Source organism: Centroberyx affinis, unplaced genomic scaffold, assembly GCF_046629955.1.
Source record: "Centroberyx affinis isolate AG114_WGS23_722 - 3 ecotype Tasmania unplaced genomic scaffold, CSIRO-AGI_Caff_v1 ptg006264l_1, whole genome shotgun sequence".
Taxonomy (NCBI): Eukaryota; Metazoa; Chordata; class Actinopteri; order Beryciformes; family Berycidae; genus Centroberyx; species Centroberyx affinis.
In genome coordinates, this window is record NW_027283188.1 from 148,443 (window position 1) to 292,621 (window position 144,179).

The 144,179-nt window shown below is 41.9% G+C and overlaps 2 protein-coding genes across 2 annotated transcripts; both read right to left on the minus strand.

The window, feature by feature from the left end:
• Positions 1–8,693: 8,693 nt before the first annotated feature.
• smfn (small fragment nuclease) lies at positions 8,694–13,028 on the minus strand. The gene is made up of 7 exons (XM_071512416.1): positions 12,698–13,028; positions 11,212–11,295; positions 11,051–11,128; positions 10,187–10,298; positions 9,894–10,002; positions 9,255–9,308; positions 8,694–9,042 (listed from the first exon to the last, which is right to left on the minus strand). The coding sequence occupies exons 1-7, from the start codon at positions 13,004–13,006 to the stop codon at positions 8,913–8,915; spliced, it is 876 nt and encodes a 291-aa protein (XP_071368517.1). The 5' UTR covers positions 13,007–13,028; the 3' UTR covers positions 8,694–8,912.
• A 25,351-nt stretch (positions 13,029–38,379) lies between these two features.
• Positions 38,380–111,478, minus strand: kirrel3a (kirre like nephrin family adhesion molecule 3a; the record flags this gene model as incomplete). The annotated part of the gene is made up of 15 exons (XM_071512418.1): positions 38,380–38,856; positions 42,662–42,748; positions 42,930–43,039; positions 45,005–45,073; positions 46,175–46,282; positions 47,590–47,788; positions 49,115–49,215; positions 51,925–52,051; positions 53,069–53,196; positions 53,578–53,726; positions 66,148–66,253; positions 75,563–75,713; positions 87,775–87,932; positions 103,630–103,779; positions 111,329–111,478. Coding segments are annotated over 15 exons (2,270 nt in total), but the record flags the coding sequence as incomplete, so codon positions are not given.
• Between the last annotated feature and the right edge of the window lie 32,701 nt (positions 111,479–144,179).

Sequence of the window (144,179 nt, forward strand, 5' to 3'; positions counted from 1 at the left end):
TATGGCCATGATTTAATTTCTCATACGGTTCACGAAGAGAAACGCATTGGCTGAAAAGGTCAGTATTAGCATTTCTGTAAATTCTATATCAGGACTTGACATTCTCTGAGCAGGTTATAGATGGGAGGGCATGCAACCATACAGTATCCTACAGTATACGATATTCACAATATGGCATTTATGGGATTTGATAGTGTTTCTTCTTTGTGGAAACAATACAAGGCACCTGTTTAGTAGTGAAAGGCATTAGAAGGAAGAGAAATGGTAGGACATGCACACCGGGCACAACCACTTTGCTTTGCGTCAATCAAAAGTCAGTGATATGTCACCACCGGTCACCTATCACCTGTCAACACCTGTTGAACTCTATAGAAGATGACATCACCTGGCACCAAAGATCAGCCAATAGCAGATAGCCAGTTCAGCATTTAAATTTTCACCATTAGATGTCAGACTTTACACAGATTTGGGTTTGGGGTTTAATTATTCTTTAATAAACTGACATAAATTGGTCATTTAATTCAGCAAATCCTGACACAACTGTAATAATTCTCTCTTCCGTCTTCCACTCAAAGATGAAGTGGAAGTAGGAACAAAAATGTAATGAGCGGGAGAATTTGAGAACTGCACTTTTGCCCAACTGTGATTGGCTGTTGCCGCGCTAGTCATGCTTATTTGCATATTAATATTAAACTTTTTAAACTTTTGCCATCGCCTGGTTCATGTCGCCTTGCCCTGTGTACACGGTCACTTGCTTCTCATAGACAATGAATGGAGGCAAGATGTTCGCCTGGTTCAAATGTGTGCAACTGGTGTGAGATAGTGATTTGGAATTATCTTTCATTTTATTAAAATTTATGTGAGCAAAATTTGTGAATGTATGAAGGAGAATTTGTTATGTGTTATTTGGGCTATTTTATCTCTTTTACATGCAGTAAAAGTCTGCTATTGTGCTGTAGATTTTAGTTTAGTTATATTTTAGACAAAATATAACATTTTGTCACAGTCTATTGCAGACATCTCCAGCAGTCAAGAGTTGGAGTGCAATATCTTCACACTCTAGCCTGTATACTAGTGTCATTACATCTAAATAAACAGAGTTATGAGGCGTCTGCAGTGGTGACAGAGCCTCCGGCATGATAAACAAGTAAGTTGGTGGCTGATGTTACATGATGCAAGGCAAAGAAAACTGCACAAGATGAAAGCCGACAACTATCAAACGTCTTAACAAGCAACAACAAGTATTCACCTGAGACTTGACTTCTTATAAAAGATATAAAAATGGAAGTTAGAGCTCATTTTGTGCGTCCCACTGGGAAACATTTACAGTAGGGATGAATAAATATGGATTCAGAAAATACAAATACAGTGCTGGAACCTTTTTTTTTTTTTTTACTTCCTTTCTTCAGACATCCAGTATAATAGCATCATCTAAAAATACAGAGCCGCTGTAAACAATGTGTACATGTGTATCAGTCATATATTAACAAGTGTGTGTACTTGTTTTCAGTTATAGGGTTCGACTGATGTGGGTTTTTGAAGGCCGATATCTATACTAATATTTTTGGATTGAAGCTGCTGATTTAGCATTGTTTGTGCTGATATTCAGTATCTTTAAATTTGACATTTTTCAAGCCAAAAGATTTTTAAAAAGTCCAAGTATTCAGTGTTTTCCCCCATAATTGTATTCTTATCAGGGTGGAAAAGCTTCTGAAACAGCATTTGGATCATGAAACAGTAAAACTTTCCATTGAAACCCAGGATATGAAACACCTATACTTGTGTGGAATCTGATCAAAATGTCTCATTAGAATCAGCTCAGGTTAAGGACTTCCCATAGACAACCAGTGTGGTATTGATCAATTATCAATAAATTACAATTACTACAATAAATATGTAGGCTAATCAAACAAACTGCATCATATCCATCATATCAGAGGTGGACGACACTTACTGGCCGATACCAACTCGTATATCAGTATAACATCAACATCAGCATATACCCATTCACTGACAGGCAGATATACACACTCATTGGAACACACTATCACCACTGGCCTTCCATGGCAAAGAGCTGAGTGCTCAAGACTGTCCACCCCCTCGACAGGCCAGGTGTGACAGGTGATTGGCAGGCTGTCGGACGGCCCCCCCCCCGCTGAGATGAATGACAGGATGACCGGTGATGGACGGCAGAGACAGAGCGAGACCTGCCTTGCTGGGGAGTCTGACAACTCAAAGGCTGCGGCGGTTTGTTGGCAGAATTATGTTATTGCCGAGTGATCGAGTGTCATGAAAGCAAGTAAGTAAAGGCTGCTAGACTCTGAAACGATCTGCCTGAGGAGCGCAGGCTGGCTATATCTGTACATCTTAAAACTAATTTTTATTGAATTTCCTTTACCTAATGATCTGCTCTTTATGTTTCAACCTCCCTTTTATGATTCCTGCCTTGCTTTTATATCTCTTGCCTTGCTTTTACTGTTTTTTTTTTATACTTTTATTATCATAAATCAGTACAACCACAAATGTCCATATATAACCACAAATGTCCATATATTTTCATGTCCTTGCAATTATTATTATTATTGTATTTATTTGTATTTGTATTATTTGTATTTTATACACCCGGTGATACAAACAGAAGGAAAGAAAAAAAACAAAAAAACATGAGTACTTACATATTCATCCATATATACACATACGTACATATACACACACATGTATGCACACAAATATTTATATGTACATACATAGCTTCATACACGCATATGGATATACCTACACTCACTTATGTCTATATGATTATTTGTTTTCCCAAGATCTGCCTCTGTCCTTTTGTTAATTCTTTTGTTAATCTGAGTTTAAGTAATTTCATAAATTCATTGATGGCCTCATATCTCATCCACTTAAACCAACGTCTTTTATACTCTCTCTGCTTTTACTGTTGATTTTATCCATTTGTGCGCTTTGGAACTGTAAAAAATAAAGATTACTGTTATTCAAATTATTATAAGTGTAGGTGCAAGAGGATTCAATTGAATAACACCCTCCCAGCAGTGATGTTGCAGTTATTAAAAAAAGGTGGGTAAACGAAGACCAGCCGGTGATCATCATAAGGCAAACAACCACCTGAATTAACAAAAATCAATTATATTTTCAGAAAAACATCCATACTTGGACGACATACAACTTACTGTGGATTTAGCCTGTTCCACCAATAAAAAGGTGGGTAAACTGACTTGAAGTGGGTTTACCCTCCACTACGTCCCTGCTTCCTAGTAAACATTTGACACAGTTGCCGGGGGGGGGGGGGGGGGGTGCTGCGGTTTCCTTCTTTGTGATCTGGTAATGTGTCGCAGCAATGAGAAGAACTGCCACTCACAAGACACTTGAAGACACCCACAGGAGAGAATGTGAACAAATCTCTGGGAAATAGGCCATAATAAGAGCATTGTGATAAAAAAAATTTGATTCTAGCAGCCGTGTCTTGTGAGGGAAATAAAACAAAAAAAAGTATGAAACGCATTGGAAAAGTAAAACAAGTGTGCTGTAAATGGGTCACTATGGGTCCTACAGCTTTACAATAAGATGTGAATCACCAGCTCTCTTTGGTGGTGTTGACATCAGGTAATTCATTATCATTAAGCGGCTGCACACATATGCACTGATGCACACACCACACACACACACACACACACACACACACACACACACAACCCCAAGTGATCAAAGACTTGCGGGGCGCGAGACAACCCGCTGACGCCAAACAATCGTTTCTCCAAGGCCGGGACATATGGCACGTCGTCTCCCCCCCCCAGTTCCAGCCCGGGCCGGTCCCTCCCCGTAATCACCGCTCTTAAATCTGAATAATCAAAACACCCCAGGCGGGGGTGCGGCCCTGTCAAGTGCACCTTCGAGACGCTTTCCCGCTCGCTGACTGTACCGCAGGTGGAACGCGTGCCGGGGAGGGCCGGGGAGGGCCGGGGAGGGCCGGGGAGTTTCCTCGAGGCGTGCGTCTCATCGAGCACGTCTCATTACAGAGACGGCAGTGGGGGAGCTGGGTGGGACACATGCGGGTCGGGGGGATCATTTCACTTCCGAGTGTCGCGGAGGAAAGTGTGATTGAGTTTCGAGCTAGAGAATAGGTGATATGCATGTGAGCGAACGTTTAGTTTTTTCCTTAAAAGGAGTATGAAACCTTTAAACTCGCTTTTTTCAGCTGTTAGGCAAAGTTCATAGCAACTTTATGATGAAACACAACCATCCTGATCATAATCTTGACAATCCTACTATAAAATGAGGAAAACTCTGTCCGTCTGTCTGTCTGTCGGCATCCATTTTGCTCCTCAATGGGTCGGCCAATCAATCTGAAACTGCACATGGGCATTGAGCATTGGCATAGGCAGGGACTGACGAAGCTGATTTTTCCATTTTCCCAAATTTACGCTATTTATGCGCATTTTTGGCAAGTCTGGTATGGACTAGTTACAAAAAATCCCCCAACACAAAAATGTATAAAATGAGTTTCCTTAAATATCCATCTCGGTCAAATATTTCCTACATTAAAAACCGATAATAAAGATTATCGATAAGGAACATCTGAAGTCAAATCCAGACAAGGACTGACTGCAACACCAGTAGCAAAGTCAAAGTCACATCAGCGTCATTTCAGTCCACTAATACCTAATACTCTACGAACCAGTAATCCCTTAAAATAACCTTACATTTTCATTAATTCACCCCATAATTCATGGGATAATCCCCTTAAAATTAATTAAGGGAGTTATTAATAGAGGAGATCTCATCAAAACCTCCTTAAACTCCCCTTAATCTTGACTCCTTACTTTTTAATTTAATGTAAAATTCAGACAGGAACTTTTCCATTAATAACTCATTAATAACCTGTAAACTTGCTCAAAAAGGCATGAAAAATCCCTTAATTTCTAGTACATCACATACTAATGTTTATTTTCCTGGGTTTTCTGTGTGAATCCCACCTTATCGTCTCAAACTTGCAACTGAAAAAAACTCTTGACTGAACAAATTTACAGAATTTGGCACCCCGCCCCTTTCTCCTCACACCTCATCCTCAAAATCGGTAGAGAAAGGCTTGAATTGAGGATGCCATGACCCTTTAAAGGGGCAATAAGTAAAGTTTTCACTGCCCCAAAGCAAAACATAACCATAATATATCTGATAGAGTTGTTGATCGATACCAGTGACTCAGCAATTACTTGGCCGGCAGCTGAGATTGTTGCCTTTCAAAACTCACTTTCCAGCCCGTACTGTTTTGGTAAAAAAAAACAAAAAACTCTCCACCCATTGGACAACAAGCCTCATTCTCAAGCCGAAACAGCAAATGACAAAGGAGCATTGTTATTCCAGTATGTAGCATGGTGATACATCACCTCTTCACTAGATGTTTCTGTTGGATCTCTGCTCTCATTAGCTGGCTCCCTCATCTCTACTGTGACAACTTTATTATTTATTTCTTGTCATGTCGAGAAAAAAAAAAAATCTTCTTGGAAGCCAAAAAAAAGTCACATCAGGGGAACATTCAGGACCAATGTTCCCTCTAAGCTGATAGTTTGGTCTTGTATGTCTAATAATTTATCGCGCTGATGAAATAATAATATCTCAGTAATATCTCAGGCTCAGTAATCGCTGCACTTTGTCCCCAGGAATGTAGCGGATGGAATGTAGCGGATGGAAGCAGGTTTTGAGTTCTTGACGGCAAATGATATTAGATGCGGGGACTTAGCTTAGGAGGGTTTAGCGAATTGATGCCCCTGACACTGTATAAATGATTCAGCGATGCACTGTAAGCACCTGTCTCAACCTTGTCTCTGTGTTCGAGCCCAAAAAAAAAAAAAAAAAGAGAAAAAAGAAAAAGAGAAACAACAAAGATATGAGTGACGGCTCGGCTGCGTGTCAGGGGGGTCAAGGGGCGGGCCGCGGCGTTTTTCGCAGGCCCACCGTCCCGGGTCAGAACGCGGTCTCTCCCTCCACCCAGCCTCCGCCTCTCTTTGAAGTCGGGTTAGCGGATGCTTTTCGCCTTCCCTTTCGTGACCTGCCTTGTCAGATTAACTCAAATCTGGGAGGCTGAGATTGAGTCTGAGGGCTGTCACATGTTCACACACTGTGTATGTGTGTGTGTGTGTGTGTGTGTGTGTGTGCGTGCGTGGTTGTGTGAAAAGCACAAGTTGGCGGCTTGCTCCATCGATTTGTATTTGAGAAAAACAACCGGCACCGGAGGGGGCGGCAGAGGTGGGATGAAGAATGGAGAACCTGGGATGAATCGACAATGAAATGGCGATGCTACATACACACTACACACACACACACACCTTTGAAAAGCCACTTCTTTCAGATACGGTACCAGGTAAAGTGATTTGTGAAAGCGAGGGAGGATTATTTAGAATTTGGTCTACAAAACAAACCCAGCAGCAACAAAACTTGCCTCCAAAAGTTCCCAGTTCACTTCAAGTCCACGCTGGTCTTAGGCCCGGGATTTGATTTACCAGCGGTGTTTGCTGTATCTTGTGTGTGTGTGTGAACCTGGAGTGGGCTGCAGTCGTCCTCGGCTCATCAATTTTAAATACTGTTTGTTCCAGCGAAGAGGCTGCGTGGCACTTTGACGAGGCCTCGTAACGTAGGCTAGGAACCCTCGAGTCCACTCTTTTATGGGTTCAGAAACACGTGAATGCCTGAAGGAGAGCTAGAGGAATGGATACAAGGACGGAGGCACATTAAATAAGCTGCCGTCACACCGCAGCCAGGACACGGCAAAGAACTTGGGAAATGCATCGGTGCGCGTTCGATTTATGTTTATCAGTTGACAGAACTTGGAATGGACAGAACGGTCATTCCCATTCAAATCAACATTGCGGGGCGGTCGGAGCGGCGGCCATTTTCAAGTGTACCGTCGGTCTAGCTTCTGTATAAACTGACTTATGGCAAGTCACTGAGCTGAGGTTTTGCAGCAGGAGTCTCAGGAGGCTTTGCTAACATGCTAATGTTGACTAGAAGAGCGAGAGAGAGAAGTAGAGTCTGAGATGAAGTTAGCCTCGTCGCTAACGTTAGCTTTCAGTTGGGTTTTGACAGTTTGCTAACAGACGCATCCGCACAGTTCTCAAGCAGGAGTAACACACATTTACGGCCATAATGCCCAGACTTACACTGTCACTATAGCAAATAAACCTTAAAATTACATAATCACCATTTTATGTTGTACTAGCCAGATTGCCAAGGCAAACAGTGGAACGACATTTCTATTGATTCTATTTATGTGGTTGCAGTTTTGGTTATGTCCTCTTTACTCATTTTGTGCACTAACAACGCAAGCGTATCTATGTTCCCAGGGTCCTATGTTCCCCAGATTTATATGGCACATAATGGGGACATGACAAAGGGTCCTATGTTCCCAGGGTCCTATGTTTAACCCTAACCCTAACTAACCATATTAAGCGAATACAGAGCTGGGGAACATCTTTTTCAGGTTCCCATTATGTGCTATATTGAGCGGGGGAACATAGGACCCTGGGAGAGCACATATCTAGAACTGGGGAACATAGGACCCCGGGAACATAGGAATGACTCCCTAACAAGCTAGCTTCTTGAACATGTGACTGACAAGTTTGGCTGAATGACTGAAATCCAGTAGAACCTGAGAGACATTGGGAGTAGCCTACGACTTTGCTAGCAGATGATGCAAACACAAAATCTTTAAACTATAAAAATTCTAGGCCCATAACTTAAGTTGTATGCCAATATCAATTGGGAATAAATATATCATACATTATGAGATGAGGAACATATATAGAGCGTTGTACAGAGTAAGTGAAAAGGCCAAGTAAACTCACATTGAGTTGGCATACTGTATGAAACCAAAGGTTTATAATAAGCAGATTTTGAATGTCAGCCAAGTATTAGCTGAGTAAAAGTGATGTTTGCATCTAATAACAGTTGCGCTATAGCATGCCAGCCTACTGAATTGTAAGTTTTTCTCTCTCGCTATTAATATTGTAAATATGCAACTTCAATCAGCATGGAAAATTCCTATTGGTGCCCACCTATCATTTTTTAATGTGTGCATAGTCAAGACAGTCTTGCTATGAAATGCTTTGAGGATGATGGAAAGGAGTGTTTCTTAAGAGTCCCAGCATTCATTGCTGGTGTACAATTTACTTTAACTGAATTAAACCCTTGATTTTCATCCTTCCAACATCAGTCAGAAACAACTGTTTTTAATTACACTACTCTTGAACTATGCACCATGTGCTGAAGCATGATTTTCCTCTATCATATGTCTTGGCATCATGTAGTGGTTTGGCTCCATCCAGTTCCCAACATTTGAATTTCTTACTTCTACTTTACAGGACAACACTGCTGTATTTTTTTGCTGAGAACTTTCAAAGGTGCACACTGCCACCTAGTGTTATAACCCTGAACATGTTAGTACACAGTTAATATATGGTTGGTAGGCTGATACACATAACACAGACATCATTTTTCTCAGGAATCACTGCGTTTATTCTACATTTGGGTTCTTTAAAAAAAAAAAAAAAAGGGAAAATGATAAGCCAATCCCAGACAAAAATGGCTAAATAAATACAAGACTTTGCAATCTTTCAATAAGTGAAAGGCAATTTTCTTTTTTTCTTTTCTTTTCAGTATTCAACTTTGAATAGAGTAGCTTTCTTTTCAATAAGCTTCAACAACAATCTTGCTCCAAACAATGAAACCTTCACATTAAACCTTTGGACCGTGCTGAAACAAAGGCTCATTCTGGAACAGCATGTCAACAGGAACTAAAAACAATGAAGACAATCGGGTGTCATTTCTTTACACGATGAAACAGCTTTCTTTTGCAAATGTCACACGCATACTAAACATTGAGGGATCCATGCACTCAATCAGGACGCACTCTTGTTGCCATCTCCGTTCTGCATGATCCTGTGCTTTTTCTCCTCTGTCGGGGATTTGAAGACGTTGGCTCTGTAGAACTGCAGCTCTCGGATGCTCTCCGTGATGTCGTCCAAAGCTCTGGAGAGCAAAACCACAATACGATGCAAAGGTTTAACTTACGACCAGTTTCTGCAAGTGTTATCTGTACCTCTTGCATTATGCATTCAACTGCATAGTACTCACGCACCTTGAAGGCCAGTGCAGACTAATTTAATTAATGGACTTGCAGAAACAATGCACCATTCAGAGTTAGCTGATGTCTTTTGCTCACTGCTTTAATTAAGACTTGCCTGTGGGATGCTTTCTTCTGAGGCGTCATCTTATATTCCCCTGGAAACCACCGTCTGAAGGTGACACAAACACACATTGATCTCCGTTTGCATTAAATTAACTTGTCAAATCCGGTTACATTCAACTGCATGCCATATTGTATTCGAATCCATCTACTACATTGCTAAATTGGGACACGCTCCTCATTGAAATACAAAACAAAGTCGGCGATGCCGTATTAAAAATGTGCCTCTGACATGCAAATTGATGAATGGCGGAGAAGTTCATTAGTGGGGCTTGAGTAAATAATGAGGCATTAATGAGATGAACGAGGAAAGCACCCATTAGACAGGATAAATAGACTAGAAAATAAAAATCTAATTACAATAGATTGCATTTCATAGACCTGTTCCCATGTCATGGGGGTACCTCTGCAGCGCAGAGCGGTGCCCTGGCAAAGGGAGATTTGGAAAATATTCAAATGCTAATCCAGAGGGACTGATACAATCACACCTGAACAAGATAGAGCAGTCCTGAACACTGTAGAACAAGACCGTCATTACACAAGCAAGCGTCAAGAGGCGGAGAAAGTTCCCACAACTTTGTACACAAAGTGAAGTATGCAATCTCTCAGCCACTGACATTCACACAAAACTCGCCTGCAAAGCTCCTTGATGGTGCTGACGTCGATGATTCTGTAGTGGAGGTGGTACATGAACTGTGGCATGTACTTGTCCAGGAACTTCTTGTCGGCGTGCACCGAGTTACCTGTAGGAAGAGGCATCGGCAGACATGACTGTAGGAGGTCAATCAGTCACGTTATTGGCAAACACCACCAGCATGATGTTGCCGTTGATGCTGAAAAGCAACTAGTCTAAGCATGTGTTGACATGTATGTGGGACATGGGATGTGCTCTAAATAAAAAGGTAAACACAGCAGAGAGCAACTCACCAGCAAGGGGACATTGTCCGGGCGGGGTGTACTGCCTGATGAAAGAGAGGAACTCGTACTCGGCCTGCTGCAGGCTGATTTTACTGTCCCTTACTGCCTGGGTCAGCCCTGACTGAGAGACAACAATTAACAACTCTTATTAGTCAGCTGTTCCACTTGCTCTGTATTTCTGCAACCAATATTTTGCTGATGTGACAGCGACCATCCATTGTTCATTTATGGTTTGCAATCAATAATTGGTATCAAATAGGGTTTAAAGATGTGTAACAACATTTTAGTCACTAGTAAACAAAAGTTGCCACTAGTGGGCATTAATATACAAATGTATGCAGCAAGGTGCTCCAAAATCTAATGAGATCATCTACTCTATAAGGGGAATCTATGGTGTAAGGATGAAGTTTATATCGTGTATTGTTCTTGAATTATTGTGTTCATAAGAATGTGTCTACACATAGACAGACACACAGACAGACAACATGACAACATAATGTCCTGCATACCATGTATCATGGTGGTGGGACATACAAAGCAGCATGCCTGGATCAGTCCACATAAGTATGCAATTAAAAAATTAAGTGAAAGAAGTCATATACAAAAATCCTCATCAAAGCTATCTTGTAATCTTGTAATAAATGTCACTTCAAAACACATTTGTAATGTAAATGTAAACATAGCTTCTGTACCCTGGAGCATAAAATGACAGAACACCCTTTTTGTAATTGTATTTACAGTGAATTGTTCTGGATGAATGGGTAAACGTTTTTAATGACAGAATCAGCTAGTGTGTGATCCCTCGTCTTCATGTGAATTAATTATTAGTATGCATGTAAACATAGTCAGTGTCGTGAAAAAAAGACAGCTTACCTTGCCATGATGCTCTTTACACCAGTCTGACATCCCATCCAGCAGCTCATCTGATTGATTGATTATCAAATTGGGCCCCTGCCGTCGGAAAACAGATGAGTTTAGCCCACAAGACAAATGGATAACAAAAGACAGTGCAATCGCATAGATTTTTATATTACCTCAGCCAGGATATTGAGCTCAGAGTCTGTGATAATGCAAGCCATTTCAATGATTTGGTCCTTCTCAATGTCCAGGCCTGTCATCTAAAAAAACAAAAAAGCCAAAGATGGGTTCACAAGAATAGACTGTTTTTTGTATTTATTTTCTCCAAATAAGCAGGCCTATGTATATCAAATGTGGTGTTTTATGTCATTTTGGTATATTATGGCACGGAAGCAGCCATTTTAACCTTCAGCAACATGTCTTCCCATGGAATTTTAAAAAGGACTTATGTGACACAAAAGCACTTATGAGGTGAAAATTGTTCATTTTGTTATTTTTATTTGAAATATCATTGCTTATATGCAGGTATATCTGTGTTGGTGACATCAGAGTTTGGGAAATAAAATCAAAGAAATCAGGGTCCATCATCAAACCCAGAGTTTCCAAGTAGTATTTACCACTCAAAAGATGACGTGAACGGCATTTTCTAGTTGGAATTGCTCTTATCTACGGTCTTTCCCATATGATATGAAGGCAGCATATGTCTTAGGGTCATCCAACAGGCATGTAAACATGACTTTCAGATAAGGTCCCATGTTGTTGGGGTAGCACTCGCATATTGCTGGAGCTTAATTTTAAATTCCATGACAGGAAGAGCAGCCAATGAGGCTTGTGGGTTAGGAGTTAGATTTTGAGGCTGCTGTCAACGCTTATGGAGAAGCTTAGCTCATAACGTGATATTTTGACAGTTGAATTGCACTGAAATAAGTGCTGCTGCTTGGTTGGGGACCAAATGTGTGATGTGTTTACCAGTGGGCGTTACAGATGTCAAATAGGTTACATTGCAAGTTATACTGTATAGGATGTATTTGTTTGCAGATGAGTAAATCAACGTTAGATGATTAGCCAGAAGATTTTGGCATGGAGTTTCATGTGACGTTTCCTCGCGTACAAAGTGTGTGCATGTACGGTATGTGTGTGTCATTTTGTACTAGCACTTCCTCGTTTACTCCTGGGAACTACAGGTAATGTGATATCAAAAAGCAAAACTATTTGAGCAGGCAAAGTTAAGGTTATAGAGCTGTCTTCAAACCCAGACACGGAAGACAGTTTCTGTGGTTGGTTAAATTAGGTAACGTAAGCTAGCAAACGTTAAATAGCGCTTCGCTAGCTTTTGGTCTCCAGTGTCAAGCCAGCCAGAATAAAGGACAACACCTCCGGTTTTTATTTTCAAAATAAAACCCCAAGTGACGAACATCGTCTTTGTCATATAAATATTGTCAGACTTTACATTACAGGTACAATTCTACTCACTGAGTACTTAGATACGTTTTGTTGTTTTGTAAACATCAACAAATTATTATTGTTTATACGAAGAGTGGTGCATTTTACGCTTTTAATTTTACGGCAAAACCGCATAACCGCCTCATTTTGGCTATTGCTGGCTAGCTTGACGCAGCTGTGACTAACTACACACTACATACAAACTGCTGTTTAACTTGCCTCCAGGTCCACCCACACCATCCTCTGGGACATCGCAGGGTCTGATCTGCCGCTGGATGACATGCTGCTGTTTATGGATACCGGAGTGTTGAAAACCGAAAGCAGTCTCGACGTAACGTTAAGGTCTGCTCCCAGTACAGCCACGGAGTTGCTGTTCACACGGTAAAACGACGTACTTCTCTGTAAAAATGTATTTCTACCAAGTGAATGGTACGTTCCCGCGCTGAACCGGACGACGGGCCGCGTCCTTCTGCAAAGAAACTTCAAAGTAGTGAGAGCCCATGCCGAAGCCCGCTCGCACACCGGCATCCTGGGCCGACTTCCGCTATGAACTGTCGTAAAAACAATGCGTCACCATTACAGGGCATGAATACAGTTAGCTAATTTAAGAGGCTGTGCTTTATATCGTGATTTTAGATCTAAAATCACGACTTGAAGCATTGTAAGCAAAAAGAGAACGCACATGTTCAATAAATATTTCATTTTAATAAATAGTAATGAAATAATTCCCGGTACTTTGCCCTCTGTGCTGCACTTGTTCATTTGCAAATCTTTTTTTCTGCAGGTAGGCCTACTATGACTGGTAGAAGGTCTTTTCTTGGTCTTTGACAAGTTTGACCATGAGGCTAATAGTGGACTCCTGCACTAATCTGTCCGGTTTTAAAGGGGAGCAGCTGGGTTCAGCTGGTTGGTTCAACTCAACCCAGTACAGATGGAGATTTCTCTTAGGTCTTTAGTGGTCCATACATTTTGACCCCAACCAATGAACCAATGAAGCTCAGTGAGTAAAGCATGGCAATAACACTGCTGAGGTTAAGGGTTCAACTCCCACTGGGACCATCCATGCTGAAAATACATGCGCTCACTGTATTGTATGAAAAAACAACAACAGCATGTGATTGGCACTGATGTCCAGTTGGCCCTGGATAAATGTGCCAAAGGTCTCGATGAGGCTGCTGTGGGGCAGCACAGCCGAGGAGGAGGGAGACTGGTATCCACGGCAACGCCTGGTACTCTCCTCAGGGCCTCCAGAGTCACAGCACTCCTCTGGACTGGACAAGGAGAGGAGAGGAGAGGAGAGGAGGATGGAGGAGCGATGATCAGAATAAAGAAGAGAACAAGAGGAGAGGAAGATAGAGTGGGGTTGATTGGAATAAAGAGGAGAAGAACAGAGTTAGATAAAAGAATGGATTAATGAGCAAGAAGAGAAAAGGGGAGAGCAAAAGAGAAGACTAATGATGCTGAATCTAAACCAATAATAATGAATATAATTTGTAGTCGTGGTAGTACTAGCAGCAGTAGTAGTAGTAGTAGTAGTAGTAGTAGTAGTAGTAGTAGAGTAATAGTAAGTTATGTTATTCAATTCACAGTCCTCTGTTTTGACCTTTAATAACAGCGCCCCCATCTGTCCAATTGGGGTAGTATTTGTTGGGAGGCATTTGCCCACCACCTATAGTTTAGTGACTGTGCAAATCTACTTTGAGTTATAAGCCATTATGTGGAAGCTACCAAATGCACCCTGGCCACACCCACATGTGCCAATCACAACCAAACTAGTATTTTGACTAATTCATGACTCTAAATCATGTGCAACAAATTTAGTGAAATTCTGCAGACATGGTTCAGTGCCTCTACTCTAATCATGATAATAATAGTATGGAAAAATAGAAGTCAGAAGGGGGTCTCGGTCCAAGCTTCCTTTCTTGTGGAGAGAGTAAATTGCAGCCAAGAAATATATTGATCTTAAACATGTATATTCCTTCAGCAATCCCATACACTGCTGATTTGAGTATACTTGAAATTGTTTAGTACTACCAGAAAACAATATATTATACAGTTTTCTTGGTTTGATTGAGTAGACATTTGAGAAATGCTACCAAGAAATCAGTCCAGTAATAATGCTGTATGACAGGAATGATGGTAACACTAAAACCGTGGTGAAAAACAAACAACATTCTAATGCTGGACACACATCAGTATTTGATCAGTATGGTTTAAATGTCGTATGCAGATATTTTTTCCCCCAGTGCATGAACAGTATGAATTAAGTTAGACGTTATTCATTATTCTTATTCAGCACCACAAAAACAGCCCGGTTTTTAAAGTTGAACTTGGATGTGCTGCTTGGAGGATTAGATGTATTCAGACAGGATCAGCCGTCCCATTAGCCTCTGACTGTTGGTACAACACAGTTTCTGAACTGCTGAGCGGGACGTTTCGACTGTCGAGATTGAGGCTTAGCTTTCGAGATTGAGGATGAGGTTGGAAATTATTGGGTGAGATGCTGTGAGCTCAGTGTAAGCCTAAGCAGAGGTCCAGTGTCAGGGTCACATGAAGTGTGTAGGGGAGTAAGGTCGTGATCAGTGTGGAGAGTAGGTGTGGGGGGAGTCGGCCAAAATCCACTGGTGATTCTTCTGGAGGAGTCCACTTCATAACCCCATTGATATTCCCACTCGAACCAACCATAATATTCAAGCAAGGCTTCTACATTGGCACTAGCAGAAGTTATTGTTACATCACATCCTGTCTATTCGTAAATTAAAGTCACAAGGAAATTTGTTGGAATTTTCATTTACACCAACTGGTACACAATGAAGTAATCACTAAAAATATGTCATTTTAATTAAAAGAAATGGGATTTTGATATAAAAATCAGAGAAAATAAACACATTTTTTGCCCTTTATTGCTAAATAGCTAAGTACCTTATGATATGGAAAACTACCTAACAAGGTGAAAAAGCCATTTTTCAATTTATTGTGACTTTAACTGAAGACCCAAACAACAAGAGCAAATTGGGTTTTTACATTTATATGGATGTTGGCAAGGAAACATTAAATTGCCAAATGCTGGTATGACACTCTCTCCTACATAAAAGAAAGAATGGCACAAATCAGGTGAACATGACTTGACATTCTTGCCATAAGTTGCACAATAATGATGTGTGGAGCTGAATTTTCCCTCAAAACAGGTTTTCTGCCCATTCCAGACATATCCTAGTGCAGGGAAGGGGGGTGTTGTCAGTAGTTATTTAGATAGTGGGACAGTGTGTAAAGAGCGAATGGAAAAGCTGCTTGGTACACAATGGCAAAAGTAAGACATCATGATGAAATTTGTAATGTAGACCTACCCAAGTCTATACGGCAGTCAGGCAGCCAGCAGTAGTAAGCAATAGGCAGGCTAAGTCTAAATAGAGCAAGGTCACAGGTAATGCCCTCTTTAGAATAGACTACTGGCTAATATAGGGCTTGAACCACATCATGTAAAATCTCAGGTCAATGCAGGATTCCTGGATTACCCCGGATGAAATGTATCATTCTCAAAACTGAAATCAGTCTTGTCGAACCAGTGCGTTTAGTTTTACCTGTCCGGTTTTAATTCCCTCTGAATGTCTGGAATTGTATGAAAAATTGAAACCCAAATCTGTTGCGGTTTATTGACAGTCTGCCCTGTGGGGTTTTCACTGACCACATGCAAGTCAGCATTCCTAGTGCGTACGGGAAGCGTGACAGCATTCTGTCAGCCTCCCCCAGCGTCACCCCCCCCCTACTCCTCCTCCTCCTCCTCCCTCACTCCCACCATTTCAAGCCTCACAATATTAGAACAAGTCAACACATGCGGCAGTAAGTGTATTAACTGGGTTTGTCTACGGTGTAGCACAGCTGGCTCTCAGGATGTGTCTCTTCTTTTGTGTAACACACTGCAACTCATCATTTCATTTCAGAAGCATCTTACTGCAGAATTCTGTTTATTTCTCAGCCACAAATCTGTCTAGCGATGGCATTGGCTCGCTAGAATGTAAACAACAATTTCAAAATGTCATTACAAAGTGACAATAATATAATTTGGATGGAGAGCTTGTGCAATTGTGACGGTCAAGCGTCTCATTTGTGATTAGTACACGGTCAAGCGTCTCATTTGTGATAATACAAAGCTAAATTCAGTGAAGGTCCAATGCGGATCGATGGATGGGCATTGTGCTCCATAATGCAGCAAGGTCCGAGAATAGTTGGACACTAACACATTTTGAATGTTCTCGTGCCACACTCTTATTAAAGTAGATGTGATGTAATGCAGCAGAATAACATGGAGCTAATATCGTGATTCATTTTTCTGCTTCACGATATGTATTGTCACATTTCTGTATTGCGATATATTGAATTGCGATATATCGTCCCATCCCTACCTTAATGCTGGCAAGGAGCTTCCCCTCTGGGTCTCTTCCCATTCATGAACACACAAGCATCACACTGTAGATAGACGGCTGTGCTAAAAGTGCACCCTTGAATCTGATTAAATATACTATTTGTACTCAAGGAAGGAGTTTGACCAACTTTATACTTCTTGCAAGATTGTGGCTCACTGAGTCGGAGAAATCATGTTAATGGAGCAGCTTTGCAACAGACGGTCGGTTGTAACTCGTCTTTGAAGCGTGACGAGCGCGATGTGACAGCCGGGTTGGAGTGTTGCTACTCATGTCTGTGCTGCACCTTCAATGGGCCAGCAGGTAGGGGTTTATGCAACGACGAATTCCACATTATGCTGAGTTCAAGCAATTTCCTTCAGAGGCAGTCTCGCTGAATGCGATTTTGATCACGCTCGAAATGTCGCTGTTCACCCCGCATTTACATTTCACAGATAAACGCACGGATTCTCTTGACTCCCTTTCACCTTTTCAGCGACACCGCACATCGAGGACTACTTTTTCCTCTTCAACATGCCGAGTAAGACAAGCAGTACTGCCTTAGACAAGTAAAGCAGCATGACTGTGAATCTGCCTCAAGAGTCAAGTTTACAGACATGCTGCTTTACTTGTCTGTTAGTGCTGTATTTCTGAAGGACAGTTCCCTCTATCTGTCTACAGATGGTGCCAAAGCCTTTTCCATCATCTCAGTACCTTTGTCCACCAAAGATATGTTGGGAGGCATAAGCTCCTGCATCCTCTACTTCTCTGTGTTGATTTTTTCTAGTGTTTGTGAACATGTGGCATATACTCAGGCTTTTCATAGGTGACAAGCAACCAGTGCCATCTGCAAGCTCTTTGTCAGTAGGTTATTATGTGAGAAATGAATGCCCAACCGCAATGAAAAGCGCACAATCTTTTGACTAGTCCACTCTATAGGTATTCATCATCGATCGAGCATTTTCTCTCATTCTTCGACTGCACACGTCTTTGTCCTCTTTGTTTGTGCGCCGGCAGCTATGCGATGCACAAGAGCAAACGTTTGCGATGACAAGAACGAAGCGGAAGTCATTTCCGGCGCCAAAACACCGTTCGCTCACTTTGGGCCTTCTCATCCCGGTGGCAGAACGTTGCCTTTGCCGTTAAGTTGATTTGACGCGAGCAAGACGGAACATGAGAATCAGGGGAGAGGAAAGGCGATAAAACGAGACGGATCTGAGACAGCAAGACTAGACGCAAAGAAAAGGTTGCGCCGGGGATGTCAGGAGCGTTGATGCGTTGAATGTTTTTTTAGGGCGTGTTTTAATTTGAGATTCAGTCAGGAGCGCTCCTGGCATTCCGACAAAACCCCAGGTCACGCCATTAGAAGTGCAGATAGCGCCATCTCTGTGGGCCGTCTCCATTTGGCTCTAAGGCCTCTAATGCATCCCTCATGTTGCAGCATGGCAGACGACCTGTGTATCTTTTCCAGTTGTCGGGCAGCGCTATCATTGCCGCGCAAGAACATGCTTTCAATTTACACAGATCACTGCCCAGGGGTCTGCTAAAAAGTAATAACGCACGTCCTCGGAGAAGCACTGGGGGGTGAAATTGTGAAAGAGATTCAACTCCTCTACTTGCAGTACAAGCGCCACCCCACCCCACTCCAAAAATGGCCAAAATGGAAAACCTGAAGATGTACCAAACCTCAATGATGATGCGGGGCAATAGCATGAGGAAAACAAGGCTATAGTTATAGTATAGCAATGATATTCAATAATTATTCTTGAAGAAAGAAAAGAACAAGCGGTCTGTGCCCTCTCACTTTTGCTGCATTGTTTGCGGTTCTGTAATTAAAGCATACACTGGGCAGAGGTTGACATTGCAAGACCTTCCATTCAGCGAGCCATCAGCGGTACCTGTTGGATATAAATGAATATCAATTACAACTGAACACCAATTTGCCCTCAATAGGTTTTTTTTTACCTTGAGAGATATTGCAGCCAATTTCCCCCTCACAAGTCTATTTCTAGGCTTTAGAGAGTGAAGGACCACAGGATAACTACTACTACTACTACTACTACTACTACTACTACTACTACTACTACTACTACTACTACTACTACTACTACTACTACTACTACTACTACTACTACTAATAGTAATAATGCTCTTGCCAGGAGGTAAAACCCAACCACACCTAAGAGGCACCAGCCAGTTCCTTGTTCTTCAACCATGACATCTCTCCCTGAGTGCAAGTATAGCACTAAATGAATACAATCACCATGTAAAAGGGCTTCTTACGAGCCCTTCCTTCTCATAAAGTCAGCAGCCGTCCACCTCCCTGTCCCTCAGCTGCACTGACTGTGGGTGGTTGTTCTTCCCATTTGCTGCCAACAGTGGGCAGTAACCTCCTTTATAACCAGTCAGCGGGGCTCATAATTCAGAGAGGCAGAGTGAGGGGGAGAAAAAAAAGTGATGAAACAGAGAGTAACTCACCCCGAGCATTTACAGGGGAAAGTATGGGCTCTTCCTCTGATGCTCCTATCGATATTAGTGTTGGCATTTAACAGTAATGGCTTTCTCTCGTATGATGGGAGCAGACTGACAGCTGCGCAATTCAAATCCATGTCGGTGTGCGATGACACGCAAGCTCTTATCACTCAATATGCAGTAAATCAATGGAGGAACTAGGGATGTTTAAGATTACTGCTAGATGTGTGGAAATGAGACAGAGTGATATGTTTGTGCAATATGTTATCTATGCATTTGCTTGTTTGTTTGTTTATCCAGTTATTTATTTATCAGTATGCTTACCAATTTATTTGTTCATTTATTGGACTGTTTGTTTGTTTGTTTACTTATTGATTCAAAAGACTGGCCGCCGGCATTTGTTTTCTCTCATGGACATTGTTTAGTCTCGCCTCCGTTTATCCTCCACAGGTTGCGGTATTATTTTTCTTTTTCTTTTTCATTAACAGCAAACAACCTGAATGCCTCACCCTACAGGAGAAAAGACGCAAGCTAAATGTAACAGCCGAGATATAATAGAGGTTCAAATGAAAAGAGTAATGCATAATACAAAGCTAAGTTCAGTGAAGGTCCAATGCGGATCGATGGGTGGGCATTCTGCTAGCCTACATAATGCAGCAAGGTCCGAGAATAGTTGGACACTAACACATTTTGAATGTTCTCGTGCCACACTCTTATTAAAGTAGATGTGATGTAATGCAATGCAGATGAGGCTGAAATGCCAAAGCTCAGTTTTAATTTGGGCGCATTTTCAGCCATGCGAGATACAAATATTGGTATTTTTTTTTTGTAAGCTCTCAAAAATTCCTCTATAAATATGTAACCTAGGACTCAACATTTCCACGTTTGATGTGCTCACATGCATTTGAATGAATCTCTGTGAAGAGTTGATGCTAAATGACCCTGGTACAGTGCTGAGTAGCAATGATCGGCTAAATGCCCGCGGATACGCGAGAGCTTGAGTTATCAAAGCGGCGCGGCCCCTGCAGTAAACCTTAAAGATGAGCCTGGATGACTTTGGCAGCTGTTTCTACCTATTAATTTCCCCACAGAGCAATATAGGTAATGTGACGAGACCTTTAAACGGTCGAGTGGCCTTTCAATAATTGGTTTGTAAATCCATCTGTAAACTGCGGCGTTTCATCAACACAATACAGAGACCACATCAACAACAACAACAACAACAACAGCGGCGTAGAGACAACAACGCTGCCTTTCTTGTTCCTTTAAGTCATGAATGAGAGATTGAATGGACCTTTGGGTGGGGGGGGGGTGTGTGTGAATGATGTCATGTTAGTGGAGCAGCAGTAGAAGGCAGCATAGAGCCAGGCATTGCTGGAAATTGAGTCGCTACCAATTAATGAAAGGGTTAATAACGAGGCGCCTGAAGTGACGCTGCTAAATATAGATGCAGAACACAACACTGATACAGACTTGTTTGCCAGACTCAAAATTAATATTGTGAACGGCAAGGTTACAGCACTCGCAGACTTTCCAGTCGAGGAAAAATGTCTGGTTGTGGTGGGGAAAGAATTTTTTTTTTTTTTATATGGGGCTTTCAGAAGATGCTCTCATCCCATTTAAGGCTGGGGAGCTCCTAGTTGGTTGGTGCCACAGCATGACGTGAGACCATAGAGTGCGGGACAGGCTGTACATGGACTCGTTACTGTTGCAGGAGAGGCCCACGGGAGCGGTGTTGTCCGCGAGCTTAAGCATTTTGATGGGCGGGTTGCAGGAGGCACAGTCATTGGTTTACAGGGAGCAGAGGAAGGGATAGAGCGGCTATACCTGGAGGGGCATCAATTCACTAAACCCTAATCCATGGCAAAGTCCCTGCATCTAATATCATTTACCACCACCGACTTCCAAACCCGCTCATATCCACTCACTTTCCGGGGACAAAGTAGGACAAGGACTCATGACGGACAAAATATTATTATTTGGTCAGCGTGATAAATTATTAGATGCAGGTTCACCAAACTATCAGCTTAGAGGGAACATTGGTCCTGGATGCTCCCCGGTGTGAATATTTTTAGATATAGCTTCCAATTTCTGCTTTTATATTTGTTCTTCATTATAATGATAAAAAAATATACGATCAAATTTGGACTCACTTTGGCATCGCTTCAAAATATATTAATCCCGGGGCATCTTGGTAGTTCAAGGCGAATGAGAATCCATCGCGTATCCATCATGTGGCTTTTCACATGTGACTATTTTTATCAAGTACTAGTATTGCCATAGGAGAGGTTTTGATGAAATTACAATTGGGTTTTACTAAAATGATATGGTTAGTCTAGATGTCATCATGAAAAAGGGAGCGTATCTATGTTCCCAGGGCCCTATGTTGCCAGGATCCTAAGTTCCCAGGGTCCTATGTTCCCAGGGTCCTAAGTTCCCAAGGTCCTATGTTCCCAGGGTCCTAAGTTCCCAAGGTCCTATGTTCCCCAGTTCAATATTCTGTTAACACACATTAACCCTCCTATATCCTTATTGGATCAAGGCTTCAAAACAGCTATATAAACACAACAAAACCAGTGGTTATCATTTTATTTGATTTTGAAGGTCCCTAACCCTAACCCTAGAACTGTGGACCATAGGACCCTGGGAACATAGGACCCTTTGTCATGTTCCCATTATGTGCCATGTAAATCTGGGGAACATAGGACCCTGGGAACATAGGAATGACTCCATGAGAAATTGTTTGGTCACGCTTTCCAATAACAAGCTTGGAATAAAGCGGGTCCAGCAAAAACTTTGATAAGGCAATCATCAACAAGCCCAGCATCTGTTAGAAGAATTAGAAGGTATTACTGCATAAAGTTACTCGTTATGAAGACTTTTGTAACCACTGATCCTTGAAAATATATGTAGCAATATTGGCCACAATGTCAAAACTCAGCACATACAAGCGTTTACGTCTGGAGAACTTCTTTCACACAAAGAGTTATGATGGTGTTAGCAGTGTATAGAAATGCACGGACAATTGCTTTCTTGGCTGAAATTCTTCATCTTTTGCCGAATGCTATCAAGCTTCGCTGAATAATAGGGAGACTTTCAGCGGGAGATAAAGGGATCCTATTCTGCGGATATCCATCAGGCCTTGAGCGCGCTTCTTCTTCAGAGTCCTTTACTGACTGATGAAACTGCGTAAAACGTCTTTATGCGAAGGCGAAACCCTGATTTATGTAAACAAGTTCACCGCCATAACGTAACTTATTTCATTTGAAAAGAGATGACACTTTCCATTACGCTTTCCATGCTGGTGTGATTCAGTATTCCAGTTCTGTTTCGAGCCATTCTTCAAAATGTCATCATTAAACAGAAGACTAAATTGTAAATGGCAGAGGGGAAAAAAGAAGACTTTTTAAGTATTCATTGAGAGCGCTATTATTTTTTGATGATCTTTCAGCAGACCTCGGTTGAAGTTTTGAGCTCAGCCTCTTTGGCTCTTTTTTCACGCTGGCCATATGTCACACACTTTCTTTTTTTCTGATGAATTGTATTTTACAGATGTTAAATTCATTTCATGGACTGAAACATTTTTTTTTATTTATAGCGATAGAGGGGGAGAGAACGGCTTTATGTGGTTGCCACTCCGTCACAGACTCCACTTTCACAGTTCTCTTAACACTACATCAACTGTGAGGAGTCTTGGTGTTTCACCTCAGTGGCATTCTGCTCATGCCGGCACTTGCAAAATGTCAATAAGCACATAGTAAATTATCTACTAGTCCCATGGAGGGGTGCCTTATGTCAAGTCAATACTTTTTGTTGCTTAATGCTCTCTGTTAGAAACCTATAATTTATGTGAGACCGAAAACAAGACTTCTGTCGGTCTGCGGCCTTTGAGAAAAGGAGAGCCGAAAGTGGAGCGTAATTACGAGGAAAATCGGCTACACTTTCTCCAAATTGCCTCGGTTTTGATTTGCTCAATCATTTATCTATCAGCTTGTCCCCCCCCCCCCCCCGTACGGATTGATTTTTGTTTTTTTTCAAATTTTACCCAAGGGGAACTTCTCAAATCAATTTCATCTCACTTCGTCCGATATTCCACAGAAAGTGTCGGGAAGTGTCAGGTAGGGTAGGGCCTTGGATTTTTTTGCATGGATATGTTTTCTCTTTTAATACATTAAATGAATACTTGAGTCTGACTCAGAGGTGGGTATTTGTTTTATGTGAAGTGCGTTTTATGTGAAAATGACCAGCTTTGAAGTCGTACTCCTAATGTGTAATTGGTGTTGTAAATTAATGTGATTAATTTGCAAGCATGGATGTCACTTTCCGTGTTGTCTGCCTCATCCTAACACCTTGACAGTAGTGACTAATCAGTAGCCTACCACAGTTAAAACCCAGCACTAATGTATGACTGTTGGTATTAAGGGTCTCTGCTGAAACAAAGTTGCTCTCGATGTCACAAGTGCACACGTCATACATCCTGTGTTTCCAATCCAGCACACCGTGATGCCACACACCTGGCAGACTGTAGACATATCGCCTACAATCCGATGAGGAAAACAACCCTGACATTGTTTGGGGGACAATGAAATGGCTAGTTAGCTGTCAAGCCCTGTTGACAGATTGCCAGTGTGACATTAACACTCAAATAACATTAGCTTGTTAGTCCATCCTGTAGCTGTTCCGGGACTAGAAAACAACTCTGACCCTTGTATTAGTGAGAGCGTCAGGCGCTACAAGGGCATCAGATGGCGCTGCATGGTGAAAGTTTGAATTTTGCTAACTTAAATTCTTGCAAAGTTGCTTATAGGCCTAAATGCCAAATTGCATAATGTTTGTGTTAAACTATTAGTGATTTCGTAATTTCTTCTTCTGTGAAGAGAGGGTCGCACTCAGAAACATATCATTCACTTGATTTAATTGTTCATCTGTCACAGAACGTTTTCGGTCATCCGGCCTTCATCAGTGTGTACAAATGAAGGAATACATTCCTTATTTATAGGGGACAGGTAGATTGCCAGGTGAACCTCATTTCTAATGATTGTGGTGTTGTAATCACATGGAAACACATCACATAGAATGGAATCACATAGAATTTCACTGTCAGTCAATACTGTGCATTGTAATTTCACAATTTCAACAATTTCATCTGAAGTACATCCACCATCCAGTTAGACATACTGAAATAACAATATTTAAAATTAGCATTATTCACAAAGCATATTCCAAAACAACTATGACTATCACTGTGGGCCTCAGGTTTCTCACAGTTCATAAATCAGTTCAAACCAATAGTTGGCAAAAACCTTTAAACATGTCAATATAACCAAGGGATCAGTACAGCCTCCAAAGCTACATCTGTTATCAAAGCCACACGTACTAATTTGGTATAATGCAACTTAGGACAATTTTCTTTATTCCTTACAAAGTGACTTAAACTTTTTGAACTTTTTTTGAATGGCAGGAACAGATAACAGTCTGGAAGATATAGTGTCACTTGACTTATGTTTATAGAAAAGTGATCAAATTAGATTCTTCATTCATGCCAGCAGGATAAAGGGTTTTTAGCTGATGTATCCAAAAACACTCCCGTTGTAAGAGTCATTTTTCATGATTACCACCTCTTCGGTTGAGCCACACTTTTTCAATGCCAATACATTTTAGATCCTCAACTTTGTGCCCATGTTCACAGAAATGGCGTGCCACGGGTGATGTCATATCTGCCCGTCTGATGCTACTTCTGTGCTCATTGACCCTAATTTTCAACTTTCGAGATTGTTTGACCTATGTAGTATTTGTTACATTGACAGAATAGTAAATAAATTACATGGGTCGTGTTGCAAGTGATTAGGGATCTGATTCTGTACTCCTTTCCTGTGTGTGTGTCATTGAATTTGTCAGTTTTCACCATATTGCCACATGAGGTGCATGATCTACAGGGGAAATTTCCCAAAATGAATGCCTTCGGTCTAGCTGCATGTGAATCAGCCTTCACCAAGCGATCTCTCAGACTTATTGCCCTCCTGTATGTGAACAAAGGAGGATGTTGGAAACTGTTGTTCAGTGTCCTGTCGGATGACAGAATATGCCAATGCTTCATAACTGTAGATTTAATAACTGAACTGAAAGAATTATAAGTTAGACCATAATTTGCAGAGTACGATGTTTTTGTTTTATTTTTCTTAACAAATAGCTGTTTTCTTTCTGTTTTGTTCACAGTCTCCGTTGCTGAGTGCAGGCATGATTCCGTGCCTTGATTCAATGCACGAGTTTAAATAAGAAAAGAATCTTAGAAGTTCCTCCTCATCACCTGACCAAATCATAAAGATGTCATCAATGAATCTGGAATAATGCTTGATATATTGTCTATAAATATTGTTGTTGTAAATAAAGTCTTCCGCAAATTTGCCCATGAAGAGGCATGCATATGCGCAAGCAGAAGGGGAACCCACAGCTGAACCATACTGTTGTTGATAATAACCATTCTCACCAACTATTATTTATATCTTTGACTGAATCAATCCTGATAAGGAAATCAGTTGTATTCTTGATATATGAAGGAAGACCCCTAACCAATGGCTGGGGGGGGGGGGTTTCACCTACTTTGTTAAGTCAAGGTAGGTGAAACGCACACCTGTAGTGATGAGGTGTCGGCCAGCGAAAACGAGCATAAAAATAGTGAAACTATCCGCACACTTGTAGCTCCGATGCAATAATTTATTGAGACAATAACAAAACTGACGTTTCAGCAGCTAGGCTGCCTTCATCAGGGTTGATCTACCAGGACACAAGTTTGACTGAAGCTAAAAGCACTGGTACACAGGTGCAGGCAATCAGTGTAACCTGACCAATCACAGGAAAGGGAAAAAGTGAACAATAGGTTCAATAGAGAGACCACAACAATTTAGTAAGTGGTATATAGTCTCAACATTCCATTCCGTGTCATACAAAGAGTATCAACCACACATAAGAAAACATCATCACATTAAATGCAGTATACATATAGTACAATAAAAAAATAGTAGAGTAAAAGCAAAATTAAGCCCGAATATCATGGAAATACCATATGAGATCAGCATAGGCTAAACCTGCAAAATCCAAATTGCGGTTCAAATCAGAGGGTTTTTTACAGGTTTTTTACAGATTATTTTTTTTAAATAACCTTAATTTTAACTCTTTCTGTTCAGGATCCCAACAGAGCTGACACGGGCAAGTACGAATTTTCATTGGTCTTGTCCAGGTAATGCTTACTTGCGCATGAGTGAACACTATATGTGGGGGGGGACAGAGCTTTACCCTGTATGATTCTCATCCATCTGTGGATGGTGAGGTTTTTGACCAAGAGGAGAATCTATGATTCTCGTCTGCCTTAGGCAGTGAGATCTGACATAAATATCAGATCAAGAGTAGAATCAGGAAGGACAGGGGAAAAGAAAATTACAGAAAAACATATGGGTTCACTCACAATGTGCATCTAAAAGTGGGAGTATTTGTTGTATTTGTTGTGTTCTTTCATCTCATGATTTGAACTGCACTAGTTTACTTTTTAAGTCTTTTATCTTTTGTATCTCTTGTCTGTACTTTTGCACTTTTTAATTGTAAATCTTTTACCTTTACTGTATTTTTATCACTCTGTAAAGCACTTTGAATTGCCCCAGTGTATGAAATGTGCTATACAAATAAAGCTGCCTTGCCTTGCCTTGCCTATAATCATGAGATCCAAAAAACTGATTGCATTCATATCAAAATTCATTGCATAAATTGAACCGCAATTTGGCTGATATGCAAAGGAAATTTAAAGAAAGGGGTTATAATGACCCTGAGATAAATAACCCCCTGAGATAAATAACGCTGTTTATAAGATCAACTCAAAACCGAGGTCAGAATTGTTCAATAGACGGTCAGAAAAGAAAGGACCCCTCCATTATCTTTTCCACCTGCTATTCTAAGTGTGCTGAACAATTAAAAACATTTTACATAAACACTGGCATATTCTTAGGACAGACAGACTTCTAGACAAAGCCTTTTCTGAACCCCCCCATGGTTGTGTTTTCTCAGGGTCAGACCCTCAGAGACCATTTGTTCATGTCTGATTTACCCCTCCTGTCTGTGTCTCCACAACGTAAACTTGCTCCTATTCCTAATGGTAACTATAGATGTAGTTCCTGTGCCCAATGTAATGGCACCTACAAATGTCATTATTTCAAACATCCTCATTCTGGTAAAAAGATCCCCATAAAAGGTATCATCACATGTACCACTAGAGGTGTTATTTATTTACTTACTTCATTCACTATTTTTTTTCCTATCCTTTGTTAAGTCATCTAAGGCTTTTCTCTCAGCGTGTGTGAGATTCTTTCTCTTACACTTCAGTATATGTTCTAATTCCCCAATTCTAATTTATTTTCTACTTCTTCTTTTACCAGTCTACAAAAGTATTTATGGAATGATTGCTTACTGTGGGATAAAAAGTACTTTTAGGTTTGAAAATGGTCTTATCAGTGGAAAGTGCCATTGTATTAGATTCTGAATTGGCAAAAAAAAACTTTCAATTTAACATGTCTGAAAAATCGGAACATTTCTGTTTTTATTGTGAAAGAGTCCATCAAAGGTGTCGGAACATATGAAAGTCCCTCGGACAATACCTGGGTTTGAATGTCAGTGATTTCCTGGGAAGAGAGGTTGAATACTAGACTTTCAGCAGGGGATGCTACCACTTGTTGCGTCTGCTCTTTACTTTTCCCCCTCCTGCCCTGGGGACTGCCCATTGTTCTGACGGTCCATTATTCCGAAACCCCAATAGTCCGAAAAATGTCCACCCATTGGACCGAAAGCCCATTTGTCCGACAGCCCGTTATCCCGGAGGTGGTTGGTTTGAGGCATGGGGTCACTGAGGTTAGGGTTAAAGCAAGCTTACGGTCAAGGCATGGAGTTTTTGGACTATTGGGGTTTCGGAATAATGGGCCGTTGGAACAATGGCATGGCACCCCGGCCCCTGCGGTTGTGGCGTATGATGCTCCTCTTCCCCGTATTCCCTGTAGGTGAAAATTAGGGTCAATGAGCACAGAAGTAGCATCAGACGGGCAGATATGACATCACCCGTGGCACGCCATTTCTGTGAACATGGGCACAAAGTTGAGGATCTAAAATGTATTGGAATTGAAAAAGTGTGGCTCAACCAAAGAGGTGGTAATCATGAAAACGACTTTCTATAAACATAAGTCAAGTGACACTATATCTTCCAGACTGTTATCTATTCCTGCCATTCAAAAAAAGTTCAAAAGTTTAAGTCACTTTGTAAGGAATAAAGAAAATTGTTCTAAGTTGCATTATACCAAATTAGTAAGTAGTAAGTCACTGCTAACTATTGGTTTGAACTGATTTATGAATGGTGAGAAACCTCACCATGATGGCCCACAGTGATAGCCATAGTTGTTTTGGAATATGCTTTGTGAATAATGCTAATTTTAAATATTGTTATTTCAGTATGTCTAACTGGATGGTGGATGTACTTCAGATATTTACTGACAGTGAAATTCTATGTGATTCCATTCTATTTGATGTGTTTCCATGTGATTACAACACCACAATGATTAGAAATGAGGTTCACCTGGCAATCTACCTGTCCCTATAAATAAGGAAGGTATTCCTTCCTTTGTACACACTGATGAAGGCCGGATGGCCGAAAACATTCTGTGACAGATGAACAATTAAATCAAGTGAATGATATGTTTCTGAGTGCGACCCTCTCTTCACAAAATGGCTGTTTGCATCTAGGATAACGCACCAGGTGGTCAGAGCGCAGTGGCATCCCTGCAAACAGAATTAATTTCTTCTTCTTACATCCACAGCTTTCACAATGAATAGAGGGCTTTCAGCGGCCATAGTGGAGGTGAGAGTAGCTGACTGCGTTTCAAAAAGTAGTCTGTTAGATAATGTTAGCTGGTTAACCATAGTATCAGCTAACCATCACTGTCTTGTTAACACATCTGGTATGTGCATTAGCTAATATATCCGTAACTTTGTGGCATCACAAAGGTTCGCTCTTTATCTTTTTTGTAAGAAATAATAGGCTAACAAAGTGTTTTTTTCAAAGCAGTTAACATTGTTTATTTCCCTACCTGTCGCTGCCTGTTATGCTGGGTCTGCGGTGTCTCACGTTTCACTCTTGAAACAGGTAGCCAATCAGAACAGAGGGGTCGTTAATATTAATGAGCCTTAAAGACACAGCAACAGAAACAGCCTGTTCTTGGTAAGGCTCAGAGAGATGCTGGAAAATTAATGTGTAAAAATGGATTGAGAGTGTTTTTGGTACATGACACCACACACACAGCTTTGAATGGACCTCAAGGCACAAAATAAAACACTGTACAGTGTAGAATACGGGACCTTTAACATTAACATTTGTTGCGTTACTAAATTAGCTGGCTAGCTAGCAAACAAAGCCAAAAAACAGGTTCTGGTTAACTGAGCTGACTCTTCTCAAGCTACAACTCAGAGTTTTGGAGTAGAGACTAGAGCTAAAGACAAGACAGTTTACTGTGTCACAGTAACCTACCTAAACAAATCTACCATATCAGACTACTCACTTTTATTTAGAACATTAATGAACCACCTTCATCAACACCACAACAATCTTTTTCAGGTATCTCTCTTTGTCTAGCCTGGTTGTTACATATTTAGCCATTATTTGCATACAGCCAATTCTCCAGTAAACCTCCATGATGGTGCCAGATGTGGTTGCTAGGAGATGCTAGGAGATATGATATGAAATGCAGCGGTACTTTTGCACCCCTTAAGGGTGAAAACCCTTAAGGGGTTTTAAGGGTTTCACCCTGCAGGCGGAGACAGGTTGTGAATATGGAGACAGGTCATGAATAAGATGTAGCAAGTTATATTTGTATCATGGAAGGACAGATCGGGGAGTTCATTTGCAGGCTTTAGTGGTGTCGGCGATGTAAGGGTCACATCTTCCAAGGACTTCAATCTGTTTTAAATATCTTTCCTTTTTGTCTGAATTCAGGTGAGACTTTGCTCATAAAAACTGCAGCCCTTCATATGAAGGTTGTTTCTCTATAATTTTCTTACTGAACTCTTCAGGGCTAATTGTTGGGATGAACAAGAATCCAAGTTATTTATGTCAATCTTTAAGCTCTGTATAGTAGGAACATGACCAGGCACTGGTTTCATTTACCTCAACCTGTACTGTATACTGCCTGAGAATAATTTAGAGTCAAGTGGAGTCACAGTTGAAGGATCATAGAGATAAATTGAAATTCTAAAAGGCTGGAAATAGAACTTGGAAAAGGGATGATTATGCATTTCAATACAATAATTATTTTGACTTGATACTACATATGCCTATTCATCTTTCCAATAATATTGGGCACTTGGGCGGACCATGAATAAAAAAAGGCTGTATTTTGTACATGGCTGAAATTGGAGCTGAAAATGTATACTTATTGTAATCTAATTGTAGGCTTATAGTTAAATTACAGTGATTGTGTCAGTTTATAATAGGTGAATATGAGGCAAAAGAAGACTGTCAATTTTCAATTATGGGTCTTTATTGACTTCTATGCTAAACCATAATTGGACTAGCAAAGAAGAAACTTTGACTTATGGTCTTAATATCTGCACTGTTGGCTGTATCAATTTTTTTTCTGTCGGGAGTATCGAACAATGCTGGGAATTGATGGATTCTGAACTTAGTTGTAGCCTTTTGTTATCCCTGTTGAACCAAGCCTCTCTGTGTTTGAGGAATTCAAATTTGAAGTTCAAATTATTGATAGTTTTAAAGGGGCATGGCCTCTATCGCCCTCTATCTGCGACCAGCCGGAATTGCAACAACACTGATAGAACTTCCCTCCTCCGACACAAGTCTCTGATACAGTTGCTAAATACTGGAATAACAATACTGCTTTGTCATTTTGGGGCAGTATACTCTGTCCAACAGAGTATGAGCCGGAAAGTCAGAAATCTCAGCGCCTGGTGAAGTAATCGTCGAGTCATTGGTATTGATCAACAGGCCTGAGTGCATCCCAAAGCTCCAGAAGTCACTCCTCCTTTCCTGCACTACCTCCCACTTTCCTCCGTGATCTGGAAATTGATCGCCATTGTTGCTTTCTGTTCCGATAGAGAAGAGAGAAGTCTGCTTCGATCTGACCTCACTGTGGCCACGCCCACAATACAACATCATTGACAAAACTTGGAAAAAACATGGCTGGGGAATTACCAGCTCAACGCTACAGTCAGTGTTATTTTCTAACTTGTATCGTTACTAGTTAATGTCAGCAGCTTCAGTCATGTAGTCAGTCATATTGATTGGCAGTGAGGTGCATTATGGGCTTGGGCTATGTAATTTATGATAGGGCCACTTCATCAATAGCAGATCAAGAGCAGCAAATAAACTGTCCCAAATGGCCTCCACTTTTCCTCGCTCCCTCCTCTCCTCCACTCCATTCCTCCCCTCGCCTCCTCCATGTTACTTCCTGGAAAGGTGGAGGAGTGAAAGAGCTTATATGCCAAGATATACATGTTATGGTCTCTTTGTGCTATGGGACAGTAAATATCCTACTTATTATTTTAAATGGGCAATAATACAGTATTCTAAGTTGTGAGATCCATTCATTGCACAGTCAAAAACATTCTTCCAGACTTTCTCTCCACTCCATCAAAGCAACCAATGAACCAGAAAACGGATATCAAAACAGGCAACAATGAACTTCTCTTCACCTGTCCTCTATTGTAAGACACCGCAAAGTAAAAGTGAGTTTTAGTGTTCTCAAACCAATTTCATCTGACTTTGACTTTCCATAGATGATCCACAACACTCCGTACTTTTATTTCCCCAGAATTTCCAGGGCAGCGTACCATACCAAAATGCATTTTTTTAGACGCACCTACTGCTAAACACGAAGTCGAAAATTCTGTGATTAATTTCAATTTATACCGAGAAGTGTCGAGCGCGGTGTGTTCACTTCCCTCACCTCCAGGCTCTGCTGCATAATGAGCTTGGGTCTATTTGATGTTTACTCCCTTCAGAGGATTCTCGCCGAGGAGCGGCTTCTAAATGAGCGTTCGCTCGTCGTTTACCGGCCGCGTCTTCTCTCTCTCTCTCTCTCTCTCTCTCTCCGTCTCTCTCTCTCCTCACCATACATGTGTCTTTTAAGAGATCGGCAGCAGGAGAGACACTTTGCCGGGCAATCGGACGGGACGGAAAGAGGGCCTCTCTTCGGCGAAGCGTGGGAGGGACGGATCGATGAAAGTCCATCATAACATCCCCCCCCCCCCCGCACACCCAGCATGAATATCATCGGCCTTCACCGTGGAAGGGAAGAACACACATCATGATCCAGACATCTGACAAGAACTCATTAACGAAGCAAGTTAATTAAAAGAAAAAGTAAAGTATATGTAATCGTACGTATTACTTAGATTTATCCGTCTGGCAGATAGTGAGAGTTTGGCAAGTTGGTGCGGGGCTCAATTATCGCCGTTATTAAACACAAGATCAAAACCGAAAGGGGGGGGGGTATTTTTGGCAATCCAGGCATGAATAAATGAACAGTGCGGAGCAAAGGGCAAGAGGAGAGGGGCTCCTGAGCCTATTTGGACTCGGAACACATGCTGCTTTCCCCTCAAGGCTGGAAGCAGGAAATGTCACCGGTTGATTTCCCCTGGACCAAAGCCCCGCCTGCCCTCAACCTTTCATTAATTAATAGAAAAGCAAATATCGTGGAGCAATAAATTTCCGAGCGGTTTGCCCCGGCCCGGCTGGTATCGACGGGGCTTTTGTTTAAAAAATATTGGGATGAGTCACCGGTGGGGCCCCTGGGAGAGGGGGGGAAGAAGGGTCAGTGGCAGCTTTCAAGCAAGCACAGGGAATCTAATAGACACCGCACATGAATATCACTGCTTTCAGATAGAGTGCTGCGAATAAGCCCACTTCATCAGAACACAGCAGATATAATAGCTCTCAGTTACAGTAGAGAGATTTCATCATCTTCCTGTTTCCCCGTAATATGCTCCAATGGGAACGCGCTCAGCCTTTCAGCGGTGAATATTATTGGCTGCCGGATATGTCACTCAAACGAAGGGAAGGAACGAGGAATTTACCCCGATGTAAATATTGATGCCGAAGCCGCGCTGCAATCGCTTCCTCGTCTATGTCACTTTTTTTGTGCCTCTTATTTTCAAGTTCTTCCTGCACAGTCGTCAGTGATTCCCAACCTTTTTCATATCAAGGACCCCTAATTTAGTCCACATTAGAGCCACGGACCCCCATTTGATGAGATATTTTGACTTGGACCCAAATCTGAGAATATTTTTATTGTTAGATATGATTTTGTCCAGAATTCCATGAGGTAGAGAGACGACAGTGAAACTAAGATCAAAACAGTCATTCTCCTACATTCTCTAATTGTGTTAAGTTGAAATAATGGTGAATTGAACAATTCAACAATTTACTGGGGACCCCCTGGAACTCCCTCAAGGACCCCCTGGTGGTCCCCGGACCCCATGTTGAGAACCACTGGTCTACATAAGCTTGTACATGTTGAATCAACTGTAATGTCGCATCTGTTTTTCTCCCTCTTGACATCAGCTGAGCGGTTGCCGCAGTGACCACTGTGCACAATGCAAGCACCGGGGGCAACCAATAATGTAATAACTGCCTGATAATGTAATAACTGACCAATAATGTAATAACTGCCCGATAATGTAATAACCGCCCGATAATGTAAGAAAATTGTTGGATAATGTAATAAATTGTCGGATAATGTACTAAAATCTCCTGACTGATATCGTAATTAGGATCGACTCTGACATGCTGCAGCTTGTCTATAAAGCATTAAAATGACCATAGGAAATTAAAATGTGTTGATGTTGCGTTCAGTCCTCACACTCCCAGTCCTCGCTCCGCCAGTCGCCACGCTCCAGGAGACTTTCCTCATAACAACACATGGGTTTCTTGCTAAATTTGTTTTTTGTTTCTTGCCTTTTTTCCCCTTATCTCTAATTATGTTTCCCTCTTTCTGCAAAGCAGGAGCGTGCCAACAGGAGCAAACCACAACACAGAGACTGTCACATTGTTAATCCAACAACTATTTGTGCCTTAGATTTAATGAGTAAGACTTTTTTTTTTTTTTTGTACATATCACTGGTATTCTTTCAAGAGTTACAAGAGGTTTCAGAGAGTACGAAACTTTGTCTCTTTGATTAGAAGAAAGATACATTTCACTTTTTTTTTTTTTTCTCAGAGTTGCAGTTTCATATCATGAAAAAGAAATGGTTTGGATGTCAGCTGACTCACAAATGTGTTGTGTCGTGTCCCTGATATTAAAAGAATGCTAATATTAAAGTTTTAGTGTTTGCATAAGATAAACTTTGTATTAGAATAGGTGAAGATCAGATCACTGTTGGATAAAATGTGTGAAAAAAAATATATATATCTCCCATTTGAATCTTTGCATTTTGCATATGCTCTCCCTTGACTTGTCGCTGAATCTTACCAGTTATTACATTGTTAGTCACTATTATTACATTATCGGTTTGAAAAAGTTACTGCCCAATAATGTAATAACATGGTCAGGAGATTTTATTACATTGTCTGACAATGTATTACATTAATGTTTTTTTATTACATTTTCAACTAATTTAAAGGGACATTTTGACATTATTGGTTACAAATCAGACAGAAAATGGTCCAATCACAGCAACGCCTGCCTTGTCAATAGTGACGCTATCACTGCCTATCAAAGAAGAAGATATAAAGTGATCATTGACTTACCTATCGCATCTACTGTATAGTCTTTAGTACTAAGCTCTAAGTTCCTAAGCAGTAAACCACAAACATGGGCTTTCCAGGTATGAAAATGTTATGAAATATCGTTTTAATATTTCCTCCTAGAATTCCCCTCCAGCTTCAGACTTTGTCTTTGAGCCGCCGATGTTACTTGTCGACAAACGGAGGCTAAACTCAGTCTAATCCCGGGAATACGCTTTTCTATCTTCTGTATCTGTGGCACAGGTTTGACTCTAATCACTTCAGGGGAATATAAACCAAATTTCAGCAACGATAAGACGAGCGCAAACAACGAAGAGGTTTTTGAGTTATGTCAAAGTCTGTCTTTTTTTCGGCGTGTGCTAAGCTGCACTGTATATCCTCGCTCTTTCCTCGCTGTGTTGTTTCTTCATATCAAATACAAGGAGCTAGAGCCGGCACACTGGAAGCTCAACAAAGCCTCTCTTAAGTACGTGTTTGTCCACCTGCTGATCTTCAGGATCCAGACTCACAAAGGTACGTCTGGTAAACAAGATAACGGCAGGGGGGAGAGGCGCAAAATTTCAGGATGGTGCGAGCTGGAAGTCGAACCGGCGTGTAAACAAAGACTCCGACGTCACCGGTGCTTTGTGGAAGAGAACTCTGTGTTTCGTGAAGAGCTTGCTGAAGCAATTTTGAAAATGAGGCAAGAGGAAAGCTCAGATTACTCCGCTTCGTAGTCGACATGACTGCAATCCCCATGCAAGCTTCAAGTCAAGCATAACTCCCAGTGTGAAAAGCTCATTTTGCTTCTCTGGGATCAGTTTGTGGAAATTGAACACTGTCCCACCAAAGGAAGTGAGAACGTTGCTTTGGACCAAATTGAGAAGAATTTAGCTAGTTCCAGGTCTTAATCTTATGATCTTTTGATTGTGTTTTTATTGTGTTATGTGTTGGATGTCAAGTTATTTCCGTCGACAACCACAATGGTGCTTACCTTTGGCAGCATCAAATATACATGAATTGTCTTTTTATGTTGTAGGTTTCTAATTCCCAAAGCAAGTCAAATCAAGTCCAATCTGAAATCTGTGACTTACATCATAGTGAAAAATCTAAAATCCTCAAACATACATGGATTGTCTTTTTATCATATAGGTTTCTAATTCCCATAAGTCAAATCAAATCAACTTAGAAATCTGTGACTTTCATCATAGAGAAAAATCTAAAATCACAAAATATACATGAATTCACTTTTTCTCATTTAGGTTTCTAATTCCCAAATCAACTCGGAAATCTGTGACTTTCATCATAGAGGGGAAAAAAAAGTTCTTGTAATCAGCTGGTATTGAGGTATATTGTAGTTTTCTTTAATCAAAACACGATGTTGGCACAAAATCTTTCCTTCTGTACAGTAATGCATGTTCACAACAGAAATCCCAAAAAGTAAGGTAGGATTGTCGAACGTGACAAGTGATGAGATTCAATTTTTATTACACAGTAAGAGTGAGCCTAATACATCTGTAAGTGCTTAGTTATGACAGTACATCAACCCATGCTATTCAGTTATATTCAGTTGTAGAACATGAGTAGCTATGCAATGTACCACTTTGTGCTTTCTTCACACCCTTTTAATCCCTCACTAGCGATCGTTAGCCATGTTATTCCTCTTACTCAATGGCGCCATGCCGGAGTCTGTCTGCCATTTGTATTGGCTGATTGCCCTTTGGATCCTACTTGCTTGTTGTAGCATGACTTTATTGTATAGCTGCTTTGACTGATGGCCTATTGAAACAGCCCAGGCACTCATAATCATTCCAGATAGGCTTATCTTAATTTCCTCATAGTAGTACTCCAACTGATTATACTCGAAGCACACGTGTTTGTTCATCCTTTTCAGTCATTGTTCTTGAGTGCAGCAATCTAATTGTCAGGCTTCAAACTAATTATAGCATTTTGTCTCTAGCTCTAGCACTTCGGCTCACTTAAAACAGTGGGCATGAAAGTCACCGGAAGATCGGAAGTGTCAGACGGCGAGAACCTTACTTCATCTTCACCCCTTGTCATTCAGTAGTCAAATCACAGTACACAAAATGCTGGGTTTTACAGAGCTCTAGTGTAAACAACACGATATCAGCCAAGTATGGAAATGAGAAACCGCTCTGGCAGCTGGAAAAGTGCTTCCCAGAGATACAGTACACACACACACACACACACACACACGCAAGCTGCAAGTGTCTCACATTAAATGGGAAAAGTACAGATCTCGATACCCGCACCCGCACGCTGCACTTGTAAACATCATCAGGTCCGTTCGGGGGGGGGGGGGGGACCTAAAATAATACCTCAAGGAGCGGCAGGTGGACTTGAACAAGAGCATCCCAATGTCGACCTTGTGTGTGATGCACAAGATGGCACATCCGCTTCTCCATGCATTCACTGGTGATCTGCCGGTTCATTATGAACCTTCACGGGGCATACAGCAAAAGGCAAAAAAAAAAACGAATCTCTCACAAAGTAAAAAAGAAAAATAGCCAGTAAAGAAGAAAAACAAAATACAGCACATTGTACAAGAAAGAGACCCCAATTTGTAATCCAGCGAGCATTAAAAGTTGCCAAGGTGTGGTGGTAACAGATCTACAGGTAATGAGTGACATCTAGTAGAGCTTCTTGCTGTGCCAGCTCACATCATTGTTCCCTCCAAGGCTTCAATACTCCTCTCCCGCTTCTTTATTAGGTACAAGAAAAGCCATCGTCAGTTTTTTAACAATACCCTCTGTGCTTCAAATGCCAGAAGGGCAGCTGAGCACAGAGCACCCAGAGTTTTCTCGATGATAAAAAAAAAAAAAAGCTGCTTGTTATTTTTTTTACAAGTTTTATCTTCTTATAACCATAATTTGGCACCTAGAGGTGCATAATGTCAAGGCAGCCCGCGAAGTGAAACAAAATGGGTTACAGCAGCAAATCACTGTGTTCGTCGTCAATTCATGAGTGGAGAAAGCAGACAAATGATTGTCATGAATTTCGTTTTTTTTTTTTTTTTTTCCTTTTTCAAGTTGGCTCTCATGATTATGGTGTTGCTTTTTGATTCCGGCTGTTTCGTCAGCGCGTGTAGCTTCAGAAGTTGGCATCCGCGAACCGTGTCACGTCCCTCTGTCGGAATACCAACCCGAACGCAGATTTAAAAAAAAAAAAAAAAACATCTCCCCCAGGTAGGCGAGACGCTTCCTTGAAACATCCCTTTCCCGCTCCGCTCTCCCCCGGGCCAGGCGTTAGACGTGGGTCTGCATGCGTTTCTGCAGAGGCCTGGTAAGGTCCGAGTTCTGGGACGAGGACTGGGAGTAGTGGGAGGAGGACGAGGCCGAGGTCTTGCTGTCCTTGTCGAACTGCACGTAGCCGTCCTGCTTGCTGTAGCTGCTGACGCTGCTGTCGCACTGCGTGTCGATGAAGGAGCTGGAGTCGCTGAGCGAGCTCCGCTGGAACTCCCGCTCGCACAGTTCGATGGAGCTGCTGCCCATGCCCAGCACGAAGCGCTGGCTGTAGTCGTACAGGCGGTTGGGGCCGGCGCCGAGGGTGTTGTAGATGTTGGTGAAGGACATGCCGGTGGGGACCCGCTGCTTGCCCATGGTCATGGTGCCGCTGGGCGGGCTCCGGACGACGTCGGCGGTCTGGCTGGTGGCCAGGGACATGGTGGGGGTGGCGTGGTGCTCGTTGAAGGTGTTGACGCTGTAGTAGCCGTTGGTGGGGTCCTGGGATGTGCGAACACATGCGGCAGAAGCAAAAAAAAAAAAGACACGTTATTTAGAAGAGTCGCGAAGAGACAAGCGTGAGCAAAAATGGAACTACAGCACTGTGCAAAAGTCTTGTAAAAAAAAAAATCTGTATAGCGAAGATGCTTTCAAGAATAATGAAATAAAAACGAGAATAAGAGCAGTCTACAGACACACCAATGCAGAAAACAAATAAATAATCATCAAGGACAAAATTTGTATAAAAAATCTTGGGTGCCTAAGACTTTTGCACAGTAGTTTCTGTTTGAGTCTTCACAGTAAATCATTCCTCGTGTAGCTAAAGCTATTTCTGAAACCTGAAAACATGGAACTGTAAAGTCGTGCGGCTGTCTGTACATTTTCTCACATTCCCCCCTTGAAGGTCAAAAAGTAGACAAGCTGCCGTTAATTAGAAAATGGGATGATGAATATGAGAAATTAATAAACAGGCTAATTTGTGCAACATGAAAAAGCAGATAACATGCTTTAGTGGTGTGAGTCATCTGCCTGTGACTCAGAAAGCCCATTCTGTTAATTAATGATCTGCAATATCCACTATTTGTGCAGCATATATACTGCAGGATTGTTGATACATTTATTTTCTGTCCCGTCGTATTTTCTGTTATTTTCTCTCTCTTCTCCCCACTCTCTCTCTCTTTGTTATTGCCATTGAAATAAACTGTTCAAGTCAATGCCTGCTGCCATTCAAAAAAAAGAGGGGGAAGAAACCCGCAAAATTTTGCTGTCACGGCTGTAGATTATATTCATTTGTGGCTGGGGGCTACTGCAAAAAAAGAAGAGAAAAGAAAAAAAAAACTGTAATAGGGATCGTATGATAGAAAGGAATCATATTATCGGGTGGAATAGTGAGAAATGTCTAGGAGGACATATTAGTGCGTGACACATTTGACCTTGGAGATGGAGAAGATCCACATCGCGGAAAGGAAGAAAAAAAAAAGCGAGAGCTCAAGGGCTCAAAAGACTGAACAGAACAAGAATGAACAGAAAGCCTCCTGACAGAAAGTCAGACTTTATGTATCCAAAAAGACAGTTGCATTATTGAATGTTGAAAGAATTACGATACATATTCTTGCCCTATACAGTATGTAGGTGTAACACAGAATTCTCCTGTATTCTCCTGTATACATCCCTTTGTCACCATGAATGTAATCTTCCTTTCAGGCGCACAAAACATTATAGAAATGTCAATTTCCAATACTGCGAATGAATTTGTAAATGGGCTAAAGAGACTGAAACGGCAACCTTCACTTTCAGTAAAAAAGAACGCTATTATCAGGGAGGAAATTAGACTGAATCGAGAAGCGGTCCACCTGCTTTGGAAACAAAAAACAAACATTCTCTTTCTGTATCTTATAGACATTCAATCCCTGTTCCTTGCACTTTCTTTAAACTGTACTGAATTCAAAAGTAGAATAAACAATGATTAGAGGGAGAGTGGTCTATTCAAAGTAGAATAATGGCACTAAAACATACGTGGCTCCGGCATCAGGACATGAAAACTGTTTACATGAACTTGAGAAGGAGGCTACCTATCTTTGGCTGAATAGCCTTGTCTGAAGCTCTAATTGCTACATCTATTGCTAAATTGCACCTCTATTACAAGAAAAAAGCCTCTTTTAAAGAGAAAGTAAAGAAAAAAAGAAATAACAGGAAAATGTTAGTTCCTTATTCCTTTCCCTCTTCAGTTAGTGAATGGAGTGAATTTTAAAAGTTGCCCGCAAAACGATGGAGTTAGGGAACGGCGCTTGGGAAAACAGTGCAGCCTTTAAAAATAACTCTGTTCAGCTCCGCCGTTGCAGCGTAACCCTCGCTCGACCCGCCGGCGACCCCGTGTCACGGGCTTCACAGGCTCGCTCCGACTCCGCAACCGCAGAAGCCGAATGTCTCAGAGGACTAAATGTCTCCTTTACATAAATCTAAGCCAAAACTGCGCGTCCGGTCAGTTCCTAATGATTCCGGCATTCCGCGGCTTTCTGTGCCGATGTCTATTTCTGCATTTTGGCATCGGCCCATGGCTTAGCGGTTAGACGTTCTGATTTCTCTAGGGATGCGCTACGTTTCGTAACACCGCGCTGCCCTGTGGCGTGAGTAGGTATGGCGGCGTGGTGCAGAATTCGACGCCCGCCTACGTGACACAGACAACTTCCAATGGTGAAATGAATGGAAAAAATAGGATGCAGTGAAGTAAAACATGGATAGATGAGGACAGGATTGTGGCTTGTATAGCAATTAGAGGTGAAACTTGGATTATGGACCGATGCCAATGGCTTTTACAAATAGCAGCTACCCTGCGGATTTTAAAATGACTGCGAACATTAGCCTCGTCTAACCTCTATCTCCGTCTCTCAGAGACGGAGGGGGGGAGAACCAAAGTGTATTGCTGGGCTTCATTTCAAAAGTGGTTTGTAAATGTACTCAGACGCCAGTTAATTAGGTATACCACCTCATTCAAGTAAATGGATTGCTCCGATGATGAGAGAGTCACTTGGCCCACGGTTTGGTATATAAAGCAGCCAGATGGACATTTAGGGATTGGGTTACTGTTTGATTGAATGTTAAAACGGGCAAAACGAGTGACCTAAGCAACTTGGGGAGTGTGAGCGTGATTGTAATTGCGAAAAGCCGGTGTGCAGCGGCTGGCCTTTCTGGGCTCTCCGTGCATGACAATTACTAGAGGGGGGGTGGGGGGTGTTTGAAGAAGAATGTCAGGAATCTGACAAGCAAGCGGGTGCGACGCGGCGCAGCATTACGGTGCCGTGGCCCGGGCTCGTCCCAGACAACTTCATTAGCTCCGGTCTCGTCCCTAATAAACTGGCTGGAGCGCTTCTTCGCGAGGATTCTGATGTGACTACGCTAAATCACTCAGAGCCAGCGCCGAGTACATGGTTGACTAAATGAGTGTAATGAGGGTCTGACTTATCAAACCGGACTTAAATCATCACGCTCCGCTACAGAGCTAATGAAGAAATATAGACATAAATAACCTTAATGGTTATCTCTCCCGACTAATTTTCCCAAAGAGTTCAGTAGGAAAATTACTAGGGAGAAACAACCATTAATCTCTGTCTACCTCTGCTGTGTGCAGGTCCCAACCTGCAGCCTCTTAAGACAATTGAATTTGAGATTTCTTTGGACAGGGAGAATATGGACCAATCACCTACTCCTCATTTGAACAATAACATGTTTTTGACACTTGTGCTTCGAGCCTTACTTTACCATTACATGTGACCGGTTTGTGTAAAATTGTTTAGAGTGAAGTACTATAGCAGTGAACTGAATAATGGGTGCAAACGGCGGAAAGTGCTTGGAATTCTACCAGCTATCCCTAAAGTCTTCCTTGGATGCTGTTTAGTAAATGGTACATTTCAGTGGCAATGAATTACTGGTGACAAATGGCTCTTGAAAACAGTGAAAATTAAATTAGCTGAAATGACTCCAAAGATTTGAATTTCCCAGCATAACTTGACTGAACAGGCCTCAGAAACCTGCTGTGATGTGAGAACAGCCCGGTTGCGCTGTCACTTCTGCGAGGCTTATGTACTCCTACTGGCTCCCACAGGACTTAAACAGGGGTTGTGTTTACGCTCTAGCCTGATATGCATAAATTTCTTATTGAAGCATGCCACTGTGTTTTGCTCTTGCGAACGAAATGGGGGAAACGGGCTCTCTGAATTTGAGCCACGCTGTTCCCTCCTGGGTCCCCGAAACCCCACCCTCCCAGTGTTTGCTATTTGCCCTGGATGTTCCTCTCCTTCGCCCCCACCTTGATGTGCTGGAACTCCTTCTCCTCCTCCTGGAGCACCTCCAGCTGCTTCAGCACAGGCTCCTGCTGGAACTCGCCGCGGTCAATCTGGATCACACAGCAAAAAAACGTTACCCAGGGTCTTCATTAGGTCATTGGTAGATGTTAAAAGAGTGCGAGAACCAAAGACGGTCGTGTGGGTGCCAAACCTCAATGAGAAAACATGCTTTGATTTGTCAAACATCTACTGGCTGATGACGAAAGTCTGTGTCAAAGTGCATTCACTCACCATCATCTGCTTGATGGTGGTGTGCTCCTCGCTCTCCCGTGCTGCATTGTGATCCTTGTGAACAATCTCCACCCGGATGTCGTTTTTTGCTGAGACCACTCCTTTGAGATCTAAAAGAGAGAGAGAGAGAGAGAGAGTGATGCCACTGATTGGCAACGGCTGATAACGTCGTTGGCCCTGTATCACACCGTATCCCCCTGCTAATGCCCTCATGGCCGCTTCAAAAGCCACAGCTTCCCTCAGATCTTACCGCGACGAGCGTGATGAGTGCAACGCATACGCAAAAACTCCCTGCAATCTATTTTGGAGTGGCCTTAGCTTGCTCACTGAGCGCTTGAATAAATCCCATCTTTGTCCCGCTCACTTGTCCCATAATCTCAGGGTGCTATATTGATCAGTATCTGCAATCTAATAATGCAGCTGCGCGTGCCTGGGCTAAGAGTATGAATATAAAATGGCCCGGCCTGCCAGTGATTAGTTGTCTTTTGCTCATAGAGGCAGCAGGAGATCCTACGCCTACTGCAGCTCCTCTTCTCTTTCCTTTTGGCAAAGTATTCCATGAGTGTAACTATTTACTAACTTTTTGAAACTCTCTATAGAGTACTGAAGTTTTTTATTAAAAGACTAGAAAAACATTATCAGTCTGGGAGTGCTCTCCAAGCACTGGATGTCCGGGGTAAAACAACAGGTAGGGAGGTTAGAGCGGTATCATGAAGTTGCAAAGCAACTACTTTTCCTGAAGTTTAAGCAGCCAAACAAAGCCCAAATAACATTATATCTGAGAACAGATGAATGAACACTATATTTTTAATAACATCTGGGGTGTGCTTTAAAGGTTTTAATCTTTGCCTCCATATCATTCATTTAACTGTTTCACGACCATCTCACAAGGTATTATCCCTTACACTGCAGTAAAGCTGGCTCATGGTTTTATAGGTCTGGTATGGATAAGTCAATATTTGAACATTTTCTGGAGAAATAATTGAGATCCCATCCTTCATTTAGTCCTGGTGTTTGTTAAGTTTTGGTGTTCTCCAACTTATTTTCTGACTGGTTGTACACTCCAGTACAACCAGTCATCAACAGTAGTAGCATTGCATGTGTGATTTAAACAGCGAGGACTGACCCCAGTCATTGTGGGCAGCCTGGCAATGTCTCTGTTGTCTGATTATATTTTATTCAATCCAGAATAATGCCCAGAGTTATCAGTTTTTTCACTCGGACAAGATCGGCCATCAAGTATTTACTCCATAAGTGGTCTCATTATATGTTTCAACTATGCAAGAGAGATCAACAACCTAATTGCCTCGGGCCTCTCCCAGTAGTTGCCCTGGCTGTTTAATAAATAATATTTCATTACAGAAAAATAAAAAATTGAAAAGGCCATTAATTCATACCACAAATAACCACTAATTAAATGTCTGAAATGGAGATTTTCCTGTGAAACTTTTTCTTTTGTGTCTCATTCAGCGTATCGGCCTAACCACAATATACAGTATTTAGGCACAGTTGAATGCATAATTGTAATCACTGTCTATCAAATATACCACGATAACAATGCTTGCAACAGCACCACACTCAAATCTAGCTTTATAGCCCCGGCTGAATACAGTCATGAACACAATAGAACAAATGTTCGGGATATAATTCCTAATTCAAAGTGATGCTCGCCATATTGGAGGGGACAATACTTTGATTACTACATCTAAAGGTGATGACAGTACATGTTGCCACCTTTGTCTAACGTGTTTTTGTATCCGACAGGTTTCACTATTTCACAACCAAACTTGATCTATTATAGGTGATTTACATGCCATTTGATCTCATGGTAGAATTTTTATCTTTGTCACAATTGCATGTATTTATCGTAGGCGTACTTTACCAAAAGCAGAAGTACTGTAAGCATTGAGATTATTCCCTGTGGGCAAATTAGGTATGTAAGGGATGCTATGGTGTTAAGGTGCTATAGAGGGGACAAAGGCAGCAAAATGAATCACCAACACTGATGATAGTATAATGGATGCAATGCTGTGTGCTGAGTAAAATGACTAATGATTATTTGTGAAGGGCCTTACTTTCTGTTTTTATATCTCTCTGTCGCGAAAGGGACACCGGCAAGGACGACATGACCAGATGGACATCCTCTGTGGAAAGCAGCAAAAAAAAAAAAGCAGTTAACAGCAACTATCTCTAACACAAAATCTGTCTAATTTTCCCATTCTACTCCAATGGCAGGGTGTCATGTAAGAGCTACTAGACCACCAACCTCTGCGTAACAGCACATTTCATAGTGATTTATGTCACACGCAGGGTGGGAAGCCCTGCCCTGAAGACAGTGATGCAACAATGGCAAACTCAATCGGTCTTTGGACATCAAGTGTAAAAATACACACCACAGTTATCCTTTGAAATCCTCAAGAGACGAGCAGAGCTGGAGGCCAAATTGCTCACGAAGGTCCAAATAAAAGGCTAGACTGGACTGAAGGAAAATTCATGCTGTTGATCCATAACATTAGCTAATGTTAGCAGTCAGCCACTTCATTATATATTATGCTACATTTATCTTCAAGCCAACTATGTCGAATTGTGTTATTTGTAGCCAACGCATAGTTTTAACTAGCTAAAAGGTTAACAGACAAAGCTAATCTAAATAGCTTGAGTGTCAAAGAAACACAAGAATATGAAACATAACGTTAGCATACTGATGAGAACGAGAAAGACTGTTCATACTGACAGTTACTAAGAATTCAGCCCAGTTGGTTTGGAGATAATTATGACGTTAACAGCATGAAGCAGCTGCCTGCTAACATTAGCTAACGCTATGGATCAACATCATGGATGTTCCCTTCAGTCTAGTTGCTGTAACCTTTGATTTGGACGAGGGCTGCAACAATTAGTCGACTTGTTTGACGAAATTGATTATGCAAATCCGCCATGGATTTTTATCATGGCCACGTCACATTATGTATGCATTTTCAGGCTGTATGCATAAAAGGTACAATGTCTTTATTAAGGAAGCACTGGGTGGCAAAGAAGACATTCTCCCATGTTGAAACAAGCGGGTTTCAGTTGAGTTTGCATTAGCTTTGCTGTCTTCCGGGTAGGATTTCCCACCTTGAATATATGAATAACGTGACTAAACAGTAAAAACTCATTTACCGAAACACTACTACAGTATGGAAAAAAAAAAAAAAACACTCTTCTCTTTTGCCTGGCCCAGAGCCTTAAACTCGGCGGGATCTTACTTCTCTGGAATCGGGCGCAGCAGAAGGCGCCCAAAGTCCCCATGAGCACGGTGAGGGCGAGGAAGGCCCCCACCGCCACGCCGATGATGACAGCCAGCCGCAGCGTCTCTGAGGAAACACAGGGGGGGGGGAAACGTTTCAGAGGGAGTCCGCTTTTGCTACTCCCTCCTTTTTTCTGCTATTTCACACACACACACACGCTCACACAAACATAATTTCTTTCATTATTTATGAGGCTCGTGTTTACTCTTTACAGACTAAGAACCATTACCATCAACACGCGGGCCCCTGCCAAGCTTTTTCTTGATATCATTCCACGGGTATCATGATAGGAGCCCTGGAAGGCCTCCAGCTGGAAATTGTGTATCCTTAAGTGGGTTTGACAGGCTTGTCAGGAAATATAATTCAAGTGCGGCGTTTTAAAAAGATGCGAGTTAGAGCTCGACCCTCTTTGGTCGGGGTCGAGATTCGGAAGCGATGCCGGGAAAAAAAACAATTTGATCCGTTGCTAGAATTCGATCGCTAAATGTCGAAAGCGCAATAGTTTGGAGCTTCCTTATCAATAACAGAGGAGAAGAAGAATATCAGAAGACTCGTATGCAAGTGAGATCGCAATTGGAAAGTGCGATCGCACCTAGCTGCAGAGCGTGAGAGTTTCACAGATGGAGCTGGATGACCTTTCCCAGAGTAAAGAGGCTTATCACGGAGTCGCTGCCCCCGCGCCGCCAGTTATCTCCGCAATATTCTTAAACTCTCCCAGGTAAAAGATACATTACCTCCAGGAATTAACCTCTCTTCTCTCTCTTTCCTTTTATCTCATCCAGTCGCCCTTTGTCTCTCGCCCCACCGCACACAGGCTTATTTATATCCTGCATCAATACAGTGAGTAACAGGTGGACATAAACACTGAGGATTAGGGTTAGACGGCTGGCCGATATATGGCACAGATATGGGCCTTTTATTAAAAATTGGACAGTCAGTGTGGTCTATCTCTGATATGATGGATATGATGTAACTTGTTAGTGATCAGTATTACACTGGTTGTCTATGGCAAGTGGTCTAAATGCTGTTTCAGATGCTTTTTCCACTCTGACAAGGATACATTTATGGGGAAAGCACTAAATACCTGTAAAGTTTTGGAATAAATTTTAAAGATACTGAATATCGGCACAAAATATTGGCTATTGGCAGCTTCAATCCAAAAACATGGGTGTCAGAATCGGCTTTGAAAAACCGGTCGAACCTTAATGAAGATTGATCAAGTTATCGAGACGTGCCCAACATATGATTGCATTTCTCATGGCTACAGGCACACACACACACACACACACACACACACACACAGTCGCTGCCTGCCCAGAAGACCTATAACTCCTCTAACATAAACAGAGGGTGTCTCCTGTCAGTGTGCTCACCTTGCTCCTTGAGGCGTATGATCTCGGTGTCGGAGCCGAAGCTGTTCCAGGCGGTGCAGTTGTAGATGGTCTGGAAGTCGGCGGGGACGATGTTGCTCATGGTCAGCGTGGAGATGACCCCCTCCTCCGTGCTGACCGTCTCCACCGTGTAGCGGCCGGACGTCCCGGACTCCAGGACCGTCTCCTTCCAGGACCAGGCCTGAGGGGCGGGGAGCATGGGAGGGTTAACACTTGACTACTTGACTTGGAAGTGCACTGTGATGCGTTCCAAACAGACTGTCAATCCAATACTCATCTCTTTTCTTAATTATCAGGCAAACATCGGAAAGTTACATTCAATTTCATTTCATGTCATTCACTATACAGTTGCACCATAAATAATTAACTTTCCCCTTCCCTTTTTTTAATACACTGACTATAATAATTTCTTGCACAATGTGCTTTTAATGCACTAATGATGCCTTATGAGCACCACTGCAAGCAAAGTGTTACCACAGAGTTCAATGGCATTTGCTGAACACTTCTTCAGTGTCATCTAGCGCAGTGCAAATTAAATTAAATGACCTTTTTCTTCTCAAGAGGCACTTTTTTTGCTCCTGTGTAGCCATATTTAAATTTTCTAGGTGTTATCAATATATGAACTTAAATTTCTTCAACCTATCGGTTCATGTTACCAAATTTTAATAGCTATTGGCCAGACTCTGGGGTTGACTGACAGTGTAATTATCAATGGCTCATGTTTCTGTGCTTTAAATGGTGTTCTAGCTGTTGGACAGAGCCTGGTTACCCCTATTAGTCCCACACTTCAGCTCCTTTGCCACTCACTACTGTAAAGAACTGGAAGCTGCTTCAACATAAAAAATAGTCACTTGGCTGCCATGTAATTTTAAGTTGAGTTGATATATTTTAAGTTTCATTGAAAAGCTAAATCCTAATGTATGTTGTGCAGTATGACTCCCCCAATTAAAACACTGGTACTCCACTACTGCTTGACAGTTGAATATGAGCTCACCATGCATTTTAAGGCTTGTAGAAACTGATAATGTAATAAAGTGTTACTCTAAATGAGTCAAAAATGTAATAAAACCTGTTCATGTAATTGTTGGATATTGTAATAACATCATTAGACTGATATTTCTTGATAATGTAATACATTATTACATTACATGGCGTTTGTTTGCATTACAAAAAGGGGGCTCTTGTTTCATTATTGCAATATCAGTCTGAAGCTATTATTATGTTATCTGGCTATTTATTACATGAACAGGTTTTATTACATTTTCAACCCATTTAGAGTGACATTCCAGTACATTTTGACCAATTATTCCATTATCCATCATTTATTACATTACATTTTTTACATTTTAAACATGAGAGTTAAAGGGTATGATGGGCTATGTTGATCTGTGACAATCATGTCCTCTCCTGATTCTTCCTTCCTAGAACAGGGACTTTTATTTGGACTCTCTCTCTCGCACGCTGAAAATGAATGAGTGAGAGGCAGCGGAGGGGTGCGGCGACTCACGATGCGGTCGGGGGGCGGGGTGCTGCGGATGAAGCACTTGATCTGACCCTTCTCCCCGTAGAGCGCCTGCTGGGTCTGGGTGCTGGAGATAGTGGGAGGACCTGTGGAGGCACAGCCAAGGCAGAAACACTCAATCATCACAATAAAAAAAAAAAAAAAAAAACTTGGCCATACATCTTCCTGGTGATCACAGCGCATGCATTAACTGCTCCAGGGAGGGGCAGAGCCAAGGGCAGAGGCACACTCACATCATATTTACAGTAAAAAAAAAAAAAAAAAAAAGTAAAACTCGGTGACATTATTCATTCGCTGATTTTAATTGCTTTTGCTGGGGTAGATGCGGGGATGAACCTACCTAAACTCAATATATCCATCTTTTTATTTACAGAATAGAGTTCACACACCTTTTATAGGCCGATATAAATCTTTATGATCTAAATTTATAGTATACATCTTACTAAGCAGTATCAAAGTGATGCATTGTAAGTTATATGAAGGTATAGGGTCAGTGAAGGAGGGGAAAAAGCATGAATTAATGCTTTTCTTTACTGAAAATATCATTGATTTTGGTTTCTATTAGTGGTTCTTTTGCCTTGTGATGATCAGAATTCACTTTTTTCCCAGAAAGCATCCGATGAATAGAGGCAACCCAAACCCAGAACCACATTTTCACAATGTGATACTATGGCATGGTAAAATTTCATATTAAAACAGCTTTGGAAAACGCTTTGAAGGGATGGGAACACGTATTTTCTTGTCATCTCAACTTAATTTTTTTTTTTTACAGGTTTTCAATGTAGTGCAGGCCATCAACTATCTATTCAATAATGAGCGGTTTATTTCCCATTAGATCATTGGTTAGGTGGGAGTTTTGCATATGAAGGAGGGAGGTGATGAATGGACAGAAGCCTAAAAGGACAGGAGAAAGAGGGGTAGTAGGGGGTCCAGGAGCAGATCAGAGGTTTTTTAGAATCGACATTGTTTCCATGCCCGTCACCCTCAGCGAGTTTCCCTACCACCGCTGTTCGGGTGAGATTGAGACTCTGACATTTGGCTCCTGTGACAGCCCCCCCGGGACCCGAAATGGATTTTACAGGCTCGGCTGGGCTAACCTGCGAGCCTCCAGTTCTTTATTCCACCTAAAGTGCTTCGCTGGGACTTGAGGAGACTTTTGACAAGGAAACATAGCCAGTAGCATTTGAAACTTAATTCCTGCAGAATGGTTTGACACGTTTTAATTCCACTGCGGTCCATCTTTAGAAAAATACTCCTAATTTTTTAGTTTGAGAAGTGCAGTGAATGCTGTGGTACCCTCCCTGCCTGCAGAAAGTGAGCTGCTACCGAGGAGCTTGTCAAAATGTTGGCTGTCGACCCGGTGACCTCGCAGAGTCTTTGTACTAAACAGCTGTCCATGTGTTTGCAATGCACTGATTAATTCAAAAAGGTTGCAATCATTTTTCATTTTACATTCGCAGGCAATCACGGGGGGCTGAGATAAGGGAGCGGGATTTGACCATTAGAAATCAATGTAATAATGCATTATTAACTTTCCATAACATTTGACCTTTTCGGTTTTGCCTGCAAAAGTAATTTGTAGGGCAGCTAATACAATTTTAAGCCCTAACCTGCTGAAGCTAGTGAATTAACTTTTCTCTTTTTTTTGATTTTTTTTTTTGTCCCCATCTTTGTTGCTCAGCGCTCATCGCTGTGGTGTCTCTGCACTGCACTTCCCAGAGATCAGCTGTCAATCAAACTGTGTGGGCGGGACTGTGACGTCTTTTAACTTTTCATTCCTTCATTTTTCCAGGAACGAGCTACCCGTGTTTAGAACCGAACTCTCATAAACTGGCTAGCAAAAATGGACATTTATTTATATGAAGATGATGCAGATTGTTACTTTAAATCTACTTCTTTCAAACACAGATACAATACATTATTCATTTTCACAACTTTTCAGGTAGAACAGTGAGCTTTTCAAAGGAGAACAAGAAAATCCGATTTCGGGGTTCCATTCCATACTTTTTCCAGACCTTGATTTGTTTTGAAGATTTTGTCTGGTGTTCAATATGATTTACGCAGATAGACATCTTGCCCCTGCTAACTAAGTTATATCACTGTATAGATGAAGATTGTTCTTCACAGCGACAAATATCAGAATATGTGAATATGTGAGTTTCCATTTTAAAATTCCATATTTTTCCCAGACCCTATGTTCTCGACTGGATTTGATTTTGGTGGGTATTTGATATAATGCATGCTGACAGCAGTTGGGTAATAAGAGCGTCCCTCTATCTGAACATTATTCTTCACATCGACAAAAACTGTGGACTCAAAGTGGCTCTACAACAACAATAAAAGCTAGAATTATGTGTGTATCGGACCTGAACCGCAACATTTTCCATACTTTTCCAGACTTTTTTTTTTTTCAAATTCCCAAACTATTCAAGACCTGGAAATGATCAAATTCATTTTTAACTCTTTTTTCCAGACTTTCCGGACCTGGGATTTGCACCGGCATTCACACAACATAAGGGACTTTTTTTTTTTCCCTGAGTGGAGACTGGAAGGCTCAAAGTCATTTTGATGGCAAAATACCCCCCTTTTCAGTTTTCTGACTATTTGAAAGGCCAAATTCCGCCTCCTCCTCAGCTCATCAGAAGTCATCCGCGGAGTGAGCATCTGTTATTCATAAAGGCTCCTTCCTCTGCTTAACATTTAGTCCGGATCGGAGTGCGGTGTGGACCAGAGCGGGCCCCCCCATTCGCATTCAGCGCGCGGGGGGGGGGGGGGGCCCACGCCGCTGTGCTTACCATTCACGGTGAGCGACACCTCCTTCTCCCCGGCGCCGACTCTGGGGACGACGGCCCGGCACACGTACTTCCCGGCATCCTCCTGCTTCACCGCCTTCAGTGTCAGGGTGTTCTTGTTGCTGAGCACCTACGTGTTGAAGGGGAAACGGATTCAAAAGGTCAGAAAGGATAGCGGCACTTAGGCGGCATGCGGAAAACGCCGGGGGGAAAAAAAAAAAATGTGTAAATGATGTTAGTACACAGCAGGGACAAGCTCAGGAATCTTTGTCAATTTCTGTTCGGTTTTGTCTTCTTTATGTTTTTATCGGTATGTTTCAAGTCATTCAAAGCGAATACATTTTGAATGCGCTGTGCTGAAAACTTGTTTTTTTTTATCCTGAGCGCTTTATTAGAACCTTCTCATCTAGGCGTGCTTTATTCATGTGTTTTTTGGGTTTTTTTTCAGCCTTCAGGGGAGAGCCGTGCACGCTCTGTGTAGCCTACCTTGAAATAAAACATCATTGGAGACAGGCCCCCAGAATTGAAAAACGACAAACAGAATTAATTATTTTCCAAGAAATTAAGATTGTTGGGAATCTATCATGGCGTATTTTGATAGTCCAAGGACAGCTGGGTTTGTCTGCTGAGCAGCATGACTATTGGAGCTGCTCTTTCAAATGTTTTCAACATTGTCCTTTCATTTTAGCGTTGCATCATCAGTTGCATAATATAACATAGCGTGTTTGGGAAGGCTAATGCAAAACTCTTATGATTAGGATTATTATAGGCAAGTTACGTCTCATAGGATATCAGCCAAATGTAACAAAAAACTGAACAAATTAATATTTCTGGCTCTTGCACTTTATTATATTTTGTTAATTTTACATTATTAGCACTTCTATAGGTCTAGTAACCGGCCTTATGATTTGTGTATTTATTGCTGGAAATGGGTTTTGAACGGGGGTATAAGCAGCCTATATATATACCTGATGTCCTGTCTTGTTTCTATCCTGAGCACACCGAGAGCGAATTGATATGAATCGAATCTTGAAAAGTAATGCAATACATGGGGGAAGTAATTCGCTGCATCTGTTTTATAATCCGCCCCTTTTTTTGTCGAGGCGGTGGTGCGGGGGGGATAACTTTTGAACGAGTGGACGCATACCACTCCTGAGCCACGCTTCATCCACACAATGGTGAGGGAGGGGTTCCCCGTCCACGCGCAGTTGAAGACCGCGTCAGACCCCAGGTCCACCTGCAGGGACTGGGGCTCTGCTGCCATCCTGGGCCCGACTGCAAGACAGCAACACAGGGACAGTAGATTTTGAAAATGGTATGGCAGATATGGTTTGTGTATAAATGATCAGTATGAAATCTGGATGATGCATTCTTTTCTTTTTTGTACCGTGGGATAATTGTGCCTTTAAACTCTATAGCTGTGTTCATTTTGTATGGGATTGGCTATAAAAAAGCCTTCTTGTCAGCCTCAGCCTAATCAAAATGATCAGTTACATTCACACTAATACAACTCTAATGGCCAAAAGCAAGCAATTTCTGCTGCGGTTTATGGTTGATTTTAAACAACATGCCATCTTCCGATATGAAATGAACGCAGCAGATATGTCATGTCTGTGCGCAGGTGTTTGATTGGTCGAGTCTGAGGAAAGCGCTCACAGTAGACGTCCACGTTCCTGCTGATGTTGGTGTTGCCCAGGGCGTTGGTGACCTCGCAGGACACGGGCTCGGTGAAGAAGGAGTGATCCACGATCACCTCGTAGGTGTCGCCCGCCACCTCTGGGATCACGTTGCCCCCCTTGGCCCACCTGCATACGGGTCACATCGCAAGACAAAAAGCATATGTGGGTTAGACAAATGAACCAGCAGCCTCTATTTTTTGACAATCAGCCGAAGTCGTGTTTTATTGAGGGCCAGCTGTGTTCTCAACATGCAATGGGAAACATGTTTCTTACAGATTCTGGGTTCTGTGGATCCTTTCAGAATTTGTGACAAATCCAAACTTAATGTATCAGACCCAAATTAGTACATTGTTATTAAACTTGAGCTGACAATTTAAAAAACACACAACACGGTCTGCAAATGTAACTTTTATACATACGCAGGTTTTTCTCTCAAGATTACAAAGCATTTATTGGAGAATCTAGTTAAGAAATAGCAAACAGCAAAGTGCAGCTGACTACATCTTTAAAGGTTGCCCTACACACAGTTTCAAGAAAGAATCTTATCTACAGTACAGCAACGCGGTCTGTCAGTGGGCCTTAATGTCCTTGAGCGGAAGAAACAGGGTTTAAGTCTGCATTATCGGCAAGCATCCGCCCTGCTGATGAGTCCTTGAGCAAGACACTGAATCCCTACCAACTCCAGGACGGCTGTTCTGTAGCTGAGCCTGACCTCTGACCTCCCTGTAGAGGATCTGTCTCGAAAACCTTTCTTGCCCCACTGTGTGTTGCGAGTAAACTCAACAGGAGGAGATGCGGCAGGAGCAGCCAGGTATTTTCCTGCCCTTTTCGCCAAGTAAAAGAAGTGGCTTCATGCTTCCTTCCATCACAACCAGTGGTTCAGAGCGCTGTGATGTAATCTCAGGTATGCTTTGGTCCAAAGGTTGTTCGTGAAAGAGAAAGGTTTACTTTATAATTGCTTGGCATGCTGATCTGCGTGGATGGAGTTGCTGTAATTTTCTCTTCATCTTGCAGCTCTCTCTGCCTGCGCTCTTCTCATTACCGTACCTGCACCGATCCGCCTTCAAACACGGATCAAGTGTTGCATCCATCTGAAGGTGCTACATATCTTGAAGGGGGGAGGTTGTCTTTAGAAATGGATATTGTAATGTTTTTCATAGGTTTTACACTCTTGGATGTTAGTAAAAAAAAAAAAAGAAAGTGAAAACTCTGTCACCTCTGTAACCGGCCAATCAGAATGTGGTCGGACAGCTGACTTCACTGGAGTTGACCAATCACCTTACATGAGGTGGTTCTAGAGGGGGGCGGACCCCCTAGATCCTCTAGAACTGCCAGCGAAACAAAGCAGTGACTCTTTCTGGCTGCTGGAAATGCGCCCAAAACGAGCATAAGGGACTCTTTTTTTTTTTTCCCTGAGTGATGACTGGAAGGCTCAAAGTCATTTTGCTGCCAAAATACCCCCCACCCCCCACCCCATCCCTCCTTTAAAACTTGACCGGACACTTCTCACTGTTTGAACGCGCTTCCCGCTCCCTGTCACTCGTTCGTCTGCCACCGCGTCGCAAAGTGTCCCCCCGACACACATCCAGCGACAGAAACAGAGGTGACCACCTTGTCAGACTCCCATTTTGTCTGCGGCTTCTTCAAAAGGGCCACGGAGCGTCACGGAGCTCCCGCGTAGCGTTGAGCTCATTTGATGTGAGCGGCGTTGGACGTCCGCGGCTCTGAAAGGACATCTCTAGCCGCCTTCGAGACAGATCTGATTATCGTCAGCTCGCTGTTCCACCTGGCGACACTGGCGGGTTAACGTGCGAGCCTTTATCAGTCGTTCTTATTGATTTATAGCAGACTGTCAAGAACGCGCTTCCTTTTGACGTCCGTGTGTCACGAACGACCTCCTGTGCGGCACGTGTGAAACGCAAACGTCTTTCATGGATGAAAGTCAGTCACATCATCTCCAACATCAGTTGCTTTAAGGCCAGACGCCTCATCACTGGTGTTATTGTCTGTCTCTGAACAGGAGAATGACGGCCTGTGGCATATTAGGCCATGCTTTGCTGCTAATATCGTCGCTTGCCGTGGTTTCTAAATACACGTGGAGTGGGAACACTCCCTGCTCTGTAACATTTCACCGTGTAGCTTTTGAACGGCGGAGTCAAGAACGCAGTGATCTGTGATGCCCGACTATGAGTGCGTGTCCTTAAAAGACCACAGGACTCTGCCTCCTCCTTTCTCCTTCATCCTCCCCTGCCTCATCGCTGCTTGGCGGTGATGTCAGCCGGCGCAAGGATCCGTTTCTGGATCAGGTACTTCGACGGCGGAGAGAAATATGAGTTCATTGGCACTGTAAATAACAATGCTTCCAGTCAGCTCCACATCTGATGGGCAAAAGGTGGGCCAGCATGCTTTAGTCTGCTGGTATACCATAAACATAGACACCTAGGCTGACAACTCCTTACATTTACAACTCAAAACTCTTAAAGTGAATAGGTGCACATAGTGAACAGGAAAAAATAGAATCTCTCTGAAAACTCATTACGTTTCAAATAGTTGCTGCAAAAACTAAAAGAATGCAAGCTACACTATAAACCACAGCCACAGGTATGTGGCGCATAACAGGAATTCAATACTTAAGCCTTCTTTTAAGATTAGAATTGGAAGCATAGCCCGCAAAATAGAGGCGTATTTGAAGCTGTATGGCTGGCATATGAGGAATTCCTGTGTATGGGCGCTGTGTAAATATATAATAGCCTATTTGAAAGCAGTTGTCATAGAAATCAGAAAGAAACGGCTACAGTAGAGATGTCTAACAAAAGAGTGAGGTGAGTTTGTATGAGCTGGAGACGGTCCGGCATTTAGCCTTACAACTTTCAGATCGCATGACAGAGGAACACCTCGTGAGTCAAGATGTTTCATGTTCCAATACAACAACCATAATAAGATTAAGAATACCAGTTCAAGTTAAATTAATTCAAGCCAAAAAACAGCTTTACATCCCACAAGACCACTTCTGTAAGCCTCTATATACAGTGGCAGGTCACATATGACCCCGGTTCCCTGAAGCCAGTGGACTAGAGGCCTATTGTCTGATATGTAGTGTGAAGACAGAGATGGTATATACTTTTTCAGGCTTCTATCATACATCTATGGAGTACAATCACTCATCTCCCATCTGTCTACTGCACAGGCTTTAGCGGGGTGTGATGGTCTATTCCCATACCTGGTGTTGCACAGGTCAACAAGGTTGGAATATCTCTAGATGCTGCTTATCATAGCATCCTTAACTTCAATATGGAACACAATATGGTGAAGAATGAATTGCATCCAAAGATAGGTTGATCATCTCTTCTGCTAGAGAAAGAGCAGCACTGTGGCCCAGCTACAAACCATACATAATTCTGGATTTATCAGTTACAACTACACTTACAACTGTGTAATTTGTGATTTTAGATGGATTTTATAATACGTTCTGTTCTAATTTGTTAAAGATTTCCCTTGTCAGTCCACTCATGACAGAACAAGGCTAGATTTGCTAACACAAGACTCAAAGCGCCCATATATGATCACGTTTCGACACTTTGAAGCCACTTTGAAGCGCAAAACATTATTAATGCAAGATCGTGTTGTTCTATATAGCGCGGCGATCAAGATGCGCTGGGGATTGATCACAATGGTGTCGCAGAATACTTGTGCATATATACACTGAATTAACCATAAGCCTCGCTAACAACACTGTTTGCTGTTGTTCTTTGCTGCTCTTTCACAATATTTTTTTCAGTCATTTAGGACATAGATCTTATTAAAACCATACTCACAAAGTACTATGAGACTACTATGAGTTGTGTGGAGTGTTAAGAGAAAAACAAAATGAATTTTAGGGGAGTGATGGCTTGGCAAAAATGAATATGAATGAAGAGGACTGAATGACTGTTCACTTAAAACACAACTGGAATCTAAAACAATATTACCCTTTACAAATCCTCATCTATCTAAATCATAGATCAAAGCCAAATACTATCTTGTGATGATTTATCCCCCAAAGGCAGAGATTGATTTCTATATTCACGGGCCGCTCCCGTGTCGAGAAACCTGCAGATTCCATCCCAGCCAAAAAATAATTAATCTGCCAGCACTGTGGCCAAAGACACTGTCACTGAGTGGAGCGCAAGTCGGTGGAATCTCATTAATCCAGGAATTGTTTGCTGTCTCCACTATAACAGCGTCGCAATAACAAAACTCACGGAGGAGGCGAAGACAAATGCAAAAGGATTGCCGCTGTCAACATCAGCCATTCTCAATTCAAATGAGCTTTTGTTTGCTCTGCCTCTTTAAGCTGGATACAACATTTTTAGACTGATACCCATCCTCTTCTAGTCACCTCTGAATTATTCAAAGCTAATAGTGTATACATGACAAACGCTAACATATAACTCGAACAAAGGAATCTATATTGCTTTTATGTTGGCTATTGATGCTGTTTAAGTGGGTTTTAATGCCGTTTCAACAAAATAAAATGGTGTTTGGTGAACTTTCACTAAGAAGTTACAGTACTGATGCGTACAAATCAGTGTCACAAAGCAACAGAAAGAGCTCTTTCATCTCTGAAATGTACTGCTGTCTAAGCTGAAGCATCATTACAGACATAACCCTGGAAATAAAAGACATTCATACAGTAAATCTGGGTCTTTTCATGAAATTGTTCTTTTTCTCAAAGGTCAATCTCATTGCTACCTCTCTAGTTTCAATAGAGTACATTCTGGTCAAGATACATCTGTGAAAGGACAATATTGGTGGATAAAAAGGATGTACCCATACATCTGATGGGCCCAAAATTCCACACACACACACACACACACACACACACACACACACACACACACACACACACACACACACACACACACACACACTCCCAGGAGATTCCAGTGCCAAAACAGTCAAACAGGTTTTTGTCCAAAAAACAGACAGAGCGATTCTGTGCCCTTGTGTTCGCATCAAATGGATGACAGGCCAAGCTTAACCAGCACAACTGAGTCTCTCATTAGATGCCGCTAAAGTGACAAATGAAGAAACCAGAGATGACAACTTTGCTTCAAAATAAAAAGCCCTCGACGGCAACAGCGGCAGCCGACGCCAGGCGCCGCGGCTCCCCCCGTGGGAATAGGGAGGCACTTGATTTGCGAGCGACACCAGCTCATTTCCTCCTCTCTCTCTCTCTACCTTTCTTCTCTCCCTCCCTTCTTCCTCCCCGCCTCCTCACAATTCAATCCGTCCTCTCGACTCCCCCCCCCCCCCCCCCTTCTCCTGCGCGTTCTCTTCTTCCGTTCCCGTTTCGCCTTCCCTCCTTCCATCCATCACTTCATTCCTGCTCACTTCCTGCGCAATGTTTTGAAAAACAAACAGGCAATAATGAGTCGGGCTCCCAGACTTGCAACCCCCCCCCCCCCTCCCTCCCCCCTCCCCACCTCCACCTCCACCCAATCTCTTCATCCTGTGAGCCTGCCAGACAGCCAGAGGTGTGGGAGTCTGTGTCGGGTTGTTGAGATAAATTGTCACCCCATAGTCCCCCCCTGTCCTGTATCTATCTGTCTGCTGACACGATGCTGCTCTCAAGCCGGCATTGTACTTTCATCCCAAACACCCCCGAGTGTGTGCAAACAAACATACAGAGATAGGACATAGACACCAATAATGTATGGGCAAACAGACGCAGCACACATACAGGCTGACAGACACGGAGTTAGAGGCATGCACACACTGCATAAACGACAGGACCAGAAACTCTAGTCTCTATCACTGTGTATGCATGAAGTACGATATATGCCTGCTGTCCTTCATATAAATTAGCTCTCCCTCTTCAATCAAGTCCGTATGAAAGATGTTAGCAGTGACGCACAGCAGTGGCCCTTAGGCCGATCGGTGTAATTGTGAAAATGCTAGAATGCAGTGGTGAGATGCATCATCATCAAAATCAAGGAAATGGTGACTGAGATTATGTGTGACACATGGATGATCGAACAAATTAACAAACAGACAAATGATGTAGCGCCCCCCCTTGGGATAATCAGGGTAATTTTGCAGATGCATCATTTCCGTTTTGTCAAAATCTGGCCAGTGGTGTCTGAGATATCTTGCATGACCCATGGGTAAATTAATAACTGATATAGCACTATCTTTTGGCTAATCAATGTCATTTTGAAAATGCTGAAACGGAGTGATAAGATGCATCATTCCCCCACGTTTTGTCAAAATCCGATGAGTGGTGTCTGAGATGTTGCATGTGAGACATCAATGAATAAAGTAACCATGGAGTGCAGCCTTTTGAAAACGCTGGAACGCAGTTTTGAGATGCGTCATTTTCCCAAGTTTTTGTCAAAATCTGATCAGTTATGTCTGAGATATCATGCATTAACGCAAAGACAGATTAATGAATAAACAAACAATATAGCACCCCGCCTTGGACCAATCCATGTCATTTTGAAATTGCTGGAATGCGATGTTGAGATGCATCATTTTCCTAAGTTCCATCAAAATCCAGTGTCAGTGCGCGACAAATGGACGAACGAACGAACAGACAGATAGACGGACAGACTGGCCAACGATTTCCTGACAGTCTCCAATCTCGTTTTTTTTTTTTCTTTCTTTCCTCAGAGTCATGCTCTTTTAGCCCATCTTGGACATGAGAGAGCGGAGAAGTGGAGGCGCAGAAGAGAGAAGAACATCTGGAGCTTATGTGATAAGGAGGAGCCCCAACCCGCTTACTTCCTCTCCATACGCATTCCACTCCTCCTCCACCCCCCCCCCCCTCTCTCTCTCTCATCAGCAGCATCCAGCCTTCAGGCACTCTGATTTTCTTCATTTCACAGCGAAAAGGCGAGATTCTCAGGTGATCAATAGCGTGCTCAGCCAAGAGGGCATTAAGAAGACTCTGAGGAATGAACCTGTTGGCATGGAAGTATTAAAGAGAGGCAATGGCACGCTGAGTGATGGAGCAGAGCAGAAATAAAGGAAAGGACTTTAGCATTAAATGATGAGAAGCGCCGTCTCTCACCAGCCAATCCCATCCTCCCATTAGGAGCCACTGTGACCAATTCCACGCTGTCCTACCAATTTCCTAAGGTTGATGAAAACACTCTCATCTGCAGATACACAGAGGTTCTGTGTACAGCCAGCGACTTCTCCGAAGACTATACTTGTTCACAGATTAACTGAGATCAATATTAACTCTTAGCTCTATTTCAAGTATATTTCAAGCATATCTAGTGTCGCCCAGAAGTACTGAGAAATAACATTGACAGTGTAGTATTTCCATCAAATAGACTGTGGTATTTCACATAAAAGAAAACAAAGCAACAATATTGGCTGATGAAAAAAAGTCCTCCCATCAAAGGAAGTTTTATGCAAGCATGACTATTTAGGTAATAGAAAATCTGTTCAGCCAGGCCTATTTGCTTTCCATCAAAGGCAATGGTCCATTTTTGTTTTTGCATAAGCACTTTTGTTTCCAACGAGTGATAATGCATTCATCCATGTATGCCTGTGATATTTCCAGAGCAATATAACTTCTCTCTTCTCGTTAGCCTACAGTAAATAGATAAGGCTTAGATAAGGCTGTTTAACCGCTTAAACTCCAGCGTGCAATTTGCAGGGAGGTGAGTCAAGCCGAGTGGAATAGTACATTTACCATTAATTATATGCAGATTTATTTAAGCAATCCAACCAAAGGGGATGTGGAGGTGGACTGAACCTGTTGGCTTTTTCTTCAGAGTAACACTTCTATTTACACTCTAATGGCTGTTAAATGAGACCGTTAAAAGGAAATCTGAATAAAAGTCTGAAAAAACACAGAACAGACCTCAACATAGCAGCTCCTGAAGACCTGCGGGAGAAAAATGCAGTGAACCAAGGCAGAAGCATCCTGAATGCCCTCCAGCCCCTAAGCCTTTATAACTCATGAAATTTGGTACGCACCTTTAAAATCCAATTCCCAGTATGTGTTGCAAGTTTTATGATAAGCCAAACCCAGCTTGTCTTAAAATCGATTATGCGTTTGACTACGGACTCACGCATGCATGGAGTTAAAACCAAATATGGACTTTGACTTGGCTGTAAGGCATGTGAACAATGTTTCACAAAATGAAAGACCTTAGAAACAACTGTTTTTGAAACAAAAATGAACAATAATTCCTGGAAATTCTATCGCGCCGGACTTCAAAGAGACAAATTTCTTGAGCAAAGTTGGCTGCATATAACCCACTTTGAGGGAGTTGCACATGTGGGTGTATTAATATTTTATAACACATTCATATTGCTTGTTCAATAGCTTCATAAACTACACTACACTGCAAATCCATGAATTCTTCTTCAATGCTTCTTTTTTTCCAGTCTCACAAGGTATTAATGCAGTACATCCATTCATCCAACAGAGGAATTGTGTGAATTTGTGAAGCAAAGCAAAAATAAACAAATAAATAAATAAAAGTCAAAATACAGGTCAGTTGCCATTGGGGTTAACCATGAAAGTTTGTGTTCTCTAGGTTTAAATTTTTTACATTTTGGGCCTTTTTGCCCCAAACTTTGTATTAGTACAAAGTTTTGTGTACATTTCACATTTTATTCCTAAAAAAATTAGTGCCCCCTTCAGGCCAAAGAGAATAATGTCATGGATTCATTTCTGTCTCAAGGCCCCATTGAGCATTCTGCTCAAACAGATACTCCAGACTGAAACTGGCTTACACCACATTCACAATGCCACTGAAAAGTTCAGCTGCAAATGGTTCATTCAAGGATACTAATTCTATTACGGAGTCAAATTTCATTAGCTGTTCATATAATACATTAGGTGTTCCTGTAATACACTTACAATAATGTGTCAAGGGTTTAGGGTTAACCAGAATAAATGATGTTATGAAGATCCGCGCCTCTGTCTTTTCTTGCCCTCCTAATGACGGCTAAAAGTAAGATCATGGCACATCATTCTCTCCAGGAATTAAAAGTAATATTAGACAGAAGAGAAAATCACGGTTTAACCCAAAGGGATGTTTTCAGTTTAAAATGGCAGTCGGGACCCTGTAACGCCAAAGAGAAAAGAATTGAAAAGAGAAATAGGCCGTTGGTTTGAATACACAGACTTGTTGGTAAAATGCGGGCAGGGAAACTGAATTAAAAGTATAAGTAACACTCTCCTCCGCCTCAGCAATTACTGCTGAGATAACCTTGTGCGAGGGACATTTGCTCCAGTCAAGCTGTTCACTGTGGTTGACTGTGGTTGTGCCGGGTTAGCTCCCAGTTGGGAATTCCATGTAACTGCATGAATATGAAGCAGGTCTGTGCTGAGTAAGAGCAAGCATGCACAGTAAAAAAGATTTTGATGATTAAGATTGTTATTGTTAACATATTGAGACATTGCTCCACTGCTTTTACATCACATGGACATCTAATGAAAGCTGACACAAATGATTAAATCTGTTTGCATAAATGATACGGAATGCTTCTTAGGACCCTTTACTACTTGCATCCTGGAGGATCACATTGTAATTGGATGGACTGAAAACGCATAGAATCCAGGTGTACATGCACTCAAGATGCATTTAGCTCCAATCACCTCCGGAGCTGATCAGAGCCGCATTAAGCCACATTAACGACAGTCTGTAAATGCAATATGTGTCTTCATTCATATTGCACCTGTGTAACTGGGAATAACCTTTAGAGCATGGATCCAACCAGGAAGAGCAGGCAAACCAATGAGGGGGAAGGTAGCTGCGGCGGTGACATGGAACAAAATAACTGTCAATTTTAAACGGCAACCTGCGTTCTGATAAGGAAGAGAAAAATCCGATTTCAGTGTGTATACTGGGGGTGCATTTTAATGTAATCCAGATAACTCACACCTAGACGTAATCCGAAAACAGTACTAGGTGCAACGCAGGTCTTAAAAAATGAGAAGTTTTAAAACGCGGCCTGCCATCAATATGGGTTTATGAGCCTGAACGTAATTCCCAAGCATGAAAACAAAAAGAAAGGTGAAGATGAGGGTGGTTTTTTTTCCCAGTGGCTGTGTTAGTGTTTTTTTTTTCCTGTTTCAGCCGCTGTCTATTCTACACAGGTAATTCCGCTCGGCAAATGAACCCGGTCAACTTTGTCCTCCCCCTGCGCCAGACATCTTTTCTGTTATCCGTTTCTGGCATGTTGTTCCCAGGCTGCATAACCCCCCCCCCCCAGCGGCAGCGCATCGAGCCTCACAGAGTGTATGAGTGTAGTCAGCCTGACCCCCCTCTCTTACTTTTTGTTAATGCGGTAAGTGAATGGCGGCCGCCCCTGCCCCGGCACACAGGCAGATGGCAGAAATGTGTGGCAGCATCTCGGGGCGGTCTGCCCATTTATAATCAATGAGACGCCAGCTGCTGTGGGAGTGTTTACGGGTGAAGGTGAGCCGGTGGTACAGTATGTTTGACATTTTTTTTTAGACAGCCTACTGTAAGTGATTGCCCTGCCCCTGACAGCCCACAGCAGTGAGACACGTATATTATGTGATTATTATATGGTTACATCTGATGATGATATTAAAAAAAAAAAAAAATTCCTTACATAAAACAGGATGATGGATGGGAACACTTTATATGAACTCTGGTATATTGTATTATAACAGCTGATCAAGAGCTTTCAAACAGCCACGTGTCATATTGAAAAAACAGAAGGACAGGGGAACAAAAAGTAGAGATTTTGTACAGTCCCATGGTGCATTTATTCCCATGGCATATGTTTCTTTCTGAATATGCAAAGAGTTTCAAGGGAGCTGTTGGGAAAATTTTTGGCTAAAGTGTCTCATAAAGTTACATTTTCACAATAATACAAGTTTTACTTAAAACTGTTTTTTGGCATACTTGCCTTTGTTTGATAGTAACAGTAAGAGAGGCAGGAAAGTGGGGACAGAGAGGGGAGGTGACATGTGACAAGGGTCCCAGGCCAGATTCGGACCCAGAATGTTGTGGCTACCTGCTATGCGCCTTCACCAACTGAGACCTAATTTTTGCTTTATTCTATTAATTAGCTTCTGCTCGATAATGAACAGACTTTCTTTACTGAGAGAAATTGCTGTAAATGGTGCCAAAGTGTGAGAGCGGCCAGGTATCAAGTCGCAAAGATGAAAATACATACTTAGGCAGCCGAAGAGTAAATATGGTCATACAATACATGTCAAGGGTTTATATATACAGTATCTATATATATATATATGCATTTTCATCTTTGTGACTGTTAGCTTTAATAATAGTGTTCTTTATGCATTAATGCAATTCCCTAGTCCTTGTTTTTCTAGCATTTTGACTCCTTGAGAGCCATTTGTGTTTCTGAAATTGGATCCTCTCTCCTGGATTCATGCTTTCTAGCCTGTTATTTGGTTTGCTGTTAATCATCCTGCTAAAAAAACCCCAGCTTAGACCAGTTCATGATGGTCATGCTGGTTTTTGATGGTGACCAGCTTAAGGTAGGACATTCGTCACCTTCAGGCTGGTTTTAGCTGGTGGCCAGTTTATGATGGTTTTTGCTGGTTTATGCTGTTGCCCAGCTGGTTTTGAATGGTGGTTTTTGCTGGTTTATGCTGTTGACCAGGTGGTTTTGAATGGTGGTTTTTGCTGGTGACCAACTGGTTTTGGCTGGTGACCAGTGTCTGATGGAGCTTCTTGCTGGTTTTGGGTGGCAGTAAAGTTCCTTGTGATCAATACATTGATTTTGAAATTAAAGCACATGGTTAGATTAGGTTAGCACAGGTTAGATTTTGACTAAGGAGACCTAATAAGAACTATAATAATGGACAAAAATACTGACAGACTGACAGACACCAACATTTTTCAAATATTTTAAATTTTTTATTGAATACATCACTTCGAAAAGAGTGGGGGAAACCGTCTTACAGCTACTAATTCCCAAGCTAGCTATAGTACATAGCTAACTACAGCCACTGTCATTTGCCTTATGCTAGTTTGCTTGGTCATGCAGAGAAAGCATTATGTTAGCTAACCTAGCTAGCTAAATCATAGGCCTTTGAAGTGAGTTGTAACTGGTACAATAGCTATAAACTTTGGGTTGTTACTGTACATTATTCATAGGCCACTTGCGCTGTTTTTGGTCTCCCTATTTCGGTTCTATTTCGTTCTGTTTGTTGAATCTTCTTCATTTTCTTTAGCTTGGGTTTTGTTTTGAACCATACTAGACATTGCTAGTAGACACTCATGGTGGGTGTATATTAGAAAAGATTTGAAGTCACTTTGCCACGCTCGGTGAGCAAACTCACTGTTGACTTTTCAAACCCTCTTTTTCCTGCCTTGACCCACTTGTGTTTTCTTCAGCTGCTTGCTCAAGTGATTATTTTGCTAGTTCCCTATTGGAGCGATATTTGTTCAGTTTGATTTCGCAGGGAACCTAAGTAGGTGTGCACCGGCAAGATAAACAGAAAGAGGGGGGAGAGAGAGAGAGAGTGTGTGAGAGAGAGAGAGAGAAAGAGAGAGAGACAGACGAGGGAAAAATACGTGAGCAGAGTGAAGCTGACCTGTAGTAGATGACGGGTGGGTTGGCCTTGGCAGAGCAGTGGAACTTGACCAGGTTTCCCTCCAGGACCGGCTGCGGCTCCACAGTGAGGTTGACGAGGGGCAGATCTGCACAGCAGGATGGGGGAAAGATTATAACAATTTAAGATGGTGGAAGGAAAACCAATAAAGGCAGGAACTATGGTTGTAAACTCAGAGAGTTTGAGATGGGCAGGTAAAGACCCACAACTAAAGCACAGCGCCGAGTTACAATCCTAACCCTAACTTACCAAGTGTTATCCAAGTATCAAACTAATCGTGTTTCCAGTTGTGATACATGTCATATATATATCTATATATATGGCCAGTAGTCACATGTTAAGTGCTATGACAGTTGTTACGACAGTTTCCATGGTGATGAGTTACGGCAGACAGACACATGCTTGATCTGGGGTAGTCGCAATGTTCGCTGATGCAGTCAATGCTAATAAATAAACCTGAGTTTATAAAAGTAACTCGACCCTCGACCTTTCTACAATACACGACACAAACGTTCATTGCAACAACTTATTCAGTCAACTAATTGTGTTATTTTGATTTATAATCGGAGCTAAAAGTGTATATATGCTATATGAGAAAAAAGGGAGATCAGTGGAGTTGTGATCACTACAGTTGCAGCACTATGACTTGCTAGAGGAAATAACTTTGCTGATAATGATGTGCTGAACATTTTGCATAATAGTCCATTTTTGTCTTTGTAGTGGTTTAATTTTGACAAAGTGAGGGCTGCTGGAGACAGATTTTTTTTTTTTCCACTAAAGCCAAGAGTCATCAAACCAGGTGATTTAACACAATCTCAGCCTCTAATGCCAGTGCAGTTTACGTATCATATCATTTACAAAGACATTATAAGAACGGGACAGTTGGGGAGGTTGAAGTTGTGGATGAGTTGTATGCTGCCTTCAAGTGCTCCTCGTAAGCTCCTACTTCCTAGTTCGGTAGTCGTAAATGCAACTTTTGTGCACAGTCACGTGCTTTTAGTCGGAAAGAGTAACGAAATGAGCCTTGTAACAAAAGTATTTATTTTGGTGGCTGAAGTTTTAATTAATTTATTACATGGTGTCTCATGTATCATAACAAAAGCAGAGTTTCCCAGCCATATTTACCACTTCCTTCGCTCATTCATGTGCGATCATGTGCGGAATATGATATTTCCGACAGCACTTGAAAGCGGCAGCAGGGCGAACAGCAAACATGATGGAAAAGCTTCTGGTTCGCTGATGATATCTTACATTAATTCACGCTGTGATACACTTGCTAATTGCTGCATTAATCTTAGGGAACTTTTTAAGGATGGGGGGGAATTAAAAAATAAGGTGACTGTTGTTGAGAGTAGCAACACATAGATTAAAAGCAAAGCTCTCACATCCCAAAACTGAGTCTTAATCAGATTAATTTGCTTGGAGAGCTGTTTAGAGTTAATGAGGTTAAATGAGTGATGTCATCTGAAGAATATGCCATTCAGTCTTACTTACAGTTCAATTAAATAAAAGTAAAATGTAGCATTGGCCACAAAGTCTCATCGGGATACTGTTGGGGAAACACAACTTTCAACTTAGTAAGCTGTTATAATAGGCCGGTTGAATGAGTGTGATTGTACAAAAATCTAAATATATATTAAGATAAGACCTCTTCTTAACAATAGCCAGGGTCTTTTATTGTCAAAAGTGCTTAATTGAAACAAGAAACTCCCCTTGGATCCTCTACTCATCCAGTCAAATACACAAACATATAGATAGCAGGCTCTAGTGCCTGTTTAGTCCAAAGGCCAATAATTCCAGTATCCATGAGGCTTTTTCTCCTGCCAAAGCCAGCTGCACAGCGAGGGCAGCAGAGCACTGTCCCTGGTGAGCTCCAGCTAACAGGCAGATTGAATGGAGCCAACTGACCCTGCAACACTATTAGCCTCATAAATTATTTTATGAAGCAAAACAAAGCCTTACAACAAAATGCCCATGCAACCAAAAGCCACATTTCTGCATTTGCCAAAACGATCCTATACAGAAATGTTTCTGGGGGAATCGATTGCATCAAAGGCTCGGACAAAATAACTTTCACACGCATTGTGAGCGAAATGCCCTTTTAAGCATAATAATAAAATAAAGGTACTTTCAAACAAATGCACCCTCACAGGGAGTAAAATGTTTTCACCAAGCTTCACTCAGTTCAGTTCATGCAGTTTCAGAAAAAAAAAAACAGAATCTTGCTTTTACTGCTTATACAATTGACAGGAGTTGGACTTTAGCACAACAGGCTGTATTATTCATTGTAATCAACTCTGGTACAGTCAAGGCTGCCGCTCAGTATCAGAAAAAAATGGACTGAAAGGTGCAGTGCTAGGCATTATCAAAAACTCCCACTCTCAAAGTGCTAAAGTGCCTTTCAGGTATGCAGTGAAGGCCCCTGCTCTGTCACCTCTAAAAGTCTCTGTCTGCGATCTTTTTTTACTTCAAAAACCAAAAGGTCTTTAATTCCGGCAATAGAACTCCCCTGCAGTCTGTCAGCTGACTTTATTATGCCGCATATGACTAATCGCTAACAGTTTTCTCTTAAGGACAGTCTTGTGTGGAAAGAAGAATTTGAGAGCCTTTGGTAGGGAGATTAAGGAAATCAATTTCTTGTGGCCTCAGATATTTTTCTACCTAGAAATCTTGGCGGTGTATTTTTGATAATAGCTTTAATTAAGCCGTATTCATAAGTGTGATGGATTATGGAAATACAATACAGCGCTAGTCCCTGAAAAGCCCCCCTGTGCCAAACTTTGCACTGGTCAAAATGGTACAATTTACCCCGAGTGCAAGAAACCGATAATTAGATTAGCTTCTTGTATACACAGAGCAGTTGCTAAAAACTAAATAAGAATATAAATTACATCAAGCTCAGTATGATTTCTACCTTCTAGTCTTTCCCATCTTTATTCCTATAACTGCTATTCATGTATAACAGTTATAGTAGACCATCAACACATCACCACCAATCAGTCCATTCATTTCCTATAGAGTCGAGCAACCAGGGAAACTCGGACCAATGTGTTGACAGTCAATAAACTTGAAGAAAAGTTGGCCACAGCTGAACTTTGTGGTCATGGCCCCTCAACAGCCAATCAGATGTCTCCTTGTTTCCCTGCTGATGTGATTTCGCTTCATGAACAATAGCTCTGCCTGGCAAGTGCAAAATAAACCAGAGGTTGATTACAGCCATTCAAAGCTTAGTACGGGAATAAACGTCTCAAAAAACCATGCTCGGGGAACGGCTGCATCCGTCGTCATGTTATTGAGTGCAATCCTACCTAAATTAGAGCTTTCTAGTTCGCCATGTTAACTCAGTAAAATGATTTAAGGTCACGACACAAAATCACCGAGCGTATATTTAAACTCATATTTAAAGCGTTTTTGGGTTTTTTTCTCGGTCAAAAACGTACACAGATGCAATCAGAGCCTGTGGCGCTCCCAACAATCGGTCAGAGCGGAGCCAAGTTGCGGCGTGTACAAGCAGTAAAAGTTTATAGCTCTGTATATTAAATAAAAAACAAGACAATTACTCGCGTATGCATTATGCTTAAGTAAATTCAAATTAGCATATTGAGTAAAGACGATAAATAATACAGCGTCGCATACAAATGAAAGCCTTTCTCATTACGGTTTTATGTCCTATTAGCATTACGTGGGGGTGGGGGGGGGGGTCAGACACAGCAGCAGCAGAAGTAGAGGCATTATGCAGGTGGGATACCCTGACATGAAACTTTTTGAAGCTTCCCATCGGGCTTCCAGCGGGACAAAATAGCAGCACCGGCTATAGCTGGGACGGGACGGGGGGGGGGGGGGGTAGACGGGGAGACACGTGAGGAACCCTCGGGTGTTACTCCTCAGGTCTTTTCAGCTGTCAGCGAGTCCAGCTGCCGCTCTCTCCGGGTGTCAGAGTGGCTACCGCCGGGGGCCCCTGTTCTCGACTCGTGCATTTTAGATGAGAAGTTAATGTTGAATGACGCCGCATTAATAACTGAAATGTGCCACGGTGTCCCTTACAGGAAAGAGCCATCCCAAAAAAAAAAAAAAAAAAAAAAAAAAAACTCCCAAAATAAATTCCTGGAAAATATACAGATATCACAGCCAAAACGGAACCACGGAAAATCCTATAATAATACCATATATACCAATAATAAGGTCACTCACTAGCACCACAGACACACTAGAAACCCCTATAGGAATATTATAGTTATTTTCTGTTCATTGAAATTCCATTATTAGTAGTTTTGTAGGTAAGAGTAGGCGAGCTTTGGCAAGAGAAGGTGTCACTTTTTGCAGTTGGCGGATTTCCCCATTTTGCGATCACATCCTTGGCGTGTAATTGTTGGACTATAGAGAGAAATGTAGAAGTGGAAAGTAAAATAAGACCTACTAGCACTACAAGATAAAAGGATAAGAACAGAGGGTAAAAGAAAACACAGGATAAGTGATAAAAGCATAAAAGCAAGTCCATACCGAGTTTTAAGAAGTGATTTAAAAGTGGCAGTCAGACGGTCTGCTGTCGATGCAGATGTTACATCCACATCGCAAATGCTTTATCATCATTAGTGTTGCTGGTGGGTTTTCACAGTGGCCGGCTTCGGTTTGTTGGCGTGCTCTGGCTGACGTCGTTCCCGCGCTCGAAGGCGTATTTCAGTGCAGCAGGTGTTTTATCCAGCTGCTGCGCTCCTCGTTTGTGAGAACAAGGCTCTAGCTGCGCGGTTCCTCACCTGCGCTGTTTTGCCCCAAATCGGGCGTCGCCGTATAATTTGGCCGAAGTTTCTCGCAACAGCTCGAGAACTTCACAGAGCGGTTTTCGCATCTGTACCTAGTTTCAGTATATTACAGGGAAAGCTTTGTGCTGCAGCGTCTTCATAGAGAATTGGCTGGATTTGACTTACTCTTAATACGTCAGCTAAAATGATGACCCACACACTCTGACTGTTATAAAACTCATCAGTGATGTTTGCTGGACCATCGACTACTTGTAGAATGTAAAACAGCCGGCCTTGTTCATTCTCCCTCATAAAGTTTCCAGGGAGTTTAGACTGAATAAGGTCTGACTGTGCAGCCAAATGAGGCTGCAGGCTACAGTGGAGTGAAGTGTGTGCAGGAGGCACCGTGCCTAATGACACATTTTGCAGAAAAACAACAGCGCTGCACTCTGGACTTCAGCATATAGTGTGTGGATTGCTTGATTGATTGATTGCCCTTTTGTTGGGCAATTTGCACCTTAAGGATGTGACATTTGAATTCAAAATGACTGACAAAATTGCTCAGAGAAACAATTTCAGCATGATAGAATAATACTGCATATTCTCATAACATCCTATGAATGTATAGGCACCAAAAAAACACGTTTTAAAGTGAAGAAAGAGACATTTTTAAGATATTGTAAGATGTTTGTTTGTTCTTATTGCTTATAAAATAGATGGAATTTAACCATTATGGATGTAACTAAGTGTTATAGATGCATTTGCTACAGATTTTCCAACACATTTTACCCATTTTTGTCACTCATTTGTTGACATCTTGTTTGATCTTTCATGCCACCTTTAGCATTCAGACACTCTGATGAATTCTAGTCAGTATTTTTAAAATAATTACGTTTTTTTTCAGATTTCAATGATAATGACCCATTCATAGGCGCACATCATAAGATTTTTTTTTAACGACTTTCATGTTTCCAAACTTTCCATCAAATGATCTTCTTTGTTCTTATCTACCCCCCAATGTTAAAAGATACTGCAGGGTGTAAATGCCAATAAACAATTACTAGAAATCTACACTATAATTTATTGATGTTAGATACTCCGACCACATAACACTCCATACAACACGGATCCTACTCCCATCTATTCTAGTATAGCCACCCGACAGCATTAAACCATTATCACAGTGCTAACAACAGATATCCACTATAACGGCTCATGCATGGAGCCTTGAAAACACTCAGTGTATCCCAAAACCACATCAGGATGTTAGAGAATAGCGCAGATCATGCATATATCAATAAGAGATGCAGCTGTCTATCCCTTTGCATCGGAACAGAGCGCGTCTGCTCTTTTGCCATGAAATTCACAGTCGGCGCGGTCGAGCTTGTTGAAATTTAATGTTGTTTTTTTTTTTTTTTAATGCATGAGGCGAATGAGAAGTTGAACGCATATAAATGCGGCGTTAAAACAAACATCAACCGCCAAGTTCACGGTCGAGGTCGAGCCGGTCCTCGTCGTTGGCTTCAGTCGGGTTTACTTTGAGCTTCCCAGCAAATCAAGCCCTCTAACTACTTTTTACACCCATGACTTTTTTCAGGTTTTAAAGGAGGCTTGGGGTGTGTTTTAGGAGATGGATTGGCTTGGATAATTTGTTTAGTTATGTGCTAAAAACCTTTAAAAATTGCATGGGGCTGTCTTTGCTATTCCTCTTTATAAAGGCGGTGGTATTAAGGGGCTGGGGGGGCGATGTCGGGATTGTGTTTGTCTCTTTCCTCGGATTTTCTGTCGATGCAGTTTGAGCGTCCGTAGGTGGCGCTCTGTTCTTTTGTCTGTTCAGCCCCCAACTACCCAGTTCTTCTTCTGTTGATTCCAAACCAACCGGTAAACGTAAAAACGCATCACTACCGGACACCGAACAGCAAATGTAGAAGCTTTCATGAACTGGATATAGGTTGAATCACTGTTGTGTTAAATCAATCACTGATAAAGGATGAAACAGACATTTATTTATACTAAAATGCTATTAGTTGCTTCCTACCTCCCCCTTCACCCCCAAAAGCCTTGCCACAACCAAGCAACAATTCATAGTTAATTATGAAGTTGCTAGTCTAGACACTGTCTGCATGCATACAGTTTTCTCAGACAAAATCTGTCTATGTATCCAATGCATATTTTCATTTTCTTTATCTGCAGCTTTCTTAGTCCTGCACCTTTCCTATCTTGCCGGAGTTCTCAACTTTAGTGCTCTACTTTTCCCAGTCTCCAAACGCAATCACGGTGCATTGAGACACCCTCTTCCAGCACTGTACGTAATTAACTTTGGTCTGTGGCTTTCATCAACGCAAACCGTGAGGCTTGGCACAGCCTAATAGAGACGCAGCCTGTACAATGAATGCAAAAATATGGGGCTCTGTCACGGAAATCAGACTCCTGGGAGAGCGGCGTGATAAACCGCTCTGTGTTTTTACTTGAGCCGTGCGGAAGGTGTCTTTACTTTCGGCGGTGTGTGTACACATGAGTGCATTAGCATTTGTGTGTGTGTGGGTGTGTGTGTGTGTCTGTGTTCCTGTGATGCCTGTGGGGAGCATTGTGGACACACCGCATCTGCATTTGGCTATTAATTATCAAACAAAAAAATGCATTATTTGGCCCGTGCTCCTCCTCTTCTTTGCAATTACCCTCCACGCTTCTCCTTCTCTTACAATCACCCCGGGACAGCCTCCGCCTCGCGGCTCCTTTGTGCTCCCGACTCCCACGGCTTCTCGTCGGAAGAAGAAGAACCGTCGAAAACTAAAGGGCCTCTAAAAAAAAATAACAAGCGTTTTTTTTTTTAATTGCCGGACCTGTTAGCGCTGGATTCGGGACTAATTGTGATGCAGTTCATATTCCGTTAACATGAAAGATAGATCTGCCATACATATGTATTAGGTGTGGCGCGCACTACCTCTCATTTACTGGACTGTAGTAAGAAGAGGATACATGACACGGCTTCACCTCAGCCTATTATATTCAGATTGGATTATGTTTGAATTGATGTTTTTCACATTTTATATTGATGGTGGAGGAACAGTGCAGGAGCCAGTTCATCCAGTTTGGCCAGTTTGGCTGGGCTGGAGCAGAGACTCCATAAAAGAGGTGGGTGGGGGGTGGGGGGGGGTAGGGGGCACTGATGCATATGCTAATTCTCAGTTACAGCCTAGGCAACCAATGGCAGTCATGCCTGGGAACCCGAGTCCCATAGTAACCCTGTGTGCTTGCCTGCCCCTCTGCCCGGTGCACTTGGGTGCAGGGTGCTAGGGTGCTAGGGTGCTAGGGTGCTAGGGTGCCGGAGCGGTTCACCGAGAGAGCCAACAGCTGCTTCCCATCAATATTAACAGGCGGCGGGTTAAAGTCGGGGTGTCCCCCCCCCCAGCGGCCGAGTCGCCCGAGTTGCTCTCCGGGACCCCCCAGGAGCCTCCGCAGCCTCTCCATCCTTGACAGCGCCATCATCACTTATTTATCCAACACCTGTCAACCCCTCCCCACCCCCACCCCCCCACCCCCCCACCCCCCACACACACACACACACCTCGCCAAACAGTGGATCTCACGGCTGCCTTTCCAAATTCGCTGAATTGCCTCTTTGTGGCTTAATCCTTCTTCCCTTACCCCCCACCCCCAACCCCCTCCCTGCTCTCACCTCGCAAACTGTATGTGCATGTTAAGTGGGACAAAGAGGGTGCGTTTATAAGCGTCTGGCACCGACGCCTCATTGGAAATTATTTAGACTAATGTGGAAAAAAGCGAAATGGCAGTGGCATTACTCAAAAACAGCCCGCAACTCCGCTGTGGAGGCAGACCGGATTGGCTGCTTCCCGAAGATAGGCACATCTCAACGGCTGCTGTAGTTCAAGGCTGCTCAAACAGAGGAGTGGAGGGGTAGTATCAAACATTTGTTTTTTCCGACTGTTGACTTTCCACGAAAAATGGCGGCCGCTGCCATTGTTTTGCATGACAAAAGGATTAAGGGCCTCTCCGACAATGAGCACAACCGCCGTTAATCAGTTAGCTCACGCGTTTCAGTCTCTCCCCGGCCTCTATTCCTTTTTTTGCGTGGCGAAAAATAAAAGCGGGGGGGGGGGGGGGGAGAATGCATGAGGAGGAAGAATAGATCTGTCAAGAGAAATGCATCTCTGAATAGCATTTTCTGCTTTATTAGTCATACTTAATAGCTTTGAAGGAGCTGTGAGGGATGCGAAAGCCCTCTATTCCGAATCCATAACTTGCGGCAAATAGTTTTTGTGATCAAATAATATCATCTGACAATTTAATTATTCATAGAGGGGGCCCCCTTTTTTTTCTGTGTTCGGATGCCACTGCGAGGAGGTAGAGGGAGCGAGAGAAAAGAAAGGCACGAACAAAGCGCGCACAGGTTGAATCACATCGTGCGCTGCCATTGGCTGAGAGCATAACAACATCTGTAATCTTCATCAGAGTAATTATCTGTGCCATTGTGTTCCTGCACTTTCCTTCCGCTTCACTGCGAATTTCACTGTGTTTGTGGGAAGCAGGCCGACATTGATTTCTTTTGGAGCTTTTCTTTTGTAGTGGAAAGGTACAGCGTGTGAGTGAGAAGTCTGCATACTGCTATAGGTACGATTCAATTCAGCTGTACTCACGCTGGATGTCGATGGTGACGGTGGCGTCCTTTCCGTTGGGCGCCGCCTTGTTCGAGGCCCGACAGGTGATCTGCTGGCCGGTCTCGATGTTGGAGGGGGACAGGTAGAGCGTGCTGACCGTGCTCTCCCTCCTTCCATCGCGCAACAGAGTCTGAGGAATCAAGGAGAAAGGCAAGAAATTATTCAAAAAGCGCTATTCCCGCAATTAATCCATGCAAGAGCACCGATTCACGGCGTAAACAAGCAACTTTGGTAATGGCCTGTTTGACCTTGACTTCGCGGCGTATGAGAAGTAATACCTGATTTATTTTCGCCGGATAGTCATGGACCATTGAAACGGAGTTAATTGAGTGTCTCTTAATTAATTTTTATTTATCCAGGGAAGGCTTTGTGAAGCGTGCATGCTCTTTTTTCTGAGCAATGCCGTGCTTTAAATAGCTAGATCGTTTATTCATTCTCAGGGGGGGGAAGCTGGGTAGTTCCCAGGCTTTCGTACCTGGGAGCCGCCGGTAGAACCTCGGTCTCCTGGTGTCACTCCCGCTCATGTGGCCAATAAGCACTTCGAACATTTATTTCACTTACAGGTTCTCATTCCCCGTCGCTTAATCCTGCACTTCACTGAACCCTCTCGAGGCCGTGGAACGGGGCCGGCCATATAATAATCACAAGTGTACAAAAGCGGAGACACCATTTAGCCAATAAATCCACCTCAAAGCCTGGCAGTGGCAGGAGAATGAACCTTGCCGCCAGCTGAGGCAGAAACCACCTCGGTGCCATAGGTTATGGCAAACAATTTAATGCAGCACAGAACTGAATATTCCTCTGCAGTTCCACGTTAAAATGAAATTCACAATTAATCAGTTGGTGCTGGATAATTGCTCCAAAATGAACACACAAAAAAAAAAAGAGTCTTTGATTGTCCATAGTCTTTGAAGAAGCTTTAAATCCTTCAGAATTTAAAGCTTTTCATACCGCACATTCTTTTATTCAACCCAGGGTTGACTGTCCCATTAAATCTGGGTTAATTCGGCTCTTAACCCTCACCTTAAAAGCTTTTCACAGACTCCAATTTCAAAATGGATTAAAAGAAATATAGTTAGTCAGAGCAACGTTAGCGCCCTCAGGGTTACTCCTCGAAAGTCAAGTAAATAAATGGTTAACTGGCTCCAGTGTGAAACAGGGTTCGAGTTCAGAATGATAGTGATGTTCGCTTTAGTGATGTTTTTCGTTTTTTTCCCCAAGGGTCGTGTTTAAGTGCTTCCTTTACCGCTAAGGTAACTAGCTAATTCATACTTTTTGATAGCAAGTTAATGCTGGTGCATGCTACCATTTAAGTTGGGAACAAAGACATCAAAAGAGCACATGGGCGGAGAAGTCCACCCAGAATAAACTGGATGGTTTTCGTGTGGAAATAAGCAAACTCTGAAATGCAAACGGGAATACCAAAAGGTCAAAGATAAGTCCTCCTTGAGAGTAGAAAGGAAAACCTGTTCTTTTTTTTTCTTTTTTTAAAATATGGATCCGGTTATGTGTTAATCCTTATGGGAGCTATGACTCCACAGAAAATGACTCTCTGGCTGTGAATGAAGAGCAGGATTAGGAGGACAGAGAGAAAGACTTGGTTGCTAACATCAGCCATTCTGAACTGTTCACCGAGGAGGAGGAGAGAGATGCGATGTGTCTTTGTCAACAGTGTTGGGCTCCACAGAATACAACAAACACATATCAGTTTCAAGGACTGAAACCTTCGATATTCAATCTTAAACCTCTCTCACACACATACATATGCACACCATATTAATCAATGTTCCCTTTAGCTCCCTTTTTTTTTTAGCCTACTTTTTGGGTGAAATGTTTAATAATGTGTTTTATATTCATAGACACCAGTCAAAACCCAAAGGAGGAGATGCTTCAAGGAATACAGCACATTTATTTTGAGTTGAGAAAAAAAAAAAGTGTTGAGAAAAATTAACACTAAAATCACATCTCCCTGGTGCTCCATGCTAACACTTTAGCATACACTATGTTGAGTGATAGTAAGTGACTAGCATCCAAATTAAGAAGATTGACCTTGATAATTGTTCATGGTTTTTATTATATGGCCTGAAGATTACTTTATTCAACTTACTTTATTTACTTAAGTGTTATAGCATGGCTACTGTCACTCAACATAGTATATGCTAGTGTTAGCATGGAGTCTACTATCACTCAACATAGTGTATGCTAAAGTGTTAGCATGGAGTCTACTATCACTCAACATAGTGTATGCTAAAGTGTTAGCATGGGGTCTACTATCGCTCAACATAGTGCTTAAGTGATAGCATGGAGTCTTCTATCACTCAACATAGTGTATGCTAAAGTGTTAGCATGGAGCAGCAGAGTGAAGGATCTACTGGGGACACATGGACGATTTTGGTGTCTGTCTTCTCATCACTTGACAGGTAAGTTGACAGACAGGACAGTCTCCCAATAGGTGCTGGGTGAAGAAAGAGAGGAGAGCCAGTGGACAGAAGAGAGGGAGCATGAACTCGCTTCACCATGCTGGGACAGATAGGCAGCAAGAAAACCATCTTCCACTACTTTGTAAATCTAGTAACGCTCTTTTGTCCACTTCTAGCTTCTGTTAAATCTCAACATTATGCCTAATTGTTACATGCACAAAATCACTTCCTATCAAATATAACACTGTAGTAGATGTATGCAAAAATCTGTTCTTTTTTCAATCTCAAGACTTAATAGATACATGCAGAAACTGCTTCTTGTTTCATTGCTACACACAATAGATGAAGAACTCCTGTTTAATCTCACCTCAACCATCAGAACATGAAAACAAAATACTTTCAATTAACCTGATCCTGTGCACATGTTATTTGATTTACCCGTTTTCATTTGACTGTATAGGGCTATGAAATAGAAATAAAATTGGAAACAAGGGTGTTATCAATCCAGCTTTGAATCACCGAGCTCCTCCAGCAGCGTCTCATGATTCTCAGCTTTATCAGTTTTTTCTCTCTATTAATTTTCCCACTGAGGTCAGCAGGAAATTAGCTGGGAGAAAGAACCATTTGCAGTTCGTGCCAATATTAAAGCCCCAGCAAAAGCATGGATACAATGAAATGCATCAAGGCTGTGGAAAACATAAAAACCTGATTCCTGATAATGTGTATGACTTGCACATTTTTAGAGATCATTAACAGCATTTCATATGAAACGTGAAAAATGACAACATGACTGCTTTTAGTTCATCCTGTTTGCTTCAATAATAGTTGCTCTGAAATGAAACATATACAGCGTGGAGTCCCTCAGGATAGCTGCTTTGGTCCTTTGCTCTATTCAGCATCCACCAATGATCACTCATTCGCCCCAAATGAAGCAATTTTCACTGCATGCTGATGATTGCACACTCTGCATGCCCTCATGAAATATTCCAAATCTGAATGTCATATCAGAATGGGAGTTAAAATCAGATTACAGATTGGATGGTCAATGACAACGTAAAAGAGCATTATTTTGCCTTAAAAGATGCGCCAAAGGAGATAAACTGGATTTCATCATTAATACCAGTGATGAAAATTATTCCTCAAAACAATTGTGCTATGTAGTACAGTAATACGTTGAGCAGTCTCTGCGTGGAAAAAAACTTTCATCAGTCTATTATAAGTCAAATGAAATGTTTTTACTTGGTGAGAAAGTATCATTCGGTTGCGTTTTTGATCACCTGCGATTCATTATTCCCCCCCCCCACATATTTGAGTTTATTCTTTTCTTCTCATTATCTCAGCATGATCTGTACAGTATGTGGGGTGCAGTTTTAGTCTCATTTGCACTCCGTATATATCTGCAGTTTGTAATATTGCTAATGTTTTGTGGAGCCCGGAAAAAATTGCTGTTACCCTGGTGATAACTAGTGGGGATCCAAATAAATAGGAAAAACAATAAACAACCCATTATCTGTCGTTCATCTGGTATAGCTGAAGATACTCGAAAATTGAAGTGGACAGGCTGCTATGGAGCGATTGCACATCCAAAAGAGCGCGGTGGCCAAAATTACAAACAATGTGACGCTGTCCAAACTAGAGCTTACTGGAAGTGGACTTCTCAGTGACTGGGCATTCAAGTATAGAATTAATTACAGAGCCAGACATTGCCTAGACAAGGGGTTTGCCCTTAGCCGGTTTGGCAAAAGCATACAAACAGCTGGCGGTATGAATGGAAACCCTGAGTTCCTCCCATGTGTGTAAATTGCATAGGGCAGAGGGCATGTTTTGTTCCTTGGGTATAAAAAGAAGAGGAGCACAGGCATCCAAGCAACTTATATTCCAAGTTAAAGTTGTGCTATGCGAGATTTGTATGTACAAATACACCGATCTTAGTCTAAATCACAAAGAGAGGCTGCGATAGAGAAGAGCGTCCCATCCCAGCTAACAGAGGCACTGTAGATTGAAATGAAACTCAGGTGTCAGGACACTGGACACTGGTGGGAAATCTTCTCCGTCCACGGGAAGTAACAAATTGAAAGAGCAATATCCAAGAGTGTCTCCTACAAGAGAAAGCCGGACTCACCAGCATCAGATCTTTTGCCTCTGTCTCTCATAAGTCGCCGAGTGCAGCTTTAAATAACCTTGGATGATGCACAAGCACTCTGGATAATATTGATGCCATTTGCAGGCGAGTTCTTTGCCTTCAAACGCTCATTTTCTTCAGGGGCCAAGCCCACAAGTTTCAAAGTTCTGATCTAGGGAACCAAATTTCTTCTTGGATCTGAATCAGAAATATCTTCCCATAAAGGGAGAAGCCAGGGCAACAAAGCAGAGATAGAGAATCTGTGAGATAGTGCAATTATCGCATATAACCGCCACTTCTTAGGCCAACTGGGAACCGCTATAATCACGGTCTGCCTCTCCTGACACACACTTTTCCACATGGGCAGGGCTGAATCGGCCCCACTGGGGGAAAGAAAAGCCATAAAGTACGCTTTCGGGGCATGGATGGGCATGAGCATCCACTCCCTGTGGTGCGTCCATGTTGCCCAGTGTAAAATAAAAAAAATAAAAACACAGAACAATGCTTTCTTTGATGGTGAATATTTCTACAACGTGCCTGTCCATATCTGAGAGCCGCTCCATTCCCCGGGGAGAAGGTGTCCTGAAGGGAGAGCGTTCAGCCCCGGCATTCATCACTCGCAGGGCCTCGCGTGACAGAAGAAGCCATCGGGGAACGGAGAGGGGAAAGAGAGCACATCCTCTTCTGCGTGTCTCTCTCTGTGCACACTTGTCATTTTGATTCAGAGATCTGCTTCTTTAAGTTTGGATTTCATGAGCTTACATCGCCGTGCGTCCACACTTGCGGTCTGAAAACGGCTGTTCTGCGTCTCGGGTGACTGTTTTTGTTCAAATCCGTATCGGCACTACTTTTCCCCGCTCTCAGCAAAAAAAAAAATCCGACCTGTCACTTAATGCATCCCGGTGTGAGCGTATGATGAAACTCGCAGTGCAGCCACAGCCTCTTGTTATCGGGGCCTATTTGATGAAAACGCTCCAGAGCCAGTAGCACTGTGAAGAGATCAGTGATTCATGTGGTGAGCACATGTGGTGCTTCACTGACCACAGACCGTCCAGTAGCAATTCACACGAATTCAGGTTTGTAGCACATTCCCGACACCCAAACAAGAGCTTCGTATCGCCTACATGTCATATTCATGAGTACGGATTCAAGCCTTGTATCGGGTCTCATCATGTGGGATACAGGAGTGCAGCTTATAAAGCAAAAAAATATTCAAAACAAAAGTCCAGCTGGATATTGACATTTTGAAACTGAAAAACATGCCGTTCGTACAAATATGAAACTTGAAACTGCCTTTTCACACATTTCACTGTTTTTCTGCTCCATCACTTTGTTTTCTACTCCTTTCAGCGTGCTTTTCCCCCCTTCTCATGAATACCAAATGGAAGCTGACACAAGGATTGCATCACTTGTCATGAGTGTGACATGCAACAGTTTAAAAGGCTCTTGTTCGGGTCATGAATATGCTGCTGAAGTTTTACCCCCCACCCACCCACCCACCCCTCCGCTCGCTGCCAGCCCCGAGATATTTTCTATGCTAGGGTGAGACAGCGACATGAAAATACTTGTCTTTTTGTTCTGCGGTTGTGAACCGATCTGAGGAGCTCCTCTCACTGTACAGATACTCCTACCATGTGAGAGAGGTTAAGAACTCAATCTCTTGCCTCCCGATCCTGATCCCGTCACTTCACACAGGTTGGATCCCTAAGACTCGCGCCTGGATAAACGGAACAGCTTGCGTAATATCAAACGTGAAAAGAAACACAAAAAGAATGACAAATTGATGAATGGCGCTAATAACAGTGTGTGATCGCTGTAGCCTGAGCCTAGATCCGCTTTACCCTGTTGTCTGTGAGGATGCACTGGTACATATTGTATATTTTATTCAGCGTGCACAAACAAATCTAATGCTAAGCAAGTCAAATTTGGCAGAAACGCTTTGCGACGAGATTTAAATTCTATTATCATATGACAATCCCTGATTACTGCAAATAATTCAGCCTCATAAATGTTTGCTTTCCAGCTCCGTAATATCTGTCTCCGACTGTTTCGTGGTAATGGCGTTGCGTTTGAAGAAGCCGCACCAGGAATCCCCTCAGATTCGGTTAATGTGTGGTCCGTGCTCCTTCCTTTTACTGACTAGTTTCAGGCGGCATGGCAAGCGCGTTAAGTGTCAATTAAAGGGGAATGCTGCCCATTTTCAGTAGTGAAACGCGTCTTTCTCTACCCCTCGGGGAGTGGTGTGATCATAGGCGAAAAGTTCAAATCTGGGTCAGGTCACATGGGCAGCTTATGTACCTCTGATGCTAATTTGGCCCTCTTCATTCTTTTCAGTCCAACGCAATGCGAATGGGAGTTTGGATCTAAGACGTGAACGCTCTCTTCGCTATAAAGCAAACATCAGAAGTGTAAAAATAAGTGAATGCAACGTTACCACCGAGCTACAGCTTGCAGGATTATAATTGCAGAATCAGTGACATCTTTTAACTCACTTCTCAAAACATATCTTTTTAAAAAAGCCTTTTATTAATTCTAGCACACCGTTTTATTGCCAACATGTCTTATCTGTTTTATTATCTTATCTGTCTTATTTGTTTTATTATTATTATTGTTATTGTCTCTATTGTTGGGGGCTTTTATTCTATTCCATTTTATTTCTGTATTATTTTAATTGCCTGATTTTATTTGCCTCAGTCCTGAAATATTTGAATCCTGGTGCAACCATGTAAAGCACTTTGTAACTTTGTTTTGAAAAGTGCTGTATAAATAAAGTTTATTACTATTATTATTATTATTACTTAGAACACATGATTAATGATTATGCATTCGATCAGTCTATTGTCATTTTGGGAGGGCATATTGATTCGATGTGGATAGTTAAGATGCAGTTTTAATATCAGCTGTAAATAAAATCTAGAAAACTGGTGAAAAGGGAGTCGTAGTTGCAGCTTGCCAGGCCATAGTCAAGATTGAAACTAAAAAAAAAAAACTTGTTCAAGTGCCGGATAGGATACTGGACAGAGGACAACAGAGGTATCAAGGAGTAGAAAAACCTCTGCTTTTTCATCTGCTGAACAGGCTACTGAGAGATTGATAGGATTTAGATCAAACACTAGCTGCTGCTGGGCTTGGCATGATGCGGGGAACAGGACAACAAATTGCCACTGAGGCAGCAATAGAATTGTTGTTGAAGGACATACTGTTGCTTTTCACCACATATCCACAAGACCGTAGAACACAATATGTTTTTTATCCATTAAGAGGTTTTTAACTGGTCATATTTTGAATTTCCTGAAACACTAAAAAGAGTTGGACAACTAAGTGCATACATTGTAGTTATAGGATTCTCTAGTGATCCTTTTGCACATGGCTGAATTTATATATGGCAAATGATTGACACGAAGTAAGTTGTTTTAATTCTTAACAAGTTCTTCCTCAAATAGAGGCAAAATCAATTTTGATCCCAAATATCTATCATTCTGCAAACCTCAGATGATTATTTAATTAGTCAGAGCAAATGCATGCATACATACATACATACATGCATACATTACATTACATGAAACACTCCAATGCACTAAGAACTCACCCAACCTTCACTCTCCCAGCAACCCATTTACAAACTGGCACGCTCCTACTGCCGTTCAGAGTGATGTAAAGTGGCATGTATGGAATATTAATGAGGGAGGATGTCTCTGCCTTTAATAAACATGTTTAAGTGTCTGGACTCTGTCTAATTTATGGGCTTCTAATGAATCAAGTGAGTGAGCAGGGGCTGCTCTCCGGTGACTAGCCGCAGCTAAGGCGGACCCCAGAGCGAGTTGAATTTCACCCAGATTGCACACAGGGGGGGGAATATGCCTTTAAATTAAAAAATACCTTTCACTTTCTCTGTTTCCAGCCCAGGATTGAACAAAGTGAACAAACTGCCCAAGAAGACATCCATAATTCAGCAGGTTGGAACGCTTCCTCAATTTTTTTTTGTCATGTTTAAAGCATAACGGGAGCGCTCCGTCCTGCCCTGCGGATCAAATTAAAAATCTCAGCTGTCATTAAATTGATATAGCAAACCTTCTTGAGGACAGGTGTTGGAAGGAAGGGCAAAGGAACAGCGGGGGGAGAGAGGGATGAGGTTTCCTCTTTAAGGAGGGAGGAGAGTTCGCCTTTCATCATGGTTCGTAAAAACTTGATCTTATAATCAAATGCACTTCCTTGTTGGCCGGTCCAGAGCTTGATCTGGTTTGCTTATCTGATCTCATCCAGCAAGAGTTTCCAATATTTGAAGCCATTAACAATTGATTTTAAGTGCTTGTTCTATACTGATATATCAGAGATGACTATCATGTTAATCATGGCAAACATCTGCATGGGTAGCATGAGCTGGTAAATTTTGTGAGAAAGGGTTTTCGTGATAGTGTTTTAGATTGTTTACTCTGTAGGTCCTGCTTTATGATTTACAAAATGAGCATATATAGATCTTAGATTATCAATTGTTGCTCTAAAAGGAATGGCAGACTAACAGAAATACAGCAAAATGATACATAATATTGATGTAAAGCAGGGTTGTATTAGTTTTCAGCATATGTATTTATTTATTTATTCATTTAAATTTAAAGTTGTTGTTTTTTTTAAAATGTACTGAATGGTTGTTGCTGTGAATCTGTCGACTGATAGAATGCTTTTATATTGTGAACTACCTTGCTTGGTGGCCATTGTTCGCTTTTTTTGTTTGTGGTGGAATGGAAAAAAAATCTAATCATAATAGAGGTATTTTTAAAGAAGCGTTATTAAGAGCTAAATAATATCATAGACACAGTAGCAATAGCCATATACAAATTGCCAACAAATTCAATCACAAACTCTATTTCTTATGGTTATTATACTGCATGTCCATTTTTGTCCTTTACTTAAAAAGCTGAAGTGTCACGATGGAGTGTACGAGGAAGAGTCAAATAGATTGACTGTTGCCCTCGACTTTATGGTTGTCAACAACAGTTTATTGATTAGATGTCTTGACAGCACTCTTTTTTACAGCTAAACACACAGACACAGATGCTTGTCAATAGACTCCCCACTAGAGACAGCGGGAGGATAATTTCTCTGCATGAGTGGTGTCATCACTACTCCAAGTACTCTCACTGAAGTCAACATCTAATTCATCTGATATGACAACACGCCGCATCAGGCCCAGTTTTACGATGCTGATTGGGCATTGGCACTGGGCAGCAGGGTGATCTATTGGTCAGAGAAACCAGACCCAATTTTAACAAGCATCCACCCTGCTGAAGTGTCCTTGAGCAAGACACTGACCAGCTGCAGGACTGCTGTCCTGTAGCTGACCCTGACCTCTGACCTCCCTGTGGAGGGGGGCAAGGGAAAAGATAATTTACTATGAGGATCAATAAAATATCACATTATTATTACTAAAAGCCATTGCACACCACTGTATTATGAAATTGCGAAAATCAACGTGTATTTTATGTAATGCTGAGTAATGGCTGAGTAATGGCTGTCAGTTTGTTTTGGGGTGGGCTTCCAATTTATGTATTCATAAAGTGCTACTTTGACAAGCTACATATGCAGCTACAAGGCTTAATAGAATGAAATAATTACTTCCCTGTCTGCCTGGTCCACTAGCTGGTAATTAAGTTGTGTACATTTTGAGGTGATTGCTATCCGAGACCATAGGCTTAACCAGACTGTAACCTATCTGTGATTAACCAAGCTGCAATATTACATTCACTTTACTGTATGTCCTAAATGTACAGGAATTTGTCTCAGTGACACTGGTGCGAAGACATATCAATAATCCATATAGTAACGCAATAATGACACACGGTACAAGGACAATAGGACTCTAGACAGTAGACTACACATATTATTCTAAAATTATACATTCAACGTTCACTTACTATTTGCATTCAGTTAGCACGGCATGAGTACAGCTGTAGCAGAGGTGTCCAGTAGTTCATTGGACAAGTGTGCCATGAGGCAGTTAAACAGGATAGGATGAGGTGAAAGGATGAAATAAATTATGCACATTCTAGGCCATGGATCATTCCTGAGGCTGAAAGTTCCATTGTGGGCAAAAGCTAAAGTTATACAAAGCTGTGCAGAGATTTTAAGTGCAAGGGTAATAATAAATAGTATGGTAAAAAAAAAAAAAACAGTAATAGTGGATGGTTTTTAGACAGATCTATAGTGTGGAGAGGAGTCTAGAGATGGTGGGTTGTGCAGGGGCTGAGTCTCATGAGCACTGGTTGAGTAGGGTGAGCACTCTTGGGAAGAAGCTGTCAAGCCGGTGTTGGGTGGTCTTCAGCCTAATGGACCACCACTGTCTGAAGGCCAAAGGTTTTTAAAACAGATGTTTGCCTGGGTGTGCAGTGTTGTTACCAGTCCTTGCTGCCTTTTTGTTCACCTAGTCATGCAATTCCTTTAACGAGAACAACTGGCAGCCAATCACCCACTCAGTAATGTGGGCAACACAATGGATCTTGTCCTTGGAACAGATGGTGGTGGTACGCAACCAGACTGTGATAGGGGACATGAGGATTCTTTCAACTGTTAAACTGTAAAAATTGGATTAGCATTGGTTGTGAGATTCTTCAGTTGCTGCAGGAAGAACATCCAGTATTGGGCTTTCTTGATTAAGCAGGAGTTGTCCTCCCATTTAAGGTGATGGTTGGTGATGTTGGACCGTGCAAACTTGAACAACTCAGTTGAGTTCGCAGTCGAGCCATTGATTTTCAAGGGGTTGTGAGCAGGCTACTTCAGAAGTCACTTCTCAGCTCCACAGTTTTGACTGTGTTCAGCTCTTGATTGTTGATGGCGCTCCCTGGCACGAGCCGCTCCACCTCTTTCCTGTGCTTGGTGGTGATTGGGCCCTCCAGGGTTGTTGTGTCCGAAAACTTAAGCAAGTTGATGAAGCTTCAGTCATTGATGTGCAGGGGAGAGGAGGCAGCACACATCTGTGTGGTGGAGCTGTGCTCACCTCGAGAGGGTCTGACAGGGAACTTGACGACTGCACAAACTGCCTTCTATCTGTCAGGAAGTCAGGTATCCACCCACAGACTGAGGAAGTGTCATTAATTTGGGACAATCTATTGTGTAGCAATTCCAGGATGATGGTGTTGAATGCAGAAATGATGTCAACAAACAGGATCTTGGGGGGCAGGATCCATGGCCTGGGGTGTACTGGTGTTCCAGGACAAAATATAGGCCCATGTTGACTGAATCCTCCATTGACTAATTTGCCCTCTAGGCAAACTGCAAGGGACTGAGAAGTGGATCGGTGACATATTCGAGATAGTACTAGGCAAGGTTTTTTTTTATAACTAAGGTCCATGCCACTGGTCTGAAATCATTGAGGTCTAACCTTTCTTAGGCACAGAAACGATGATGAAATTTTTCGTAAAGTAGAAATGATCTTCACTAATGGACAAGGACTGGTTAAAAATACTGGTGAACACAGGGGTTACAAATGAATCCCAACATTTGCGTGGAATGTGGTGTGGACATTACTTTTGTGCAGAAACACTAGTTATAGATCACATTGAATTTTGGTGAACCTAGCAGCAATCATCAAATTTGAAAACCGTTCAGAAATCTTCTAAACTGAAAAAAAGTGCAGTGTTGTTCTAGTCCCATACCTTAGAGTACATGGCACCACTCAGGACCAGGCCGTTGCGGATCCAGATGATGGAGGCGGCAGGTTTGGCATTGTCAGCATGGCATGTGAGGTTCAGGTGGTCACCGGCCCGAAGACTCACTACGGGGGCGCCCACTATCACCGGGTCATCGGGAGGAACTGTGGGGGGAGATTGTGATGAGTTTAAATGAAATATTAGTGCATTTGATGATTTTGTGGACATCGAGTACAGTATGAATGTTGTAACACACAACATTTAAGATGACTGAGCAAGACTGAAAAGCATGTTCAAATGCCAACAACAGCCAGATTGGTAGTAACCAGCCACCATGTTAGCTTCCTAAATAAAAACAAAACAAAACACAAATTAAAAAACATCTCAGCCTGTACACATACTTTTAAGTTTAGTTTTTTTTTACTTTTTAATTGGATACTTTTCATGATTTTGCAACTGTACGCATGTACTATACACATACACAATATTAACATAATCAACAAAACAACAATAACAATGTTGTCAGCCAGGCCGATATGAGGTTAGAGTTCCTATCAACAGTATGACATGGCAGAGTGATCTAATAGAACAATCAATTAATTAATTCAGCTAATTTGCCCTCTCAAAGACAAGTCAAGAATCATTTTCTTGTGAGCCCATACTAATTCAGATCTATATCAGGGTGACTTGGGTGCATGCCCAGTCTAAAGAAGTCCAAAAGTAGTCTTTGTCCCATGCCAACGTTCTGGAGGGAAGGGGGCTTTGAACTGTGATTTTAAGGTCCTAATCTAGTCTTAGAGAGTCTTATACAGAGGAAAACATCTCTATAACTGTTCACTGTATGCACCCAAAGCAAAGATCCTTGAATTGTTTTCTAAATATTTCCAATACTTGGTGTTCGCAATTTTGCATCCCCTTGAGGTGTGGATTTGACGGTTTTAGAGAGCTGATTTTTCCATAGTGTTTAAAGTTGAAAGTGTGTATGAGTCCTAAGGCTCTGTTACTTAGTGTAATCTAATTAGCACTTGAGCTAACAGTCGTTTACAGTAAAGAGTTTTGTTTTTAGAACAGAAGAAGTACTTTATTTGCTCATTTGTCAGCATCAGCTGTGCTATCACACTACTCTCTGGCAATGAAAAAACTCAGATGTAGGCACATATCCTGGGATCTATGCTTTTTCCCACCAGAATAGCTGTATCATAATGGTGCATGGATATGATTTCAACTCTTGGTCAGAGTGCATGATGAAGTGCAAAGAAAGTCATCTTTCTGTAACCCCTCAAATGGAATATAAATTTCTGGTTTGTGCTCAAAATTGTAAAGGTATTGTATCCATGAAAATGCCTTTTTCCATTTTCTATCTATTGGGAGTATCTGACACCACGCAATTCATGCTTGGTTTGCTGTTGTTGAAATGATGAATGACTATATAAAAGGATGTTTTGAGTAGAAACTACCTCCTAATTCAGGAAAACTAAGTTCAAGTTCAAGTTCATTTATTTAAATAGCTCTGTATCAGAGGCAGGTCTCAAAGGACTTTACAGAGAAACCGCAATTCACAACAGCAATTCAACTGCCCATATCTACCATTAGACTGTGAACGTTGCTCATTCTCAATTTCCATCTGAGGTCTCATGCAGCATAGATCAATTCCACTGTGCTGGAGCCACCTCTAAGTTTGACTGGAACCTATATTTTTCAAGTATAAAAGCTGTCTTTGTAGCTAATTTCCACATTGATGGCAAGCAAATACGCTGTATATGACTAAGATATATAGTATGAGCAATACTAAGTGTTCCATCATTAAAACTGACTGATGTTGCAAGCATTAGAAGGTTTACATCCCACTAAGTTTAATAGGATCAACTCTTATCAGTGGCATACAAATGCAGTTTTTCAACCCTGGTGCAAACTTTGCTCAATAAAAAGCCTATATACCAAGGCTGGGATCAATTCACTTTCAGTGCAGTAAATTCTGGAAGAAGATTTCCTCTAAATTAAAAAAATATGCAAATCTATTGCCATAACTGCTTCTTATATCCAATCTATGAAAAATAATTGAGAATGAAGCCCGTCATTATTATGTGGATTGCGATTTCAGATTACATTTTGAATTGAATTGAAAAGTGTATTGACCCAAACCCTGCTGTGAGACATCACACATTTGGTGATATCTTTCTTATTTTAATTCCACCTCCAAAATGAACGCTGTATGTCACCGCTAACTCCCACAGGTGAGTCATTACTCGGAGGCAAAAACAAAAAGAAGACAACCAGCAACTTTGTCGGTTTCCTTTCATGGATGGCAAAGAGGTCAGGCGAGTCGAAGGAACGCCATGTAAAAGAGAGTGAAATAAACTCAAAGCGAAGAATGAGACAGAAAGAGTGACAAAGCTAATGGCAGAAGAAGCATCGAGGCTGCTGAAAGGCACTGATTACATTCTTGTATGAAACTGGATCTGATCACCCTGGATTTTATTCAAACTTGAGTGAATTATTGATTGAGCACTCAGCTCATTAGGTAGCAGATCTGGGGCAAGCCTAAATCAAAGGCAACATGCAGATGGCACATCCTGAGTGCTTGGAAGAAAGGAAGGGAGAAATGGAAAGGAGAGAGAGTAAGAGAGTGATAGAGAGGGAGAGCGCGAGTTCAAGACGGCGTGCTCTCGCCCTTTAAAACTCAATATGCACTTCATTTGCAGTACATTACACAAAACAGTGAGAAGACACCCCTGCTGCCATGTTACACAGCCAGCGAGGAGCAGCAGCTTCCACTTTATTTGGCACAATGTATTCTCAAAGGGGTTTTTTCTTTTTCGAGGGGTAAGTCAGGGCAGACACTGCTCCAGACTGACTGTTATTAAGGTATTTCCGTACCAAAATCGTCTGAGCGCGACAAACGGATTTGTATTCGCAAAAAAACAACTATTTTTGAAAAGTGTAACGAACGATTTCTGAAAGTGTACAAAGATTTGAGCGAGAAAAATGGATTCGTCCTCGCAAAGAACTAGTTTCAGAAGTGTAATAAGCGATTTGCGAAAATGTAAAAAGATGCGACATCGCGGCATGTATGATGTCTATATTTTCAAAACGCGCTTTTTTGCTTATATTTGTACACTTGAACGTAGCCGGTTTCGCGCGCGCAGACTTTTGGCAGCGTTTACCCTCCGTACCCCCAGCCGAAACGATTTGCGAGCAGATTCGTGAGCAGTGCTTTGCAAGCGAGGAAGGAGACAGGACGCAGAAATCTGATTGGTAGAACCTGCTTCTTCTAACCAGTCATATTGTTTTTCATTGACCAGCATGCTCTGCACTGATTGGATAATAAATACGCCACTTTGGAAGCGTGGCTACCGACAAATCAGTTATCTCTCATGCTCACATCATTGCGGCAGTATTGATTGTGGACTCATATCCAGCTATATTGTGTGTACAGAGGACAAAGGTATAGTAGTGAGCCCAATGGCATTCTCTCATCACTCTTGTTCTACTGATTACAGCCCCCTCCTGACAAGCTGCAATTGGTGGCCATCTTCACACACACACACACACACACACACACACTGCAGCGAAGCCATTAGACACAAGGTAGAAATGAAACCTTCAAAACGTAAAAAGACCTCTCACTCATCTCTAACTTGCTCTTTCTCTCCTCTCTCTCTCTCTCCAGTAGACACATACAGCTTCGTTATTGGCTTCACTATAAAAGAGCAGCGGCCCCTTTATGAGCAGTTGATCTTTTTTGCTTAGACCGTGTTGGAGGAGGATGTTATGATGCATACGGTATAGATCTTACTTATGTGGGACTCATTAGGGTCACATTTCCCAGATTCCATGTGCCTTGACCCTCTGCAAAGGCATCTACGCTTCACAAAACAAGGCGTTTCTGCATGAGCTTCCCAGACAATCACTTGGGCTGTTTCTTAAATCACTTATGTGTGTGTTTTCCTTCGAGAAGACAGATTTAAATTTTGGGGAAGTTACTTGGCTCTGAATTTGGACAGTGTAGGAAATGTGAACAAGCCGTTTCCAGCACTTGCTCACTGGACTGCCAGCTTCCATAATGGGGAAGTTATTTTTTTGTGGAATTGTATCCCTTTTAAAAAAGTTGAGCCTTTAAACTATGTTTGTTCTAAAAATGTGGACTTTTAAAAAATTGGACAGCTAATAATAATGTAGCAAACAGGCTAAAACATAAGATCGGATTTTACAAAAATGCCACGCAAAACATCAACTATTCATAAGCATATTTGTCCATTTGTGACTGTAGTAGGCTGATCTACTGTTAAGTTTAAATGGATATGATAAATTATTAATTTATAACCACTGTCGGCTGAGCTTAAAGTAGGCTTATCCTAATAACATAAATTATGTTGGATGTGTATTCTGCATTTTCCTAGTCCATCCAAGCAAATGCATCACAATTTGGGCCACACACTAAAGGCTTTTCTTAAATGATGAATGCTATTTACCTGCTTGACTGTTTTTCATTTCAGTACTGCAGAAAGGCTAATAAATTTCATCTGTTGAGCTGAAGTGGAGGAATGTGCTGTGGCCTAATCAACATCTATGAGAGGTAAATGGAAAAGAGGACTGCAACAACATGCCTGCCTGCCCTTGCAGCCTATGTATGAATTTCATAAGCACTTTCAAAATAAAAGTCCTCACATGTATACCAAATTTTGTATATGAAGTTCAAACCACCTTGAATTATAAGACACAATGTGATAAGCCACACCAACATGCACCAATCAAATCCAAACTTTAGATTTGAATACAGTGGAGGGCAATGGGGTTTTTTTTGCATAAGATTTTTTTCCCCTGATTACATTACTACTTATGCCAGTCAGGCAGATTCATGGAAAGAGCATGATTATTTTTAACCAATATTATGTCTGCAGAGAATAAGTCAGTAATTTCACATCTACGATAAAATATAAAGCCTGAATATTTATGAATAGCATATACTACTGATATCTGATGAAGAAAACCCCACAAATGCAGAAGCAGGCTGCACGTTGGCGACTTGCCAAAAATAGCAAAGAATCAGTGCTGTTAATTCATCCTTTTTAGAATATAGCACCATTTATGATTCACTGCTCACTGCTGACCTTATCTTGCTGTCACCAAGACATTTGCGTGATAGAATAATTTTTTATGTTCATAAAATAAGCTTGAAAAGAGCAAATTCACACCGTATTTAAAGTAATAATTCATAACTTTTTCATATAAAGAAATGTCTCTTTGGCAACTCTGTTGCAGATTGATGCCATGCAATAGAGATTCAACCTATACCAATATTCCTGTCTATATCTTTGTATGTGAGCAGTTACATATTTCTGGACACATATTTGTATGTATGCTTCTGCCTTCGGTAAATGCGACGATGCACATTTGCACTTCCAGATGCATTTCTGTCTATATATGTTCCTCCATCTGTTCACTTTTATTTATTTATTTTACTTTAAACAAAACAAGAAAGAAAAAAGAGGGGGAAAATGAAAAAAGAAAAGAAAACCTGTTAATGTGAACAGTCAGCGATGCACATGCACCTCAAACCTATAAATGTGTCAACAAAGACTCTGTCTTTATTCATTTCTTTGTTATATTATTCTACATTTATTTGATTGTGTAACTACTTCTATTCTCTTCAGCTCTCGCTCTGTTTGTCTTATTTCTTATCTATATCCTCTCTGCTGCTGTGGTGACCCAATTTCCTCACGGGGGCCATTTAAATTTCATCTAATCTAATCTAAGCTAATGAAAATTTTCATTTGGGCCATAGAGTATAGCAATTACATGGCTAGACATTTATTAGCCCTGATACAGCCTCTTGCCTCTCTTTGTATTGGATTCGTGGATTGGATGCTAAAATAAAGAGTGGACACTATTAGAAAGTCTTAAATCTTAGGTCTTAACCTAACAGGTGTGTATAATTACTGGTGAGCAAGAAAACATTTAACTAGGGGATTTTGACATGCAGTTTGACATGAGAAACCTGCAGGGAACTATATGGCAACTACTTTCATATGTGGCTAAAACTTTTGAAAATCTTTTGAAATCAATCTGATCACTGTGTTAAAGGGGCAATAAGTAGGATTTTTATTGCACCATAGCACAAAATGACCATAATATATCTGCAGGGGGTTGATAGGGTTGTTGATCGATGCCAATGACTCAATGAGATTTCTGGCTTTCAAAATTCATTGAGAGAAAATGATTTTAGGGGGCATAAAGTTACAAATAAGTATCTTTGCAAGGACAGTTTCAAGGAAAAAGGTTCTGGGAAACAGCTGGAAAACTAACTAAAACTTGGAGAAGTTGGTAAGCCTTTGGATGCCTGCTGGCCATGCTATCTGAGATGTTTAGAGGGAGAAATAGAGGTAGATAGGAGAAGTTGGCGCATAGGGATGAAAAACTAAAATATTACGGCACAAAGTAGTAATTAAGCTCTGTAGCCTTGAATGAGCTAACGCAGCGTTCTTATCATCAAAAGAAAGCTATCAGAGCTTTGAGAGCAAAGGAGTAAAAAGAGCACAGTCTGTAACCCTTCACCCCGGCCATGAAATGTGCAATTCATAGTTACATTATTTTTATCCCTGTTAAGAACCTGGTGAAACACTTCGAATGCAATTAACTTTAACTCACTTTTATTCTTCTCATGTGACAATATTAAGGTCAATCAATTACTAATAGCATTTCACATCTTCAAGGAGAAAATAGTTAGCATGTACGGTAGTATTTAAAATAAATAAAAAGTATATATAATCAGTCAGCAATTGTGCTAAATCTGCTGTCTAAAATGTTCTCTACCCTCTGTGAGTCTGTCTCAATTATTTCAAGTTATCTACCAGTTCATGAGGAATACTGTATCTTGACATTTTTTAACTTGTTCACTTAATTTTCTTTGTACATTTGTATGTTAAGCGACAGCCCCACCCAAAAAAACTCCCAAAAATAAATTGCAAGGCCAACCTGTAACATAAGTTTCACTCAGGATCCACTAGAACGTTAAGCTTTTCTGCCTGCTCAGTATGTGACACAACTTGGTAAATTACATTTAATGGGGGAGCAAGGCTATATTAACACAATTATATAACTAGCTGACAGACAGCTTGACAAGGAAAACATTAATGGTCTGATTTTCACATCACGAAAAAACTGTAAAACATGCTTTTTAAGGTTAAAACAAAAGAAAATGTGTATTAGCTAGTGACTCCAGGTCTACAGTGGTGGACTATTCACAAACTCTGACAGATGTATATATGTGCTGAAAAAGTGAAATGTACATGTTACATAAAAAGTTAGTTAGTGAGTTACAGCTTTGATACTAACAATGTTTAAAAGCCATTTCCAGTTAATTGGAGCACCAATGTAGAAAACTCTTTTTGTTCCAAAAAGTGACAAGTAGTGAAGAAAAACTCAAAATGTCAAAGTATCTCTTCAAGTACTATATCATCTAAAATGAATTTAGCTTTGTATATTTTCCCATGAATTTTTTTTTTTAGGATAGAAGATATTTATCTTATACATAATAAAACCTTTGAGCTCTTCCCAAGCTATGAAAGGCAGGGGGAAAATATTGTGCTGGCGTAAAAACATGCAAAGATAATAACAGAGACTCTGTCAACTAATGAGAATAGTAAGAAAGCAATAATGTCAGGGTGGCAAGATGTGTTTGGTTCGCTTTCGGTCTCTCTGGATGCTCTGAATAAATCATGAAGCTCTCCCCTCTCTGCTCTGACTGAGTGACAATTTTCAATATCTCTGGCTCTTGATGCTAAATCAATGCACAGTACAGCTGACTGTGAAACCACATACCACATACATGCACACATACATTATCTAAACACTCAACAAGACTCCAGCAGCAGCCATCTGTGCAATGCTGCCTTCTGTGGCTGACTCAATGAGTTTTACCCTATACAAAGTGTAGTACAGTGACAGCAACTGCCAATGGAAATCTTAAACTTGAGCTCCGTTGCCTTGTGATTCCTCCGGTTCTCTCCCTGCACTGGGTTATGTTAACAAGAAGTCACTAAGGACTGAGGTTAAGGTACCAGCTGCCATTTTGGTACGGGTCACTGGGAAAGGTAATGCCCCATGACTCATTTCATAGGACTCACTTCCCCAAATCAACTATGCTGTTTGACCTCTGTGACAGAGGGAAAAAAAGAAAGAAATAAAGAAAGAGTGAATTCAAGAGAGAGACAGAGAGAGAGTGAGACTTCCCCCCAGCAACTCTTCAGAAGCTCCTATCCTCGCTGTTGCCAACTTTATCGCTAGATTTAGTGACTTTTTACACCCACCCAGTGACTTTATTCCTCAAAAGTGACTAGCAAGAAATCTAGTGACCTTTTCTGAACATGGGGAACAATGTTCATGTGTTGACTCCCGAAGGTTTTGGTGACAAATCTGGGGTGAGTTTCCCACTAGCGAATGATCTTGAATGTACACACTATTTAAATGCACAAGTAAGATATACTGCAATTTGATTCCATTTGTCACTTATAGCCTATAGGGCACAGAATACTTAAATTGTATTCCTTATGACATTGTGGCCTACTGCTGTGTGGCACAGCATGAGCCAAATGGTTCATCACTCAGTCGACTCTTTTCATTTGCAATATGGAATTAAAATTGATTATTAATAATTTCATGTCAGCAAATCGCACCTAATCCAGCATCATTGAACCTCATGACTTGCTCAGCGTAGGGTATTAAAGTCACAATTAAATGAAAAATGACTTTTCCCCCCTCTGCACCCTTCAAATAAAACTGTCTATCTCTCCCTAACTGACATCCCATTGGTTTACACTTTTGAATGATGCCTCCCTGCATTATGTCACGCCTCAACATCCTGTTTCAACAGGAAACACATAACATGAAGGGAAGAAGATGCTCTCAAAATGACTTTAATGTAGACTACAGCAGTGGTCCTGATATACAGTAATTCACTGATAGAGCAATTTTGGAAAAACAAGGAAAAGGTAGAGCTGTATATATGGTGGAGAAGGAAAGGTCAGCAGGTCAGGAAAAATGTGAGCTATTATTCTGAATTGACCTGGATTTGCTCTCAGATGGCCGTCTTGCAGTGCCTGGCAGGAAGGTGTATTATTTCCATGAGGTGTTTACTGTGGCTAGCCAGTCTATTCCATTAGTGTTTTTGTGGTGCGTGTGGAAAAGGTCTCTAAGGTATTCTGCGTGAGTCTCTGCTGGTTGAACAAAGCTTGTAGTCTGGAGCTCTCTTAGTTAGCCCTGCCACTTTAGACCTTCAATTACATTGACAGTGCCCTGTACCTCAAACTCAAAACCTCAAACTGATAATTACTTTTTAGAAAATAAATAAATCAAACCCAATTTCAGTAAGCCAGCACCGAGTTCCTACCATTAACAAAATAAGCAAAGCACTAGTGGCAGTAGCGTTGCACTTGTGTCCGTGCGTGCCATTATTAACAAGCAAAATTAAGAATGGGGAACTTGAGCCCAGTTGGTCTGCCACGGACTCAAATTAGTGATTGTTCCTTCTCCAGATAAGAGATGCCAGCGAACTTAATTAAACTGCTTACTTTAGATACAGGATGTAACCGGCCTAAGAGCTCGGGAGATAAGGGACAATTTATTTCAGCCCTCTGGCTTTAGCACCCTGAGCAGACCCATGTTAACCAGCGCTCAGCCAGGCACACAACCTTTTATCACAGCTTCTTTGTCTGTCATGCAGGTTTAACAGTGTGCCAAAGAGGACACCTGGAAAAAAACAATTTGCAGACATTCTGGGTTTTTGCCCATGTGAATCAATGACCAATATTTATTAAAACATATTACATATGAATGGCGTGCCAAATTTATCCTGTGGTTCGAGAAATTGTAATTTATAACCTGTCAAAAAATTTTTAAATGTTACTACACTCGTCATTTTGTATGTATAAACTATTGAGCTTTCAGTGCACTTAGCATGAATAAGAGCTAGAGACACTATATATTGCATGTCATTATGCATGGACATCTTTCTGTATCCGATCCTACAATAAGACAGCACACAGAAATAGTCCAGTCACTCACTTTGAAAACAGCAGGGAGGGAAGTTCATGAAGATTATAGACACAAGAAGAAAAATTTTACTTCACCATAGCACAAAACGACCATAATACTGTGTATCTGTGTAGGTTTAATAACATTTATGATCAATACCACTTAATTACTTCACCAGGTGCTGAGATTTCTGGCTTTTGGAACCTACTTTCCAGCCCATACTCTGTTTTGGAAGAAACATTCCCTGCCTATTGGAAGGTCAAGACATTCCCATTCTTCCCCGATGCCATTGGCAATTTCTTTGTGGTGAAAAGGGCAGAAACCTTGTGTGTCTTCCCCTGACAGAACACAGCCTCTTCAAGATTCCTAGGCCTCCTCATGGCTACACATGGTAACATGGCAGAGGATCTTGAAGCCTTGGGGCTTCCCAGCATTGATGTGCAGATCTACCTCACAAGGATACACCCTGACAATAACCAACCACTGGCCAAATTCTAAGGGAGCATATCTGACAGAAAAGTATGGGCGGACCTCACTGGACTTAGAAACTGGGGAAGGTGCTTTTTGGGTTAACCACATGCCACTGGAATCCACCCTCCTTCAGCAAAGCGGTACTACAGGGGACTGTGCTAAGATACCTCAATAGACACGTCTCCACACCTGACCTTGGTGATGTCACGTCTGGTGGCGACGAGGTGTCTAGTGTCGGATGCAGGATTGAATAAAACGGAAAGACCTATAGCCAGACCCCTGTGTGTCAGTGGCTCAAGGTATTTGGATAGTTGCAGCTGGGGTTGAGTGACAGATGCTCTTGGCAGACCCTTGTGTAACTGAGCAACCCTATTTAGAGAACATACAGCTCACCCCGAGTCAACCCCACTCAAATCATTCCAGGATAGGTTGCCACACCTATCAGGACATTCCGTCCTGCATATGAAATAAGAAGGAAAAAAACTGAAACCGGTAATGCAGAACCCGGACAAAGGATCCCTGAAAGAAGGAGGAGAGGACTACATCCCCTTCTGGAAAGTCTAGTCTTGGTGTTGGACTGGCAAGCAAGAAGCAAGCAAGAATATGCTCATATACTCTGACTGAAACACCTGTCGACATATGGGAAAATTTGCCTCTCTGTATCTTTCAGCCAAGAAACCTTTTGTCACTGTTCTTAGTGCTTAAGCACCAACCTCACCGTCAGAGAATAAGGCCAAGGACTGCTTCTGTCAGTATTAAATAATGCTCTCAGGCACATTCCCAGAGCACATTTCAAGATCCTTGAAAATGTCTTCAGTGCTAGGCTAGAACAACAAGGTGCTGGAGCAAAGTGCTTTGAAGACGCACTACCTCTTTGAGTACGACCTCACCATAACAAACAAGACTTTTCCAGCAGAAGTACAATTATAAAACGTCATAGACACAGCAATTCAAAGAACCATGCAGGCTCTGTAGACCAAGTTCATGGAAACAGTTCTGTCAACCATGAGCACAGCAGCCTGCCTGACCCTTCTGAAGGGTTAAGGCAAGAACTCTGAGGTGGGCTGAGCACATTGAAGTCCTATTCATCCAGCACTTCCCAGCAGATCACACCAACATGGTAGAACTGCCTGAGCGTCCATGACCAGCCATCCTTCACCTAGCAGCTGTCTCAGACTTACCAATCACATGTTCTGTTAGTAAATACCTAATGTTACCAGTCAGTCATCAAATTACCATCTACCATCTACTATCATAGGCTAGATTTTCAGGTTAACTACAAATCACGAACAAATCCAATAAGATAGCAAAAGTTGTGCAGCATTTTGTTTAATAGTGATAATTTCCTGGCATGTTCTTGATTTACTAATTTAGCTACTGTAGATTAAGATGCAGACCAAGATAGTTTTTAATCTTCAAACTGGGCAATTGACCCAGACAGTATTGTAATTATTGTGATTAATATTGGTATTGTAGTGAACCTGCCAGGCAGGGTTAGATTCAGTGTTAAGTGAACTAACTTGTACCAGTGACAAGCCAGCCACAGTTAATAAATAGGACTTCTGGTCAAAATAAAACTTTTTTTTTTGAGTAATCCGAAGTACTACAGTGAAAATAAAGAATATATCGCAGGTGGATTTTGTAGTAAACAAAAATACAATTGTTGTTTGCTGCCACACATAATATATGCCATGTTTTGTTGGATAAGTCAATGGAAACCTGGCTATTATTCGATGACATTGAACTCTACATTGCACTTATGGATGGCAGCCGTAAGTGGATTAGTCTTAAAGACACACAAACTGTGCATGCAACTGGTGGGTCCATGTGGATGCACAGTGCTCTGTTGGTGACCTGATTTGCGTAAAGTTCTTAGTGAACTCTTTCTGTCCTCTTTGCGCTAATTGCACAAGTAGCTGAGGTGAGAAGAATTATGCGATGCTCCCACACAGCGCAGTCCCAGTAAATCAGGGCCTACTCTGCTTTGTGTGGATTCATAAAGACATGTAAAAAAGAAGGCAAGCTAAATGAAAAAGTTGAGTGTAGCTCCCTCCTTGGCCTTGGTACAGCTGCCATGAGTGAGTGCAAGAGCTTATAATCAACACTTAAAATGCTATTGAGTGGAGACATTCTGGCCTCTGGGCCATATCAAGTACATAAGGTGTTTTGAAACCCATTTGCTACTTCTATTCAGACTCCGACCTTGTATTTCCAATGACCAAAAAGTTCCAGCAATAAAGAGCTCAATTTCTTTGGTAGGAGATGAACCGTCAAAGGCCCTGTATCCGTTTGGCTTATAAAAATGGAGGAGAAGACAATTGAATTGAATCATTCCTGAAAAAAATCATTGTGATGATATGATATTTTTGAGTTTTTAGTAAGAGATCAAAGAGCTGTAATATGTTACCATGAATTTCTTCATTCATCAGCAGCCAAATGCCGTACATAGTACTGTGAGAATTGCCTCCTCAGCCACTAAAGCCCATTTAAAATAGCCATGACCTATGGCTCCAATATGCTTTTTTAGTCTTTGGACAAATGGCCAGACTGAATGCCTTTACCTTGCCTTGACTGTGGAAGCATTTGCTTTGTATGTGTGTGTGTGTGTGTGTGTGTGTGTGTGTGTGCACGCGCGTGTGCGTGTGTGTATACAGTTCAGTCATATATATGTATGAGACAGGAAGGATTTCTGAGGATCTAATTAGCTTTAGGGTTCTCCCTAGTGGATCAGCTACCTGCTCCATCTCATGCCTTATTCAATAGGCCCACTGTCTCCAAGGCCACATAGATTACCCTGCCACACTAAAACAAGGGTCAGTGGTCACAGGTCCATGCTCATAGGTCATTCTCATCCCAGCGGTATTGCGCAGAGTCACCAAGGCCCGGGGCCCGTGTTAATGTTCCCTGCCTCTATCTGGAGTTGTGAGCTGTTGGGGATATTACTCAATGACTGCAAATAGAATGCTTAGCTGATGAGCGAGGGAAAGTGGAGCAATTCATTGTACTTACTGACCATGAATACTGAACTATTTTAGGCAGTAGTCCTCTGCTCTTTTTTCAGCCAGTTGAGGCGTGGCTTTGACAAGCGAAGGTTTCCAATCCAAGTGGCAAACAAACTGGCCAATGCAAAACTTTTGCCTCTGCCTTGGCTGATTACCAATCAGCTACAATTTAATTTCTGGTGTGTGATGTCACGACAGGTGAAATGTATTGCTAGATTGCCATATTTCAACTCTATCATATTAGCTTGGTCACGTTGAGCATTTCCAAAATGATGTCAAGCAAATAATTTAAAAAGGTGAGAGAAGTACTTATGGCAGTGGCATGCACAGACTCTGTCAGGGGCAGGAGCAGAAATGTGTGAAAGGGATCCAATATTGTTGAGAATCTGATATGAAATCATTACCTTAATAAAGCTTAAAGAACACACCTCCTTAATCTTAATGTAAAGAAAAGAGTAGTTTTAGTATCGACCACCTGATGGCTAATTATGAATATGAATTATATATATGTATTGACATACATTTTAAAAATTGGAGAGAAATTCCCAAAAACTGATAATTAAATATTGAATTATTACATGTCTACTTTCAATTTGGCCAAAAGTATTGCCCCCCTTTCACTTCCACCTCATGCAATATTTCAAGCACAATCAAAGCCCCTGAAAGCAGCAACATTGTGCCAGCCTTATTTGCATGACAGATAAATCAGGCGCAGAATTCCAGACAGCTTTAGTAGTTTCAGACCACAATGTCTGGCAAGCAGACCACAACACATGATGAACTACAGGGCATGATTTCAGTAAGAAATTGCCCATAGCACTTTTATTTAAAAACCATGTCATCTACGTATATAAGTATTATAGTACATGAAAACCTGATGATGCCTTTGTGTGTCTTGTGCTTTTCCTGATGTTTGTCCTGTATCATTCTGTTCTACGGTAGACTGTTGATCAGTTAGATTTAGTTAGGTTTATTCTCTGCAAAGTCCACTGAGACATTCATGTGATGAAGGACTATAGAAATAAACAAACTTCAACTTGATATATTTCCTCATTTGGGAATATTTTTTGGATCAAAATGAGGGACACAGATTTATACTTTTTTTTTCTAATTACAAAATTAAAAAACACATTCACGCTGCTTCTACAGCGTCTTGGGTATTATGCAACGCTTTTCACTTCATGTATTAACTCTATTACCTCACTCTTGGGACAATGCCAGTAGCTTTGTGTGCAATTTCTATTTCCCAAAGCAGGCTGATTTGACTGGGATTAAATGTCAGGCTAATGTCTGAATGATTTGTCTCCTCCACCTTCTAATCGGGAGGAAAAAAAAATCTAAACAAATGGTAGCCCTCTTATCTATAATTAATCATTTTAATGGACCCCAATCGCCAACATCTTAACTCCTCCTCCCCCCCCCCCGCCTTCCATTGCTCTCCCCATTAAGCAACCAGCTTAAGATTAGTGGGTAAAAATGCAGCTAATGAGGGAGTTTGGAGCAGGGGTGGTGGGATAATGAACTGATACCTCTGGAATATATCATGCTTTAAATAAGGGGGGGCTGGATCGATAATGGTAATCAGTGTTCTCGTTGCTTGCCCACAGGCTGCAGCTCTTTGACGCAGAGCCTTTTTTTGTGAATCGGAGGGCTCCGATCGATTCGGGACCAAATGACAAGCTGATGGAGAACAGATCCAGGAGGAGTTTTGTATTAGCAGATTAGTCTTTGATTTATCTCTGCCTCATCCATATACAGTTTTATTATTATTTTGCATGTCTTCTGTTCTGCACAAATTTCTTGTATGCAAAGATGCCAATTTTCTCCCTGGAATGCAATGATGCCTTCTATCATGGTTCCCACGGAGTTACAGAACTGAGCCCGGTCTCCCGCAATTTCGTGAAATGAGCACAATGTCAAGCAATACGTTTTCCAACCATGAAAGGATTATGTGAAGAAGGTGCGATTAGAAACAGGTGGTGGATGTGCGGATACTTTTGCCTTCAACTCTGGGTCCAATTCCCAACTCAAGCCAAGAAGTTTTCTATTGTGAGTGAAGTCTTCATTTTTTGGCCAAAGTCTTTCTTATTTGACCAAAACCTTACCCTAACCTTAACCAAAGTTGTTTTACTTGCCTAAACTTACCTGTTAACTAATCTTTTCACGTGACGAACAATAGAAAATAGTGTGTCACACCATTCAGCATATTGTCACACCATTTGGAGGAATCTGCGTTTCAGAGTTCGTGCTCATTTCACGAAATTTCATGAGACCGGGATGATTCGTGATTCAGTAGAAGCATTGTGTTTCCACATAGACATTGAAGTGACACAGGAAGCGTAGACTTAGGTCTTACCCAGCACAGTAAGACGGGCGGGTCGGGATCTGATAGCCGCCTGGATGGCCTGGCACTCGAAGAAAGCGTCGTCTTGCATCTCTGTCCTCTGGATCAAGAGGTGGTATTCCCCTTTACTGTGGTCTCCAACAATATCATACCGCGGGTAGCCTGCAACACCATGGTTGGAGTACACATTGTTAGCCGTTGCCACACGTCATACACGCATGCACAAGCATATTTGCACCACAACACATACACGCCAATGATTTAAAAAAAGAAAACAAAGCTGTGTGACAGTCGTGCAAGTCATTGGGTAACAAACCTAGTTCTCTCAATATCACATTCAAAGTCTTTTCACACAGTGCTACTACTTGTTCTAGCTATCACTACAGCAGCAAAAGAAACACAATATAGAAATACAATTGGTTTTCCAGTGAGTGAAGCCTTGTTATTTTGTCCTCCACATTTGGCCACATTTGTGTTCGATGGCGCTGGGCTGGTTGGTAGAGAGAGAGTTTTCTTTTTTCCAATAACAAGGAAATATAAAATGATTTAATTTGCCTCTGTGCATTAATTGAACAATTGCCACAGCGGCGGAAATTATGGTACGTTCTGCCAGTGTAACCTAATGTGGAACAAGTCTTAATTTCTATTATACAGCAGGTCGTTTCAGCCAAACAATCTGACTGGTCCAATATGTGTCCCAATCATGCTGGAAATTCCCATAAAGCAGATAGCCATGCTTTATTGGTTGCTATGCCAACTCTAGTGGTAACCAGGGGACTATTTTCTCCAGCCTTTTAATCTTATGTATGAATCGACTGTGTACCTCTTTCAAGAAAACTTCATACGGTATACATGTGATGTATACATACAAGAAATGCAGCTCAAAGTGCTTTACAACAAAGAAATGACATGCATGAAAATAGCCATAGAAAACAGATGATATTAGATGCCAAATACCACCCAGAGGTAAAAATGACAATGGCAATATAATATGTGTATTTACAATAATAATAGTAATAGTAATATGTGTAATTACAGTTCTGCTTGCAATAGAATAAAACTGAAAATGAAAATACTGAATGACTTGTGGCGAAAGAACTATTGGATAACATTCAGTTATACTATTGTATAGTAAAAGAACCTGTGTTTTTTTTTCAGAAAAAGACATGTGCTGTGATACTCCAGAGATTACTTTGCAACCATACTAAGATGCAAACAACACCAGAGCACAGCTAAGTAGGAGATCCTCTTTTAAAAGAATAAATGAATGTGTCAATCCTCTTATTGTATCAAAGAAGGGATGACTGGTAGCAATGTGAAGACCAGGCCTCTCTCTTTCTCGCTCCCTCCTTTTACCAGCACACGAACAGGTAGACAATTTCCTTTCAGAATCAGAGATACTGACAAAATTGGATAATCCCTCTTCCATTCTCCAAAGTCCAGTCGATGGATACAGTTCAGACAGAGGGGAAGGGAACGGCGTGCTTGGTCGGAGAGAGGAATGAAAGAAGTGGCAAGAACGAGGGAGGGAGGGAGGAGAGGGAATGAGTATGCATGCAGGTCAGCTTATTGAGAGAGAGAGAGAGCAAGCTGGAGATGGAGGGAGAGGGAGGAGGCGGAGAGGAGGGAGTCCATTAAAGCCAAATGGGCAAAGTAAATAACATTAATGCTTATTGATTCCATCTAAAATACAGCTATTTATTCTACTGACCAACAATCAATGGCTAGGGCACTTTGGAAGTCCCTCACTAACACTGGCCCATAGTAATAACACAGGCCTTATGACAAATGCTCTGTCATTACCTTGGAATACAGCAGCTAATACGTTTTTATGGCTCATATTTAACTAAAACCACACTCGTTGCGTCGTTGTTATTTGGATATTAGTTGGTTATATGCTGTGATTTAATATTCTTAATACTTAAAAATGTAATACTCAAAAACACAAGGTTTAATGGGTAGAAGGAGACGGATGTCGACGACAGCGGTTGCTCAAGCTTGGAAAGTCTAGCATAACAAAGTGAACTGAGGGTAAACAGTCTGGACCACAGTGCCTTATACACACTCCACCTGTATAAACTCTTTCATTTGCATTTTCTGTGAAGCAACATCATTAGGTACCGCTAATACAAATCCTATGATCGGAGAGGAAGTAAATTTCCCCTTGGGGCTCCGGCAAGCACAAAGTAATCGGAATACATTTTGCTGAATAGATGTAAGAGAAACATTAGGAGCAGAGATTGTGTGGGAACGAATGGCTGGAAATAGAGAGGAGGGCCAATTAAAGCAAACAATGTGAAATAGCGCCGGTCGAAGGTGATGAATCTCTCAGAACTTCCCTGGATGGTGTTAGATCAGTGTTGATTTGAAGAAGAGAAGGCGGGAGACATAATCAGAGGAGAGGAGAAGGGAGGATAGTCACCAGTGATACAGACCATTTACACATTGGTAACACTTTATAATAAGGATATACTAACCCTTAATTCATATAAACAGTTAACTAATGTGTCTGGTAATCATTTACTAATGGTGTTCATGTTAACTAAGGTATTAATTTAAACATTATTTAATAGTCATCTTTATAAACTATTAAATAATGTATAAATAAATACCTCAGTTAACATGAACACCATTAGTAAATTACACATTAGTTAACTGTTAATTAAGGGTAAGTTAATGCTTATTAAGAATTAACTAACCCTTATTAAGCATTAACTAACCCTTAACTTGTACCCTTATTGTACAGTGTTACCTACACATTTTGACATCAAAATATGCCTGTATGAGTCATTACAGTAGTTGAGAGGTAGAATTTTTCACCCAAACCTAATCACATTGAAACACAGCTAACCCAGGCACAAAGCAGGCATGATTGACAACCTCACAACATCGCAAACCAGGCCGGCTGTGGTCGGTTTGGCTGAAGTGTTAGTGGAATACAGACCACTTCTGACTAAAAAGCAAAATACTGGTGGGAGTTGTTGACCCGTGTCCTGCATATCAAGCTGAAGGATTGGGGATTGAAATGCAATACTGGCGCACGGGAAATGGGTTTTGAAAGGAAAGGTTATGGGGAGAGTTGAACTGTCAATGGTATAATACCGGAAAAGGACAGCACCGAGAAATGTAGCACAAACTTCTCCTGCCTCCAACGCATTCATTGTTCAAACAAAGGATACACTCAGATTGTGCTAGAACTATTTCACTGATAAATGTGATTGATATTGTCTCTAGCTACTGTTAGCTTGTTAGTTAGCTAATATTCAGGTGAGCTAACGGTGTGTGTTTACAGGGCTGATTTGCACACTAGCTAATGTAGCTAGCAAAAGCAAGCATTATTAGTGGTTGCATATCAACATTAATGCCGTGTTTAAGCCAAATTTTAAGAGGAGAAAGAACAGGATGACATCTCATTGCTACAACTTGGAGGCGTTCACAAGCCAAAAAAGTGTTTGACTCGTTGGAACACCCACCCTGGATTCAAAATCAACGAAGCGCAGCAGACATTATCTGTGTCTCGTATGTAGAGTTGTTTGTATTTGCGTGAACGTAACTTAGAATTTAGATTTTTATTATCTTGCACTGCCGATATCGGTGGCTTCACTGCAGTGTTTGCCGCTGGTGTTGACGCACTTTTGCGATTCCAGATGCCAAGTTGGGGGCCCACCAGAAAATGCTACATGTCCTACTTGTAATTACCACTAGAGGGCTGACGTGAATGTTTTTTCCCAGTTGCCACTGCGTATTTAAGGTAAATCACATCACAACAATCTTTTTCCAGGTACCTCCCTTTTTCTTCAAAACTCTATACTTAAACTGAATTGTCTGTGCTTATAGTTTTGTGTAATTCTTTGGGATATGCACCAAGAAAAAGTTTGCCACAGAAGCTAGTCCCTCGAGTGAGCACATTGTCTACAAAGCAAATCTCCCTTTTTCCTTGCCTGGCTGTTGTATATGTTGCCATTATTTGTGAACAGACAATTCTCCAATGGACCTCCATGATGGCACCAACTGTAGTTGATAGGAGACTGGTGACACAGCTATTTTTCCTATCTGACATTTTACAGGCATTTCACGTTGAGCGCTATAAAGATAACAACAGAAGCTATCGAACGCTGTAACGTGACCATTAATCGAATGTTTTGCAGCGATCTGGCGTTCAAACGTTGTGCCAGGGCCTGCTGATATGGCCTGGTATGGATGAGTGCAGGTACTGTGTAACTGATATGTCAATAGCAGGCTCCAGGAGTGAACGGGCTGAGTGGAGGGAGCTCACAGCCACACAGTCCCGGGGAGGCAAAGGCCAGGCGCAAAGTGGAAAAAAACGCCCTCACGCTGATTAAGAGACGGGGAGCGCGGAGAGCAGACGATACTGGGAGACTGAGTGAGCTTGAGTCTAGGACGACAATGACAGTTGAACTCTCTCCCCCCCCCCCCCCCCCCCATCACCTTCCCTTCAAGAGCCCATTTCCACTGCGCTGGCATTACATTTCCATCTTCATTCCCTCATTGACTCTGGCCTCTAATTTAAATTACTGTAATATGCTACTTCAGTGCCCATACAGTCAATGGTGTTTAGTTTTGCAAGTGCTATTATCTTTTAGTGCTAATATCTTTTCAGATCCAAAAGGGTCATATTTTTTTTTTTTTTTCTCCCTTTCTCTCCCGTTCCAATAGGCTAGTTATAATAATAATAACCTGTTTAAAGAGCAGTGCGGTGTCAGCAGGAAGGGCTCTCATCTGTTGTCCTGGCAAAAAAGGCCAATTACACTGTCGCCTCAAAACAAACACTCACAGTTCAAGGGGAAGAGAGAGAGAGAGCCTTTCCAGTTCACACAAGTCCTTGTCATTGATGTGCAATCAAGAATGAAGAGCTGTTTACTCCGTGACGGGCATGCACATGTGCACAAACAAATGCATGTACGCACGGGCATACATAGGCGAGCGCCGACCCGTACACACACACACACACACACACACACACACGAACACAGAGCTCCTGTCTTCTGTGTGTCTGTCTACCTCTGCCAAGCTAAGTCGATAGTGATGTTTGGTTAGGCACCGGTGGGTCCCCGGGGGCCCGGTCATTATGACTTCTTTCAGTGACACCGGGGAAAGGCCCTGGAGTGAGATAGAAGAGATGTAATGGGAGGGAATTGTCCTCCGAGGCCCAATTAGGGGAACACTGCCTATGACAAAATGGGAGCCGAGAAAAGAGGCCAAGGCAGACAGAGTCTTCTGGGGAATACATCATGTTAACATGCTAAAATATGACTGCATGACAACGCATACCTAGCGCTGTTCAAAGCGTTCACAGAAGCGGCGTCGAGAGAAATTTCCCTGCTTTTATATCGCCCCATCGATGGAGTGTGTGTGTGTGTGTGTGTGTGTGTGTGTTGCCTCTCCAGTAATGCTGTAGCTGGCAAACTTAGAGATGAGGTCTGCTGTTATTGACCTAACCCTCCACATAGACAAACACACTCCACTCAGAAGGCTGATTGGAGGGAATCATTTCCTCAGGCAGCTCTGGTCTTCAAAACAGCCTGGGGGGAAAGATGGGGGGGGGGGGGGGGGGAGGAAGGCGGTCGGTTTGGAAAACGAGCAAAACACGATTAACCATCTGCCAGAGGAGCAGATGTTGTGATAAATTGCAACTTTCAAATGTTGACTTTCCGTAACCCAGTTGGACGCACTGGCGAGGAGGATTTTTTTCCCCACGTTTCTGCACACCCGGACGCTTCGGAGACGCCCGTCTGCCGCCGCGGAGGAATGAAGGACGAGCGCGTTCCCAACGTGCGCTACGGCCCCGACGCGCTCAGCCAGACGGACGCAAATCAATACCGAAATAAAAAAACACCTGACGAACCATACGCGACCAAACGAGAAAAAATATCCACTATGGGGTTTTTTTTTTATCTGAATTTATCCGCAGAATAACAGAAAACCAGAGAGAAAACATGGGACGATTTAACAGAAAACATGGACGAGAAAAGCAGAAAACCAGAAAACATGAAAAACAGGAAAACAGAAAACATGGACGATTTAACAAGTGGGCACAACTGGGTGCAAGTTGCTCCGGCTTAACAAGGTAGCTTGAGTCAAGATCGGGCTATAATATGGAGCTAAGGTTACTGACTGACACCCACAACGCAGGTACATAATCAGCCTGAGGGAACATTAGGGTCAGGAGAAAAAACACAAGAAATGTCGAAGTCAGACGGCCAGATATCACTACAGAGGCTTTGCAGTTGCGGATACCTGGACAAAGATCATTGTGGCGCGGGTAAAGGTCAATTCAGTAATGTTGTAAGCAGTGCTGGAACGCACCCCAGCGGCGTTCAGGGAGTAAAATCGGAGGGGGATGAATAATTGAAACGTTTCCCGATCCGGCTGAAAGGTTCCAGCAAAAAATCAGGTTAAGAATTTCCTCCGTGGCCGCAGACATGAGCAAAATTACCAAGGTAAATCACAAGAATCTTTCATCCCAAACACAGAAACTCGGGCGTCTCCGAGATCGTTAAGCTGCCGCATGGAATTATTTTGCTTGCTTGTGGTTCGAACCGTCATCTCAAATGAAGCTGATGCCTTCACAACTGTTGCAATAACATTATATCAAATGTGCAAGACGGTGTAACATCTCGGAGACGGCCGAGTGTGTGTTTGATGTGAAAATTATTTTGACGTATTTGAAGCTCAGTGTTTTGTCCGCTGAATAGAACCCAAATTTGAGAAACCAGTCAGAGAGCGCCATACTGTACGTATGACTGGTTTCCAAGGCAACGGAACCCAACAAGGCAACGGCTTCCCTCAGCCTGACGATATGAGACTGACCAACACACACGACTTGGAAAGGTAAGGAAATGCAAGTTGATCCTGTTTAAATCTCCCTCTGCAATGCAATATCATATACTCCCCCCTCTCTCTCTCTCTCTCTCTCTCTCTCTCTCTCTCTCACATATACTTGCATAAGTCAATAACTGGATAGCCATTCTGAAGTGAGCAGAAAGTAGCCCAACAGGTGTGTGTGTGTGTGTGTGTGCGTACACATGTGCACATATACCCATGCATACCCAAACCCATGTGATTTCACGGTGGAAAAAGTATCATTGAACTGGCAGATTCACTGCAGAAAAGGCATTCCGAGAAATGCATTTCCAGAAACAGAGGTCAAAAGGATGAGCTTAACCTTATCTGTCGAAAAAATTCACAGTGGTGTGGCATGAAAGTAAAAAAGGGCAATATTCATGAAGCCTCTTAAAGAAGCAGGCTAGGTCTGTGAACTGTTTTCCTCTTGATATAGATTAAGGTACATCACCAAGGAGTAGAAGTAAGAATCGATCTGATATCCTACTTTGAGATTCTCTATGAAAACAGGCCAAGTGTTGCAAACATAATATTCCACAAGCAGAAATCATATGATTTATTTTCAATTGTATCACCTTGGCAGAATTAGTAAGTGAAAAGCACATGACTAATCTAGTAGGCTATATGTCACATTATATATATATTTTTTTTGATGTATCCTATTACTATTTGCTGCTGCTACCTACTTTCCCCACAGGGATAATGGCAATTTATTACACTGACAGGTTCTATTACATTTTTGACTTGTGTACTGGAATGTTTTTATGTTACTACAAGCATGCAAGACAAACCAACAGTCATGCACATGCAGCCAGTCAGACGACCCAGACGACCTGGGAGACATTACCTGACACGTCCCTGTTAACCCCCAGGGCCATGCCGTCCCGAAGCCAGAGCACCATGCCGTGGTATCCGGGGATGGAGCAGGGCAGGGTGACCGGCTGGCCCGCCACCACCACCAAGTCCGTGGGCTGCTGGGTGAACACAGCGCTGCTCCCTGGAAGAGCGAAAACAATGGAGTGATTAGCTCAACTCATACGATACACAGCATCATCCGGACAAAAACCGACCCCAAGCAAGCAGCAGGTAAGCTCTTGTAAGAATCTGATTAAGAAGAGGTTGTAGCCTTGATAAAAAAATTACACAAACACTGGACAACTCCACTGTTACATAGCTGTTAGGTCAAGTCAGGCTTGTAAAATAGCCTCTAGCACTGAAGGAAGAGCAATAAAGCTGCATAGCAAATAGTACCTAATGAATTCAACACCGCCAAATGAAAGCCTACAGTATAATCATTAGGGCTACCGCTGTTACAAAAAGGAGTTGATATCTTCACACCAGAACATTGCAGAACATTAAGAGTCATAATATTATTTAATTGTGATATTGTTGCATCGTGGCAATGCTTTATCGGGAGCCCTCTGGTGAGACTCCCACCCCTGAAAGGCACATAAATCAACACTTCATTTGCAGGCACATGGGAAACAGAAGTGTTTTGCAGCGCTAGACTGGCCTGCAGCTGGAAAATGGAGGGAAACTCACACAGCAATGTGTGTTATCGACAGATCCTAACCCCATTTAGGAGGCATGTTGAGTGGCAGGCTATCCATATGGCTGGCCAGACAATTGCCTGGGGCCACAAGGCATCATAGGCCTTTGGAATTCACGTAATTTTGTTCAAATAATTGTTCCTATTTACATTTTTTCTGCTCTTTTCTCTAGTTATTCTCCTTGGCCTCCTGTTTTCATATTCAGACCTGCCTTATATGTCCCCTGCCAAGGGTTGATCTCCCCCTCAGTCACCCCTCTTTAACTTTATTACACTCGTATAGAGTTGAGCAGCAGCAGTAAGAACAGGATGAGGTGCTTGAATGTCAGAAATTAAAGGACAAGGGGACCAAGGTTAACAAGGTTGTACTGGGGATAAAAGTCTCCAAAAAGTAAATATATCCATAGAATTGGATAATCATCCATAAAAAGGCTGACAGTCTGCTTTTATGATCACATCTTAATATTGCTAGTAACTTTAACAGTAACCTGCAAAAGGCTTTACTTCCATGCCAGCCATTCGTTTATAAGAGTAGACTAGGTGCCAGTTTTTTTGGCAAGGAAAGTTTTGTTTGTCAGTTGTACTCCACTGAGCTTGTCATAATAATAAACAGCTATAAATTCAATTTAATGGACTATTCTAACTTGACAGTGTGCTTTGGGTGCAGAAACGAGAAATGCCCAAAGCAGAGTAAAAAAGAAGACAAAAATGGAATAGAAGATTTTTAAATTAAACAAATTTCCAAAAAGGTAACATTGCCAATGAATCAGAAGACAAGACCAACAATGCAAAGACAGGACAGCTTGTAAAAATAGAGCCAATCCAGATTAGAAAACATTGCAATCCCTCAAAATAAAGACATTTACAACTGACAGATATAAGAAATAGTCAGAAGATCATACAAATCCATTCTAAATGTGCTGATTAAATCTGTTATTTACATTTTCACCTTTTGGGAGAAAATTACTGGGGCTTGTTTACCAGAGAAGAGATGGCTTGTGCACATAAAAAGCATAAGGAACCATTTCAAAGCACACAAGCAGCAGTAATCATTATGAAAATATGAGTAGTTGGTGCAACCCAGAATAAAGAGTAAGCATAGGAATAGAAATTGATGCATTAAAACAGGACTTAATAAATCAGTGGAAGATTGTTTAGAGACGACTGCTTGCTGTTCTGTCATTTTGACTGTGTCGTGTTTGATCGTCACATCTTTCAAGAGTAGAAATTTAAAAGGAACACAGAGGAACTGATAAAAGAATTCACCATTGCTAGAGCCTGGGTGGTGAGATTTAACATTTACATTGCTCTTATCCAATGTGATTGAACCTGAGGACGTTTGTTTACAGGACAGTCTCTCTAACCGCTAGGCCACACTGCCGCCCCCCTTTAACAGCAAAGCCAGCACCTCCCGCTTGAAGGTAAACAGACAGTCTTCTATAAATATTGATGGAGAGGTCAGCTGTGGCTGTGTGGCTCCTTCCAGCCCAGCTCCCAGTTGTATTTGTCATCAGTGCTGCTGGCAGGGGAAGTGAGGTGAAGCATGAAAGTAGTTACACTTTACATTTTCTTTTACGAAAAGTCCCTCTGTCACTATTGAGGCTTTGCAGTTGCGACCACAGTTGTGCGCAACAACCAGAGAGATACCTGAAAAAGATTGTTGTGGTATGGGCATAGGTCCATTCAGGAATGTTACAAGTTAAAGTGAATGGTCTGATAATGCAGATTTGTTTCCAAATTTAGGTGACACAGTAAACTGTCTTATCTTTAGTCCAAGTCTCTACTTCAAAACACTCAGAGTTGTAGCGTATTGAGTTCTTGTCAGTGCAGTTTTTAGCTTTAAGATAGAAACACTAGCTTAAACTTAAAACTTCACTCACAATAGAAACTTTGTAGCTTCAAGCTAGAATATAGCTAGCTTAAAATTAATGCTTAATTCACAATAGAAACTTGGTAGCTTTAAGCTAGAAAAACTAGCTTAACATTAAAACTTCACTCACAACAGAAACCTTGTAGCTTTAAGCTAGAAAAACTCGCTGAAACTTAAAACTTCACTCACAATAGAAACTTTCTTTGTGGGGAAATTTCTCTCAGTATAATTTGTTAGCTTCCACTCTCACTAGGTGGAAGGTAAATGTATTTGTAAAGCCTTTTAGCCTTTAGTTAAAATTTTTTATTGTACTTCATGAAGACAAACTTTAAATAATGGAGAAAAAAAAGTCTGCATCAGAATTCAATGGGTTAGTGTTAGCCACTGGACACAGTGTCGCAGCTTGCAAATGCTAGAGCACGCTTAGTATTTGCTAGAGAGTACATTTTGATTTTCTTCAAATGGGGCCAGCACAAAAAAACAAACCAACATTTTTGTCTCAGAGAAGAAATTGGAAAGCCTTCGTGGAGAAAGGAACATGCTTTCAAGGAGTCTCTGAGTTGTTAGTCACACAGAAAAAAAGTTTTTCTCAAGGTTATTACCATCCAGAGTACATTGTGTACAAAAGGCTTTTCAGAGGCCGCCAGTCTGAGATATTATTTGTATTTTCTTCATGAACCCCTTGCTGGACCCATGTTTGGTTTATTTTGGTCTTTTAATTCTGCAGGCACCACAACTTATGAACTAGAGGCTTCCATGAACACCTAGACCAAAAATTAATTGATCATTCCTAAGGGAGGGAAGCGCAGAGAAGAGGAATATGGCGTAATATTTGAGGTGAACAAGATTATTTCCCTGTCACCGGCTTTCCCTCCACAAACTGACTGTGCCAGAAGTCTCTATATTTACCCAAACACAAATTTTGCTTCTTCCATCCATGTTATAACCATCGCTTAAATTCACCATTACAGTATTGCCTCATTTCTTGTTGCTTGCACTGAGTGCAATTTCATAGCACTCTTGCACAGAACAAGCATATAAGCTCATTTCAGGTTAGAAGACGGATGACATGTTGAATATCACTTCTGCTGCTAAATCATGCTGTTTCGCTGATGAGACCTTGTAGCACCCAATAATGTAATAATTTCCTGAAAATGTAATAACGCCTGAAAATGTAATAAAATTTGCACTTAACTTGATAGAAAATGTAATAAAACCCAATAATGTAATAACTTGACCAATAATGTAATAAAATGTCCTGACTGATATTGTAATAACATTTTACCGATAATGTAATACCTTTCAATATAATAAAACCCAATAATGTAATAACTTGACCAATAATGTAATAAAATGTCCTGACTGATATTGTAATAACATTTTTGCCGATAATGTAATACCTTTCAGGTGGGTCATTTTTTTTTCAAAACTGATGATGTTCATTTTCAGTCCAGAGTTCTACATTTTTTTTTTTTGTAAGAATTTAAGAATGTTATATACATTGGATTTCAAATGAAAGAATGAGTATTAGGTTAAAGTGCAGACTTTGAGCACCATACAGCCATATGCACATGGGCAGAAACTCAGGGACATGCAACTACATCCTGGTCTTATTGAGTGGGTGATGGACTTCCTCCTTGGGAGACCATTCCAGGTCAGATAAGCTTCTGAGCAGCACTGGGGAGCCAGGTAACTGTTCCCTAAACCTTCCTCTTCACTCTCTATACCACAGATTTCCAACAATACACTGCCTCATGAAAACAACCACAATCCAACAAAAAAACAACTTTCGGTAACACTTCATTTGAAGGGGGTATACATAAGCATTCATTACACCTACATACGCACTACATGACACCTGACATAAACATACATAACCAGTCATTAATGTTTGTTCCACATGGTCATGTCACTTTCAATGTCAAATTGACATCATCCTCTATGTCAAGTGACATAGTGGTCAGTTGACATATACTGTCATACTGATATGTTATGACACTTTCTGCTTCAACATGACATAGTACTTTATGACAATTGACATTGTCGTTCTGCGTGTTCCTCATTAAGTCAAAATAATATAACGAACAGCCAATCATTTTGGCCACTAGGTGGAGCTCTAGTGGAGCTAAACTGAGATGTTAAAAATAAACATAAAAATGTTATTACAGTATCAGTCAGGACATTTTATTACATTATTGGTCAAGTTATTACATTATTGGGTTTTATTATATTGAAAGGTATTACATTATCGGTAAAATGTTATTACAATATCAGTCAGGACATTTTATTACATTATTGGTCAAGTTATTACATTATTGGGTTTTATTACATTTTTCGAAGTGCAAATTGTATTACATTTTCAGACATTATTACATTTTCAGGAAATTATTACATTATTGGGTGCTACAGACCTCTAATGTTTACTGAATCAGTATAATAGCGCATAAATGATAAAGCCACAGTGAATTCCGGGAATGTTAAAGAAACAGTAAGTATTTGCCATGGTCTTCCGTGATTCATCCATTCTATTGAGCAAATACATGCTTTTTATCTCCCTACAGCACCTTCATTTTGTTTTTCCTCCTTAGGTCCTTGACTAGTAATGCACTAGAGCGTTTCGTATTTGTTTTGAACAGCACCTTATTTAATTAATAGGGTGTGATGATGACTTGCCTCTGTGTGGCATTCTTTTTTTCCAAAGAAGCAAACTTAACATTTATTCAGGTGGATCCGACTTTAGGGGAGGTCTCGGGCTCTCAGGAGAAATTAAGGACGTACTGTACAATAACAACAACATTTGCTGGTCTATAAAGCAGTCTATTCCCTGTTTACCAGTGTGTCATGAATAGTTGATTAATATACCGGGTCCTACGTTTGCAGGGAATGTGTCTCCTTTGCCCTACATGCAGGAGCCAAAAAAAACAGTCTGAAATCCTTCTACTACCATTTCCAGTCTTTGATAAACAATGCGGTGCCGCTTTGCTTCCGCCAGCATTAGCATCATTAGCAATATTCACACTGACGCTGTGTGGGGCTGCAATTCCCACATTCTCGCTATACATATATGAATAATCAAGTCTGTGAGGTTTTAAATAGGGGTTCAGCACACAAACAGAAAACAGAGGATCACAATCAGCGCGGAAGCAGCAAACAGTGTCAACAGGGACTTCAGTGGGGGGCGATCTATATATGTACATATCTGTGTATCCTTCCATCAAATGAGGTTTGTACAGCTCTATGGGGCGCACTGTAATGTGAAAATCTAACCTTGTCTTTTCCGCTGCGTCTTCGCAACAGTGTGTCTGCACAGCAGGGCAAGCACTAATGGGAGGATGAATAGAACAAATGAATCTCATCATTACATCTCCCAGCTTCACAGTGGGAGAGGACGGTCTCAGTCAAATCAAAACAAATAAACATATCTCTTCGCAGATATTTTCACCTCGCTTTCCCCCCATTAGCCTGGAGGCCTCTCCCATTACTCTTCGATGTTCAAGTTGCCAAATTGCTCGGGCCGCTCGGCACAAAGGCAAATTGTGCCTGCGTAGAAATAGTTTCTTCTAGTTGTTGACTTGGAGATTGTTGACAGCTTAGATGGGTGCAATTTAGAGATAAACGACAACAGTGTAGTGTCTTGGTAAGCAGGAGAGCCACTTGAAGCAGAACTACTCCAAGGTAACCTCGAGTTTCCAGCCATGTTGAGATCGCCGGGGGAAAATAAAATAGAACTTGCCGCTTTTCAAAGTGAACGATATTTCAGGTCGTCAGTAGCTGTTACGTGTCGCACTGCATGTTGAGTCGTAATTGTGCTGAGGATAATTGGTTATGACCATGGTACAACAGCGTGTACTGAGGGTTAAGCAGATAATAAAGAAAGCCCGGGCAAAGCCGCCTGCTAGTAACTAAACTGTAGTCTACTTATGTGGATCTGCTTGGAAAATTGAAGGGCAGATCCCTCGACAAATCTTAATTCGGCTTCATACACATCTCAAGATCAGCGGCGCACTCGGCGCGATGTTTGCTCGCTCAATTTGCAAGCCATTGATGGGGGAATCGATCCTCTCATTGGCTCGCGGATTTACTGAAACGCAATTAAGCTTATGAGGGGCTCTCAATTCCCTTACCTGCCAAGAAGACTGAGGCGAGGGCGGGGGGGGGCATTTGGCAGCTTTATGCCACTGTGGTCTGTGAAAGGTCTGCTGGGGAGATGGAAATGTGTTCCTTAAACAGCTTCAGCAATTTAGCAAAAGAGTGCTGAGAGCGATTTAGTCTCATTATGGTTAGCAGACTCCGCCATCGCTTCATAGAGCTCTGCTGAGACTCAGCACTGCCATGAGCTACGGCACAGGAGAGGACAGCCATGCATCCCTGTTCCCATTGTAGGCAGTGCAGCAGTGGAGTGAACATTTCATTCAGTCACTCCTAGATATATTGCCTGAGTAAAATGAGTTTACCTCCAAAAATCCTTTCATTGGTGCCCCGGATAATAACTTTCGAGATTTATTTTGTTCATTTTTTTTTTGTTTATTGTCAGAGACTGTTGAGTAAATTTGCTAATTCTACTGACTTTGTCTGTATCTCATTTATATCATATGATCCCATCATTGCTGTCGAGTATAAACCTTGTATCTTGTCGACTTTCCAAGAAACCAGCCTTGATTCGAGTTTTACCACTGTGCATTTTTTTGAGGCGATCAAAAGGCTTTTGAAAGGGCATCGTAAGCCCAAGGATGGTAGAATCTCAACCCATAGAGGAGTCATGTAATCCTTTTCCATTGAAGTTAAAACATGAAAATCGATGAAATCAGAGTTACGGGGTTTTTCACGCGAGTCACTCTGTCTGAGAGAGCCTGGGAAAATATGAAAAGCCAGATACACTCTGAAAGGGCTGTTAACAACATCACCATTCATAACCATTCATAACCATTTTTCATTAGTCCTTACAAATACATCCTTACAGTGAGCTCTACTGTGTTTGAGAGGGCCGTTAAAGGGATATGAGCGCAGGGTTCAAACCAATGTGCTATTACCTCCGTTCAGTAGCTGTCAGTAATTTGAGAATTGTTAACAACTGTGACAAAATGGATTACATTTCACTGTCATTCCGCCTTCCCTATTATTGTTATTGTGAGATGAGAATCAAAGTCTACCTATGAGAAGGAAATAAATGAAACAAACCGGTTTTGAATTAATCTAGCGTGCATAATAGAATTATAACAGCGGATCGCAATGGTCCACAAGCATTCCACAGTGCTGTGAAATATCTGCGGAGGATTTTCGACCTTACGCAGCCCCGGATGCTAAACGAAAACTGTTGGGATAGATAGGAGGAAAAAAAACAACAACAAAAAAAAAAAACAGCCAAGTCCCTCTAATCTTCTGTAAAAATGATAAAGAAAAGGAATACAGTACGTTACAAACACAAAACACAGTGTACTGACTCCCCTGGGTCTCCCTGTGAAAAATGAAATTGTTTGCTACTGTATGTCGCAGACAGGCCTTGATAGATCACAGTGTGGGTTTTGAAAAAAGACACAATGTGGAAAATTGTCCTTCCTTTCAGGTCTCTTGAGTTTCTCAGCTCCCCGCACTGGAAAATAAATGTGTCTTCCCTGGCTTCGACAAGGGTAGAGGGTAAAAAAAAAAAGGAGGGGAGGGAAAATGGATCTAGAAGATCTTTGATTCATGGATTGATCCTTTCTCTGTATGAACAAAAGGCTCGCAAGCACAGCCTAAGGCAGAGAACAAGACGGAGGTGCGTGTGTGTGTGTGTGTGTGGGGAGGGGGGTGGAGGGGAGCTAAGAAACCCAAATAGTACCAATCAAAAAATGAATTCTACTTCCCAACTTCTCCAGATGAAAAGCACACAGTTCTGCGCTCTATTGCAATAGGAGAATTTTAATGCGGCGTACTCTTGTGTTCAGCCACATTGCCGTCGCGCTCGCACACTGTGCTGCAGCGCCGCGGCTTCCATCACCGGAGCCTTTATTGCTGCGAAGCCAGAGGTTTACTGTGCTTACAGAGTGTGCAGAGAGAGAGAGAGAGAGGTATTGAATGCTTGAAGCCCCTTTCCATTATTCCTTCACAACACCGAACTTTTACCAGCGGAGGCCGGGAGTAATGGAAAGATTGTATGTGGGGACGTGGGCAAGGTGGGATTGATTGCCAAAGGAGATGAGGGGAGAGCAACTAATCTCGCCCAATGATATGTAGTGAAAGACCAAGGCTGCTGTATGGAGTGTCAAAAGCCGCTTGTGTGTCCATATCTGTTGTCATTTCTTGTTATCTCAGCGGAACGACATTTCACAGCAATTATGGCTTCCTTTAAGATGAACTAATTTGTTTAGGAGAAAAGGACATGACAGCCTTGAGCTTCACTTAGAGCTTTGAGAGACCTTTTTAGAGCTTTTGCTTCGTTTCCCAGTAAATTAATGTGAATTCGCCATACTTTTTAAAGTTGGGATTGGATTGGAGGTCTTTGATGTATTTGGGAGATGCAGGTTGCCGAGGGGTCCCCTGTGGATGTCAGCGACGCATAACTGTGTTCTTTTCATAGTTGATAATATTGGAAAAATAATGCAGATGAAATGAAGCAAAGCACACACAAAAAAAAAGTTGGCTATGCTTTTCTTCAAACTTTGAATAAGTTATTATTATTAATATACCTTAAAACCTTTGCTTATGAAATGAATATGAAAGCATCTTTATTTTTGAAATATTCAATATAAGATGAGTTAACAATGTGTAGGCAAAATAGATTCATAGTGATTTGTAATGGAGTCCAATATTTAATCTTTACTTAATCGCCATCTCAGTAATTTTAAGCAAATTTAAGGTGCCCAAGTAGGGGAGAGCGGGACTAGTTGTCACATGGGTAAGTTGTCTCAGTGGATTTATTTCAGAAACTAAAAAAGTTATTGTACCTGATGTGTGGTGGATGTCGATTTCTGAGAGAATATTGTTTTCAATACGAGAATATGTTATTATGGTATTTATACTTAAAAGGAGATGGAATTGAGTGCATGAACACAGCACACACGCCCTGACATGGGGTAAGTTGTCACAAATAATAACTTTTGCTTCCAGTAAATTAATCAAAATGTCAAAATGCCGTTTTTAGAGAAGACCTTAATCTTCTAGGCACTGCTGAGAAATACACCAATGAGTAAAAAGTGTGACAACATGCCCCGGTCTCCCCTACAATAATTCCTTTCGTGCCGGAAAATGTAATTCGTTTTCGCTTGTACTGTAGAACAAGAGCAAATCTTCCAATTTTGGATGTTTATTTTGTCCCGTTGCCTAATGCGGGGCTAGAGTCTGACGTGAGACAGAACAGGAGATGGTGAGTAAGAATCGAGAGTCGCTGGGCCTACATGGTCTCCATTCATTGAAAGCAAAATCTGTCCCTGTTTTGTAAAGATAAGAAGGAGCAGAGGAGGGGAATGTACAGACAGAGACATCAAAATCTTCAGTCAGCGAAGCTTGTGCGCCTGTTGGTGCATTCATGTTAATGTCAGGGCCACTTGATTTGTGGTCACATAAAAAAAAAAAACAGAATAATGAAGTGAATAAACAGATAATGTTATATATAGAACAAAAACACAACCCTTCACAGCACTTATCTGCTATCCGGCAACTCTCCTAATAACTTGTTCAGTCCCTTGATTACGAGTCACTGGGGTCAATCATTACCCCCGATCCACTGAAACGATTAGCTCGAAATGAATTACTTTTTTTTTTTTTTCCGTCAGCCGCACACCGCTGTCGTGCTGATTTCCTGTCCTTCCCCCTTGCAAAATTCAAGATTCATTTCTCTGCAACTGCCGGGGACGAGAGCCAACATGAATCCTGTTCCGTCTGTAATAGACTCTTCAGAAGGGAAACCCGGGCAAAATCAACCGCGAAGAAAACACGCCGGCTCGCGCTCTCTTCGCGCGCGTTCATCCAAACCCGGTGTGACTGATGATGAAGCCGCGAGCCGACGCCTGTGGTGCCTGTCACTCTGATTGATAAGACAACTGTTGTGGTGACGGACGAAAACGGATGCTGTCAAGCCTATAGTGCTCTGGAAGCGGAGAGAGAGAGCCTTTCTCATGTTTGGATAGAGGTCACATACCGTGGTCTTGGTCATATATCAACAGGATATTGTCGCGTTGTGACTTAGCAATCCCTGAAAATAATAAGTCACGCCTTGAAACTATTTGATGAACAGCAGAACATTCAAATAATTTCAAAACCCCCCCCAAAAAAGGAAGAAAACCACCTCTTAACATTCAGCAAAGGACTGGCATACAGTTCGCAGTGTCCTCAAACGTCATGTTGTGACATTGGGATTGAAATATGTCCGTGTTACAACGGCTGCTGGTGTTGAAAACATGACAGTCGATGAAGGACAGCTATTTGTAGGGGAACAGGGACGCTATTGTGTTACACCGCCGAGCGTCGATATGTTCCGGATACGGCAGGCTCGGGTCCTGCGCGTTTGCGGTCTGATCTGCGAGGGGTAAGGAAGAGGTCATATGGCCGGGCAGACAGTAACTGGGGTTGTACATCATGTAACTGGAAGCGCACAGTGTATTGGACAGCTCCAGCCAAGCGGGGGGGGGTTAGGTACATTAGTAATCTTCTGAGCCACAAAGACATATCAGAAGCATTAACTGTGTCTAGATCTGATGCAGCTGGGTAATATTTACACCTGGCATTAAAGCTGCAATATGCAACTTTTTGACATTTAAATAAGAATAAATAAATAGGATATATTATATATTATCAGTCCGTGAATGTTTGTGACCCTGGGTGTTCATGCCTGAATTCGCCCCCAGTTTGCCTGAAATTGCTTTTTCAGTGATGTTAGAGCCGTTTTGGGGTGTATACTATTTCTTATGGGCGTGGCCAGTGGTGAGCTGGTTGTGGCTATCAAGGTGAGGCTAGTGGAGCTAGAGCTGCATGGCAACAACAGAGGAAAGCAGTAAGAAACAAAACAATAGCAAAGCAAAAAAAAAAAAAACATGAACGTGAACATCGGCATTGCTTTTTTCATTGCAGATTCTTTACTTCATCGCATTGCTGCTTCCTCAACACCTATAAAGGCTTTACAGAGGCTGGCTACCTCAGCCTCAGGCTAGACGACAGCGCATCAAGATGAGTGACAAGTGTCGGGGCAGGAACTTGACCAACTGCGGAGAAGGTGGCCGGGACTAGCAATACACAAACACAAAAAAAGTAGCATACTGTAGCTTTAGAATGCTCCTCTGGTATAGCCTACACAATGAAGTCCGATTTCTCTTTCCCTCAACACAACGCAGATCACCTCTCATAATATTCACGCCCTTTGAAATTGACAGTGAACGCCTCGTCAAAGCTTGTTCCCCCTCCATGAGTATCCTGACTGTCCGTTGTTTGTTTTGTGTGCTCGTCCCGCACGGATCGTCCGAGAAATTTCGGAGAAATGCTTCACACGTTTCCGTTTTGTTTGTTTTTTCATTCATGTATTTTCACAGACAACAATCCTAGATCAATGCGGCGGCGAGACTTTCTTTATTTCCCTGGCTGATGAGTTAGTGGGGACAAGTCGGACTAACCACAAACGCATTCTTGTATTCCAATATCAGGACTGCGAGCGAATTCACATTCAAGGCAACTGCTTTTACACTTTATATGACTTGTGGCTCCAGCTCCATTTACTTGTTCCTTCAACCATGAAAAGAATGCACGCACACACGTTAACACTCACACGGACTCGCGCGCACACACACACACACACACAGAGGTGGTGAGAAAAGAAGAAAAATGGCTTTGGTAAAACACAATGCATTGCCAACTTCTCAAAAACTTAGTTGGGTACATTCAGTTCTATCATCTGCTCTCACCCTCCGCATCCTCTAAAATGCTTTTATCAAACTTCTGCAGTTCAAAACCCATGCGCTAACAATGTGCACGCAGCTAATGGAATCAGCCATTACACAAACATTTTGCGAGCCTCGACCTGCTGTCCTGCTCCGTCTCTCTCTCTCTCTCTCTGTCTTTTCTCTCTCTCTCTCTGTTTAAAAGGCTCTCCGCTCCCCCAGCCTTAGCTGATTTCTATTTTTCAGTGTTTCATTCATGTTTGTGTTTATTTCATGGGCCTTTTTGACGGGCAGCACGCGGTGAGAATGCCGGAGGGCTTTTTGCTGGGTCTTTTGTCTGACCTCAGCTGTCAACTTGGGAGCACCAGTACTTTCTGAAAAGGAGGAGGAGAGGGAGGAGGAGGAGGAGGAGGAGGAGAGTCGAGGCTGCAGGTAAAAACCGCCCTCCCTCCCTATTCCCCTCGCTCTACCCGTCTCCCATTCCTCCTCTCCCACAGCTCCTCTTTATCTACTCCCCTCGCTTCTTTCTCTCCTGCATGCTCCTCTGTTCTCCCTTCTGTCCTTAAGGGGAATATTGCCTATGGCACTGCCAAAGGCCACTCTCCAGCTTTTTAGATTGCCTGGGCTCTCTGTGAACTATTGCCCAATGCAGCAGGTCTGAAAACACATACATAAACATGCACATACACACATATGCGCGCCCGTACACATATACACACACCGGGAGTGTTTACACAAGTGCGCTTTTTTTTTGTCGGAAAAGCGCTGCCTCAACCGCATTTTGTGCTGATAATATGGAAAAGCAGGTTGTCAGAAGTTCTATTCAGCTGCTGATGGCGTGTAGCATTGTGTTTCCATAATAAAATAGACATAGGCTGCACAACCACCAATTGATACCACTGGTTTGGGTTTCTGTGTATTTTACCATGACAAAGAAAGGACTGCTTGAGCTGGCTTTGGCAATGGAGGTAGATGAGCCAATCAGCTGCCTAAGTACCGTGAAATCCCGCCACTTCTTCACTGACATTGGTCAGCTCATAAAAAATGCGGCCCACATCGTGTGCACTCCTCTACAAAGTCGAACTTCTCACACAATTTTAGAAAGCGCTCTGCTATGCCAACACAGAGGCAAAGCTGAGCGCATTCAACAAAGCGGCCATTTTCCATCCGCCGCGAGGCAGCTCCCCATTATCTTTAAATGAAAGGAAGACGGTAACAGTTCGAAACGAGTGGGATAGTGTGAACGAACCCATAGACACACATTGTGCGAGTAGGGCAAAAAAAAAAAAGGTTTTGTTGAAGTATACAACGCACGTTTGATGGCATCTGATGGGATTCATGATCCCTGGAAATGAGGTGTAAACACGCGTGGCGGAGGTGAGAATTTCAGCCCGCGCTGATTCGCATCTGCGCAGGCCCAGAGAGACTGCCAGCTGTCTCGCATAAACGTGGCAGGTGGTAATTGCCATTATGACACTAACGTTGGGTTGAGACACCAGTAAAGTAGCGAGTCCCATCTCATTAACACTGCTGTTGTTCAAACGCTCGCTCAGACACAGGGCAAGGCAATTAGTGTTGGACCACAGGGAAGAGGACAAACAGACAGACTGACAGAGAAAGAGCAAGAGAGACGCTTTGGTGGAGCTTTCCCATTTAGCTGGAGACATACCATGCAGTGAGATATAAAAATAAATTAAAGCAGGAGGTAGAGCCAAGAGTGGCGGATGAAAAGAGCATGACCCAATCATCCAACAAATTAGGCTTACAATATAAATCAGAATGCCTATCTATTTTCCATTATTCTCAGTGACATGTTGGCTTTGTGTATCATTGCATTTGTGCGGCTGCTCCATCGAGCACATTCTGGGCACCGATCAGAATTCCAAAAAGAAATCAGAGTTCGTAATGCACTGTAGTCATGGAGGAAATATTCGATTGGCTTGTCAAAGCGAGCGCGGAGATGGATGGCATTGAGACAAGGCCCCAGATACTCCCTCGTTTCCTGTGAAGCCGAACAATTCCCCTGCTGTGAGGCAAGATGCAAAATTTCCTCCCTGACCTCCTCCTCATCGTCTCCCCGACCGTTCATTGGTTCTGTGAGTCACAGGTGCATGAATGCAGCAAAGAAATCAGGTAAATTTAAGCCCTCTGCTGATGTAGTGGAAATCACACAGACTCATTGTGACACATGAATCACATCCAGGCATACCTTAGGGTGAGGCCTCTGCACAATCGGTGTGACTGCATTATTTCTGCCTGCCAGAGAGCCGCAACGCTCAAGGGCTTTTCATTCCTGAATCCCTGTACTCATATATTTATATATATGTATGCAATCCCATTTCCTTCCCTCAATACTAGAAAGTATTGCTGTGGTGACAGGTTGCTCATCTGTGCGGCTCTCCTGCATGGCTAATGGAGTTAATCTATGTTGGAAAGGTCAAGTCAGGGAAGATTATGGCCTACTCTACTGTTGACAGGCTGACCTTATCAGCACTAATGTACCACCGCCGTCTCTGTTGTCACCTCCACACCTAGGTAGTAGGGTGTGGGCGGGCTGAGGAGGAGGGTGTGAAACGACCCCGGAGGCGATAAGTTCAGCAGGTCACCGCCGGGCTCGTACGGTGTGATGACCCATTGATTTCATCGCAGGGAGCAAGACATTAGACTAGACAGCAAGACGAAGATAGCTTTGGAGAGTTCTCGGACTAGACGGGGTTGTATCTGCACTGTTACGGGAACACGCAACAGAAATGGCAAACTGTAGCCAACAGTGAGCTCCGAACGTATTTGGCGAATGAGATTTTTTGGCATCGGCTTAAATCGTGACGTGGGGCAAAAGAGAAGAGCGTTGCATTCTCCCTCGATGAGACCCTGTAGATTGGTCTATTTGCTCAAATAAAATTCGGGTATGGACACTGGTGGGAAATCTCCTCTACCCACAAGAAGTGACGAATCAAAACTTAAGAGCGAAAACCTTCTCCCAAACAGCAGCAAGCGAGCACTCCGTCCAGAGAAAGTTGGCCCGTCACCTAAGATCTTTTGCCTCTTTCATCCCTTTGCTTTCCTTTGGTGTGAAGCATCCTAGACCGGCCGGGTGGGTCAACACGAGCGAGCTGTGTGCGGTTTGCTAACGTCACCTTACAGGATTTCTCGGTACTGAAGTCAAATTATTCAAACAGTTGCCTCTCGCTACCATTTGGGGCCGCCATCGTGCGACGTTGTCCAGTGCGGCGGTACGTTCTAGAAAAGATTCGCCCAATGAAAAGAGCGCATGTTAAGAGCTACAATAGCATAGAACTGGGAACTTTCTCACCTCAATTTCAAGTTCTATGATAAACAACCACAAATACATACAATTCCCATTTTTAAAAAAAGGGATTGCGAGGTCTTTCGGTGAACGAGGACAACTACATGGGAGAAAAGACAACAATCTTCGGCGGAGTGCTGCGGCCTTTTGCCGTGAGCTCCTTCAATGTCAGCGGGGGCACTCAGGCAGGTTAAGTAACATGTCCTCTTGAGACGTGGGCACACCGACTCAGGCGCCATTCACCCTGACACACCTGACCAGTTATGACCAGGCTTTCTTGGATAGAAATGTCAAGACTCGTAAACACTCCGCCGTCTTTGCAAGCCCCCCCCCCCCCCCCACCCCTGCCCCATCCCCATCTCCCAGCCCCCTTCCCTTGTCTTTCCCTTTCCGGAACTTACACAAACACAGCATCACGCATGCATGCTCGCACGCACACACACACACAACACACACACACACAACCGCACAAAAGAATAAGCCCATTTGCCCTCGTCTCCCACAAGGTAGGTAAGACAAGGCATGTCATAACCACACTTGTCAGTTTCTCGCTAACCATGCTTGTCAGTGAGCCTGCCCTTGCTTCATTAAACAATCCTCAGCGGTGTAGGAGGCCGTACAGCAACAACCAGCAACAACCTCGCAAGCCGCCCGGGTGGAGGGTGTTAGGAGGAGCACCGCCGCTTAGAACAACTCCTCTTCCTCGTTCCTCCCAAGGCTTTCCTCCAACAGCTCATCTGTTACTTCATTTGCCGCTGCTTCTGAAGCTGTATTCACACAGGACTGATATCACCCGGGGACGTCCGCTGAGTTGAAATAATTGCGAAGATCGTCCGCGATTTTAATACCGCGCGAATCGGCCGAGTCTGTCATTAATGAACTGCACGAATTAACTACTGTTTCTCAGTGAAGACAGAGGTCCCTTGACAATATGAATCCCGTGCAAACCGAGCTCTTGGTCATTTCAGTCGTAATTTTTTTTCTGATTTCTATCTTCCTCCTGTCATGAAAAATGGAGGCAGTAGTGGAATCTCTAGAGGACGGCACACGCTTAAAGTTTTGCTTTGCTAACTCCAGAAGTGACAAATTGTAAAGTCTTGACCTTATACAATTATATCACTGGTGGGCACAGGCGATTTCAGTGAATTTCATTATCCGGTGCGAATGCCTTTCACAAAACACAAATCTTGGGCTTGTAATTCATTAATTAACTAAGGTCCCCACATAGTTCTAGTCCTGTGCAAATGGGGCTTAATGCATAATGTGTAAAGGGGACTTATAGATGGATTGTTATAGGAAAATGATGGATCTTTTCTGAAAAGCATGCAAATAGGAGACAGGAAGCAGAAAGCATTGAAAAGGCATTTAGGGGACAAGCTAGTTTTTTTTTATTTCCTTTATTAACATTTGCACATAGTTGGGATTTTGTGAGCTTTTCATTACATTCGTACGCTGTAAATCTGCAGACCAATTTACACCTCAATCAAATTCTGACAGAATGAGACAGAATGATTGCAATACAGGAAGAAAATGGGATGAAAAGGAAATGAGTGACTGGAGGTCTGCATGAACCCCTTAATTTCGGAGCGGGGCTGGTATGCTAATAGGGACTGCAAATGAGCAAATTAGGCACATAATTTTGATGATTAACTGCAGCTCAACAGGCTGCAGGAATTCTCACAATGGGTTTCGTGAAGCCTCTGATCCCTCACTCTCCTAGCACCCGGAAAAAGACTGGAACAAACCCGCTTTAAATTAAGATACCATATGAAGTGACAAAGCAAAGCACCTTGGCTGATGTATTAATCAAGATGTGGTCTTCCGTGAACGAGGAGGATGTTATATATATATATAGACACAATGTGTTTTTTCAACAGTGGAAGACTAATTAAAATTATTCTTATTATAATTGACATGGGTAATTTCAAGGGCTAATGTCAATTGGTCTTCATGCTTTTTGCAAAGAACACTTTCTGTCAGTACGGCTCAGTTAAATAAACTTCAGAGGACAAACAGTGAGGTTTACACAGACATTCTGACAATCAGTCTTTGTTCTGTCAGGCTCAAATGCAAGCCGGTTAATTAGGACGGGCAAATGTTGATTGTGAGGACAGAACATGAGCTTCATATTTCTACTGTTTCTATATGAACATAAGGACCTAAAAACCATGACAATCATGGCACTTAATGTTTCCCTCTCCTGTCTTGAAAACCGGTATGGAAATCGCTGTGATTTTTGCAGCATCAATGTCAGAATGCTCAACTGTGGGATGAGTGGCAGTTCATATTTTTACTTTTTTCTCACCAAATCATCACTCACTTTTTTTGTCATTTCAGAAGCATATCCTGTTCCTTTCTGCAGGGTTTTATTCTATTCCCAGTAAATTTCTTTTGACAATAAACTAGATAGAACTCAATACTCTTTGTTTGATATAAAACACTGTTGCTCTCTCCCATGCTCTCTGTTCGTTTCCTCGCTTAATAACGGAACTTTTTAACATTTATCTGCACTATCAAGACACAACAGAGGAGCGATTAGTATGCTGCTCTGTTACGCTCATTTCCATTTCTTTAGAGTGTTGGTGAACCTCCTGCAACTTTCAAAGCGTAGACGGAGTGTTTGAAAACTACCTGGTGACTATGGGCAAGGACTTGACTGATGCAAGAGGAGCATATTCCTCTCATACCTCCTCCTGCTGTGTTTTATATGCTCCCAGCTGTCAACACAAAATAACAGAATGTTTTACATGCTCTTACATATTTCATTGTGCAGAGTAAATGTCACGGCTGGAGAAAAAATAAATAAATAAAAAAAATACAGATTTCACCAGAGGAGCCTCAGCAACCAGGTGAGTCAAATGATCAGCATTGGTGCAATCAGAGGTGAGGCTTTACCCCAAAGAGCAAATTTACCCCATCTGGCACCCATTTATGTTGTGAACAGAGGTGGAAAGCAAAGTACATTTACTCAAGTAATGTACTTAAGTACAATTTTGAGGTACTGGCACTTTATTTGAGTATTTCCATTTTGTGAGACTTTATACTTTTACTTCACTACATTTATCTGATGGCTGTAGTTAGAGTTTAAACTCCCCAACAGTATATGGAGCAGTTAGACCGACAACATTAAAATACTTTACAGGTTAATGCTTCAATAATTTAACACTCTGAAAGGGACCATTCTTCAGAATAAGTACTTTTATTTTGATACTTAAGTACATTTCACTGCTAATACTTACATACTTTTACATAAGTAACATTTTGAATGCAGGACTTTTACATTATGGTATTGGTACTTATGTAAAGGATTTGAGTACTTTTTCCACCACTGATTTTGAAAAGCATACAAACATCTGGCTCAAACCAAATACCGCACCTTATTTCCATCATCCACCCAGTGTCCTTGTACAATGCAACGCCTGCAAAGAGGTGCAGGGCAGACAAAGGAGTAAATGAAGTGTATGTGCCTGAGGTAACAGTGCTGACTGTTGATGATTATCAAAATGATGAGAAATTAATATGCACAGTCAATATCAAGATGAGAGGAGGAAAAATTGCAGGGCATTGAGGGAACACCTAAGGGCTTTAGCTTCTTGCTAGTAAAACTCCACGAGGTTTGCTTTGCAGATATTGCAGATCTGCATCCTCTAAAATGTGTTCCTTATCTGAAGCAGCCTTATCTAAACTGGGTTTTGGTGAACCGGTGGGCATACCAGTTAATCTGTGAAAATTGTATTAAGATTGTGAAATGTAAAATTTTTGAAATATCGCTGAGAATCCCATTTTTCAATATGTTGATGCTGAAATGCTACCTGTATAAAGAAACAGGAGAAAATGAGAAATAAGAAATAAATAAGAATTAATTTGGATCAACATTTTTGGTCAGGACATTTCACCCGTTCCCCCTTGATTGTGAAATACCACCACTATACATAAGTACCTGTAAATCTATGCCTATGGGCAACTACAGTTAAGAGATAATGGAAGGAAGAGGGGAAAAAAGAAAGAAATGCACTTGGTAGGAAAATAATCAAGGCAAAGTAGCATGCAAATGACTATACATGCTCCTAATCAAATAATGCATATTAGATTGTTGTTTGAATACACAGAGCATAAACACGATTTATACGTTATGCTTTGCTCTTCAGGATTACTTTTAAAAGTATACTTCTTTGCCCTAAGCAAGAATTACAATATATATCAGATATGCTATTTTTTTCATGGATATAGCACATTAGAGTGCCATTCTCTGAAATGAGCAAATTATAAATTTAGGGTGGAAATGCCTTTTAATCCTGTCCTCTCCTCCCAGCTTTGCATCCTCATAAAACCGCATTGATCCTGTGGTTTTACAAGTATCAAGCAAACCTGAGCTGTGAAAATTGCATTTGATTTTTAACTTGTAGTCAGCATATTCCCACTCTCACATCTTTAATTTTCAGCCACATAGCTTGGCCAGCTTTGGCACTTAGGTGACAGATTTTGCCCATGGGGTACACGTTGATTTGCAGCATTTGGCTGCCCTTCCCTGTATCGGGTGACGTAAGAGGGTAAGATGATAAAGAAATGCATGGCTAAGCTGCTCTAAAAACTTCTACCCAGCGAGCCAAGTGTAGCCTCCGTTGGATTTGTGGTATTGTTTTAAAGAGAGAAGAGAGATTCAATCCATTTTAGAGCTGATGCACTCTCACTGGTGCAATTCTTCCCAAGCATTGCAGAGTGCAGTGAACAACTGAATAGATTTCCATGTATCTAACAGTAAAACAAGAAGCCACATAATAGACCAGGTAATCATTTTTACTTTACATAAAGCTCTTATGTTGACTATCTGTTGGATTTTATGTTGAATAACATTCACATCATATTGAGCTCTTGCTACTGTTTCACTACAGAGAGTGTCTCTTTTGAAAGCTGAGAAAAAAAAAGCTCATATTGCAAGACATACAGTATCTAGCTCCTTCACTCTACTTCCCTTTGAAACTGCGGAATGAAATTCTTCTCAAGGCTTTCATCAAATGACTTTAAGACACATAAGTGAGGTGCAATAAGGCTTACCAATTTCAATAAGTATCAAAACAACCCTTCAAATTGCATGGTTAAGATTCTCTCCAAATAGCAGCTGTTTTCCAAAGGGGGGCTGCTAAAATGAGCTCGGGGGAAATGAGCCAGGTTTTTGTTGAGAACTACAAAGTCAGAGTGTAGTGACTGTTGATTGTGTTGTGATTTCATTTCATCTGCAGTCTCATCAATATACTTCTACTCCCAAAATTGGTGTGAGCCCGTTTCTCCCAATAGCATTCTATGTTCAGTTAACAATTTTTTTTGTACATGATAAAGTACAATACTTTCCACAGAAAACTAGTTATATTTACCCATATTTACCCAGTTGAGCACTCAATGCTGCTGTTCTTGATATGGTGGGAGACAGCATATATTTTGTTTGGGAGAGTGTCAATAAGGCTAGCGACAAGGCTAACTAGCATAATGTTTGCTAATGGTTTAGCTAGCTTGGTTTTTTCCCTGGAAGTAAAGACGTAACCTTCCCATTAGATAAGAATGCCATGTGGATTATGGGTGTATTATGGGTGTGAATTATATTCAAGGTACTAATACTAGAAAGACCAGGCTTTTGAACCCCATGCTAAGGCTAAAGTCAATGTCCAGAAGTGCCAGGACGGCCTAGTATTTATTGCTTGGTTTGAACAACGCACGACAGGTAGGAACAAGATAATCTATTTCCCTTTTTCACTAGTGGCTTATTTATCTTATATTGAAATGACCATTGAAATGTATCATTGGTGAAGGGGCATTTTTCCCACACCATATTTAAACTGCCTCTTTTGTCCACAAAATGTTTTTGCAATATAATTTATTGGATATTTGGTTGCAATGCTTTGTTTTCAGTTGAATTCCTGATTACTAACTTGGAAAAATATATTTCCCCAACAGTATCCCTCAGTCACGATTAAAATATTTCTATCATTTTACTGAGCTGCATTTAATACCACGTGGAATAACTGTCGTCCAGATGTCAACACTCGGCGGTTCACAGATTCAAATTCTATAACTCTCAATAACTCCCACATCAAATGAATTTATGCAAGACTGTTGAGGCTTTGTGTTTGTGTGCGTGTGTGTGTGTGTGTGCCTGTGTGTGTGTGTGTGTGACATGATGGATCCTTTTGGACAGAGAGGTGCCAGCACTGCCACATGGCATTAGGCTCAGGAGGGAGAGTGGTGCATATTGGGAGCCCAAACATGGGGTGGGGGGGGGGTGTGTGGGGGGGGTGATCACAGATATTACACTGGCTGACTCCGACTCTCTCACTTGACTGACACAGATGCGTGCATGTGCCGGTGTGGCATGCTCATGTGTTCCCATGGTAGATTAAACAAATGATAAAAATCCCTTCCTAGAATGTGCGCTTTACTGTATGGCATTTGGTTAAAATCTCAAAAAACGACCAAGTTCCTCAGAACCACACAAATCCACTACATGAATAAATGGAGAAATGTGCTGAGAGAATTGCACTCTGAAAATTCTATTCATGTATTTGCCATTGGAATTCAGCATCAAAACTAAAAGGAATTACTGCATAAAATGTTCTGATATTACAGTGGGAGATTAAGATATACATTTTCATATGACCTCCTCTTAAAGTAAGCTGTTTTGAAATTCAAACCAAATCATTTTAACCAGTGATGGAAGAGGTACACAAACTCCATAAATACTCCAATTAGAATATCACTCTAATTATGCCTGGTGACATTTCTGAATATCTCATTATAGAATACTATGTTGCTTTTAGTACATATGTTGTTTATTCAGTTTCATGTCATTAGTACTGGCTGATCCGCTGCTTAATTAATTGACCTGTGGGAACATAAAGACACCGAAATGAAATTAGCTGACAATTAGGCTACAAGTTCGTCCAATCAGCATTGATGGCATTGAGCGTTCAGCCTCTTTAGTTGGACTAGTGCCCTTCTCCACATGTTAATATTGATTTAATTCAGAATTCTATCGCATAATCATAATCATATCCTTATAATTATTGATTATGAATGAACCACATCTACTACAGAGTGCAGTGCTATGTCTATGTGCCCTCACAGTCTTGGCTTAGTTTCTCCTTTCAACTCTCTAAGACCCTGGAAGCAATGTGAACTCAAGATTTGGACTTCTGAAATGAGCTACTGGGAAATTAGCCTTAAAGAGGTCTTTAAAAATTCACTACGCTGAAAGAATAATGAAAAGCTTTAATAAGAACAGTGGGGCTTTTTCCCCTCCAGAGCCTACTATCGATCCAATATTAACCCCACTTTGTGACCGGTAGCTCAGCCGAATGCGCGCTTGCCCTGTAGGTTTGAGGCGGGGTGCCAGGCCCGGACTAAGAAAAGACTGATGCAATCTACAGCCAAGCTTTCATCTCTGCGGTTCGCCTGGCACTAACCTCCAGCGAGGGGAGAGAAAGAGGGCAGAGGAGAAGGGCCAGCGAACAAACCAAACATTGCTGGAGAGCCACCGCATACGAGATTTGACCCAGCCTACTCCCGTTCGCTTTCGCCGTTTGTTCTCGCCAGTTCATCGGTCGTCACTCGGGGATTTCCGGGGACGTTTATTCAGCCTTCATCACCCTCTCATTCCCTCACCGTGCTGCTGCACTGGGCAGGTGATTGGAGGGGGGTTGAACGAAGGAAGAGGTGGGAGAGCATCAACAGCGAGTCGAGGAGTAACTTAGTTTACGCTGAACGTCCACCGACAACGCTGCCCTTGAACATTTTGCCGCTTCACGGATGTAGACAAATTCTCTACAAAAATTCTCGATTGAATACCACTTATCTTATAAATACATGCAAGTTGGTTAGCGGATTTTTTTTTTCATTTTTAATTAAAAAAAGGTAATGGGTCGCAGGTATGATTGGAGGCCTAGAATCGTCATAGAAACAAGTTCAACGAAGGCTGAATGAAATGCCTTCCCTGCAAAGACTGACATTTTTTCTTTTAGAGGAAATTCAGAGAATACAGATTTTTTTTAGGAAGCAAAACTTGGACAGGGCCGTTTCGTGAAAAGACATTAATCAAACGGACACCTGCCATTCTACTTGTTAACGCTCGCACGCCTGAAATTTGAATAGACTTGAGCTCTACTGTCGATCACCTATGCAGTCTGTCTGAACTCCCCATGGAAACGAGAGTAACGATGGAATCCTTTGTTATTATCTTTGTACTTCAGCAATTAAGTATTGCATTGCGATGAAGTATTTCATTGATGACACACAGACGCGCCCCGCTCTCACCATTTGGCAGAATATTTCACGTCATCTTGATCCCATCATGCATCATGCTTAATGTAGCTGATTCGACAGGCAGTGTGGAAAATGGACCATGTCTTTATGTTCATTGTGCCGCAGGGTGACTGCTGGGAGCAATTTAAACCGAGCACTCTACGTTTGTTGCTTTTACACCACATTCTCGCCACTCCTTATGTACGGGCCCGAGTGCTTCTGTTGGCAATAGATTATTGTAAAATCTTTTTCGAAATGACAAAAAGCTGTTTCAGCTTCGAGGATGTGCATTGGTAATCTGTTCCTTGTACTTTGATATCTTCATCTTTGCTGCTCAGCGCTCATTGCTGTGGTGTTTCTGCACTGCACTTCCCAGACATCACCTGTCAATCAAACAGTGTGGGCGGAGCTATGACGTCTTTTCCTTGGATTTTCTGTTGATGCAGTTTCTCTTTTCTTTGTCTGTTCAGCCATGCTGGCTGTCACTGCTCATGCTAACTACCCAGTTCTTCTATTTATTCCAAACAAATTGGAAACATAAAACACATCACTTTTTCCCCAGGAAAGACCCACCAGACACCGGGTGTTTAGAACGGCAGATGTAAAAGTTTTAATGAACTGGATATAGGTTGAATCACTATTGTGTTTTATCCATTTGCAATAGCAAGAAGCAAAATGGACATTTATTTATATTAAAAAATGTGGCAGATTATTCCTTTAAAAGGCTCAAATTGTCCTGCTGTTAAGCTGTAGTGGTTCCAGGCAAGCGGGAGAGACGAGATATGACAGAGGAAAATCCAGGAGAGGAGGCTCTTAGGAGAGTGTTGGCTGTTATGGCCCTGTCCTGTCTACTTATTGTTGGTGACTGATGCACCAGGGCACCTACAGAGATAAAAGAGCTGTATATCAGATCTACAGGACTGCCTCTATCGGGGCTGTAGTGGAGCTCAAACACTGTGGCGGCGGATTCAAGCTCTAATGGTTTGTCTCTTTGACAGGGCGGGGACTGGCGTTGCGTGAGGGGAAAATAACTAGAGACTCGAGGAGACTTGAGGTCTTTCGGGCTCTGATGCCGTACTCGTCATCATTAATAAGACAACAGAGGTTACATGAGACGAGAACCTGGTCTCACCCCCTGCCTTTCTTTCACACTCATTGCCTCGGAAAACCCTGTGCGTATTTTCTCGGATGGTGAATTGATACGATATTCACGAAAAACCTTCTAAAACCCCTTTTGTAAGACAGGGACATAAAAAAAAAATAAAAAAAAATTGGAAGGTATCACAGCGCTTTCTCCGGTCTGCATGCCCACCCAAGACAGCCAAGTGAGAATCTGGGAGGCAAGCGCGTCTTGTAAAAAAAAAAAAAAGCGGCAAACAGAAAATGTCAACTTTACAAAGATAGTCGTTGCTCGCCTCGCGGATTCTTTCTGTCTTCTTTTGTATCCTTATACATAGCAACCTTTTGTCAAGAAAAAAACATTGTTTTTAAAGCGCTCATAAAAGGTTTAACAAAGCCTGTTTTTGTGTGAAGCTACGGTTTAAAGTCTGACCCATTTTTTTTTTAACGTAAACTCACTTGCCGCTCAAACTCTTGACACCAAAGTATCGGCGCTCTTGTCTGCTCCCGCTGAAGTACGGCGAGGGCGGCGAGGGAGACACTGACACGACGGTAAAACATGCAGATTTTTTAATTAAATTTGTGGAAGGCTTTGCTGGGAGGATATGCTGACCACAGGCAGGTTGCTGTTCCATTTGATTAACATTTTAATGGGGAACAAACAGAGGCCTGCCGCATGGCCTGGCTAATTGGAGACGACGCCTGGAGGAATGGGCCTTCGTATCCCCCCTCCGGGCTCCACTCCACTTGACTGCCAGTGTGGCCCCAGTCCATGACTCTACCAAGCAGGAATGTCAATTTCCATTAGCCTTCAGGTGTCATGCTGCGCTGCACTGCACGCCTGGCCAACCCCCTGCCACATTTGGGGCCTCTTAACCCTAATTGACAGTCTTTGGTCTAATTTTCAGCGGTGTCTTGTAGCCTCCATGTGGTACTGGGGGGACAGGGGGTTGGGGGGGTTCGGAGGGAGCCAAATTAATAGTAGCGGGCGTCGAGAAATAAACGTTTCTGAAGCTACAGCACCACACCGCACAGCCCAAGTTTGTTGACTTTTGTTGACATTTCCCATTTCTTTCACTCGCGCAAAAGCTTGAAGGCACTTAAAGACCTTTCACCTCTTCTCACTTTCCACTGAAATAATTGGATTCTTCATAGCCGGCCATTGCAGTGAAATGAACCCATGGTTGAAACTTAAAGGGCAATACCGAGGAATTTTGGCTTTGAAAAAGTGTTGTTCCTATGTGTCTAGGATTGTGTTTTGGTGTTTGTGACCATTCTCTTATGTCTCCTATAGCCAGAAACATAAAAAAGAGGAGAGTTTGTTGTGACTTACACCATCATGTACTGTATACCATTCCATAAAGAATGAACTGAAAAAGATACAAAAGATGACAGTATGGGGGATGATTTTCTGGAGATCAGGGTCTGATTACTGGTTTGAGGCTCAATTATAAGGCTCAACTATAATATAAATCTCATTTGAATACAATGCAACTCATGCCGTCATTGCCAATGTAGGTTGTGTTGCGAGTTGTCCATGCTGCATACTGTTACAGCAAGATTATATAAGCAATTTAGCCGTGGCTTTTCATAAGAATTATTTTTAATGAGTTCAGTGATGGCAATTCTGGGAACCAATAATGCTAATCTGAGAGCATGCAACCTATCAAGTGATTCTAGATCAGCACTTTTGTTTTATCAATACAGCCCGAGAAGCAGTCAGCCAATCAATCAATCAATCAATCAATCAGTCAATCAATTGGGTCTCAGGAAGAGTAGGCATCTAACACTTTTTTCCCCGCTGCAAGGTTTTCCAGCTCCAGTAAAAGATGAGTAGAGGAGAACAGAGAGGGAGATGTAAAAGCGTAGGCTGCAGGTGCATAATCATATCTTTCAGGCAGTTGTAGAAACTGCGGGGCATAGAATGCAATAAAATAAGCAACAGGGCTTTTTTTTTTTCGAAGGGGGATTCTTTCTAGAAGGTAAGTGGTGAAAAATGGCAGGGTAGGTGTTTGAACAAGGTACTCGGCTAAAATTGTACCTCTGCAAAAAGTTAAAAGATGAATGGAGGAGAACGTCTCATTGTGACGAAAGCTCTTTGGCATGCTAAGGGAGGCCTATATGCACTTGTGCGGACGGTTGTGAGTGCAATGATTACTGTAATCGGCAAAGGGGAACCGCTGCAGAGAATGCTACAATTGTCCTGGATTGAAAATAGACCATAACCAATTTTGGGCATGTTTGTGTTTTAGCCCCCCCTCCACCCCCCCACCCCCCCTTCTAATGCCACCGGGGGTGTAAACACTGCGTTGATCGATCAGCTGATTTCAGAGCCCCACATGCTACCGTGAACTTTGCAGGGAGGGGAGCCCAATGATTCCGCCGCTGGAGGGCTGGTGTTACGCTGAGAACGAGTCCCTCCTCCAACGAGTGTGTCACCTGAGTTGAAGAGGGCCGAGTTGTGAGGTGTTTTTGTTTTCTATGATTCATTTGTGTTTACATAGGAAAAGTCCTGAAGGAGGGGGGAGGGGGGAGGGGGGGCGGAGGGCGTTTGGGGGGGGGGCAAACGTATCGATCCCCTTTTTATTTGGCGCGCGCGAAATATTTTCACACAACACAGTCTTGCTCTCTCTCCACTCGTTTCTCCCTCCGCCGGGCTTTGTCGGCGGAGCAGAACCGAAGCTATAATTTTCCAACAGCTCTGTGAAATCAATAGCTGCCAGGTCATTAAATTGGCTGTTTATTAATACAAATTATGGAATTATTTCTTATAATGAAAATAGCTGTGATGAAAGGCGAAATCCCAGCGTTCCATCGAAGTCAGGAAAGTTGCCACACCATTGATTTGCTTGATTCATTATTTCCTTATTTAAGGAATCAGCAAAGTTTTTTTTGTTTTTTTTCTTCAATTGTTTTAGTTATTTAAGCGATCTAATTAAATGAATTCAATTAATTAAATGGATTTAATTAAATGAAACCAAGAAAATAACTTTCTTTTGAGACTGACATTTAACAGTGTGATCCTTGAAAACGGAGCAAATGCAACGCTACGAAAACATGTTCCGCTACCTTTTGTTATGTGCCGTGTCTTATTCCCTATCGCATGCCTTCATTTTTTTTGATAGAATAACATCTGAACCCGACAGATAAACGGGAACTGCCATTCTTTAATGAGACTTGCAAGGACAGAGGAGTGTGTTTCGGTCAATAATGAGGCGACTCAATGCCTCTTAACAACCCGAGCCGTACTCCGAGATCGCACTCCACAAATGGAGACGAGACCTGTCCTCTGCCACCTAATAAGCTCCTTCCTCCTATCTCGCCTTTCACTGGCTGCCTTCAGAAGAGCGGTTGTGCAATATGGCCCCTTTACCCATGAATGTGCTTTTTTTTTTATGTATTCATCCCTCAAGACCGGCATTCAGAATGAACATCTTTAGCTAAGGGCATGCCTGATCAGTACAAGAGCCCATGCTGAGCTTCCTCTTATAAGGTCTCATGTCCTGAAACTCAAGGGTCTGGGAGCGTGCTGCTTCCTGCTGCCTGCCAGCCTGCCACGCTCCTGCCTTTCCATCTTTCCTCCCAAACACACATCAAACAAACTCGGACCAGTCTCCCCGCAAAGTGGCATATACAAACATACAAAGCTATTATTGAACTTAGCTTACAATGACAGTTGATTTACTCGGTGGTTTGATGTGTCCAAATGCTGTAATTTAGTGTAGAGAAAATGGCTAGTTCCACCACATAACATAAATATAAATGATATTATATAAAACACATCTGTGACTGCATAATAGAACATTTATCAACAGCTTAAAGATTTTTAGAACATTTGGATTCGTTCTTCTTTAATACAACAGTGTGTTTCTGCTGTTTTATAAGCTCAATAAGGCACTTGGCACGCTGATTTACGCTGATTCCAGACCGTCTAAGCGGAGTCGTTAAGAGGCATATATCATGTGCTTTGCCATCAGGTCCATCAGCCATCTGTTGGCAGCTCCTGATAAGTTAAAAATAGGATGAAATTTGCATCTCTTTCAGGATATTTGGGAAGGTATACTCTGGGATGCTTGAGAGCTACAAGGCCATAACAGAAGGCTCCGATAATAATGGTCGAATCACCAGATTTCAACAAAATACAAATGATTATATTCCTCAAATTCAGTGGCTATTTGTGGAGAAAGGAGAAAGGCACCATTGACTCAATGCCACTTGCTAGATTAGGCTATAACTTATCAAACTTTTCTATTTAATGCTAATAATACAACCTATATGTCTTTAAATTGTGATTCTAATAATGCCATACGCTATTTAAAGTAAAAACTCCTCTGGAAGTGATCCATTTTATTTCCAGTTTGTTTGGAACAAATAGCTTAATGTCTGTATTTAAACAAATGAGACCTAATATAGATCTAACATTGCAGTATTTAAATGAATTTAACTTTTGACCTCTCCCATGTCTGCGCTTTAACTTTTTAAACATATCACAGTACTTATAAAGTAGCATTTAAACAAATTAAACATTTTGGCTGTGGAAATCTAAATCTAAAATATTAATGCACCCATACATATTTCATGAGCTGAACTGTTTCGGCCGGACCAAAAAGCCCATAGTTCAGCTGTCACTTTTCAGACCAAGTCATAATGCACCGAGTGAAGCCAACAAACATGATGCAAATACTCATCACAGTCATCTCACACATGAAAGAACGGCAGTGTTTGCGGTGCAGTTCACTTTCATCTAGCATGGGTAGATTAATTTTACATAGGCACTGCAATTATCAGCCACTATTATCCCTTTGGTTCCCTTTAGCGGTCATTTTCAGCTTATAATCAACACAGGGAAGTTCCTAAAAAGTAATTGTTACATAGGTGAGAAAATACAAACACAGCTCATAAAAAATTCAAATACATCACTGAAGTTACGGCACGTCATTGAACACGTCTCAAGGTTTGTTTACAGCCTGCGGTCATGAAGTAATTTAACCAATAAGAGCTAAGAGTTTGCCAGATTCCTCATTCTATATGTCCTGCAAACTGGAAGTTGCCGGTTTCATCCCAAGTACTTTGTGTTACATGGATCGCCAAACTTGCATGGACTTTGTGCAAAAAAGCAACAGCAAGCTAAGAGTTGCGTCACACAGCTTATACACACACCGCCTAGAGGAGAAGAGATGCCACAGAGCGAAAACAATGTTGTTTGTAAAGTAAGAGAGGCAAGTTTAGGCCTTTACCTTCCAGACAAAGTCAAAAACAAACTAAGGAAAGTGTATGTTATTCGGTTGACTGCGTTTGATTCAGGCTGTCAAACAAGTTGAAGGCAATGTCTGAAAGGTGATCACATCCATTTAGAAGCTAAGATAGCAATATATTCAGGTCAAGGCTGATAAATCACGCATTCCTAGTGATGATAGTGTTGGTGATGATTTTTACGTGCTTAAAGATGGTTCTGCTACTTGCTTTTACTCACAAAATTAACAATAACAAACTATAACAGTAATTAAGACATACATAAGGGCAGAGTGTAAATTAGAAAACCTTTTGATAGCGGGAAACAATTTGTGATACATTAAGTTGTTATCATCGCAATGTTCCGCAGAGGTATTATTTCTGATTCAATAAAGTATTTCTGATTCTGTAAGATCACTTCATTTTACCGCATCTATTTCCAGTTGTCCTTAGCGATATGAAAGAGCGCCGATGAATGTCACGTCTGTCTCGACCGGGAGCCAGCTTGAGTTTTCTCACCCGATGGAACCGCGCGGCGGAAAAACAGGTCGACTGATGCCTTGAGATCGCAACGTTCACCTCCGCTACTGTCTTCGTAAGACAGTCTTCAAGGGGCACTAAGGAATCCGTCGACCTCTGTCAGCGACCAGTAGGAATTACAACAACATCGATAGAACTCGTCTCCTCCCGCACCCGGTGACGATGGCCTCTACTTGACAAAAACAAAGTCACATGCACAATAGCGGAGAAATCTAGGTAATTAGACTATAGATCCAACAGAAACGTCTAGTCAAGAGGTGATATATCACCATGCAACGTATCGGAATAATAATACTGCTTTGTCATTTGAATTTTTGGCTCGAGAGTGAGGCTTTTTAGCCTTCGTAGCTGAAATGTCTCGTGACGCCTGAAATCTCAGCACCTGGCTAAGTAATTGTTGAGTCATTGGTATCGATCAACAAGCCTATCAACTCCCTGCAGATATATTATGGTCATTTTGTGCTATGGGGGCAGTAAAAAACCTTACTTATTGCCCCTTTAATTTGAGCCTGCCCATGCACAACTAGGAGAACCTGCTACGGACACCGCCTGTGATAATTCTCCCCATCACGCCGGCCATTGTTATGTGCACAAGCACACCAGAGCACCGACGCTGAAGCATCACCACGGCACGATGCTGGGGAAAAAAAGAGTCGGTGTGAGCTGTTCTGGAGGAAGGAGGGAGGGAGGGAGGGAGAGAGAGAGAGAGAGATAAGGCGTTGTTAAACAAAACAGCCTCCGGAGTCCATTAGCGAATCGAATCACAGCCATTCAAGAAGCTCACTACGCAGTCCGTGGTGTTTCATCCACTACATTAGCTACTTGAGTTCACAGAAAGTGTAGCCGAGAGATCTTTGCATTTAACCGAGAGATAAGTCCGAGCCTCATCCATATAACATTGTGTTTTCTCTACTCCATTTATTTTCTGCCTGCCGCTGTCTGGGTTTTCTTCATATATGACACTAAAGTGGTATTTTTATTACGCCGGCTAGCAGACTTCGGTGATTTATCAACCATTTCATCCGCCCACTATCTCTCCTGAAACAATGCGCGAAATATTCCACAGCAGTGGTTGTGGTTATTGGTACATTCATTATTCAATAGAACCGCTTAAGCAGTGAATGCACAAGGCAGGGATATTTAACAAATCCTACAGAGGGTTGCATGTTTTCAAGCGCGAGCGCATTCAGAGCTCCTATGAAGCATGCAAAGGAAGACTGCAGACGTTTTAAGTGGCTGGCATGCTTTCATGTCACCCATAAAATCCTTTGATATCTGTTGGACTTCCGAGTTAATTTGAGGCAGGACAGAGGCGAGCCCAGAACGACACATGCTGCCATTTTGGGCCGGCGGTGCCAAAAACGCAGATTAGACAGCACCCGGAGCCAGCTGGACACTACGGCTATAATAACAGCCATGCTATTGTGAAAAGTACTGTACACTCTCGCTGTGTTTGCCAAAGTGGCATTTCGTGCTTCGTTGTGCTTCTGTTGCACCTGTTTATGTATTGTATACAGGGGCTGCGGTGGGTGCCAGCAAGCCGGCTAATGTGAAGCACCTACTCTCCGCTCCCCAAAAGGTGAGGCCTTTGTTAAAGCGACTGGGAGCCTATTGCAAGGAGCAGCTGTTATCTGCTCAGAGCAGGAGGCAAAATGTGAGCTATTACCAATCCACCGCAGCCTCCCCGGCCCTCCGAGCAGTCAAGTATACTCACCTCAGAGACAGCTGATGCTTGGCAACCACAGCAAACCTAGCATTACCCACAAGGTTGGCTCGGTGAATGGTCACAATTACAGCCATTACCATGCTTAATTAATAGATTACTGTCAGAGCAAAATGATGCAGCCCGACTTTTCGGTTCAAGGCTTCACTGCCGGAGAGCTCTCTCTCTCTCTATTTCTCTCTCTGCCGTTTGCCGCGCTGACGTCGGACGGCGAGCGGCCCCAT

What these genes read in the sequence shown, in the direction of transcription:
- smfn (XM_071512416.1), bottom strand. Translation starts at nt 13,006, where the DNA reads ATGCCGGTGTGCGAGCGGGCTTCGGCATGGGCTCTCACTACTTTGAAG. An exon ending in GTAAAGAGCATCATGGCAAG is followed by an intron (nt 10,299 to 11,050) that starts GTAAGCTGTCTT and finishes GTTGTCTCTCAG; the next exon opens with TCAGGGCTGACCCAGGCAGT. An exon ending in ACCATCAAGGAGCTTTGCAG is followed by an intron (nt 9,309 to 9,893) that starts GCGAGTTTTGTG and finishes TGTCACCTTCAG; the next exon opens with ACGGTGGTTTCCAGGGGAAT.